At 56.0% G+C, this 127,085-nt stretch overlaps 2 protein-coding genes across 5 annotated transcripts; both read right to left on the minus strand.

Annotated features, from left to right (window-relative positions):
* Nucleotides 1–5,903: 5,903 nt before the first annotated feature.
* On the minus strand, nt 5,904–76,253 carry ASAP3 (ArfGAP with SH3 domain, ankyrin repeat and PH domain 3). The gene is made up of 26 exons (XM_075908668.1): nt 75,882–76,253; nt 60,930–61,002; nt 51,701–51,846; nt 46,259–46,333; nt 43,097–43,146; nt 41,893–42,019; nt 35,408–35,493; nt 33,327–33,402; nt 31,633–31,719; nt 30,503–30,612; nt 28,614–28,683; nt 26,682–26,769; nt 24,960–25,008; nt 23,938–24,125; nt 23,337–23,470; nt 22,110–22,204; nt 21,597–21,777; nt 17,398–17,483; nt 16,023–16,138; nt 14,119–14,186; nt 13,778–13,885; nt 12,615–12,858; nt 11,956–12,253; nt 11,244–11,406; nt 9,982–10,104; nt 5,904–9,524 (listed from the first exon to the last, which is right to left on the minus strand). The coding sequence occupies exons 1-26, from the start codon at nt 76,005–76,007 to the stop codon at nt 9,444–9,446; spliced, it is 3,048 nt and encodes a 1,015-aa protein (XP_075764783.1). The 5' UTR covers nt 76,008–76,253; the 3' UTR covers nt 5,904–9,443.
* A 22,151-nt stretch (nt 76,254–98,404) lies between these two features.
* Nucleotides 98,405–124,847, minus strand: E2F2 (E2F transcription factor 2). Of its 4 annotated transcripts, none has more exons than XM_075908984.1 (7): nt 123,493–124,847; nt 109,594–109,702; nt 108,502–108,721; nt 107,229–107,387; nt 106,257–106,371; nt 105,645–105,804; nt 98,405–102,832 (listed from the first exon to the last, which is right to left on the minus strand). In XM_075908984.1, the coding sequence occupies exons 1-7, from the start codon at nt 123,784–123,786 to the stop codon at nt 102,618–102,620; spliced, it is 1,272 nt and encodes a 423-aa protein (XP_075765099.1). In that variant the 5' UTR covers nt 123,787–124,847; the 3' UTR covers nt 98,405–102,617. The 4 variants fall into 4 exon arrangements, with proteins under 4 accessions (XP_075765099.1, XP_075765102.1, XP_075765100.1 ...); XM_075908987.1 differs by having other exon boundaries at nt 105,645–105,801; nt 109,594–109,699; nt 123,493–124,846; XM_075908985.1 differs by having other exon boundaries at nt 109,594–109,699; nt 123,493–124,846.
* Nucleotides 124,848–127,085: the final 2,238 nt, after the last annotated feature.

The following is a 127,085-nucleotide window of genomic DNA, read 5'->3' on the forward strand; positions in this document are numbered from 1 at the left end:
AATAGCTAGGTTGTTTAAGGTCCCTGGGAGAGGAACTGATCATTACCAGATGTCTGTTCAGCACATGGCACAAACTACAACTCATAGGAGACATTATGGCAGAGTATCCACAATAAAATAGTTCAGATGTGGGATATTCAGCTTTTTGAAGGAAACATTTCCACACACAAACAGCAGGCATTTTTGTAAAAAAAAATTAATTTAGTCTCAGACCCAGCTTTCCATCAAAAAGGATTTGAGTTTTGCAGAAAAAGTTTCCCCCAGCCCTGGCGACCCAATCCCATGCTTCAAAGCACAATCTGCTCCACTATGAGGGGTCAGGAAGGAATTATCTGATAGTCCATAAGCAGGGTTTCACAACACACCAACTTTAGGTTTCTCAAGCTCTGAAGCATAAGCTCTCAGTGAAGACAGCAAACAGGACAGGGTGATCTGTTTTAAGGTGGCATGCCCTATATTTCTAAACAACTTTACAACAGTATTCATGCTTGAGAGCCTAAGATCAGGTGGTGGATGTTGCTGATAAAGCTCAGGGGGAATATGCAAAATTAAAAGAGAGATTGTAGATGTGCACATGTGTGCAAAACAGAAGGGAGGAGAGATTGTCTAGTCAGTGGTTTTGAACAGTGCCATTAATTCGCTGGTTTTACTTTCGCCCTAAAGTTTATTTTCAAATTCAAGCTAAGAACGGCTCTCCCAATTGAGCATTTTTAAGCAATCTGAGTACAACTCAGGCTGTTGGACTCTGCCAGCTTCAAAACACCAGCCAAGGGGAGCGAGGTACATACATGTATGATAAAATCCATGCCATTCATGGAGGCCAGGGAAGTAGGCTTAAAATGTAGGGTTTAGCATTAAGGGCAGGCATGGATGGGTATGTAGGACTAGAAACATTTTAATATAGCAGTTGAGGGGGCAGGGATAATAGATTACTGCAGTGTTGAAAAACAAACAATTTTAGGCTGCAGCAAGAAAACCAGAAAATGAAACTGACCAACAAGAGTAAAACTGAAACCAATTAGGAACAGAAACTGATCTGTCTCATTTACAATGTTCAAGGCAAGGGAACTGCAGGAAGAGAACAGTGTCAAGGCGAAAATTAAAGTCAGATCAGTTTTCAAAAAAATCAAGATTTAAGTCCACATTTAGGCACCTGTAGAAGCAGCCTAATTTTCAAAAGACCAAGGGCTCACCATCCCCCACTGAACTCAGTGGGCATCAGCATTTTTAAAAATCAGGCTTAGGAGGGTCCTGCCTCACTTTGTCCTCAGAATAATACCCTGAGCTTGAAGTGTCTCTGTGCTCTTAATGAAGACATTGAGCTCAAGTGCTTTGGATAATTGGTGCTATTCTTAAATCTCACTGAAGAAGACTCAAAACATGTCTAAGGGTTTTGCTGAATTGAGGCTTTGGGATCCACATGTTGAAAGGCAATTAATGATTTTGGGGGTCCATTCTCAGATCTCAAAAGACCCCTGATTTTCAGAGCATGGGGGTTTAGCTTTTTATTATTATTATTTTGCCCCATTCAGCCATTTTAAGTCAGACAACCCAACCACAGCCAGGCAAAATTGCTACTGCTTTTCAGCATTTTGGGATCTCCATGGCTGGGAATTTTATTATTTACATCTCAGTCTAGCTGTTCCAAAGTTTTTCCCAGTGTAACATTCTATAGGGCTATTGGAAGGAGAATTTGTTTTTATTAATATAAAGGAATGTCTCTAAGTAAAGCTATACCTGCCCCAGCTGTAAATCTTTAGTCTTACTCCTTGGGAGCCAAGCCCTCCCCTTTCTGGGTTGTCAGGAGAGCTGGGTATAAAATGGCTGCTCCAAATCGAAAAAGGCAGGTGGGAACACATATAAATTGCCGCCCTGGACAGGATCCCTTATGCAATCTGACACCAGGAACGGTAGGGAGAGAACTTAAGAATTCCTTCACGTGTTTTCATCTAGAAGCCTCAGCAAGAGCCCAGGAAGAAGAATTCTACCACTTCCAGGGGAAAAAAACCTCTCATGTCAGCATGTATTTCACCTGAATATTCACTGAAATAAATGCTTAACTTAGGCCCAGTTGCAAAGGCACTGGAGAAAGAGGAGAAAGTGAAAGGTTGTCTCTTCGGCTGCGTTCTCACAACGTTGTGCTCTGCTTTTGGCTGCCCACAAACTGTGCTTTGGAGACAGTGGGCTCTAGAAGCAGGATCCCTGGTGAAAGAGCTGCCATCTCTTCACAGCTGGATGAGCGAGAGTCCACCAAGGACCCAGGTGCTGTAGAAAATGGAGTTAATGGTACAGTATCACAGAACTGGGAGGGCCCTCAAGAGGCCTTTGAGTCCAGTCCCTTGCCCTTATGGCAGGACCACGCACGGTCTACATCATCCCTGAGAGGTGTCTGTCTAACCTACCCTTAAATATCTCCAGTGATGGAGAGTCCACAACCTCCCTTTAACCACCCAGGGGCTACGTCCTCACTGGCGGCTTCTTGCACAAGAATTCTTTTGCAGAAAAATCAGTTCTTGTGCAAAAAATCTTCCACAAGAGCATGTCCACACTGCCATGTGCTTTTGCGCAAGAGCGTGCATGGCAGTGTGGACACTTTCTTGCACAAGAAAGCTCTGATGGCCATTTTAGCCATAGGGGTTTCTAGTGCAAGAAATTCATGTTGCCTGTCTACATTGCCTTCTTGTGGAAGAGCTCTCGCACAAAAGGGCTTATTCCTCGTGGGGAGAGGAATAACTCTTCCGGAGGAAGCCCTGTTTTCTGATGCTGTCCTGTAAATTTACTTGCGTAAGAACGTGTGTGCAGTGTAGACGCCCTGCAAGGTTTTGTGCAAGAACAGGCATTCTTGCGCAAAAAGCCTGCAGCGTAGATGTAGCCCCGTGTTTAACCACCCTGACAGGTAGGAAGTTTTTCCTAATGTCCAACTGTGATGGGACAAAGCAGCCCTGCACTGAACTTGCAGGGCCCTGTCAGACCAGGTAGGAAATGACCCAGGGCAGGGGCAAGAGCAGCCCCTTTCACCCCGGGAACCTTGGCGCGTTTCGGTGGGATTTCCCCGCCAAGGGAGTGGTGGGCCATCCTGCCCCTCACAGGCCCCTGTGCCGGGACCCGGTGGAGTAGGATGGGTCCGGGTTCCTCCTACCAGGGGTGTGGCCCCACCATATCTGGGACCCTCCAGCACAACACTTGCCTTAAAGGGCCAGCCAGGGACTTTGTTTATTGACTCGGTTAATTTTTGTTGGAGAGACAGGATGGATTCCAATCAGTTTGCACAGCATGTAGCAGAGAACACTGAACGTTGGGCCACTGTACTCACACCCTATTTGACAGGAGCCACCCAGGACACTCAGGAGACACTAGGAGGTTCCGAAGTGAAGCCAGCCATGCTAGACCCATCTGGAGTGAGCACTGGGACTTATCAGCAAGGGCTACGTCCAGAGAGGTTCCGGGTGCGGGATCAGCCACAGGCAGTGGCCCAGCGGATATGGGACGTATGTTAACGGTGGTTAGAGCCGGCCCAGTGGGCGGGAGCCCAGGTGGCAGAAGTGGTGGCTTTGGAACAATTCTTGCAGGCCCTGCCAAAGGAGGGCCAAGAATGGGTGTGGCAACAATGCCCCAAAACCCCGAAAGAACTCAATCAAATGCTAGCTTTGGGCGTGGCAGAAGAATCCCGGAGTGAATGGTGGAGCCCCATAGTCCTAGTACCGAAGGCAAATGGGTCAGTCAGGTTCCGTGTTAACTTCAGGAAGGTAAACGCCATCTCCCGCTTCGACGCTTCCCCGAGTGGATGAGCTCTTAGAACGATTCGGTCACCCCAGGGTTATAACCACTCTCGATTTGACCAACGGCTACTGGCAGATCCCCCCGACGCCCACGTCCAAAGAAAAGACTGCCTTTCTGACACCCTTTGGACTCTTCCAATTCACGACAATGCCATTTGGCCTACATGGGGCAGCAGCCACTTCCCAGCGGCTTATGAATAAAGTCCTAAATCCGCATAATAACTACGTGGCTGCTTATAGTGACTATATCGTCGTGACTATATCGTCATTTATAGCCACAGTTGGATGGAACACCTTCAACACCTGGCACAGGTGCTGCGAGCTCTAGCGGGGGCAGGCCTTATGGCCAACCCGGCGAAGTGCCACTGGGGGCGTCGAGAGGTGAGCTACCTGGGCTATACAGTCGGGAGAGGGCAGCTCCGACTTTTGGTGGACAGAGTCCAAGCACTTCAGGATTGCCCTACACCCACCATGAAGAAGCAGGTGCGGCAATTCCTGGGGCTGGCGGGATACTACCGCCACTTTATTCCAAACTTTGTGACCATCGCAGCACACCTTACAGACCTCACGAATCCTCGGTCGCGCCACATCAAGTGGACCCTTGATGGTGATGCTGCCTTTCAGACCTTGAAGGTGCCGCTAGCCCAGGAACATGTGCTCATCCAGCTGGACTTTGATAAACCATTTATCTTGCAGACTGATGCCTCGCAGGTAGGGTTGGGGGCTGTTCTGAAGGGGATGGTTTGATGAGATAACATGATCTTGGTAACTAATTGACCATTCATTATCAGTGGGAAATAGGTCAATGGAGGGATGATAGGAGTTACTATAGAGAACTTTCTGGGTGTCTGGCTGGTGAGTCTTGCCCACATGCTCAGGGTTTAGCTGATCGCCATATTTGGGGTCGGGAAGGAATTTTCCTCCAGGGTAGATTGGCAGAGGCCCTGGAGGTTTTTCGCCTTCCTCTGTAGCATGGGGTACAGATCACAGCTGGAGGATTCTCTGCATCTTGGGGTCTTCAAAGTATTTGAAGGCTTCAATATCTGACATATAGGTGAGAGGATTATTCTAGGAGGGGTGGGTGAGATTCTGTGGCCTGTACTGTGCAGGGGGTCAGACTAGATGATCATACTGGTCCCTTCTGACCTTAAAGTCTATGAGTCTAAGTAATGGAGGGTGCAGAACACCCCACTTTTTCATCTCAGTCGTAAGCTGTTCCCGTGGGAGACCAGATACTCCACGAGAGAACAAGAGGCCCTCACAGTAAAGTGGGCCGTAGATACCCTGAGGAATTCCCTGCAAGGGAGTCGATTTACGCTGGTCACTGAATGGCTCCATGCCATGAAAGACTCTAACGTGCGGGTCATGCGCGGGTACCTGTCACTTCAGCCTTTTGTTTTCCAGGTGGTGCATCGCCCAGGAAAAGTCCACACTAACGCAGAGTTTTTTCCAAGGACTGGTGAAGAGGGGATGGCAACGCCCCCCTTGCCGACCCTCTTAAGGGGGAGGGTGTATGACATGGCAAAGCACCCCCACACTGAACTCGCAGGGCTCAGCCAGGGCTACCTGGCTGCAGAGGCCCTGCCCCCGCAGCCCTACCGAGCATGCCCAGGCTGCAGCTCAGCTATAAAAGCCTGGGAAGACGCTCAGTCGGGGCTGGTGGCCGGAGCCGGCCCTGGGCACATGGTGCATGGTGAGCGCCAGCCCTGGGAGTGCCGTGGATTGGCCGCCTGCGCTCTGGGCGCGTGGCACTTGGGGTGGGGGGCGCCAGCCCTGGGCGCGCGGCGCTTGGGGGGGGCACCGACCCTGGGTGCGCGGCTCTCGGGGGGGGGCTGCCCCCGAGTGCACAAGTGTCCCCGCCCCCTGGCGCCCGGCAACCTCAAATGGTTGGGGACCACTGGTGTAGATGTACCCAAAGTGCTGTGTACTGTTAAAGAACTGCCAGACTCCACCCCAGAAGTGGCTGCATTTCAGTGATGGGTGAAGAGATTTCTAGATCTAGTTTGCCCAGTGCTTTAGGATGAGGCCTTGTATTAATACGATATTATTAAATATATACAGATACTTACCTCGCCCCTCCCTGAACTAGGACTGTTGCAGGCACATCACACACTGAGCCACACCCACTTATAAAAAATGAATTTTAATAGAAATTAAGGGGGGGGGTGTAAAAAGATGACTGGAGATGAAATATTCCACTAAAAACCCACTGAGAGTTATAAAAATGCAACTTGATCACAAGGAACAAATAGGGAAGACTCATCTGGGTCAGAAGCATTGGTCCCAGTCAACCTTTGCTGAAGCTAACAAAACATGCCCCCTACCTCCTTTAAAAAGTATTCCTGACAGAGACTAGAATGAGTCTCTTTTTAGCCATTAGATCTTGGGAAAGGAGCCAGAGGCAAACCCCAAAATCCAAACATCCAAAGCAAAGACAGACCTATACCCACGTCCCAAATTAAGTTTTGTTTAATCAACTAAATCAACTAGTTGATGGATTTTCCATTGACTGGTCAATTAGTTGATAAGCAGGGAAGCTGCAGTCGGGTTAGCTCCTGGCCCCGGTAGCTAACCCCGCTGCGGCTCTGCCTTTTAAACGTATGAAGAGCTTGCCAGCTTTTAATACATTTAAATGGCTGAAGTGCAGTGGGGGGACCCTGCGCGAACTGGGACAGCTAGGGGGGAAGAGAGTAGTTGAGGGACTAGTCAACTATCCGATAGTCGACTAGTCGCTTACAATTCTAGTCCCAAAATTATTCGCCTCCCTTCCCCTCCCCGCCAGCTTTTGGTGGTGCAGTTTTTAAATCCCGGCTTGACAAAGCCCTGGTGGGGATGATTTAGGTGGGATTGGTCCTGCTTTGGGCAGAGGGCTAGACTCGAGGACTCCTGAGGTCTCCTCCAGGCATATAGTTCTGTGTGTGAACAGGTCTCTGGGTCATGTTTGACCCAAAACGAACCTCTGCAATACCGATCTCCTTCCGTTGATTTGCAAAAAGAAACTGTTTTCTAAATCTCTTTTTAAAAACAAATTATGGATGGCTACATTTTCTCACACAGATCTGGGCCTGGACCTGCAGAGGCTTAGAGCACTTCACCCAACGTGCCAACCAGTGGAACTCCTTGCAAGAGGATGGTGTGAAGGCCAAAACTGTAAAAAGGTTAAAGAAAGAACTAGATAAATCCATGGAAGATAGGTCCATCAATGGCAGTTAGCCAGAAAGGGCATGAATGCAAAACAATACGCTGAAATGTCCCTTGCCTCTGATTGCCAGAAGTGGAAATGGATGACAGGGTGGATCACTTGATGCTCACCCATTCTGTTCATTTGCTCTGGGGCCCCTGGCATTGGCCACTATTGGAAGACAGGAGAATAGCCAGTCGATGCCCCTTTAGTCTGACCCTGTATGGCCGTTCGTTCACTCCTTTCACCTAGCCAATGCCCTGCCATGGATATTGCGGTGCCTTGGTCCTTATAGTTCTCTGCTGCAGAACACATCAGTGTAGTCATCTGTGGGCTGAGCTGCTGTAGTCTAACTCAAATTACTGTGCTCCACCAGGGAGAGCTGGGAGAGAACGGAGCCTGGGATACACATGAGCCCAGAGCAGATCTTTTCTGGGCTTAACCTCTGTTAGAAAAGACTTTTGAGGCATGCAGGCAGCCTAATTGAAATCAATGCTATTATGACCAGGTGTTGTGCTAGGCAACACAGTTTGCAGCTATCTGCAAACTATGCCCATACAAGGGCAGACTGGTAAATGCAGATTCAGAATGACGGGGCAAAAAGCAGCCAGCCCCGTTACTTTTAAATAAGAGGAACCTGAGGGTGCAAAGCAATCCAGAAACCACATGCTGAATGGCCCCAGCTGCTCCATCTGTAACATGGGGGTGACTTTGCTCACCTCCTCTGTAGGATGCTTCGAGAGCTGCTGATGGCCACTGCATTCTTTACTGTTGCTGAGGGGTGGAGATGGAGGCCTAGCAGGGGGGATTCAGCAGTGCTGGGGGTGGACAGGGGGAGCCCCCCAGCCTCTCTGTTCTAGGCCCCCTCTTATCTGTCCTAGGTCCCAAGGGTTCCAGGTACATCCATTGCCATGCTCATGTCGGGTGACCCCCCCCATGTTAGATGGGGGGGCAGGAATCTTATCCACTGTGCCACTGAAGGAGCCCCCCAACCTCTCTATATTTGGGGCTCCTGTTATTCTTCCTTAGATCCAAGGGTGCCAGGTCCACACTGGTTGGAGGTCGCGGCAGCAGGATACAATGGGATGAAGTGGCGCAAAGGGGGAATTTGGCCAGTTTCTAGAGAAAACTCTCTACCCTAGGGCAAGAGCAGCATTTGAATCAGTGGGAACACCACGGGAGGATCTGCGGCAGCGAGCCGCCCTGCATCCCTCCCTCCCTCCCTCCCCTCCCCCCCCCCCCCCCGCAGTGGGGAAAGGAGCAGACTGAGTGGCTTAATTGAGCTTCCCCACCACGAGTTTCTAGACTGAGGAGGACACATGCAGCACCAGGAGACTTGTGCCCCCCCCGCCCAGTCAGCTGGCTACACCCAGCCTGGGCTAGTTATGCCAGGACGGGGTGGGAAAAGGCTCCTGTAGGTCTCTAGGATGTAAGGAAACCCCCTGCACAGGCTGGGGCACTGTGCTGGGAGGGCAGGAGCGGTGCCAGGCTATCAGCACTGGATGGGCCTTGTCCTGCCATTGCAGACTCACCCCGGGGCCTGTGTCCCTAGGAAGTAACAGAGGGCAGTGCGCAGCCAGGCTAACGCTCGCCTGGCCCCCTGGAGATGGTGCCTAGTCCCCCACAAGGGGCTGGCGGCCTGCTCCTGGCCTGACTCAATCCTTTGGGGCTAATTGCTGGGAAGAAGATACAATGTTTGGGATCTACGTCCCTTTGCTTTGCTTCACTACAGACCTCTGCCCCGGCCCAGCACCGGAATACTAGAACTCGGGGCTCCCACTTGGATCCCAGGGGAATGGGACGAGAGGCATCCCGGCTCAGATTTGAACCCCCTCCCAGGTCTCCAAGGTGGCGGTAGGACTAGACGTTCCCTCAGTCCACAGAGGTTACAGAGCAGACAAATGGCTGGAGCCGAGGGTTGCGGAGCAAGGAGCAGGTGCAGCAAGACTGTCCGTGGTTCTTGTCCATCTCCTAGCAAGCCAGGGTCCCTTGCTGCTTCTCAGCCACCGCCCGCCCCAGCTCTGCAGAGGGGCCTGCAAGTTCCATGGGATCCTCATGTGCTGGTTCTCGTTGTCCGGCTCATCCAGTGAGCTGCAAGGCTGGGGTGAGCAGGCCAGGCTGAGGGTGCACAGAGAGAGACTGGTCCTGGTCCAATGGGAGGAAGGTGCCCGGCTACCTCTCCGTCCAAGAGAAGGGACTAGTTTGGGGAAAGAGACTAAATGGACTGGTACCTTGGGGGGGGTTCCGCTATAGCCCCTGCACCAAACCCTCATCGTCTGTGCCCGGCCGGCCCTGGCCTTCGAGGTCCAGTCTGAGGGTGGGACGGGGAGCGAGAAACAGGCCTGTTGCCCTGGAGTTGCTGGAGTACAAAGTCCTGAGGCCTTGCTGGGGGGGGGGGGGGGGGTGTTGAGTGTTCAGTCCTGCACCCCGCACGCTCGCCGAGAGCTCGGGCCCGTTCCCAGGGAAAAGGAGAAACCAGCCAGTCAGTCTCGGTCTTGCAAGAGATGGACAAAGCTGGCAGGGAAGACGCCCGTCCTGGAGCCATCTCCTTCAATGAAGCCGACCTGAGGGAGGGCAGAAGGCAGCAGATCAGAGCCGAGAGGTGCCCCAGGGGGCTCCCGGCACAGAAGGTGCAGGGATGCCGGGGGGAGGGGGGGCTTGAGAGTGTGAAGAGTCACAGATCTGCGAGGCAGGGGATGGGGTGGCCTTTGGATGCCAGGGGGGGTCCGGAGATCACACATCCCTGCTCCCAGTACAGCTCCTAACTGCAGACCCCGAAGGGGCCGAGAGTCCATCGGCTCCGCCCCCCAGGGACAGGAGGGGTCAATGGAGATGGGAGAAGAAGCATCCTCTAAATATTAATCTCCTGCCCCCCAGGCCCTGCTCTAGCTCCCTCCTGGGGGGCTGGGACAGCAGGAGAGAGGAGCCCAGTGGATCAAGGGCCTCAGGTCCCAGGCTAGAACTCGGGGTCTGGGCTCCCAGCGGTGCCTAACCCAGTCACCCCAAGGCAGCAGCACTCACCCAGCTCTGCTCATCCTCCTCCCGGGTCACCACGATCACCTCGCCCTTGGAGAAGCTCAGCTCCCGGGCCCTCTCCCCCTTGCAGTCCATCAGCGCCATCACCCTCTTCTGCCTCCCCTTGGCCTGTGCAAGCAAATGGACAAGTGTCTTCTGAGCCCCGGCCCAGCAAACGGGGGGGGGGGGCGGAGGAAGGGGGGTGCCCGCCGTGCAGGCCCCCCTCATGCTCTGCTACAGGGAGGCAGTGCAACAGGGCATCACACGGGGGAGGGTCCATGGGGTGGGGGCAAGCCGGGTTAAACAGCCTTGCATCTACCTGCCCCCCACTTCCCCAGCCCGAGCCTCTTCCCCCACCCGCCTCCCGTCTCCCCCGCCGGCGCCACCCCGCCCTGACCCATCCTTTCCCAAGCAGTCAGTAGCCACGGTAACAGCCCTGCCCAGAAGATGGGCCCAGAGTAAGGGGTGACAGCTGCTCCCAAGGGTAGGGATTTTAGGCCCTTTGAGGTGGTAGGTGACCCAGCGTGATCCTCCAAAGTAGGCCCAGCGGGAGAATCTTTCCTCCTCCACAGCCCCTCGTCAGCCCCCACAAGCCACGCTCCTCTGCAGCAGTGAAGACAAGCCCCACATCACCCTCCCACCACCCCAGCCCCTGAAGTAGCCCGAGCAGGAGTCTGCAGCCCCACAGCTGCTGATGGGAACGGCCCCCTCTCTGCTGTAGGTGAAGGACACGCTAAGGCACCAACTCCCATGTGGTCTGGGGCACCAGGCTGAAAAATGAGCAGCTGCTCAGCACCCAGTCTCCCTCCCCCCCCAACTCCCAGTACCTCTCACCCACCGATCCACTCCCTCCTCTCTCCCCCAGCACCTCCTGCCCCCCGCGAGCAGCTGTTTTGTGGTGTGCAGGTGGCTCCAAGGAGGAGCAGCGAGGCCGGAGCATGCTCTGGAGAGGGAGGCAGGGAAGAGACGGTGTGGGGGCAGGAGTGGGAAGGGGCAGGAGGTTTGCAGGAAGCGATGGAATGGGGGCAAGGCCTGGTTGGGGGGGGGGCAAACCTGCCCAGCTAGAGGGGAATTCGGCCTGTTGGGACACGTGACATACTTTGACCACAAGGGAGGCTACATCAGCGTGGCTGAGCAGAGGGATGGGCCCCTAGGGTGGGGTGGGAGGAAGGAGTCACAGGGGAATTTCACAGCGGGCAAGGGAATCTCAGAGTAGCTGGAAAATGAAAATCAAAGCCAGGGACCGGTTCCCTTCCGGCCTGACTTACCGGGGCGAACCTCCTGGGCATGGGCACAGGGGCAGCGTTCGGCACCGAACTCGGAGCCTTGCTGGAAGGCAGCTCCTCAGAGCTTGGGAGGGAGATGGCCGAGCCGGAGGATTTCCCCGCTGAGCTGCCACTGATCCGCCGGTAGGACCGGGTGATTTCTGAGCTGTGAGGGGAGAGGATCGGGGGGGAGGTTGCTTCAGATTCAGCCATCAGGATGGTTTGATGGTGTGTCTCAACCCTCTCCCGCACCACCACAGGAGCCCTCCCCCTCCAAAGCATGGACTTGTTCTAGCCAATGGGTTCTCCCTCGCTGGCCACCCCCCTCCAGCACCTTCCCCTCCAAAACATCTTTCTCCCCTCCTTGATCCGGCACCGCGGTTGGGGTTCAAACAGGCAGGCAAGGTAGCAAGAAGGCTGAAGACCGCACAGGCTCCGAGGGTGTTGCCTGTTTCGTTGCATATGGGGAAACACGTCCCTTTTCCATGTCGATTTCTCCACATGGTAGAAAGACACCCAGGGGCCAGACCCTGGATCATGTGGCCCTCATGATGCAATTTGGGCCCCTCCCCAGCTTATCCACTAGCAGGCTGCAAATCGCCGTCCACGGCACAAAGCCCTGCTGAAGTAATCCAACCCATCTCTCACCCCTGGGGGCATGCTCCTGCCCCACAAGGGGTCCTCCTCCCAGCCAGGGCTCCGGAGTCCACTCTACCTGAACTTAACCGGGGTTATTTGCCCCTGTTCTGGCGATGTCCCAGCAGCAGCCTGCTGCGCCATTGTCAGACTGGTCTCCGACATCCTCCGCTGGCTGCCGCTCTCCGCCTCTGCATGGGTTTCCCAACAGACCGTGCGTCTGGCTTCCGGGGGGCTCCGGGAGGTGGACAGCGGCCGGGATGCACTGCTGTCCAAGGTGCTGGGAGCACTGGATGTGGACAGGTGTCGGAGGGCAGGTGCCTCTGATAGTGTGGAGGCCTGGGGCTCAGAGGCCTGACGGGGGAGCTCTGGGCGATCTGGAAAGGAGGAAGCAGGAGATCAGGAAACCAGAAGCCCCCGCAGAGAGTTTTCCCTGCATCTGCCGGCTGTATTGAGACGTTGCTTGGTCTTTGAATGCCCCTTGATCAGGAGAGTGGAGTCACAGCACCCAGGCTGCCTCCACCCTTCCCGGGCCAGCAGGTCTCACGAGTCCCACAGGTCTGTGGCAAAGCCAGAAGTTTGGCTGGCGGATAAACCCTGTCCTCAAGAGATCCTGGCCCAGATCTGCTGTCCTGAGAGGCTCAAAGCAGCAGCCAGTCCCAAATGCTGAATCCTTCAAGCTTTGCTCTGGCCAGCACTTCCACCCTCTCTCAGCCTGGCGGAGGGAGACATGCTCACCTGCTGGGCTCTGCCCCGGTTTGGTCCTGGAGCCCCCTCTGGTCGGGTTTTTGACAGGCAGCGGTGGAGGGATCTCCTCGCTGTGTGACCGCCGCTGGACGGGCCGGGAGGGAACCAGGATGGTCTCGTAGGTCTTGTTGCTGATGTCCATGCCAGAGCAGCTCCACCGGTTCTGGGGGAAGAGGGCAGGCTGGCCTGTGGTTGGAGAGGACGTGGACTTAAAGGATCGCTGCAGGGGGCTCACCTAGATTGGGGCAAAGCAAACACAAACACATCACTGCTGCCTTGCAGCTGCCCAGCGGCCTTCCCCACAGCTGCCCCCCTCCGCAGCTGGGTGCCCACCAAGCATTCAAACTCATCGCCCCACCACTGGGCTTAATGCTTTCACGGCTTCCTGGAGCCAGGCTTCTCCAGCCCTTTGCCTTCCCCCCCATCCATGAGCAAGGTTCCTTCTCGGCGCTTGGTCCTGCACATTGCTGTGCCAGGCCAGAGATCTCGGCTGGTGTTCGTGAACATCTGGATCCTGGTTCCCATGAACCCAGCCAGTTCTGCAACAGGCTGGGCTGTGGACGGGGTGGAGGAAGGAGACGTTCCTTTATTAGCTAGGAAAGGGAACTCTTTAAAAGTGACGGCCCTCGTTCACGCGCATGGATTTTGGTTTGCGTGGTAATCACTTGTTTCTCTCGCTCGCTCTCCTTTCCAGGGAAATTTCCATTCTCTCTCAGATAAACCTTCTTGCGTTCTCTGACAAGCTGTGCGAGTGATACAGGAGCAGCGGTTTAAGGTGAAACTAGGGCTCGCTCCATCTGGTACTCCAGCGAGCAGCCAGCCTCAGCGGCCAGCGATCACAGGGGAACAGCCAGCGGAGAGGGGTGCTCCTCTTGCTGACCTGCCAGGCAAAGAGCCCGGAGGGGAAAGCTTGGGTGGCTGGTGGCATTAGGAGAGCAGACACCTAGTTACCAAGCAAGATCCCCTCACGCTAAAGGCAGGAGATAGCAAGGAGATTCTCCGTGCTGGGTGCCTGAGGACAGACAAGGGGGGAGGAGTCCTGCAGGCTCCTATGGGAAGGCAGCCCTGGGACAGGCCGAAGAGCCTCTGCCCCTCAGAGAACCCTGGCCCAGTGGACTCCAGGGACACATACATGCCACTGAGGGGAGCGGTACCTTCTCCTCCTGGTCGTCCTCGCTGTCGTAGGCGTATTCCTGAGGGACCTCCCAGTCGTAGTCCAAGGGCACCTGCAGGTTTAGCTTCCCAGCCTGTGCCTGCTCAAGCTGCCAGAAATGTGGGTCATGAGGAGGAGATTCTGCTCCCATCCTGCATACCCCAAACCCACACCAACCCGCAGCACGGTACCCACCCTCCCTCCCTCTCTGCCCCACGGCAGGAGTCAGCCGGGCTCTCCAAGCCACCCTGCTTCCTCCCACCTCTGCCCTGGATAAGGGCCTCACCCCAGTGTGCCTGCCCCCATCCTTGCCCCAGGGATCTTCTTCCCCCCTCGACCTACCAGCTCTTCGCACTCGGTGTGTTTGTGCCTCCTTGCCACATCCAGGGCCGTCTCGCCTGCAGCATTCACTGGGTGGGGGAGACGAGGCCAGGTCTGCATTATCAGCCCCTTCGAGAACCCCTCGCTCCCACCCATTCAGGGATCTCCCCCCAAGTGCATAGGGGTGCCCCAGGTGGATCAGCAAGCAGCAGATCCACACCCCACTGCCACTGCACCCTGAGCTAGGGGTGGCCACTGTCACCAACAGGAGGATGTTGCTCAGCAGCCAGTGACTTAGAGGTTAACTCAGGTACCTAGCAAAGGTGACGGCCGGGGGCCGGGAGAGCCAATCGAGATAGAGGCTTGAAATGTGAATTGGATATAGGCTCCCTGCCTGCTTTCTTTGTGTAGGCGAGTTAAACCAGGAGCCTGACCTGAGTTCCTAGGTGTCAATACTGCAATAAAAGACCCCCGGCCTGGCCCAGGTGTGCTGACTCCCTCTCATGGGGCAATACAACCGCAGCGTAGACGTAAAGGCTCAGGCTCTGGGAGGACCCAGCAAGGGGGCACGGTCTTAGAGCTTGAGCTCCAGCCCCAGGGAGAAAGGCTGCCCTTCTATTTGTAGCCCCTGGCATGAGCTCCAGTCAGTTGACCTGGGCTCTGAGACTCCCTGCGGAGTTGATGCTCCCTAGGACTTCTGGGGGCACAGCCGATGGTTCTCTGTGCTGCAATAAACAGAGCCACTCTGTAGGAGAACTCGTCTGCCCTTCCAGGCATGGGGGGGGGGGAGCTGTCAGAAGGCATTGGAGGGCTATTAGCACTCCTGAGTTTAGACAGAATCCATACGTCCCCCACCAGCCTGAAGGAAAGCAGGACTTGGGCTAACCCACCTCAGGAGGGCCAGCAACCCTGGGTGTAAAGCTACGCAGGTCAGAGGGTTGTGTGCGTATAGGAGGGGGGGGTCTAGGATAACACCCAAGGAATAGCCTCAGCTAATTGAAGTGAAGACACAGCCAAACAGATTACAGCTCGCCAGATCAGCACACTCTATTAAGCAAGCCGCTTGCTCATTAACTACTAGTTGAATCAATGATTAAAAAAGAAACGAAATTAAAAACTGAAGCTGAAGGGGAATAGAAACATTTAAGGAATTTTCCTAAGTTGATTCTATTGACTAAAGTGAAAAGCATTGTCAGAATGGCATTAATTAAAGGCAAAGTGATTAATCGGGAATAATGACATTAGATCAGTGGTGTAATTAAATGAGGAACTGATTGAAAAGGACATGTTCAATTCAGAACACCACACTCTGAGACCAATCGTGGCACAACAAACAGTCGTTAAAGGTTTTACAGTGATTTAAGCCAATTAAAAGTTTAAAAACTAATAAATGCTCCAAAACTGGCTGTGACTAGGTGTTGTGAAATCCACAATGGTGGCAAATGTGTTGGCTCTCCCGTTACACACACACATACAACCAGTTTTTCTTGGTTCTAATGTGTAGAGAAGGATTATGCATAAGCGGTTAGAACAAAAACAAGGAGTCATTGCATTGGATAGGGCACTGGACTGGGAGTCATGAGACACAAGAACTATTCTATCACCAAGCTGCTTTGTGCCTCAGTTTCCCTGTTTGTAAAATGAAAATATTAGGACTTCCCCAGCTCACAGAGCTGTTGTGAGGGTGATTAATATTAAAGATTGTGAGGCACTCAGATACAACAGTAACGGGAGCCAGAGAAATACCTATACATTGGCAGGCCTCCTTGCTCTTCCATAGTTTGGGGGAGGAGAGGAATCCTATTAGCCGCATTTTAAAATCTGTTCTGACTTTCCTCCTCCCACCACAATTCTACAGGAGAGAAGCATGGCCTGGCTTTCCCCTCTGACCGGGCACTCTGCCTCGTCTGCCCCACGCTCCCTACCTGTGTTTGTGGCCGCTTTTCCTTTCAGCAGCAGTTTGAGGCAGTTGGGCTGGTTATACTGAGCGCTGTAGTGCAGAGCCGTGTTCCCATCCTGAGTCGCTCTGTCCAGGTTCCCCCTGCGCAGCAAGGCAAAGGCGGTTGAAGAAGCAGGCGGCAGTGAAGAACTGCCTCAAACATCTGCCAGCAGTAAGACAGCGCTGCCTAGCTGGGGTTTGGGCATCAGAAGATGCGGGTTCTGTTCCCAACCTTGCCAGGGACCCCGTTCGACTTGGGTAAGTCATGTCCCCAGTCTGTGCCTCAGTTTCCCCATTGCTAAAATTGGGGGGTGGAGGGGAAGTCTCCTGATCTGCCTCGTGTGAGGAAAGGGAGAATCAGTGACAGTGGGGGACGTCTAGGTGGACATTAGGAACAACTATTTCACTAGGAGGGCAGTGAAGCACTGGGATGGGTTACCTAGGGAGGTGGTGGAATCTCCATCCCTAGAGGTTTTTAAATCTTGGCTTAAAGCCCTGGCTGGGTTGACTTAGTTGGGGTTGGTCCTACCTTGGGCAAGGGGCTGGACTTGATGACCTTCTGAGGTCTCTTCCAGCCCTAGGATTCTTTGATTTTGAGATCCTTGCAGGGCCAGTCAAAGCAGAGAAATTGTGTTCCCTTGCAGGGGGACAATGCTGACAGTCCTTTCTCCCTCCTCAACTCATGACAAGGCTGTTTTTCTCCAAATCCCTCCTACTCCGGCTTTGTCCTTCTCTTGCTGTGAACGGGGGGCTCAGAACACAGTATTCCTGCCAGGGTCTTTTTGGAATCACATGGAGAGCAATTACCTCTGTGCTCCATAGTATGACATGGCCACGGAGCCAGCCCATAATTACATGGGCCAGCCTATTGGATAGATCTTATGGCCGCAAACAGGCCAGTCTAGGTCTTTCTTCCTGCTTCATATCCCCCATTCCCAGGGATCTCTTCCTCCCCTGCATTATCATCATCTGCCTTTGGGATCAGTTTCCTCTCCGTGTAGTGTTACAAGTCAAATCTCCTTGTTAGTTTCTGCCCCAGTTTCCAACCTCTCTTGTTCCCTCTAGACTAAAGCTCGCAATTCCCCCCATTTTAGTGTCAGCTGCAAATCCCACCAGCGGTCTCATGAATCCCCTTCTAACGCCCCTGACGAAGGCCAGGCCCCATGTGAGAATGCACTTTCAGCAGCCCAGTTGGTCTCAGGGCAGGAGAACTCTTAAGTCCCATGGATTTTTCGTGGAGCCTCCCATCCCTGTGTTGACCAGGCCCACGCCCACTTTGCTTGTGAGACCTGATACACTGCCAAGCCAGGATGCTGGGACTAGCAACTTCCCAGCTGCCCTCCTCCCTGGGGGAAGCTTACCCATTTTGAATGATGAAGTCCACCAGCGGGAGGGAGGACTTGTCTGCATAACGCACAGCCAGATGCAGAGCCAACTCACCCTGGTCCTGTCACAGGAGGAGGGGGAAAAACCATTAACCCTCTCTCTGGTACAGCGCAGCTTGGCTGGGCACATTCAATTCACAAGAGAACAGAAGAACGGCCATACTGGGTCACACCAATAGTCCATATAGACCAGTGTCCTGTTCTCCAGCAGTGGCCAATGTCAGGTGCTCCAGAGGGAATGAACAGGAAAGGCAATCACAGACTGATCCATCCATCACCCCCTTCAAGCTCCAGGCAATCTACGGCTAGGGACACCTAGGGTACGTCTAAACTACATGCCTCCGTCGACAGAGGCATGTAGATTAGCCAGATCGGCAGAGGGAAATGAAGCCGCGATTAAAATAATCGCGGCTTCATTTAAATTTAAATGGCTGCCCCGCTCTGCCGATCAGCTGTTTGTCGGCAGATCGGGGCAGTCTGGACGCGCCGCGTCGACAAAGAAGCCTTTCTTGATCGGCACAGGTATGCCTCGTGAAACCAGGTTTACCTGTGCCGATCAAGAAAGGCTTCTTTGTCGACGCGGCGCGTCCAGACTGCCCCGATCTGCCGACAAACAGCTGATCGGCAGAGTGGGGCAGCCATTTAAATTTAAATGAAGCCGCGATTATTTTAATCACGGCTTCATTTCCCTCTGCCGATCTGTCTAATCTACATGCCTCTGTCGACGGAGGTATGTAGTCTAGACACACCCCTAGAGCATGGAGTTCCATCCCTGGCTATCTTAACCAGTAGCTATTGGCAGACCTATCCTCCATGAACTTATTTCATTCTTTTTTGAACTGACTGTGGTAGCGTTCTGGGTTTGATGGCCCCTCATCTCCTCGCAGCCCTGCAGAGGTGGCCTCAGCCCCGTAGGTGGGGAGGAAAGTCTGGTGTCCGTCAGCATCAACCGCTGAGGCAAGGGACAGTGGGATCCAAGAGAAATCCTGGCCAGGCTCTCTCAGCTGTGAGAGAGCCACTCACTAGGGCTGGTGGAATTTTTTCCATTGAAACCATTTACTGATGGAAAATTGGATACTGAAAAGTGAAAATTTGTCCTTGAAATGTGCTTGCTCTTCAGAGAAAGTGTTCAGTGTTTCACCAGAAAATCCAAATGGCTCAAAAAAGTGAATATTTCCATTTAGATAGTTGGCCATGGCGCCTCTTGGGAATTTTCATTTGGTTTCTCTCAGTGGTCACCAAGCAGTAGATCTGGATCTACTGGTAGATCTTGGAGCCTCTGACAGGTGATCCTGACTAGTCTGGCCAAGAGGCTAACAAGTGCCAGTACTTCAGATGCCCCTTCCCCACACTGCTGCTCATCTCCTGCCCCTCCCGCTGGGGAGCTTCCTGCTTTCTGTGCAGGGCAGGGAAGAGAGAGGAGGTGCTGATGTCAAGATGCCCCCTCCAATTCTGCATCCTTTCTGCACAGAGCGGAGAGGGGACACAGCAGGACGTGGGAGGGAGTTTGCTGGCTGCTTTAGGGAGTGGTCCAGGCCCAGGGAAGGAGCGAGCCCACCTTAGCTCCACTGCACCACCACCCAGGAGCCACCAGCAGTGCCCAGCTGGAGCCCACATCTCAAACTCCTACCCTAGACATGAACCCCCCTTCTGCACCCCAAGTCCCTGCCCTAACCCCAAGCACCCCCACATCCAAATGCTGTCCCAGATCCTGCACCTAGAACCCCCTCCAGCAGCCCAACAGCCTGCCTCAAGAGCAGCTCAGAGCCTCTCTTACACTTCAGATCCCTTAATCCAAGACCAGATTCTGCACCCCAACCCACTGCTCCAGCCTGAGGAAAGTGAGTGAGGATGGGCAGGAGAGGGAGGATGGAGTGAGCAGGGGAAGGGCCTTGGAGAAGGGGTGGGAAGGAGGCGGGGAAAGGGTATTTATATTTGAGGTAGTTCTTGCATTGCACTTAAATTCAACAAGTGATCTCATGCTCAAAAAGATTGGAGACCACTGCTTTAGGTCATCATTCTCTGTAGGCCTGGTTCCCCAGATGAACTACATCTCCCATGATGCATCATCAAAGTCCCTAGCCATGATGCAACTGTTTCTCCTCACCATGCCATGTGCCCCTGATACAACCTAAGAGATGTAATCAGAGCAGGGAACGCAGCCGATGGAGGAGAATGGGAGCGGGAGGTACTCAAAGTAAAACTCCCATGAGGCTCCATAGCAACATTTCAGAATTGAAAGGTCACTTTTCAATTTGTTTTCCACCAAGCCACTGAACTTTTCAGTGGACATTTTTTTTTTTAAATGATCCATTTAGTCAAAACTGTCCAAAGCCCATTTTGCAACAAGCTCTCGTGCTCAGATTAGAAAACATCAGCATTAGCAGCTCACTTCAAGATGCTGCATAGGAAGGAACTCTAAGCCTCACCACCCCCCCAGTAGCCCCATTCGTGGCAGGATTCTTTCCCCCCAGCTCATCTGCAAGGCCCCCCTAACTATCAACCACATTTCAGTACCGCATCTGCTGTGCTGCGTAGAGCAGTGTTTCCCAAATGGGTTCCGCGAAGTGAAAATAAGGGTTCCACGAGAAAATTCCATTACAATAACATTTTATGATTTAAAAAATGTTGTACACATTAAATGTGACTTTTAGTTTTAAATATGTGCAATTAAACTAAACGTCGATCTCACGACCTTCTTTAGCATTTGTTTATTATTATCCTTACTTATTTGTGATCTACTTTTTCAGCTCCATATATAAGACTGTTATTAGGGGTTCTGCAAAATTCTTTCAAGTTGAAAAGGGTTCTGTGGCCAAATAAAATTAGGAAACACTGGTGTAGAGAGAACCTTGTTGACTTGTGGAAAAGTCAACAGTAGGACGCTTGTGGCCTATGTGTGTCGCTGTTGCATGCGCGCGCACCCCCTTTGACTTTCACAATCCCCTCCCAACGCATATTTACATTATTTTTGTTATTACTTTGAGCTACTTCTTTCGCAATGCTCTTATTTTGGTTTCTGACTGACCTATGCGTTTCACAATTTTCATTTCTCGCTTAGACTTGCCTTTAATTCTTTGAATAGTGAGTTCTAGGATACCTACCCGATCCTGGCTAGAGTGATTAGCCCTATTTTAAATATATCCAGTGCTTTTTTTTGTGACATACAGTCAGAGATTACCTTGAAAGAACGGAGCGTACCAGCACCTCTGTACGTAAATGTCCGACAGTTGGATGGGCTGCATGTCCTAAAAGGGAAATGCTGGCCCTACCCCAGCTTTTTTTTTTTTGCTCAACAACTTTTCCCCTGGAGTATCGGCACCTTTTTTTTTTTTTTTTTTTTAAACAAAAAAGCACTGAATATATCTATACTAGCCAATTAGCCCGTCATAAAATGGGATTTTCAGGTCTCTCCTCCACGTCCTATTCCCTTTCTATCTCGGTCTTCTCTCCTGAGCCTCCAGGTCTCTCTCTCCATCTCTCTCTCTCCCCCGCCCTCTTTCTCCCTCTCCTCTTCCTACTGCCTCCCCCCCCAGCTTTCCTCCGTCTCCTGCTTCTCTCTCCATCTCTCTTTCTCTTCTCCTCCCCCTCCTGCCTCTCATTATCTCTTCTCCTCCCCCTCCTGCCTCTCACTCTCTTTCTCTTCTCCTCCTCCTCCTCCTGCATCAGGAGCACGGAGCCCAAATGGCTGTGTGCTCCCGTGCAGCAGCCCAGCTGAGCGGCTGCCTGTGAGCTGCCTGTGAGCTGCCCCCCCTGCACCATTTCCCTTCACCCCAGCACTGATCCTGCAGCCTCCCAGTTGTCCTCCACCTCCTGCTCTCTCCCTGCCCTCCCTCCGGCCAGGGTCTGTTCACGGCCAGGGGGTGGGGCCTGATGGCGCACGTAAAATGAATGCTGCACATGGATGGAAAAAACTAGAGGGAATGTTGGTCACAGCTGGTATCGGGCATGATACGGATCGTAGAGCTTAGCCAGCATGGAGACATGGCCACCTTGGGACAAGCCCTGGCAACCTTTTCTGGTTTGTATTACTAGGAGCCCAGCAATGAACTAGGGCCCCCTCGTACCAGGCGCAGAACAAACATGGTCACTGCTGGTTTCTGCCCCGGACAGCTTATAACCCACATAAGACACAAGAGCCACCAGCTGGACTCGGGCATGCAAGCAATGCTCACCTGGCTGTCAGGGCTAGCCAGGGGTTTTGCTAAGTCGTGCCCCTCTGCAAAGGCTTGTAGCAAGGCTAAGAGATCCCGGCTGCGAATGGCTTCCCAGAGCCGGTGCGACTCGTCCCGGCCATCTTTCTGGACGTATTTGCGCTCCATGTATTTGGCCACAATATATTCTTTCCTGGCGCTCCTGCGGGTGGGAGGGAGGGAGCTGGATCAGCAGGGCCACGCCCAGCCAGCTTTGCTGTGGATTCCAGAGCCGAGCCTGGTCAGGCATGGGGGATTTTAGACAGGGGCTGACGAGGTTTGGATTCGAGCAAGGAAGGGACAAAGCAAGAGCCGTTCACTAGTCCATCCAGCTCCGGAAAAGGGATTAGACAATAGGGAGGCTTCAGGGGAATCTATTTGTGGATTGCCCCCCCGTAGAGGAAGGCAGTGCCCCCGTCCCCATCCCGAGCGAGCGGTCTAGGCCGGACATGCATCCCCCCCGCCCTCGATCTCACTCCCCAGCATCTTACTCACATATCACTGCTCGACGAAGGCTTCGGATTCCCCTGTGCCGGCAGCGTGGCCTCCATGATTTCATTGAACCGGACATTTCCAATGCTGACCGCCAGCTGCAAATGAGAGGGGGAAACCAACCCCATAAGCACAGGTGCCTCTGTGTCTAGGAGCCCCCATGGCTTGATTTGCCTGGACTTAGTAGCTGCTTGCTTCTCACCCCAGAGAAAGGAGAAATGCCGAGAGAAAGGAGCTAACAAAAATACAGCGGATCCTTCCCTAGAGACGGGAAGAGGCCATGCCACGTTTCAAGGCTAGATTCAGGATTAAAGAGAATTTGTGAGTGGACCTTGCAAGATCCCTGCCAACTAGAACAATCGGAACCTTTAAAACCTTGACTCAGGCTACGTCTAGACTGCAAGCCTCTTTCGAAAGATACTTTCAAAAAAGCCTCTTTCGAAAAAGAGCATCTAGACTACAACCAGTACTTTCAAAAAAGCAAGCCGATTTTCGAAAGAGCGCGCCCAGGCAGTCTGGATGGTCTTATTCAAAAAAGCACAGTTTGCATGACATAGCACCTTTTTTTGAAAAAGCACTTTTGGAAAAAGGCATTATTCCTCGTAAAACGAGGTTTTCTGCAGTCGAAAACACTGTCACGTTCTTTCAATTTACTTTCAAAAAAACACGGCAGCAATCTAGACACGGGGGAAGTTTTTTCGAAAAAAGGTCACTTATTTCAGAAAAAATCCTGTAGTCTAGATACACCCTTAGCGTCAGAAAACAGCCCGCAGGGGCGGCGGGTAATGTAGGAAAGCAAGACTGCCTACATGGCTTGGCTCCCCAGCAGCTGGGGAGGGATGGAGCTGTGCCATGTAGCAGCCCCAGGCCTCAGCTAGGATTGGGTGGGACTTGGCTGAGTGGGGGAGGTTGGGAAGGGTCATGGTCTTGGAGGAAGGGGTGTGGCTTTGGGGGGAAGGGGCGGGGCTTGGCTGAGTGGGGGCATGGTCTTGGGGGAAGGGGCGGGGCTTGGCTGAGTGGGGGCATGGTCCTGGGGGAAGGGGTGTGGCTTTGGGTGGAAGGGGCGGAGCTTTGGCTGCCCATGACAGCCCGGATACCGATCTACTCTAGGCTGAGCTGCCATGGCCATGCCCGTGGCTCTTGGGCTAGGAGGAGGAGGACGGAGCGCCAAGGAGAAGCGGAAAAGGGGAGCAAGGAGACCGATGCCCCCTATGGACAGGGGCTGCTTACCAGCAGTTCGGAGGTGCTGAGAACATCCAGGGTCAGGGACTGTATGCGGGAGTAGTGCACCCCCAGCTCCCGGTGAATGCCCGAGCACTCGATGCACGTCAGGATGCCCAGGTTGATGGAGAGCCACGTGGGATCTGCAAGGCAGCAGCAACCTCTGTCACTGGTGCTGTGACAGCTCCTCGCTGGAGCCTCCGGCCCTGCATCCTTGCCTGACCCCCGTACCTCCCGGCCTGGTGCAGGTCAGCGGCTCTGTCCTTTTTACCCTGCTCTCCGGATGGTGTCAGGGGAGAGCTCGCTGGAGAAACCCCTCCCCTCTGCCAGGACCTCCCCACCCTTCCCCTGGCCCCTGGAATGCCACCCACCCTGGCTGGCCTCCTGCTTCCAGCAACAGCCAGTGACGGGTGCTCCACACCACGTCCAGCTAGCTCACGGAGAGCGCGTGCCCTGCTCCGAGCGAGCACCGGGCTCAGCCACAAGGCCACGCAGAGCTAACCATGCTGGCAACATGACCCTCCATGCGGGCGCCAAGCTCAGGGCACCAGGCCCTGGCACGCTCTGCAACTGCCCCTTTGCAGCATCGGCGTCCCCGTCCCGCACCTACCTGGGGCCCCGCAGTCACAGCACTGCCTGTTGCCTGGCATGCCCTTCACCTCGCCCATGACTAGCCTGGTGAGCTCCTGCAGGCCACCGTCCGTCACCCCCCCAGCCGAGGCCACACAACTGCTTGGATCCCCCTTGAAGGCGTTGCTGAGAGCTTCGTCCTTGCTGTTCTGCAGCACAGACACCCAGCTGGAAGGGGGGAGGGGGAGAGGGGGAGAGGGGAGACTTCAGGCAGGAACCCAGGGAGGGACCAGGGGAGGAAGAGAAACAAAAACCCACTCTAGGCTGGGGAAAGCGTATTGTGGGTCACGGCGCCCTGCTGCTCCTGAAAGCCCAGGTCGTGGCTGGGCAGGGCTGGACGAGACACCGTTTGCAGCCTTCGCTGCTGCGCCTATTTTGGCCACAGAGGGCACCATAATAATACACAACAATCCCTAGCTCTCCGGTTTCTCAGCACCTCTCAAAGCACTCTACGAAGCAGGCAAAGATCATCGTCCCCCTTTCCTAGAGGGGGAAAACGAGGCCCAGAGCAGGTGACTTGCTCCAGGTCACCTAACAGGACAGTGGCACGGCCAGGCCAGAAGCCTGGCTCCCAATCAAATGCTCTACCCACTAGACCCCACTGCGGAGTGATGGTGCAAGGTGGCCAAGCTCGGCATCTTCACACGTGAAGCTCACAAGGTCCACGGGCCCCAGGAGCCAGACAGCAAGCACGGGATGCAAAAGTACAAAGCAGATTTTCCTGCCACCCAGTGCCCTGTATTCTGCAGGGGGGTAGGAACCCCCGGACTCAGCGCAACATTCCAATGAGTGCGCCTGCGTCCCCCGCCCCACCCTGCTGGACAGACTCTCCACTAGGTCTCAGAGCCCCTATCCTGCCGCTAGCCAATGGAGAGCCTCCTGGAGCTCGAGTGGGAGGGACCCGTGCCTCCACCTTGGCAGAGAAGGCAGCTGGCCTGTTCTCTCCTGCAGGGCAGGTGGCCGTTCCCCATGAGGGCGGAGAGGATGGCTGCTGTCACTTACACAACACACTCCTGCTCATCCTCGGCTTGGAAGTGGTACGTCCTGTTATCTGCAGGGAGAGGGAGGAGGACAGGTGAAAAGGATGCTTGCAACAGCTGGGAAAGCCCATGATCTCTGCCTAAGTCCAACAGCTGCTTCAAGAGGCTGCGTAGTTTTTGCAGGATGAGCTATGCCGCACAGGGAAACAAGGCTGTTGATCTGTATTTCTGGAGACCTATTTGAGTCCAACCTTGGGCCACAAGTGTCACGAGTTTGGTGGATCTCGCCTCATTCCACAGAGTCTCAGAGGGGCAGCCGGGGTTACAGAGACGTGGGTGTATCTATAAGGACAACAAAAGAGGGTACTTCTTTCTTGTGTTGTCCTTATATATACCCCTGCCTCTGTGAACTCCATTCCAATTCATCTGATGAAGTGGGTTTTGCCCAAGAAAGCTTACGCCCTAATAAATCTGTTAGTCTCTAAGGCTACGTCTAGACTGATCGGCACAGCGTGGCGGCCATTTTGATGTAAATGAAGCAGCGATTATTTAAATAGCCGCTTCATTTTCCTATGTCTAGTAAACTCATCTGCATATGCCCTTATCCCTCCCTCTGCCCACCCCCTTTTCAGTTCTAGGCATCCCCCAAGCAGAAGGTGCCTCTTGTATGATCCTAAGTGATAAGGGCAAACAAGGAGCCCTGTTGACAGAGGGTGCAAATCAAGCACGTCGAAATTGCTAATGAAGCCGGGATTTAAATATCCCGCGCTTCATTAGCATAAACATGACCGCTGCTTTTTTTCAAAACAGAGTTTTTTCAGAAAAAAACCTGCAGTCTAGACGCGGATCTGTCAAAAATAAAGCCTTTTTTGACAGATCCTGTAAACCTCATTTTTGGAGGTTTATTTTGATCTTTATTTTCGACAGATCCACACTAGACTGCTGTTTTTTGGGGGTTTTTTAACTCAGTTTCAAAAAAAAAAAAAAGCAGCAGCCATGTTTATGCTAATGAAGCACACGATATTTAAATCCCGGCTACATTAGCAATTTCGATGTGCTTGATTTGCACCCCTCTGTCGACACAGGGATGCAGTCTGGACACACCCTAAAGTGTTTGCCCTTATCACTTAGGATCATACAAGAGGCACCTTCTGCTTGGGGGATGCCTAGAACTGAAAAGGGGGTGGGCAGAGGGAGGGATAAGGGCGTATGCAGATGAGTTTACTAGACATAGGAAAATGAAGCGGTTATTTAAATAATTGCTGCTTCATTTACATCAAAATGGCCGCCGCGCTGTGCCGATCAGCTGTTTGGCGGCGCAGCGGGGCAGTCTGGACGCGCCGCGGTCGACAAGGGAAGCATACCCTTTCACGAGGCATACCAGAGCGGTCGACAAAGGCTTCCCTTGTCGACCGCGGCGCGTCCAGACTGCCCCGCTGTGCTGCCCAACAGCTGATCGTCGGCACAGCGCGGCGGCCATTATTTAAATCGCCGCTTCATTTTCCTATGTCTGGTAAACTCATCTACATGGCTCCATTGACGGAGCCATGTAGTCTAGACATAACCAGGGTGTCCATAGGTCAGGAGGGCTGAGGAGCATTGGTAGAGCTGGGGGGGGAGGATAAAAATGAGTTTAGGTTCCTTAATCAATCACGCCTATTTGGTGCCGAGTGCAGTAACCTTTCCCAATCTGGGGCCAGGGCTTTCTCACGCCCCCCCCCCCCACGTCCCTTTCCCCACTCACGTGTCACAAGGTCGAAGCACTTCTTTTCCTCCGGGTGAGGTCGCACTTGGCAGGTCAACAGGTTCAGCTTCACGGGAGGCCGGTTTATCTGTGGGAGGAGGAGAGTGGGTGCCCTTTGAGGAAGATGCAAGCACCCAGCAGCAGAAAGCTGTGGGATCCTCTTCTCCCACATCTCCAATAGCCCAGGACTGGCTGAAAGACTGAGGTAGCAGTACGGCCTACTGGTCGCACACTGGGCTGGAACTCAAGACACCTGGGGCCTATTCCCAGCTCTGCACTGGTCTGCTGGCTGATGCTGGGCAAGTCACTTCCCCCTCTCTGTTCCTCAGTTTCCCCATTTAAAGAACAGGGATAATAATCTCAGCTACAGATTAAAAGTCCTCTCGCATTTGGGCTCGCATTAGCTACACTAACTCCAGAGAATCTTCTTATCTACAGAAATTCCCAAGCCCTCTTAGAATCCCGCTGAACCTTCTTTTGCAGAAGAATTAAAGCCACAGCCCTTTTTCTGCCTTACAGTGTGTGTAGCATTCTGCTTTTAAGCGGCCTTTTACCTCCCCTGCCTCTAGAGGGCAGCCATTCTTTCTGCCTAAAGTTTCGGAACCCAGGGTACGTCTAGACGACATCCCTCTTTCGACAGAGAGATGTCAATTAGGCACTTCGAACTTGCAAATGAAGCCAGGATTTGAATTTCCCACGCTTCATTTGCATCATCGCGTCATGGCGCTCTTTCGAAAAAGCGCTATTTCAGAAATAAAACTGCCGTCTAGATGCGGATCTTTCGAAAGTGGAAGTCTTTTTCAAAAGATCCTGTAAACCTCATTTTTGGAGGTTTCCCTTTTCGAAAGAACCGTGTCTAGACTGCAGTTTTACTTTCGAAATAGCGCTTTTCTGAAAGAGCGCCATGACGCGATGATGCAAATGAAGCACGGGAAATTCAAGTCCCGACTTCATTTGCAAGTTCGAAATGCCTAACTGAAATCCCTCTGTCGAAAGGTCTAGACACACCCCCAGAGGCATCATTTCTGCTCTCCCCCTGAAAAAGTCATCACGAACTTCGGCCAGCAGATTTTTGCCCTCTCCGACTTGTTTGCGGAAGGTGAAGTTGTTCTGATGCACCCATCCGGGTGTTTCAAATCCCAAGCTTGGGCAGCGTTTACCAAAAGTGTAATGCACCGGAGTCCCAAGCAAACATGGGCAGAGTTCTGAACATGCATTTGGAGGACGCACAGATTCAGGGATCAGATGGATTCCAGGGGGGAAAAAAGCCAGTCGACCTTTGCACAGGTCTGTACTGTGCTTTGAGATGACAAGCAGACAGTGCCCCTTCCCACTCAGGATCTTAGCGTGTCGTCATTTACACGATTAACCGATAACCCTGGGCTTGTCAGCTAATCCCAAAGACTACACGCACCCTTCCCCCATTGCTGCCTCCCGTGGAGCCCTCACCCGACATTGCTGTCTGCCCCCTCCTCTTGCTGCCTCCCTCAAGAAGCAGCATCGGGTCCCGGTGGGGGGTCACACGCAGGGAGCTGGCTTTGTGTGTGTACCACCTGCCCTCCTACCCTCCCCTCTGATAGAGAGGCAGGAGAGCGGAGGGTGGGAGGGCAGGCAGTACATGTGGGAAGCCAGCTTCCTGCGTGTATCCCCCATCCTTGCGCAGCAGTAGGGAGGGTGGGGGGGGAGGCAGGGGCTGGTGCCCCCCCATGTGTAAACAGGTAACACTGAAAAAAATCAGACACACATTCGCAAGTGTTTACTTTTGTAAACGTCCCTGCTCAGACACGCGTGAGGACCATGGCACGAAAGGTGCAGCCTGATCCTTCAGCTAAAAGGTTTCCCCCAGTACCACAAGCTCCTTTGTGAGGCGCGGGCTGTGGGGGGCAGAACCCCAGGCCCGCCCAGGAGCCGGCGCCCGGCACTTGGCCTTACCGTGCTGTGGGAGATGGTGAGGCAGCCGTACTTCACACCGCACTTCCTCTTCTGCCACACTTTGCGGATTCTAGGTCAGGCAGAGAAAAGGGAATGAGGGGCCACCGAGTGCCTGATAACCAGCTCCTCCCCCCACCACGAGGACGCCCATCACCCGCTCTCGGGGACGTGCTTTACTGGGGAGCATCGTTCGCTGAGTGAGCGTTGTGCTTCCTTTAGCTCCCAGGATGGAAAATACCCTCTGAGCCCAGCTCAACTGCCCCGGCTGCCTCAGCCTTCTCCTTTTGCTCCGAGTGCCTCCTCCCTTCCCTCAATCCCTGCAGGTGCCCCCAACTGCCGGAGGCATTCCTTGCACCAGCTGTTGGCCCACGAACACAGCTTAGACCCTTCCTTCTCGCCAGAGAAAGCAGCCTGCTGCGGCCATAGAACCGGCCTTCCCTTTTCACAGCGAATTTGGTGCCAGGCTGGTAACCATGGAAACTGAAGTCCAGGAGAGATGCTTGCAGCGTAGGCGACTGTACCACCCAGCCCCAGTCCTGCCCTAATAGGACATCTTGGGACAAATTCCTCTCCATCAGGCACTGGCCTCTCTGCGGATGCTCCCTACGCGGGTAGCAATTAGTGCCAGGCTTGGACAGGGCTTGCATGGGACGGAGGCATCCACGCTCCAGTGTAAGAAATGAACTGATGCCACCAAATCATCTCCAACCTGACTTTGAATCGACATCAGCTGGCAACAGAGGGAGGACTTCTGGTCTGGTAGTAACCCAGCTCGGAGTCCTGGTCCAGGCTGCATATCTTAGCCCACGAGCCAGCCAACCCCCTCGTTCTGGTTTTCCCCAAGTCATCCCAAAGGATCCCAGCTACAGGTCCATCCACTAGATTGCATTTAATCAAGTAATCGACTAGTCCAGCGTTTCCCAAAGTGTGGTCCGTGGCCCGGTATCGGTCCTTAGAAAAAAAATACTGGTCCTTAAAAAAGATCATTGAGCACAATCCTATTCATTTGTGTGACGGGATAGCAGCACCCTGCACTGCCAAGTGCAGCGGCACGGCCCTCTTGGGAGAGAGCCCGCCACCGTGGCGTCTCTGCCGGATATGCTCCCGGGCAGTGGGGCTAGATCCGGCGGGCACTAGGACCCAGGGAGAAGGCCGGGTACCGTGCGCACCAACACAGAACACCCAGCACCGGACGCAGCCAGGGGAGCTGGCACTGGCCGATAAAGCGGCCAGGATTGGGGCGAAGGGGGGGGAACAACCTGCCAGACAGGTAAGGCCAGCGACAGGATTTATTTGCATATTCATCATTTGCTTAATTAATATGCAAGTAAATATTACCAGTCCTCCAAAAGCTTGTGAATGGTTTTACTGGTCCCCAGTATCAAAAAGTTTGGGAACCACTGGACTAGTCAATGGAATTTCCACCCAGCAGCTGGCAGGCATCCTTTCGAATTCGGGTGGGGCAGACGAACAGAGTGGCTATGACGACGGGCAGCTTGGGTAGCCAGCCCTCGCCGCCACCTACCTCTCTGCGGCCACGCTTCTCGAGCAGAGCTTGTGGGTTTGCATCCACTTGACCTGGGAATGCTCCTCGCTGCGGGGGGGGGGGGAAGGCGTATCCTCGGGGTGGAGTGTGAATTTCCCAGGGTGACAGGGCAGGAACAGGGCAAAGACACAAGGGCTTTCCAGGACTCGGATATTTAAAAGCCAGAAAGACCCATTAGGCCCTTCCAAGTCTGATCATCTGCATGGCCCACACAGAACCAGCCCCTGATCCTTCCTGCATCCCTTCAACAGCCCCGTCCTACAGCCTACAGCCTTCCCATGGCCATCAGCTAGCTCTGAGCACAGGAAGACTCCGTCTGAAACCGGAGCCAGCTCCTACGCACCCGTCGCTTTTCTTGGACAGAAAACCTGACTTCTCCGTCCCGTACTGCTTGTTCCCTTGGTGCTGGTGGATGCTGTAGCCGCTGCCAGAGTTCTTCCTGTGCAGGTTTTCCTGGACTCACCGAGGACAGAAGTAAAATAAATAAATATTCAGAGCGCAGGCCTCAGGGTCGGTTTCTTTGCAGCGTTGCCGCCCTCTTGCCCTCCCAAGGCCTGATCCTGCAGGACGGGGCCAGCAGGGAAGAGCCCAAATCCTCCTTATGTTGTCCTCAGCACCCCCAAACGCCCTCCAGCTTTATCATGGCCACCTGGAGAATCCCCTGGAACTCCAGCCGCCACTCACCATCCTGACTTCCTGGGTCTTCTCCTTGCTAGCCAACTTCTTTCCCACCGCCCTTCCGGTGACCTCATGGACACTTGCCTTACCTTCTGGCCGGCCTCACCCATCCTCTGACTGCTGGCAGGCCAGTCCCGACCCTTTCGTAACACTGCTGTGACACCCCCCGGGTGGCTAGTGAACAAACCTGCTCCCAGGCCTGGATACTCTCCTCCCCCGTGGCATCAATGCAGTCTCCATGCTGAGCCCTCGGCCTCCCTCCTGTCCTGCCCCCTTGGGTGCACCCCACCATCTCCCTTGGCTCCAGCCACCACTTCTCTGCCAGTGGCTAAGCTCTGCTTGTCTCTGCTGCCCTGGAAGGCCGAGCCCTTCCGTTGATTTCAATGGGCGTTGGAGCCATTCCTGTTCTCCTATCTACCCACCTGCCGCAGCCAGGGATTTCCCTATCCCCTCCCCCATGGGGGCGTATACCCTCCCTGAATTTCCCCAACACCCCCCAGTTTTGTGAACTATGGTGCCATACAGCCCACCTTCACCCTCACGGTCTCACCCCTCGTCGGCCCCGACACCCCCTCCTGTAAATTCGAACCCCCCCCCCCAATTTCAATTCCTGGGGAGGCTACTGGCCGCAGCTCTGCTTGCTCCTGGCCACCCTGGGGAAGTCGAAGGGGAACAGGCCTGCGTCTCTCAGTGGGAAATCCAAGGTGGGATGCTCTGACTCTGCTGGTTACACCCCAGGCTGTGCTAGGCCCCTTCACGGCCAGGCGCCATGGGAGGACAGGCCAGGAGCCTCACCTCTTTGTTCTCCAGCTGCAGGATGCCTCGGAGGGAGTCCCGGATCTGAGTGAGCTCCTTCACCTCCTCCTCCTGGGCCTGATGCAGCTGACAAGAGAAGCAGGAGCAGACATTCATGTGACCATCCCATCACCCGCCCTCTACCGGGGTGGGGGGGAGCAGAGAGTGGGGGAGGTGGCCGTCTAGCTAAACTAAGGCAGGAACATAGGAACGGCCAGGCTGGATCAGACCAAGGGTCCATCTAGCCCGGTATCTCTTCTCCAACATGGGCCAGCGGCAGGGTAGGTTCTCGCTTAGCCACTTGTCCATGGACACACGTCCAGGCATACAGTAGATCGGAGAGATCTGATTTTCTGCTATTCAAAAAATCAGCTGGTTTCTGCTATGGTAGCACCTTCATTTGAAGCACTGAAAATTCCCCCTGCATTGCTCCGGCAGGATTGTGCACGCACAGCACAGGACCCCTGCCAGCAAGGTGTTCTCACTACTGCTTCCTCCCGCTTTCCTAGGGGCTAAGTCAGGCTCGCTAGACCAGCCGTGGCCAACCCATGGCTCTTCCCCACCCTCAGGGTGCGGATCATGAAGCTCCCACCCAGCAGCTCGTAAAGCCGCACATGCGCCCCTGAAAACGGCCTTCTCCTCCGGCCCCCCTGTGCTCACCGGGGTAGGGGAGCTGTCTGGAGCGGCCATTAAAAATGGAGTATCAAAGGTGGTGGTGGCCAGTGGGAGCCTCATCTTGTCAAAAAGCCTCTAAACGCATTTTCTTAAAGGGGCAGTCCTTTTTTTTTTTCCCCTCAACAACTTTGCCCCAGCTCTTCGCACTGGATCCACTGCTATCTTGGCTCTTTGCCCGGAATGTGTGGGCCACCCTGCACTGGACAGTCACAACCCCCCTCCCTCCTGCAGCACCTCTTGGAGAAGGCAGCCGAACCCCGGTATGTTCTCTCCTGAAAGCTCATTGCTCCCCACCAAGGGATCTAACTAACTGGCCTGGTCCAGAATAAGGATGTTACATTGCGATTCTCTGGCTACTCGTGTACTCGATACAATTTGTATCGACTACATGATTAGTCAATAAGGGGGCCCTCCGCAGAGCCGCGGTGGGAGCTGGCTGGAGCTGGAACCGAGCAATCCCGGCTCGTGCCGGCTCTGGACTACTGCAGCTCTGCATTTAAAATGTAGTAAGAGCCAATAGGCTCTTGCCACATTTAAAATCCAGAGGCGCAGTGTCCTGGATCAGCACAAACCGGGACTGCTCCATCCTGGCTTGCACCGGGTCCGGCAGCCCGTTTGTGGCGGCCTGGGCTGGCTGCCATGAGCAGGGGCTGCTTCGGCAGCAGGCTCTGTCTGTGGGGGGCCCAGCTCCTCGCGGGGACCCCTATGGACAGGGGCTGCTGCCAGAGCAGCCTTTGCCCGCAACAAGTCTGGGCCTGCTCTGAGCAGAGCAGCCTCCCCATCCCCCCTTGCTGCCTCTGATAGAGGTGGGTGGGGGCAGGCTGCACCATGGAGACAGTGCTGGGGGGGGGGGGAAACGCCTTTTAAGCCAGCTCCCCCCAGCACCAGCTTCTGTTCCCCCGCCCCTTGCTGCTTCTCATACAGAGGCAGCAAGGGGGCGTGGGAAAACCTGATTCGACTACTCGCTTACAGTCCAGAGAAGCGCTGAGCATCTGCAGCACTTGGCTGAGCACACTTACTACTTGTAAGGAGGCGGAGAGCTTCTCAATGAAAGGGTAGAGATTCTGAGCAGCCTTCCAGCCATCTTGGAAGAAACTGAGAGCAAGAGAGAAAAACGGTGATCACACGAGGCCAGGTCCTTCACCACCAGCTCCCAAAAGCTACTGTCAACACCTCGGAGTTCCTGCCACGCTGGGCCTCTCAGCCAGCACACGCCAAGAGTGCCAGGGCCACACCAGGGCTCCCGAAGAGCCACAGCCACACGGCCGGATGATGTGGAGGGGAGGGGGCTTAGAACGCTGATCCCACCTCCAACTCCAGAGGCCACACTCACGTTGTGCCTCTACACCAGTGTTTCCCAATTTTATTTGCCCACGGAACCCTTTTCAGCTTAAAAGAATTTCAAGGAATCCCAAGGGTTGCCAGCTAAAATTTGTCAAAAAAAAAAAAAACCAGAAAAATAGACTGTCTCTTTAAGAGGGGGCGGGAGGTTCCAGAGCATCAATTGGGAAACACTGCTCTAGACCCTGTGCTTAAAGCAGCAGGGGTACCAGCTTGTGATGCGGCCCACGTGCTTCCGGGGGCAGAATGGGCCACTGGGCAGGTCAGAGTGCTCCCCTGAAGTAGATCACCAGCTCCGAAGGGTGGGACGGGCTTGGGGCTGAGGCTGAACCTCTCACCTCTAATCGTTCAGGGCTTCATCCCACTGCAAAACGTATAGGATCAAACACCAAATAATTCTGGAGCGGCCCCACCGCGGTCCAGACTCTGGCCCAGATCTGAACGCTTCCAGACATAGGGCTGTTTGAAATCCCAGCCTGGATGCAAGTTTGATGATGCAGGCTTGTCTCCTCTGTTGTTCTGAAGCAGCCTCCACTAGACCTTGGGGCACCATCTAGAGGCCAGCTGCTCTGGAGTCTACTCCTAGCTCTGTGTCTGAACGACTTGTGGTCACTCACTACACCTCAGTTCCCCTAGATGTAAAACACTTAATCTACTATAGATCTGAGAGAGAGTTTGCCTGTCTGGCCAAGGACTCCTCCTACACAGTCAGAGCTAGGACCACCAAATTCAGTATACAGCTTCCTCTTATCACAACTTCAAGTAACGTAAGGGTTTGCTTGTGCCAGGAAAATGGGATGTGCCAGGAATGGGATTGGGCTGTATCTGCTCTATGATGGGGCCACAGGAGGGGGCACCTCCCACAGCACCAACCTGGAGCTCACCCATAGCTGCTGCTGCCAGGGACAGGTGGTCCCTCCGTGGCCCCCAGTTGTGGGGTGTGTGTGTGTGTGTGTTCCTCCTCTTGAGGTGTTTTAGCAGGTTGTATGTCCCCCCTTCCCCCCCCGGCCTTTGGGGTCCTGCATTTTACTTTATAGATATTTATTTATTCGGTTTTAAAACATGTGGTAAGCCACCTCGAATATTTTTAAAGTAGAGAGGAGGAGTAAAAATGTTTTAAATAACTAAATAAAATAACTAATCTGGACCTGCCCCAGTCAGGGGACGTGCACCCCTCCCCAGGCTGTGCCCACTGGACCTGCAGCAGACCTGGAGAGGCATGTCTCACATGCTGCAGTGCGAGTGCTTGGGGGGGGGGGTCCTCTCTCTCCCCAGGGCCACCTGCGTACTGAACCCCTCCTCCCCAGCCCCACCCCAGAGCAATGATGGAAATGAAGCGTGGGCCTTTTCAGTTTATTTTTCAAAAAACAAAAGTTAAGGACCCAAGCAACACCGGGTAAATTTTCTAGTAATAAAATATGACACAGTAATTGCTACTAGGGTAATTTCTCTCCATGGCGAGGGGTTGCTTTAGTAATGATCTAATCACACAAAACCCTAACCACTCACTGGACTCCTGGTCGGTAAAGTGCCCTTTTCTGCAGCCCTTAAGCACGTGAGCTTAACATCTTTCATACTCAGCAAACATGGAACGTGGCTGGCATGGGGCTGCTGAACTCCATGCAGACTTAATGCTCTCTGGCCAACCTGAGAGCTACTGGGAATTAAAGCAAATGCGGGCGAGGTGGCAAGTCTAGAGTTCTTCTCCAGGAAGTGACATCGCCAGCTCACAGGATGTGCTGCGTGGGGCGGTACCTACTTATGCTGTGCATGGAAAAACTTGATCAGGCTCTGCAGGAAGTCTGGACCTTGCTTCATCTGACTCTCGTTCGCTTTCAGCAGATACTAGAGAAGGAGGAGAAACACCGAGTTAGGATGTCGTTGAGGGGGGACTCAAACGTTGGACTGGCTCAGAGGAAAGGACTGGAAGAGGCCAGACTTTTCAGAAGTCCAAGCCTTCGTGTTGCCGTACGGCCAGTTCTTTAGTGATCAGATTCAGGTCTGGAAATGCCTCTAGATGCACATGGGCTGCAAATCCAGATGTGCATGTGAACTTACCCCCAGGTCTAGAGCGGTTTGCGCCAGGTCCCATCTCTGCTGGAAACTCTCTGAGGACCAGATGAAAGAGTGGCCGGTTAAACTGGGCTTTGCCCAGCTGGATCGCTTTCTCATGCAGTGGCACAGCGAATGCGGTCACAATAATTTTACAGAGCAGTTCAGGGGGACTCGGCTACAGCTGCCTCTAAAGCCTGGTCACAGCCACAAAAATGGGTTGTGTTTCGCTAACACGGGTGAAATAAGCCCAGCCAGCACAGGAGTATTTTTCCCAATGCAGCATTAACACATTTAACTCAATTTTAGCAGGTCTAGTTATAACCTCTCTCTCTCTTACGGCTCGCCTCCACTCATGTGCCAGAGCTTTCCCTGGGAAAACCCAAGGACGGGGATTAGGAGCTCTCTCTGCACCTAACGGTCAAGGACTGGGTCTGTTGTTTTTTAACAAAGACAGTTTTCCCCCCAACTGTGAGTTAAGTTTTGAGTTAAATACAGCATTAACCAAAACCAATACCTGTTTAAAACCCGGTCAAAGAAAAATACCACTCTCCTCTCAATTAATTAGGCTTTACTTGTGTAGCATCTGCAATGGCATTAACCTAATAGCTCTTCAGTTATCCACAGAACCTCACATAAAACACGCAAGTGTGTGTGTTAAGTTGAAAAAAAAAAAAAAAAGAACTTTTAGATCTTCATGCAAAAAAGCAAAGCAGAAAGCACAATCCCATTTTGTCCCCATTACAGCCAACGCAGTGTCAGTGGCTTGCTGAACCGGGCAGATGGGAAAGTTCTGACATTTTAATTTTCTCATAGGAACTGCCCCAACGGTTCAGACCAGGCTCCATTTAACCCAATATCCTGTCTCCATCAGGAGGCACCAGCAGCATCAAAAGAAGGAGCAAGAAACCCTGAAGACCAGGAATGACTTGCCCTTCAGGGGAGGTTTCTTCCTGACCCTGATGAGTTCAGAGTTGGCCTGTGCTCTGAAGCATGAGGATTTAAATCCTTAGCACACTCTGGGTGGTCTCATTGTCCATGTAAATGTTCAATCCTTTTTTGAAGGCAGCCGATCTCTCGGGTTCGCTGGCCTTTTTCTAAGGAGCGCAGTGCTGCTTGGCTCCTGGACCTGGACAGCAAGGCAGCAGCAGCAAAGGGGTTAATGTGACTCTCATTAAGAGGAGCCTATATCTGTGTATTTTAGAGGCAGGCAGCATGAGGAGGCCAGGGGGGAAAGTGCTGCCGGAGGAGCTGGGTTCTCTTTTTGTAACGGCTCCCAGCTGGCTGCATTGCAGTCGGGGCGGGGGGGGGGGGGGGGGGATTTTTATTTTTCCTTTGCCAGTAGCACAGCCGGAGAAATGTGTTGCGAGCCCAGGAAAGGGGGCATGGAGGGCTGGAGGAACAGGCCAAGGCAGAGCAATGTCGAGCCTTTGCGAGGGGGGAAGGGGAGCTGAAGCTTGCACGGGAGGTACTGCTGTTGAGCCGTCAAGAGGCAACTGGGACTCCTGGACTCTATTTCTGGCCCTGAGAAGGGATTGGCATCTCTGGGGGTTAAAGACTCCTGGGGTCCGTTCTTGGCTCTGCCACTAACTTTTTGGGAGACCTTGGGCCTCTCTATGCCTCAGTTTCCCCATTCACAAGCAGAAATGATACTTCCCAGCCTCGTGGTGTTCAATGAATTCTTTGACGGGAGCAGGAGCCTGGGCATGAGGCGACTGCTGTCAGAGCAGGCACTGGACACAAACAGCAGATCAGGGACCACCAAGTGGCCTGGAGCTGATCACCCCCCAGGACAGGCCTAGAGCAGGGATGTTAAATTGCGAGTAACTGACTGGTCCATAGGGCACCTCTGCCTTTGAAGTTAAAAACAGCCCCAGGGCTGTTGCTACACTTTAAAGGCGAAAGCGCCATATGGAGGCCAGGATCAGCTGGGGACTCCCCTGCTACCCCCGGGCTCCGAGCAGCGCTGCTGCTTTGAAACGCCACAGGTAGTCCGGCGTCAGGCTCCTTGCGGCGTTTCAAAGAGGCAGCGCCAAGTGGAGCCTGGGATCAGCTGGGGACTCCACCGCTGACCCCGGGCTGCATGCGGCGCTGCCACTTTGAAATGCCGCAGGGAGCCTGGGGACACCCCAGCTGGCCCTGGGCTTCACGCAGCGCTTCAAAGAGGCAGCGCTGCGTGGAGCTCAAGGTCTGGCCCCATGCTCCATGCGGTGCTGCCGTTTTCTCCCACCTTGCTGCCTCTTTCTGACAGAGGCAGCAAGGAGGGTGGGGGTGGGAAGTGACTAGTCGACTAGCCTGTTGACTATCTGATAAGCATTTGCTTATTGGATACTCGACAAGTCCTTCACATCCCTAGCCCGGGTTGGGGGGGGCGGGGAGGATGCAGCAATGGGCATGTGAGATTTCCCCTGTCCCCATGCTAGGGCACGTGCCAAAGGCAGGAAGGATCGTGGCTGGAGGCATATGACTTGGGCCCTGCCTGCTGTTGGCTGTATGGGGGCAGGGGACTGGACTTGATGGACTGGAAGGGACCCCGGAGCCTCAGTATTCTAGGATACATGTAACCGTTCCACGAATCCTGGCGCAGCTCTCTCAGTCCTCCCCCAGAGCCAACAGGGCGTCAACCCAGAAACATTGAGCTGCTATGCCTTAGAAATCACTGGCTAGAAAAGCCACACACACAGTGGATCACTGGAACAGGAACTGCCTAGCTGTGTGTCACAGACCCCGTACAGCTAACCAGCAATGGGGAGTCTTTGGACTGCGTGTGGGTTCTGCTGCTTGCAAAGGTACGAGTTAGACTGAATGACAAGGCTGAGAGGGACACAGAGCCGGGCACTGAGCCCAGGGTGAAATCCAATAGCCCTAACGTGGCACAGCAGGTACAGGGGGAGCGCAGCCCTGGGGGGCCACTAGATACTGCACAGACATCTCTTCTTCCACTGCAGCCCCTGGGACAAAGCCCCTCCCTCCCGCGGCACCACCAACACGGAGCGTTTCCATGTGCTGGTATTTACTCAACAGTGCAGCTATTCAAAGGGATGACTCAGTCCCTGGCTCACCCCCAGAGCTCCAGCCCTGCCACGGAGCCCAAAACCACAACAAGGGAGGAAAGCTGCTGCCCTTTCACGGCTCTTAACCCTCCCTCCCCTCGCCCCCACGAGCCGCTCGCGGGATCCCCCAGCCGACGCTGCCCTCCCCGCACATGCTCACCGTGGACGTGTTCCTGCAACGTGCGTCACACGGGGATGTCAGAGAGCGTGTGCTTGAACAGTCGTGTACCCGTGTGAAATCTTAGCCGGGACACGACTGGTTAATAGTCGGCGGGGCGGGCCGGCTGTCTGCGCTCCTGGCCCCTCTCCTGGGGAGCCCCCCACCACCCTGCACTGCTGCCTCTGTATCGGAGGCAGCAGCGGGCGGCAGACCAGCCGCCGGCTCAGATACAGAGGCAGCAGCAGCCCCTGTCCGTGGGGGGGTCTGAGCTCCATGGGATGCAGAGCAGCTTCAGTCCGAGGGAGGCTGGGCCCCGCCCCAGACAGGGGCTGCTGCCGTGAAGCACCCTCTGCCCAAGGCAGGCCCAGGCTGGTGGCAGACAGAGGCTGCTCTGTGGGATGCAGACGCAGCAAGGGGAGATCTTGCAGTCGACAAGATTCAGCAATAAGCCTAGACTACACATGGACAGCCTTACGGCCTGGGCTCACACCTGGGCTCCGGGAGGGTGTGTCTAGTAGACAGAGGCGGGATGGGAGGCCGAGCGGCTCCAGTGGTTGGAGCAGGGAGGGGGAAGCCCAGACTCCTGGGTTCCTTTCTTGTTTCCAGGAGGGCAGCACTGACTAGTAGTTAAAGCAGGGGTCCAGGCAGCAGGATTCCTGGGTTCTGCCGCCCGCTGGTTTGCTCAGCTGTTAGATGGGGATGTGTGGGTGCCTAGCTGGCGGGTCCGGTTTGAGGCTTGACTCACTCCTGTTTGCAAAGAGCTTCTAGCACAGATGAAAGGCAAAGCCGATGTGCCCAGTGTTATTGCACAAGGCTAAATCCTCCTGGCTTCGTAGCTCGCTCCGGGGATTTCCCCGGGCTCTTCTACCCCAGCTGAAGCAGGAATCTTCCCTACACACACCCCGCCCCCAAGTTTCCGGATTCTCTCTCAGACTGGCTGGGACACGCAAGTGACAGACCTGCCGCCGTTCCTGCTTCGCAAGTGTGAGCACAGATCCGGCCTCCGTCTGTGCAAGCGGCCCCGGAGACGGCAGGTGAGTCGTTAGCAGCACTGACTCGCTCCGCACCATCGTGGGAACCACTGGCACAGCCCGGCGGCTATTGCTGTGCAGAACACCTTCCCAGAGAGTCCTGGCCTGGAGATCAGGGCTGGGGCTGGCCCCAGCGAGATATTTTTCTCCCCTCTCCCCCGCTAAACTGGCCCTGCTGAAGAACAAAGCAAACGGGGCCCCTTGCGGTTTGCACTGGGCTTCACAAGGTAAAAGCAACGGGAGGAAGTCAAGCTGGGCCAGCACTCGGCCCCCAGAGCAAGAGGCTGCATTCACGCTCCAGCCCAGGGCTGGGGAACCTTTTTCGGGCCAAGGCCGCTGCCCCACAGAAAAATCAGTCGGGGGCGGGACACAAGTGAGAAGCAAAACCCCAAACCCCCTCTCTGCCTTGGGCCCCGACGGCGGAGAAAGACGCTCCTCACATTTTCCTCACACCGCAGCCTTTGGGGGCCCAGGCTAGCAGATTCTGTGGGCTCCACCTCCCGGAGGGGGGGGCTAGGGTACCAGCTGTCTCCCCAATGCTGGGAGGGAGCCCCAAGCTTCGGGGGCTGGATCCAGCCTTAGATTCCCCAACCCTGCGCCAGCCACACACCGGAGGTATTGAAGAGCGTACGGTCAAAGCCGATTCCTCGCACTGGGGGCAGCAGGAGGAAGTTCTGAGTGTCGGAGAGACTGGGCCCAGCACAAAGCCTCCCTCCCCTGCTGCCGACCCTGACCCTTGGAGCTGAGAGCCGGCAGACACAGCAGGGTACCGGGACGGGCAGGCCCCACGGGAAGCCGTGAGGCTCGCTAGCCTGTGGCTCCAGCACTGAGGCCAATGGGCTGTGTGTGGAGAGAGGTCCCAGCACAGGGAGGATGGAAGCCTGCCTCTGGCCAGTTTTCCCAGCGCTCCCTGGAACCTGGGGACAGACCCAAGTGATAGCCAGCGGCCAGGCTACAGGCAAGGCGGGCACTGGCGGGGGCATAGCAAGGGGAGGGGGACAGTTGCCCCCAGGCACCACCCCAGGGGGGCACCAATTTAGTCCCACTCCCCTCCCGCTGTCATCCCTCAGCTCGCCTGCTCCTCCTCCAGCCGCTGGAGCCTCCTCCCCGCTCCTGCCCGACCCTCCTCCATCATCGCCGCCAGTGGGTTAGTGCGTGCGGGGGCCAGGCAGTTCAAGCTCCCCCCTTCCCGGGCCGTGCGCTGGGGTGGAGCAAATTTTGCCTTGCCCCGCTACACCTCAGGGCACCGGGGCAGCAGACAGGAGCTGCAGGCCGGCTGTGCGCTGGGGGCGGAGGGGCTGTCGCAGACAGTGTCCCTGGCTCTAAGAGAGACGGGCCTACGCCCCCCGTTGCTCCACGCCCCCCAACAGGCAGGAGTTGATCCCTCGGTATATTTCTGTCACCTCCGTCCCTGAAGTATCTGAGCAAGGCCGGCTGTGGGTAGAGTAACCGGCGGCCCATTTTCTCCTTCATCTGCTTTGTTTTCTACAGCTCACTAGGCTCTTGTGCGTGAAAGTGCCTGCGAGGGCTAAGGCAGGAGAGCCAAGTGGATAAGGTCAGCGTTCCCTGTAAGCAGACAGCTGGGGCAGCCACCCAGAGATTCAGGTGCCACCCAGCTGATTAGCAGAACGCCCACAGTGCCAACTGCCAGCAGCATGTGTTTCTACTGCTGGTGCTCATCCACGCATGCCTCGGTGCACATAACAAAATGTATTCCACCAATGGATTAAAATATAAAAAGAGAGGGACCATTGGGTAAGGCACTGAACTGGGACACTGGGATTCACAAACTCCGTGTGTGATCAGGGCATCTCAACACTCCCTCTGAAATGACCCTTCCCTTCCTGACAAGGCAGCGATCAGACGCGCCGGGGCGCGCAGAGCGCCTCAGTGTACCTTCCCCAGATCAAAGCACCCACAGCTGCTCCGGCACGGAAAGCGCCATCACCTCGCACATCTGCAGCTGGAACATGCGGCGCTCTTTCTGCGTCTCCTCGGCGATGTCCGCTGGCGACGGCTCCACCTGGATGACTCCCGCTGCCCGGGCTCGCTCCCTCTCCTTCTCCATCTTGGCTCTGGGGAGGCAGGAGGGCCAGCGTCAAGCCAAGTCTGGAATTACTGCCTAGTTCTGCTGGCAAGACCCAACCAGGAGACATCCGTGGGGACATGCAGAACTGGGAGCTCTCCCCCCAGCCAACTCGCCCACACAGCGAGCAGCTTAACCATAGAACTAGGGGGTGAGAAGGAACCACGAGGGCTGCCCAGTCTGACCCTCACCAAGGTGCAGGGTCATTCTCTACAGTGCCTCATCTGGGAGTGAGAGCCATGAACTGACCAATCTCTGGTGCTCCAGCACAGTCTCCTGCCAGGACTCCTGCTAAGCCAGACGGGGAGTGGCATTGCTGCACACTTACCATGCAGCCCGCTCGCCCACTCTTGGCCCAACCTCAGCTCCAGCTGAGAAGGGAAGGGTTGTGTTGCAGTCTCCTGCCCCATCCCCTGCAGCACCCTCCAAACTGAACTGAAATAGCAGGTAGCTCCCCAAAGCCCTTCTTGCTTCATCTCCTACCGTGGCCCCTGCTGGAAGCAGCTGGACCTGGCATAGCACCATTGTCCACAGCGCCCCCTGCTGGGAACGGCTGGACCTGGGATTGCAAAGGGCTCCTGCACCATAGCGCCCCCTGCTGGGAGCAACTGGACCTGGGATAGAGCAAAGGACTCCTGCACCATTCTCCACAGCGCCCCCTGCTGGGAGCAACTGGACCTGGGATATAGCAAAGGACTCCTGCACCACAGCGCCCCCTGCTGGGAGCAACTGGACCTGGAATATAGCAAAGGACTCCTGCACCATTCTCCACAGCGCCTCCTGCTGGGAGTGGCTGGACCTGGGATAGCAAAGGACTCCTGCACCATTCTCCACAGCGCCTCCTGCTAGGAGCCTCAAGCCAGCACTTGTGCTGCAGTCTCCTTTCAGGCCCAAGCACCCGGATGGCAGTAACTAGCAGCTCACACAGGAGCCTGGCCAGTCAGGAGACCCGGTGACCTCGTTTTGCTGCCAGGGGCCTGGCCAGCTCCCGAGCTGCAGCCCCTACACAAACCCCCGTTGTTTCGAGGATAAGCCTGTTCCTGCCAGCGGCAATGGAGCGACTTACACTTTGGTCTCATAATCCTTCCAGGCCTTCTCAATCTGCTTCTTGTAATCCTGCGGGAGGGAGAACTGCAGTCAGCGAGGGCAGCGCTGCGGGCAAGGCAGGGACTCGTTTTACTTGGCGAGGAACTGGGCCTCCCTCCCCTCCTGCCAACGTGGACATGCTGTGCTCTTCCTGGGTTAAGCTCCATCCACAGCCCCAGCCATTCCCCTAAGCCCCAGCCTGCCGGCTTCCTTCCTCAGTCCAGCCTCGCTAGAGCACAGACAGGGGTGACAGACAATTGTCTCCCAGGATCTAGCGAGGAGCCAGGCATCCGTCCCAGCCACAAAGCCAGGCCACGCCAGCCATAACGGCTCCAGCTTCCAGCAAGCCCACTGATTCCGCCCAGCGGCGAATATAGGGCAGGGCGAGCGGGGCGGCTGTCCCGGGCCCCGCGCTTCAATAGGCCCCGCGCCAGCGCCAGGGCCGGATTGGCCAAGCAGGATACCGGGAATTTCCCAGTGGGCTGTCAGCCGAAGGGCCAGCTGGCGGCTGCTGGAGGAGGCGGGGGATTGTGGCGGGGCGCCGCAGCCCCGCACTTTTAAAATTCCCCGGCGCTGGCCAGTACGGGCCACGTGGGGCCGAGGGAGTGCATGTGCGGTGTGCTGAAACGCCGTGCAACAGCTGAGAGGGGAGACGCCTGGGCGTGGCGTCACGGCCCGGGACTTCAAAACCACACGGCCCAGCGTTGCACCACTTGGTTCGGCACGTGGCCTGGAGCCTGGGCCGGGGTCGCGGCTGCCCTGCACACTGGAAGGCAGAAGGTGGATGGCAGAGGAAGGGGCTTGTGCTGAGTGGAGGGGGGCAGGTCAGGAGAAGAAAGGGGAGGAGAGACAAATGCCAGGGGGCCAAGGGGAGACAATGAGGAAAAGGGCAGGAGAGGAGGTGTCAGTGGGAAGGGGGACAGGGTGATGCTGGGAGAGGAGAGCGTAAGGGCATTGAGGGCTAAAGGGGGGAGGGCTTGAAAGGAGGGGTGGGCATGAGGAAGGTGGGGATGGAGCAAGGCATGTGTGAGGGCACAGGGGCAGAGGGTGGTGAGGGGGTGGGCATCAGGGAAAAACAGGGCAAAGGGCGCAGGGGCAATGAGGGAAGGGGGAGGCACCAGGAGGATGCAGGGGTAAGGGAAGGTGAAGGTGCCAGGGGATTCTGGGGGTGAAGCAGAAGGGCAGACACCTGCAGGAGAGGGACCAGCACCAGAGGAGAGAGAGGGCAGGTGTGTAGAGGGAGGTGTTAGGAGAGGGGATGAGGACGGGGGTAGCTCACATGATCAGTGTGGGGCTACTGGAGGAGTGGGCATGGGGGGGACCCCTTTTTTCTGTTTTTTTCTCCAAAGGGGGGGCCCCGCAAAACTCTCATCTGCCCCCGACTCCGCCCTCCTCCCAGGGATGCCGGGAGAACAGTCAGCTCTCCGGGCAAAGCAGCACTACAGCCCCTGGGCCAGGGGAATGGAGCTGGGGGTAGCCCCTCTGCTAGACACCCATCAGATGGTAGAGTTCTTAGCCCCCTTTCCCAACTGGGGTGGGGGGAGAAGATGGGGTCTCCAGCCCTGCCCCACCACCAGGTACAGCCGGGACACCCAGCAGAGGCACATTGGCTTCCCGGTGCCACGTCGCGAGCCCTGCTATGCAAAGGGAGACACTTTCATCAGCCACCGGGGAGGGATGGGACCTGCGGAAGGGACCCAGGCATCCGGGGAAGGGGAGGAAGCGTCTTGCAGAGGGACAACCAGCTTTGCACGCAACAGGAAACCCAAGAGCTGCAGCCCACAGGGACCCATTTGGCCGGTTCTCTCAGGGCACAGCTGGGGAGGAGCCAAGGAGGTGGGACCAGAGAGCCAGGGATGGGGGAGGGAGTAGCAGGTCCTGTTTTGCCAGCCCTGTTCCTTTCCCTAGGCCCAGAGCCATAGGACAGTTCAGACAGCTGGGGCAATTACCAGGGGCCTGGCACCGACAGCAGGGGGCCGGCCCAGCCCCACCCGTGGCGGGAAGCAGAATAGTGCAGCAGCCAGGCCCCTGCCGCCATCTCCCAGACAGGCGACTCTGCTTCGCTGCAGCAGTGGTGAGTGCATGGGGGGGAGTGGGGGGAGAACAGGACCCTGCTGCCAGCCTTAGCCCCTGCAGCAATCCCAGAGGCTGGGTGGCTCGGGGGAGGGGTTGGGGGGAAATAGATGGAGTGGGGAGAGAGGCAGGGGAGCGAGTATGGGGGGGGGTGTTGTCCCAGGCCCTGCACCCCTGAGGGACAGTGCTGCCTGGACCCTCCCTGCACCCCCAGGGAGAAAGCCCCGCCCTCTCAGGCCACGCCCCTTGACCCAGATGTGCAAGGCACTGGGCCTTGGGGCACCCACACCTGCCCAGCCACGAGGGACACGCACAACTTGCCCAGGGACTGCAGCTCCGAGCTGCCCTCTGGCGCAGGCCAGTGCAGGACTGGCCGATTGTGACGGGTTCCCAGGCACAGGGAGACGCGACTCCTCTATCCCAGGCATTAGCAGACTGGGGCCTGCTAGGAGCTGTAGCTAGGAAAGAACAGCCCCTCCCAGGCTCCCGTCCTGTCCTCCAGCGGGGGTGAGGCCGCTACAAGAGAGGTTCAGCCAGCAGCTCCGATCCGCTTGCTGAACACTTGGGCAGCCACCCAGGAGAGATCCAAATGCTGCCCAGCTGATTAGCAGAGCACCCCCAGCCAGCGGCATGTGTTTCTAGGGCGGTGCACATCTACACAAGAAAAGCCTTTGGCAATGAATGAGCATGGGCACAGATCCTGGGGTGCTCAGCACAGTCCCTGTCCCCACCGCAGCAGAGGCCATAGCATGGGGATGGGGAGGTAAGGAAGGTCAGGGGTTCCCCTTCTTCTTCCTGCACATCTCCTGAGACCCACGTCCTGCGGGTCTGAGGAGGCTGCCCGCGTGCAGAGCACCTGGGTAGGAGCATGAGCCTGGGCTTTGCAGGAGGTGCCGCAATCAAGGAGGAAACCCCCTGTAGGTGGAAGGACCCACTCCTGGCAAAGGGATGGAGACACAAGGGTCCACCCCAGGCAAGGTCACAAACTGGGTGGAAGCCTTTCTTCCTCCGCTCCCCTTCCATCGCATACCTCCCACATCAAGTGCCCACCACCGGAGCGGGGGCTTACCAGCCGGCCGTCTTTCAGCTGCCCCTTCAGCAGGCTGTCCAGGGGGAAGGAGACGATGTTGTTCAGGTTCTGTACCTGGAAAACCCAGCAACACGAGGATTGATTTTACAAAGCAGCTGGTGCAGACCTCTCTGCCCCAAACTGCACAGCCTACCCAGGCATTGGTTTCATGGGACAACTGCTTTACTAGAAGTACCTTAATCAGCCACTAGGTGCCCCCTATGCTGAAGAACATTCAGGGCAGAGTGCAACCCCTGGTAAACAAAGAAGACAAAACTGGTGTGGTGCTCAAGCTCAGTAGAGGTCTGTTGATGCATGATGATAACTCAGTGGTTTGAGCATTGGCCTACTAAACCCACGGTTGTGAGCTCAATCCTTGAGGAGGCCATTTGGGGAAAAAATTGTCAGGGATGGTACTTGGTCCTGCTGTGAAGGCAGGGGACTGGACTCGATGATAGGCAATCTCCATTAATTTAAAAGATTTTTTTTTTAATTTAAAAACTGTAGCTCCTTTCTTCACCAAGTGCCTCCTGTTTATGGCTACAAATACCGTCTCAATCCATACGAACCACACCTACTGTAGGGTCTTGGAGAGCAAATGTTCCCTGATGGATCTGTAACTGCAGATTAGTGGACCCACCGCACAATGCTCCCTTCCTCTCAGCCTGGGGAGTGACACCTCTTGTTGAGACAGCACGTAGACTGTATTCAAAAAGCAGAGCCACATGGTTTTGGCCGCATGACTTCCTGGTGGCAGATTGTTCCATAGGTTATATGAACACCAACTCATAGAAAAAAATATTGCTCTGGGCTATTCCTTCTAGTAGTAATTGAAGGGCAATCAGAGAATAGCACCCTGTCAAGCACATAATGAAGAGAAGGTTGCCTCCCTGAAAAGCTTATATCTGAAGAAAATATCTGAATTACAGTCGGCATTATGGAGGCACTGGCATTATGAAGAGCCAATCTGTGCTGGGTGTTGCACAGACCCGTGGCGGATAGTCCCTGCCCTAATTGCTCACAATACAAATGTTCTGGCAAACAATCAGGTGGGGAAACTGAGGCACTGAGTCGCAAAGGGGCTTGCCTAAGATCACGCGGCAAGTCAGTGGCAGAGCCAGGAACAGACACCAGACTTCCCACATCTCTCATGTGACTAGGGGAGCAGCTGTGCTGAAAGGTGGAACGGCAGCTGTGGTCCCACACGGGGTGTTTCCCAGGGGAGGGAATGGGGCAACGGGAGGCTTAGAACAGCAGCCTCTAGAAGCCCAGAGTGAAAAAGCCATCAAATGTTCTGCGCTCATGTTACATTTTGACTGCAAGGCAAGAGGACGCAGCAGCAGAGGGAGGATGGTCTAGTGGTTAAAGCCTTGACATGGGAGATCTGGGGTCAATTCCTGAGTCCCACCCCAGACTGCGTATGTGATGTGGGACAAGTCACTGTAACGCTCTGCGTCTCAGTTCCCCATTTGCAAAACAGAGCTCACAATCCTGCCCTATTTCCCAGAGGCGGCGGCGCTCCACAGTGGTTGTGGGATGCTCACGCTACCTAGTTTAAGCCCTTTGGGATGGGAACTGTCTGTACAGACACAGCTCAATGGGGCCCTGATCCACCTGGGGGGTGGGAGGGCTCATACCCACAGCCCCAATGCCAACCATTACTGGACATGGCCAGGAGCCAGACACATACCTAGAAAGAACTGAATTACTCATTGCAACCAAACAGACGAGTGCCAGAGCTGCTTCATTGAAGCACTCCAGTATCCTCGCTAGGCGGCCCCAGCAACCAGCTTCAGACACCGCAGCACTGTGAAGGTCTAGCGGGCCTGAGGAATACTGGAGAGCTAATTAAGAACAAGCACCCTGACTGCTGGCAAGCCTGTCCTGCATTTACTCCCTTCTCCCCTAGTCATGCCAAACAAAACAAAAGGAACTTTTTCTTCACACAACGCACAGCCAACCTGTGGAACTCTCTGCCAGAGGATGGTGTGAAGGCCAAAACTACAACAGGGTCCAAAAGAGAACGGAATACTTTCTTGGAGGATAGGTCCATCTATGGCTACTTGCCAGGATGGGCAGGGATGTTGTCACGAGCCTCAGTGTCAAATGCTGGGAATGGGCGACAGGGGATGGATCGCTTGATGATTCCCTGTTCCCTTCGTTCCCTCTGGGGCATCTGGTATTGGCTCCCATCGGCAGGATACTGGGCTAGATGCACCTTTGATCTGAGCCAGTGCGGCCAGTCTTAGGTTCATGCTGCCAGTTTGCAAAGCAGGAGGCAGGCAGAGGGTGGAAGACCCCACTTTTCGTACCCGCCCCAAAGAGTAACAACCAGGGGGGCTCATGGGGCGAGCACCACTGATTTCCTCCCCCCTTAACATGTAGCACTTTGCAATTAACCCTCCCAACCCCAGGAGGCAGACAATGGTTTTATGGAGGAAACTGAGGCACGGAAAGCCAACAGGACTTGAGAACGTTTCTAGAGAGTCAGCAGCAGAGCCGGGAAATAGAACCACGAGCTCCTGCGCCTCCAGGCCACGTGGCAGCTCTCACATCCCTTCTCCCTTCCAGCGACGGGAACGGACCCAGGCATCCTGATGCCCCGTCCTTCCCACTCTTGCCACCAGGCCTCATCCTGCAGCGGTATTTGGGGGGGGGGGGAAATCACTGGCCAAGGATCGGAGGCTGGGGTGGGAAAGCGGAAACACTGGCAGAAAGAGAAAGCTCAAGCAAAGCCAGAGGCCTTGGCTGACTGAGTCCGAGGAATCCGAGTCTCTTTCCAAGACGAAGCGGGGAAGAGGAAATACGACGGGGGACTGGGGTGGGGGCAGCCTGAACACCGCCAGGAACCTAGAAAGGAACAGGATCAATTGCTCTGAGAAAACACAGTTTGCTGCTGAAAGTTACAAGCCTGCACCTGCCCAGGCAGGCCAAGGAACGGAGCCGGGCCCCGCGCCGGAGCATCGCCCGAAAGTGTTGTGCTCCGTGGCCTGGGGGAGTGGCCGTCCGCAGCAGCAGGGGCAGCTCTGAACACACTTGCTGTGATGACTGCAGGGGACACCTCACCCGCCCCGGTCCCAGCCTGGATTGCAGCCTAGGGTCAGTTGGATCTTCCTGGAAGGGCCTAAGGACCCTATTTCAGCACTTTGCTCCGCTGGCTCAACTCACTGCTCCCCCGCCCCTTCCCGGAATGGGGGCCGAGAGTCAGGACTGAGGAGTTTTGCCAGCACCGTGTGTCCGAGGGTGGGGGGGAGCCAGGGCTAGCAGAGCGGAGGGGCTGTGGGTTGGGCGTGAGGGGCATGCCCAGAGCTGTGGGCCAGGGTGGGGGCGAAGCTCGGGCCAGGACTAAGGGTTACAGGCGGAGCAGCCTTGCAAAGAGCAGAGGGGAGCAAAAATCCACCCTCTGTACGGCTCTGAAGCTCTCCCCCACCCCATTTCATACCCCCAGCTCTCAAAGGATCGGCTTTCAAAGCGGCCACCCCTGCTCCTTGGCGCTGAGGACTTTTCCACCGGCTCCCACCCGAATCGCCGCGCGTCCGGCACACGCGCCCCTCCCGTAACCAAAGGGGCACATGTTTTAGAAACCATCCCCTCCCCCCCGGTTCTTTGCCTGGCCCAGTTGCGGCTGGGGGAGGGGGCCCTGCTGTGTGCCGCCCTACGCGGGTGGCCTCTGAGGGGGCGACTGGACACGAGGGGATTAGAACCATTTTAAATCATTAGACCAGGACTCCCAGCATCAGCGCACGGACGCCCGCCCCCGGGGCCGATGCGCCACGGCAGCTGGGACCACCTCAGTGCACAGGCTCAAGGCAGCTGGAGTCTGCAATGCCACCTGGCGCCAGTTACCGGCACAGGGATGCCAGGCCTTCCTGCAGGGTGAGGGAGGAAGGACAGGGTGCCCCAGGGGCTCGCCCCTCCTGCAGGGGCTAGCAGGAATGCTCCCCCCGCCCACGTCTAAGCATTGATACGGCACCTGCCATGGGAGCAGCGAGCACCCCCTCCTCGGGCGGCAGATGAACAGAGGCAGCAGCAGGACACATGATGTGCACACGACAGGGGAATACGTTGCAGCAACAGAGCTCCGACAGGAGAGAGTTTGGGGGCTGGACTTGAGGAGCAAACAGCCTCCTGCTCTCTTGAAGGCAATCCAGGTGCCAGCCTGTAACCCTTGTGCTAGGCTATCTGGGTGCTGGCTTGTCACATAGACCCCACACTCTCTGGCCTGCCAGGAGTCACCTGCCTGGAACGCATTGGTGGCGGGTGAAGGCCCAGCTGGGGAAAGCAAGCCCCGCCCCTTCTGCCTGAGGCCTGCCCCTGTACCTTATCAACCACAGTACCGGCCAAGAAAAGCACTTGGTTAGTTACCTGTCCCAGGGCTGAGCACCACGTTGAGCCCAACAGAAGCCAAGATCCCTAGAAGACTCACATTGCCAAACAATGCCCCATTGTTGTGCACGTGCGGATCCCGGAAAGGCCAGGCCAGCCCTAGACCTGCTTCTGTATCATCCACCATGCAACATGTACACGCGCCATTGCCCTGGGCATGTACACCGGTCTCAGCATCATTGCAGGAGCTCAGCATTCCTGTAGGAACGCCAGGACAGGCACAGGTGGACAAACAGCTGGCTCAGCATGTGCAAGTGGCTATTGCTAGTGCAGGGATGGGCAATAGTTTTTGATGGGGGGGGGCACCCGTCATGAATTTATAAGTGGTCAAGGGCTGCGCCAGGGTATTAATGGAGGTTGGGTGCAGAAGGGAGCTCAGGGTAGGAGACTGGGGTACAAGAGGGAGTTTGGGTGCAGGAGAGGATTCTGGCCCAGAGGAGGGAATATAGGAGTGGGAGGTGCAGGATCTGGGAGGGTGTCAGGATGCAGAAGGGGGTTGGGTGTCCGGTGCAGGCTGTGGCTGGGAAGATTGTGCTGGTTTCCAGCCAATGGGAGCTGCGAGGATTGTGCTGGGGGTGAGGGCAGCGCGCAGAGAGATACCCCCCCCCCGTGGGTATGCCATGCACAGACATGCACGCTGGCCACCGCAGCCTGCTGCTTTGAGTGGCGTGTGGTGCCGTAGCAGACAGGGAGCCTGCCCGAGGGTCGCGCTGGGCCGCAGCAGGCCAGATTCAGCCCACGGGCCATATTTTGCCCACCCCGAACTAGTGAGTTGCTCAGCCATAGTATGCTTGCGCCCCAGCAGGTACTCCTGTGAACATGATGTGCGCACACATACCCCAAGGTTTGCATACCCTACATTGGGTGTACCCCAAAGAGCTGTCCCAGCTCGCAGGTCTAACACCCCACCCCATCACTGTACGGCTCTCAGGTACCATGCCCCTCCCTCTGCTACCAGGGTCCATAGCTGGAGTCACCCATGCAGATGGGTCTGTTCACACTTCCTCCACCACCAATGAAACGCAGGGCGCGGGGGTCGGAGCAGCGGCTTCTTACCATGTTCTTGAGAAGCGCGGTCACTTCTCTGGTGAAGACGGCCAGGTTCAGGAAGCCTGTGGAGAGCTCATGGTTGTTCTGGGACAGGTGGTTGTTACCAAAGTTCTCCAGAGACTCGCTGTACTGCTCCTCGTTCTCCACATGCGCTGCGGGGGGAGGAGGAGAGAGAACAGCACAGGTGAAACCCAGGAGGAAGATCTCTGGACTCCTCCTGATGGCATGAGCAACTGTGATCTTCTGCCCCAGCCGCGATGGCGATAGTGCACCATTCTCGACAGCATCTACTGCTGGGAGAGGCCATGAACTATCAGAGCCAGCCAATGCACCTAAACCCCTTTCTCTTGTACCTCCTGCTGAAGTAGAAGCAAACTAGTGCTCATGCACCATTCACTACAGGACCTCCTATTCGGAAAGGGGGGGAGGAGCTAGGAGATCCAGGTGCCCGCTGCAGGTAGAGCAAAGGAGTGGAGTTTTTGCAAGTTCTCACGCACACAACATGCCAAGCGATCCTCCGGTATGAAACCAACATGACAGTGCAAGCACGTTCACCCACAGGCATGTCCAGGAATAGACTGGACCCCACACAGAGCCTGCTTCTGGGGCTTAGAGCGAAGTTACCACCACCAATGGAAAGGCTGGCCACACAGATACAGCCTAAGAATCCACATCTCAGCTAGTAGAAAGACTGAAACACTTCACAGGGTGTGCAAGGAAGTATGGCCCAATGGTAAAGATGCTTAGGGGACAATTTCTGTTCCCTTGTTTTCCACAGTCGTCCTGTACTCCCCGAAAATCATGCCCTACGTGACTTAGGAGCTTGGGCCTACAAATTTGCCCCGGTGACGAGCAATACCGGAAAGAGCAAGTGAAAGTTCACGAGCTGTCACAATAACCCAACAACAAGCGTTGAGGGGAGAAGATGCAAAAGCAAGATGGAAAACCAGAATGAATCCAAACAAACAGGCCTCCTGCTAGAATGCAAAGCCTGTGTTCAGACTACGCTTGGTCAACAAAAAACATGGGACTGGAAATTCAATGGGCTTGTCGGATATTCGGTCTAATTGGGGGACAAAAAATAGTGAGGGGAGAGGCTAGTCCACTCACCCTCCCTTGAAGGTCTTTAAAGAAAAACCTCTGGGAGAAAAACTGGTTATTGCAGTGAGCGTGGCCATCGCGGCTCTTTCGGAAAAAGGCGTGTGTAGACGGGGAAGGGGATTTTTTTTCGAAAGAAGAGGCCTCCAGGAAAAAGCACAGGTTCCCTGGTGGCCACTCCGTCCATAGTAATCACAACTTAAATGCGAGATAGTGTCCAATCAATGTGGACGCTATCTTTCGAAAAAGCAGATCTCTTCTGGAAAAGCTTCTTCCGAAAGAAGCCCGCAGTCTGGATGTAGCCTACGTGACTTTTAAAACTAGGAATTAGGAGCCTAAATCAGGGATTATAATAGTAATCACATGTATACACCTAGGCTGTGTCTACACTACATGCCTCTGTCGGCAGAGGCATGTAGATTAGGGTTGTAGGCAAAGGTAAATGAAGCCGCGATTTAAATGATCGCGGCTTCATTTACATTTACATGGCTGCCGCGCTGAGCCGACAAACAGCTGATCAGCTGTTTGTCGGCTCGCCGCTAGTCTGGACGTTCCCCCTGTCGACATCAAAGCCCTTTGTCGGCAGCCCCGTCATTCCACGAGGAATAACGGGGCTGCCGACAAAGGGCTTTGATGTCGACAGGGGGAACGTCCAGACTAGCGGCAAGCCGACAAACAGCTAATCAGCTGTTTGTCGGCTCAGCGTGGCAGCCATATAAATGTAAATGAAGCCGCGATCATTTAAATCGCGGCTTCATTTACCTTTGCTGAATAAACAAATCTACATGCCTCTGCCGACAGAGGCATGTAGTGTAGACGTACCCCTAGTGCCCAAGCTCGAGGTCCCATTGTGCTAGGTGCTGTACAAACAGAGCAGCAGACAGCTCTTGCCCTAAGGAGACCAGACACAGGTGTAGGATGAGGATGGTAAGGACTAGCCGATAAGCATTTGCTTATCGCAGTTGTCACCAACCAGTCGATCGGGATCTACCAGTCGATCGGGATCTACCAGTAGATCCTGGCGCCTCTGACAGGTTTGGCCAGGAAGCTATCAAGCGCTGGCCCTTCAGTTGTGCCTCCCCCCACTGTCATGCTGCTCCTGCCCGCTGCCTTTGAGCTGCCCCTGGGGAGTCTCCTGCTTGCTGTGCAAGGTGTGGGAGGGAGAAGAGGGGAGCGCTGATGTCAGGATGTCCCTCCTCCCCCACTCCTGTACCTTGTCTCCACATAGAGAAGGGGCTGGGGGGAGCTTGGCAATGAAAATCTCTGTCACTTTCACACACTGTGTCTCTCTGTCATTCTCACAAACACACACACAGTCCTTCCCTCTCAGCTCCCGCCCCAACACGTAGGTGGGGGGTTGTGGCCACCTTTACTGCTTGCAAAGTGGGTTCTTTTTGGGTTGTGACTGGTGAGTGCATTTCACCACTTGCATTTCTCTCTTACACTGAAATGGAATTCTTTGAGTAGCAAGTTCTAAAATGCCTGACCTGTCGGCTGTCGTAATTATCCCTGGGTGTTGCTCCTGGGTGTGACTAGCATGTTCCTGCAGCCCCTGAGAAAGGCAGAGCAGGGGGTCTTCACCGGCTGCCCCTGCCTGCAAACACCGCGCCTGCAGCTCCCACTGATCAATATCGGAGCACTGTGGCCAGTAGATGGGGTCAGTGCCTGAATAGGAGGGGCAGCACGTGGTGCCGTGGAGCCAGTGCTGTACATACCGGCTGCTCTCAGGAGTGGCGCAGGGCCAGGGCAGGGGTAAGCCTGCCCTAACTCCACTGCTCCATCCCTGTCTAGCAGCTCTCAGGGTGGGTGGGACTTGAACCCACAACCCTGCCCCCCAGGTAAACGCCCTATCCCCTCAGCCAGTGTTTCCCAAATGGCGTTCTGTGGAACCCTGGGGTTCTGAAGTGAAGATAAGAGTTCTGTGAGAAAATTCCATTACAATAACATGTTATGATTTAAATAATAATAATAATATTTGAGCATTTATGAATTTTATTGAAAACAATTTTCATTTGTGTTTGCCACGATAAATGTCCCTGTGTAACGCCGGCTTAGCCAGAGAGTGGGGACGATGTCACTACTCAGTGCTGATGTCCATATATTAGTCTGTTATTGGGGGGGCCACAAAATTCTTTTGAGTTTAAAAGGGTTCTGTGTCCAAATAAAATTGGGAAACACTGCTCTAGGCACTGCAGAACCCCCCCACTGCCGACCTTCAGAGGGGCCCTAATCCCACAGAACCCCCCCACTGCCGACCTTCAGAGGGGCCCTAATCCCGTAGAACCCCCCCACTGCCTACCTTCAGAGGGGCCCTAATCCCGCAGAACCCCCCCCACTGCCAACCTTCAGAGGGGCCCTAATCCCGTAGAACCCCCCCACTGCCGACCTTCAGAGGGGCCCTTATCCCACAGAACCCCCCCACTGCCGACCTTCAGAGGGGCCCTTATCCCGCAGAACCCCCCCACTGCCGACCTTCAGAGGGGCCCTAATCCCGCAGAACCCCCCCACTGCCGACCTTCAGAGGGGCCCTAATCCCGCAGAACCCACCTCACTGCCTACCTTCAGAGGGGCCCTAATCCCGCAGAACCCACCCCACTGCCGACCTTCAGAGGGGCCCTAATCCCGCAGAACCCACCCTACTGCCTATCTTCAGAGGGGCCCTAATCCCGCAGAACCCACCCCACTGCCTACCTTCAGAGGGGCCCTAATCCCGCAGAACCCACCCTACTGCCTATCTTCAGAGGGGCCCTAATCCCGCAGAACCCCCCCACTGCCTACCTTCAGAGGGGCCCTAATCCCGCAGAACCCACCCTACTGCCTACCTTCAGAGGGGCCCTAATCCCGCAGAACCCCCCCCCCCACTGCCTACCTTCAGAGGGGCCCTAATCCCGCAGAACCCCCCCCCCACTGCCTACCTTCAGAGGGGCCCTAATCCCACAGAACCCCCCCCCCCCTACTGCCAACCTTCAGAGGGGCCCTTATCCTGCTTCCCACCACCCAGTGCTCCAGGGGATGGTGCCCTATCCCCCACTTCACTGGACATCCCACCCCACCTCTCTACCTTCAGCAGGTCTCTTTTCCTGCTTTACAAATGCAGGAACCAGCTGTCCAGCTGCTCCTAGGGTAGGTGGGACTGGAACCCACTACCCTGCACTCCCCAGGCATGTGCCTTGTCCACCCCACCGCCCTAGCTTCAGGGTGTCCCTTCCCCTCCCTGTCTAAGGCAGGAGCCAGCTGCATCCCTTGGGCTACTGGTGTGTCTGCTAGGCTGCTGCTTTGGTGGGTGGGGACCAAGGGGACCTGAGTCTGCAGAGGCTGATCCCCTATCCCTGAGTTCACTGGTGATCCCACTCTACCTCCCTGCCATCAGGGTGTCCCTTATCCTGCTTTACCAAATGCAGGAGCCAGCTCCATCCCTGGGATAGCCTCTGGTGGCTCCCAGAGTGGGCAGGGGCTCCAACCCACCACCCTGCACTCCCCAGGCAAATGGCCTATCCCCTAGGCCCTCCCCTCCCACCCCACACTTTGAATCCCTTGGCCCAAGACCAGAGCCTGCACCCCAACCCCCTCCCCCAGCCTGGTGAAAGTGAATGAGATTCGGGGAGGAAGGGGGTGGAGTGAGCAGGATGAGGCCTTGGAGAAGGGGTGGAGCAGGGGCAGGACTCAGAGAAGGGGGGGAAGGAAGCAGGGCAAAGGGTATTTGCATGTATATTGAAAGAGTGATCTTGTGGTTAAAAAGGTTGGAGACCACGGGCTTATCGGATAGTCCGTCAACTAGTCGATTCCCCCCCTCCCGTGCTGCCTCTACGAGACAGATGCAGCCAAGGGCGGGTAAGGGTACTTCAAAGCAACTCGGATCAGCTGTGTGGTGCTGCCGCTTTGAAACCCCAAGGCAGCCGACCTCAGGCACTGCGCAGCATAGAGCCTGGGCTCCATGGCTTTGAAATGCACAGGAGCCCTCGCGGGGGACTCCTGTGCATTTAAAAGCAGGCACCCGCGTGCAGCCCAGAGTCAGTGGAACTTCCCGCTGGCCCCAGGCTGTACGCGGAGTTCCGCATTCCTCCTTTGAAACATACCAGAGCCCCAGCGGCAATTTAACATCCTTAGTGCAGGACGGGCTAGAACCCAGGAGCAGAGTGAACCATGCGGTGGGAGCCAAGGGCAGGCTGGTGCCAGTGTCTGTGTTTCGTTAGGAGAAGGATCCGCTACCTTGAAAGGCCAAGGGAAGGGAAGAGGGAGGTGGAGGCAGGGGAGAAGAGGAGGGTGAGAGGGGCAAGTGTGGAGCAAAACTGAGGAGATGAAAGTGGGGGCCAAGGAGCTGGAGTGAAACAGCCAGCCAGCAACTTACTGTCTGCACCATCAATGCCGTTGCAAAGCTTTCTGGTGTCACTGGGGACTGCAGGTTCCTACTCCAGCTGCTTCAACAGCTGCTCTATCAGCCGGGTGTGAGGAGTTTCTAAGCTCAACTCCCTAGTCTGTGCCCGACTTCCTTGTATGTCCTGGGGACACAGTACTTCCCGGGTGTGGCGTGAGGACGGGCAGACTGGAGAGGAGGTAAGGGCCTAACAGGTGTACAAGGGATGCACGTACTGATGAGAGAGCTAGGGAACCAGAGAAGCAGGAAACTAGTGCAACCCAGATAGGTACCCAAGTCCCATGACAGCTGTGCAGGTGTCCCCTGCCATACCCCTCCACCCCAAGAGTCCCGTTGCATAGACATGGGGGTTATAGGAGTTGGTATGGGGTGGGGGGCAGATGGATTTTCACATATTAAAAACATCACAACACATATTTTAAAGCCACGATTTACAACCATTAACCTCTTTCAACCTTCACCCCACTCTTGGGCGACATCACCACTGTCACGCCCACAGGGGAAAGTGAGGCAGGAAAGGATGAGGGCAACAGGCGATTGTGAGCATCCACTGGGAGGCACCCAATTTTCAGAGGTGGATGCTCGCACCTGTTGAATGTCAGGCCCATGTAAGACATCTCTGGTTGGATGTTCAAAGCCACAAGCCACGTTTTAAAACTCCTGATCTACGTAACGTGCTCAGGTCGCCAGAGACAAAGGGCCAGATTCGCACCGGACCTGCGGCGAGGGGACCCAGCGGGTAGGCACTGGATTCACAAAGGCGGAGTTTGGCCGCCGGGACCCCAGAACCAAGACTGGGGAGAGGTCGTGTCTCAGCATGGGATTCCTAGAAGCACACTAGGCCGAAAATGGCCCATGGGAGGTGCTAAGGCAAGAGGTGTGTGAAGCCCCGCCCCACTATTGGAAGTGGGCCCCTCCCTCTTCTTGGGTTCTCCACAGCAAGCTCCGTTGGGGTGAAGCGCCTCTGTCATCTCAGCAAGAAGCCGAGGCTGGGAGAGGACCTCTATCATAGCCCAGTGGTTAGAGTACTCTCCTGGGGCACCCCAGTTCAAGCCCATAGTGGGGAGGGGGGGGGGGTTTGAACCAGGATCTGCAGTCTCTCAGGGGAATGCCTTTTGATACAGTCTCCCACAATATTCTTGCCAGAAGTATGGATTGGATAAGTGGACTGTAAGATGGATAGAAAGCTGGCTACACTGTCTAGCCCAATGGATAGTGATCAATGGCTCGAAGTCAGGATGGCGGTCGGTTTCTAGCGGAGCGCCCCAAGGATCGGTTCTAGGGCTGGTTTTGTTCAACATCTTTATTAATGACCTGGATGAGGGGATGGATTGCACCCTCAGCAAGTTTGCAGATGATACAGAGTTAGGGGGAGAGGTAGATACGCTGGAGGGCAGGGATAGGGGTCCAGAGTGATCTGGACAGATCAGAGGATTGGGCCAAAAGAAATCTGATGAGGTTCAACAAGGACAAATGCAGAGTCCTGCACTTGGGATGGAAGAATCCCAAGTATTGTTACAGGCTGGGGACTGACTGGCTAAGTAGCAGTTCTGCAGAAAAGGACCTGGGGGTTACAGTGGATAAGAAGCTGGATGAGAGTCAACAGTGTGTCCTTGTAGCCAAGAAGGCTAAGGGCATATTAGGGGGCATTAGGAGCAGCATTGCCAGCAGATCCAGAGATGTCATTATTCCCCTTTATTTGGCTCTGGTGAGGCCAGATCTGGAGAAGTGTGCCCAGTTCTGGGCCCCCCGCTATAGAAAGGATGCGGACGCATTGGAGAGGGTCTAGCAGAGGGCAACCAAAACGATTAGGGGGCTGGAGCACATGACCTATGAGAAGAGACTGAGGGATTTGGGCTTCTTTAGTCTGCAGAAGAGAAGAGTGAGGGGGGATTTGATAGCAGCTTTCAACAGCTTTTAACTTCCTGAAAAGGGGTTGCAAAGAGGCTGGAGAGAGGCTGTTCTCAGTAGTGACGGATGCAGAACAAGGAGCAATGGGCTCAAGTAACAGCGGGGGAGGTCTAGGTTGGATATTATGAAAAACTATTTCTCTAGCAGGTGTGAGGCCTGGGATGGGTTCCCTAGGGAGGTGATGGAATCTCCATCCTTAAAAACCTCTAAGTCTCTGGCTGGGTTGATTTAGTTGGGGTTGGTCCAGCTTTGGGCAGGGGGCTGGACTCGATGACTCCTGAGGTCTCTTCCAGCCCTGGGGTTCTGTGATTCTGTGCCCTAGCCAATGAGTTATAGGATAGTCTGACCCGAGGTGCCCTTATCCCTCCCCACTGAGACTGCTCTATGACCCGCCCACCCCACTTTGCCTTTCATCCCGGACCTAGTGGTTCTCTCCCGCCCCAGTAGTGAGCAAAGGGCTTGGTGGAACAGGCCATTTCTGGGGCTGGGGGAGGATTTGGCTTAGCGAGATTCCCCACAGTTCATTGCTCACTGCCAGGAAACCAGGGGACTTATCGGAAAGCCAAAGCCATTTCATTCAAATCTGATCTCCCAGCCTCCCGCTGTTTTTGGCTGCACTGCCCAGGGGAGAGCGTGACGGTCGCTGCCAGCCCCGGAGCCCGGCACCGGACCCTACGGAGCACTTTGCAGCTGGCTCAGCATTCCAAAGCAGAACTCGCCTCTTCGCCATGTAGAGACACCGTCGAATCAGTGGAACTCTCCGCCTGTTGAGAGCGTCCGAGCCAAACGGGAACAGCTGCTGCACGGCGCAGGCACGGTCAGTGGGAGCGGCTTGTGAGAGCAGACGCATGAAGGACTTGGGCCCAGATCTTTAGCTGGTGTGAATTAGCTTATATGCCAGCTGGGCACAGAGCCTTGTCAAGCACACGACCAGACGCCTGGGTTCCACAGCCTAGGTTTGTACCATGACTAGCACAACAGGGCCTTGATATTGGACAGCCCCTAGGCACTATGACGAACAATAAGTCCACTCTTTTCCTCTCTGCCTTAAGCAACCATGTAACCCTATGCCAGGTGGGTATTTTCCCCAGTTGTACATGTGGGGAAACTGAGGCACGGAGTAGCCGCATGTTGGCCAAGGTTTCTAGTGATAAAGCACTAGACCGGGCTCCTCTATTTAGCGCAAACAGAACAGAAAACACGACTCTGCCCAGTTGTTAGCCTGTCTGTGCAGTCCCAGGAAACCGCATCGCAGCTGGGTTCTGATCATTCGTCACTCTGTAAAAAGTGTGAGGACACGGGGAGGGGGGAGATCCGATCTCCTCCGGTGATCATCGGCAGGTGAAGGAGCCCTGCCTTTCCCAAGGCACAGCCAGACCTGTGTATTAGGACAGGTGCTGGGACGCTATGGGGATGAGAACCACACTAGCACCTGTCTAGTTAGAAGAGGCTTACGGTCCTTTGCAGCCTCAGGTTCTGGTCCTTGGCAAAGGCGGGACCCCAGACTCGAAGACGGGATGGCCCGGTTGCATTTGTGGCTGTACACGGCTGGGCACGGTGGGGCCCCTAGGAGCGGCCGCCATACAAACAAACCTAACCTGCCGCCTACGGGCCGGGAACGCCTGGCGCCAGGTGAGCTCTGGGAAAGGCCATGATGGGCAGCCCCGCGCTAACCGCCAGAGCGAGCGGCCTGCGGGGAGCCCTTCTCCTCGCCCGTCACAGGACAATTCCAGCCTGCAGGCGGCACAACACGCACCTGCTTGTCGGAAGACACCCCCCCCCCCCGGCCGGGGCGCTCCTGCCCTTCCCCCTCCCCCTAGTGTGCACCGCTGCATCTGGAGCGTAACTTACCGAGCCCGGAGCTATGAATGGCTTTCACATATTTCCTTATCCTCTGGAGAATGGCTTGGTCACCGTCCAGGCTCTGCAAAGCAAACAAAAGACTGTCAGACTGGCCAGGCAACCCTGAGATTCCCTCTCCCTCCCCCTCCACCAACCGCTGCACAAAGTCTCTTTGAAGCGCCCGACGCTTTGACATGCAGATGGGCAGGGCAGCGGCCGGTGCCCCCGGGGCTCCCATTGGAGCTGGAGGGCTCCCAAGCCGCAGGAGCTCTGGCTGGACCAACTGGCATCAGAACCTGGCCTCTGCCAGACCCTCGCTCACTTGACACCCAGGAGCTGGGACCCTCCCGTGGCTGGACAGGGACATTGACCCTTGGCAGGAGCCAGATGGCCGACAGGGGCACCACGTTTGGGAGACTGGCTTTGTGATTAGCATGAAGAAATACTGAGCTTGCCAATTTACCTCCTATATGACCAGGGCACATGCAAGGGGCTACAAACGCAATGCAAAATCAGGTGCTTGAGTGTGTACTAGAGGGGGGCAGGGGGTGCTACAGATATTCCATCTGGTCTAGGGCCGGCCCTGGCCAGCTCTAGAGCATGTTAGATCCAGAGGACTGGCGAGGGCAGCATGGGCCTGTCTCAGGGCCTTAGGCCAGGGGTGAACTGACTGCTGGGGGAGGCCAGCCCCTCGCATTCTGCCCCTCCCTTTTCCCCCCAGCCCTGCTGCAGCTCCCCATGTCGCTGGCAGCAGGGTTCCAGGCCTAGCCTGGGCCATGGACTGTTGCCAACTTTCATGCTGGAAATAAGCAAGAAGCCAAACCCAAGCGAATCCCATTTGAAAACAAGGCCAAACCAATAAGCTAACCCCTGAAAGATCCCCAACACTCTGTAACTAGATCCCCCCGCACACAGGCTGGACTATGGTGGGTCTACTGTGCACCTCTGAACCCCCCCCCCCCCCTCAAATCCCTGCCCTGTCTCTGCTTGCTGGGAGCCCATTAAAAAAAAACCCACAAGCCAAAAACTCACCAACCCACACGCCCATTAAGCCTGAAACAAGCCAAAGTTCTGCGATTTTTAAGCAGTTTTGGCAAACAGCCTGGCATGCCTGCGGGCGGAGCTGTTTGGGGAAAGGTTATGATAACGGCCACCCATGCTCAGGTTTGTGGGATAAAGAGGCCAAGCACACCAGATATTCTGGCTCTGAGTACCTGGACCCCGTTACTGTAGTGCCAGTCGAGAGCAACTTCCAACCGACCTGGGAGGGTGGGAATGAAGTCTCATTCTCCCCACTGAACAGATGAAGAACAGAGGCAGGGAGAGAGCAAGTGACTTGACCAAGGTCATCCAGCCTCTGCAACCGAACCAGAAATTTCCCTCGGAGAGCCAAAGTCCCATTCACACAGGTGCAGCCCTCTCCAGACACAGGGGCATGGCCCCTCGGCAGCTATTTACATACTCAGTCGGCCTGGCACGTTCACCACCTCCATATCCCCTTGGCACAGCCCCCATGCAAATCCCTTTTCCACAGATAAATCCACCGCACGAGTTTTGTCTGACACGTTTTGCTCCCATCCCACCCTGTTTAGTGACATCGAGTCATTTCTTGTTCAAACAGAGCCTCGGGGGGGGAGGGGGGGTGGCCAATGAGGAAATCAATGAAGGAGTCCCCTCGCCAAGGGCAAATGCCCATGGAAAGCCAACACTCAAACTTCACAGACGAGGCCAAAGAGAAGTTGAACCAATGCTCAGGACCGTTCCCCCACCCCCCACCACTCAGCTCCACCCTAACCCACCCCTAAGACATCCCTCTGCCACCCAGCAGAGAGACTTGAAACCACGTGACGTCGCACAGTCAGCCTCCACCACACATGCACACGCACCACGTTTTACTAGCTGAACAGCAAACAGGAAATTGAACATTGTTGACTCCGCTTTCTTCTGCCTCCTACCCTGCCCCTCTGGCCTCTGCAGCAGAGAGCGAGGCTTCAGCCCCCGTGAGCGAAAGGAGAACCTGCCAGTTAGAGGAGCCCTGGGACCTATGGGTGTTGATACAGCCAGTGATCATCTCAGTCCCCTCGGGGAATTATTCCCAGGGCCCTGGTACCAGGCCGGGGAAAGGGCACTGCATTCTACAGAGGAACAATTCCGTTATTGCAGGAGGACAGAGGGCAGAGGTAGGGCTGGGAGAGGCAAGCCCCCAGCTCTGCCCCAGTCCCGCCCCTTCTGCCTAGATTCCCCCCCAGAGAAGCCAAGCAACACCCCCCTCCCCAGCACCACAGGGAGGTGGGGGTGCGGAGGAACAGCAGGGAGGGAGGAAGGCATGCGGCCCCAGCCAGCCTGGAGCATGGGGAGGGAGGGTGATACCCCTACAGCAGGCGTTCTGGGGGCGGCGTGCGGGCGGGGCCATGCCTGGCGGTTTGGGAGGGCAGAGCCTTCCCCCGCCTAGCACAGTCACTGCCCCTGGGAGGGGACCACTGATAGGGAAGGGAGCTGGGCGCCAGCCAGCCAGCCTGCCTTAGTCTTGATCACAGAAGTCAGCAAGAGACAGGTCCTATGAGCCTGTCCCATCTGCTGCCAGTGCAACGGGCACAGCCCTTGTGCAGCCCAGCAGCTGGGCCGTCCATCCTTTCCTTGGGACGAGGCGTCCACAACCCTTGCTACCAGGAAGTGGCTCTGATAATGGGCCTAAAATCTGCTCTGCCTTCATGGTATTACTGCCTGTCCTGTTGCTTGTTCCACCCCAAAGGATCCCCCTCCCTCTCCTTGGTGGTCACGCCCCTCAAATATTTGTCTGTTGCTATCATGCCTGCCCTGGGCGGACCCCCAGCCAAGCTACCCTTAACTCTTCCCACCCTGTGGATAGATCTCTCTGATCAGCTCTGTTGGGCCCTTTCTGGCCTGGCAATATCTGGCTGGTAGCGAGGGGCCCAGAGCCAAAGGCCGAAGCCCGGGGGTTGGTTGCACCAGTCGGAGAGACTGTCAGGTGTAGGGGTGCCAGGTGGTTTCAACAAAACTACCGGACACACTTGACATTTCATCACAATCTCCATTACATCTTATTTAGAAAATACCGGACATTGATATTTTCTCATTTGTTCCCCGAACAGAAAGCTCAAATACTGGACTGCCCAGTTCAGAACCGGACACCTGGCAACCTTAGTCAGGTGTTGCTGTGATCTGCCCTGAAGGTTTCTAGAGCTCCCTGCACTCTCCTCTGCCAGGGGTGGTGAGTATGCTAGGTGGGGAAAGGCTTTGCCCCGCCCACACCCTGGCCCCGCCCACACCCTGGCCCCGCCCACAGAACACCTACTGTAGCACCCACCCTCCCCAGGCTTGGGGCTGCGTACCCCCGGAGGAGACTGGGGTCACACACCCGCCTCCCTCCCCAGTGTTCCGAGGCTGGAGCTACGCGCTGCCCCACCTCCCCACGGTGTTGTGGGGGTGGTGGCTTGGCTCCTGTGTGGGGGGTCTCAGCAGAAGGGGCAGAGTTGCAGGCAGGACTAGGGGCTGCCCCATCAACCTTTGCCCACCTGGAAAAAGGCACCACTCTCTCCCGACATCTTGCATCACTATCGGGGGTACCAGCAATGGGGTAGCAGCTGCAACCACAACATCTTCGCTTTGTCTCTCTCCCGCCCCTTCTATAGCATCCCAGAATTCTGCCAACTCCAGCAGACGTTGTGCTCTTGGAAGGCACGTCTGCAGCCTCCCCGTCTGGGCTGATGGGCTCTGCTCGCGCTAGCGCCCTAAAAACAGCTGGAAGTGCATTGCTGGCTGTCAGTATAAAGGCAACATTTTGGGAGGCAGATTTAATCTTTTGCCTGTTTCAGAGGGGACTCAGTTGGGGTTCCCAAAGCATGCTCCATGGAACCGTGGGGCTTCACATCCAGGGCTCCGTGAGAACATAGTAATGACAGTTGCATGACCCTGTTATTTTGTTACCAATTTTCTGATCCCCCCCCCCCCCCCCCCCCCGAAGAAAACTCATTTCTAAGAAATAAAATAGAATTCCAAAATTGTGTCTATTTATTTGGGTACCTATTGAATTTAAAAAAATTAATATTTTAAGGGCTCCGCCAAATGTTCAGGACCCCATAGGGACCCGCCGATGGAAACAGTTTGGGAAACTCTAGACTAGAGATATAAAATCCTGATTAAAAAATGTTAACAGGTAAAAGGTTACGTTTAACTGGTTTAACTAGGAGCCTGCAGCATGGCAGGGGGCTGCTCCAGACAGCTGGGCCTCCGGTTAACTGCTTGTCGGGTAACCCTTTACAACCCTGGAATCGACAACAGGCCCTCACTCTAGGGGGCCCTGTCCACCCCTTCACAAGCCCTGTGCTTTGGTTTTAAGCTCTCCCCTCCCGTGAGTTCACCCTTCCTGCTCAGCACAGACATCAAAGAAAGCCACCCTGAGTGTGCGCAGACAGTCCAGGGGCCGAAGGAAAAAAAAAAAAATCAAGACCAGAGCTGCAGAAGCTGAAAGGAGGAGCAGGAAGAAGTGTCCATCTCGGGATGGAATTCAGGGGGAGGGATTCTATCCTGAGACAGGTACCCTGAAAGAGATCTGGGGTGCAAGGTGGGCAATCAGCTGAACATGAGCTCCCAGAGCCAATGGGATCCTGGGATGCAGAAACAGGCCCATCTCAAGAAGGCACAGAACGGTTATTTCACTGTATTTGGCACTGGTGTGACGGCTGCTGGAGTCCTGTCTCCCGTCCTGGGAACCACAATCAGGCTCCCAACTGGGGGTGGCAAAGGGGACAGTTGTTCCAGGGCTCAGCGATTCAGAGAGGCTCAGGGCCCTTTAAATCACCGCCAGAGCACCATTCGGCTCGCTCTCGGCAGCTCTGAGGGCTGGGGAGAGGGGCGTGCTCTAGTCCAGGCAATGTGAGGGCTGACTGCCCTCAGCCCTGCCCCGCCCCGCCCCATCTGGAAGCACGGAACTGACCCCCACCCACCTGGCCCGAGAGCCTGCAAAAGCTGCCCCCAGTTGGCGAAAGGGGTCGATAAAACGGGGAGGGCTCAGAAGAGCCACGGGAATGATTAAAGGCTTCAAAAAGAAGCAGAGTCACAGAGCTCGGTCTGTTTAGCCTCACAAAGAGCCGGAGGGGGGTGGCGATGGGATCACAGCCTGTAAGTATCTACACAGGGAACAAATATTTAATCCTGGGCTCTTCGGTCTTGAGGGGAAGATTTTAGCACGACCCACTGGCTGGAATTTGAGGGCCAATCCAGACTGGACACCAAGGGTAAGTTTTTAACAGTGAAAGCAATACGCCATTGACCCGCTTACCAAGCACTGTCCATTTTACACAACGGGGGGGCGTCCGAGGAGCTGTGCGAATGCAATAGCTTGGTTTAGTTTTCTCCCACCCTCTGGCCAGTGTGACACAGCGGGGCAGACCAGAGTCCCGGCTGGCTGCGAATTCTGAGGCCTCAGAGGTTTCACAGCAAAACCCCCATCCCCGGCAGATTGGGCAAGAGAGAAGAACTAAGGAGAGGCAGGAAAGGCAGCAGCCGGCTCTGCTTGAATGACAGCGCGAAGGAGCCAATGAGACAGACGTTACCAAAGGAGCACGGCTGCTCAATTACTCTGGTCAGCCTCTGTAGCAACAGCAGATGCTGCAAACTGCAATACTTCGCCTGCCCTGCGTGCAGGGCCCCACCTGGCTGGGGCGGCAGGGGAAGGTACGTCAGCCAGCGCGGCAGGTCTGAGCTTGCTGGCCCAGGTGCAGGAAAGGAAGGAGGGAGGGACGTCCCCTGGTTAGAGGGGGAGAAGCCACAGGAGCACCTGCATGAGCCTCTCTCCTCCACCAGGCATGACTGGCTCTTTCAGCCTCTCACCCGGATGAGGACGGCTCCCCGCTCCCTGGTGCCCAGAGGGAAGGGGGGCTGGGAGCTGGGGGGAGAGGACGAGACAGATCTGCACCTGCAGACAGAACAGCCGCCTCCCGGAGACGCTTCCATCCCTCGCTGCTTCCCTGCTCCCAGCCGCTCTTGCAAGGCGCTGCCCTTGCCCCTGGGCCTTTCAGCTCTCAGCCTGAGGGTCCCCGACCTCTTCCCACCGTCCCCCCGCCGGGCAGGAGGGAGGAAGGGCAGCGTCTCCGACTGCCTCCCTCTTTCACATGAGGGGTCAGTCCACACCCCCTCCCCCACGGGGGAGTTGCTCCTGCAGATGCGGCCACGGGGCAGGACTCCTGGAGCCGAGGGGCCAGCAGCGACATGTCAGGGCACTGAGCGACCAGGGCACAGGCAGCGGAGGGCGTGGTGCACGGCTCTGGAGACAGAGGAAGGGCTGAGACCGCAGGGTGCAGGCCCAGACTCCAATCTCAGGGACCTTGCTGCTGTCAGTCCGGCCTAACTCCCACAGCCCGCGTCCGGCCCAGGGAATAAGGGGCGTGACAGATGGGGGCAGACTCCCCAAACCATGGGCTAGCCTGGAAAGGGAGACAAGGGGCTTGTGATTAAGGCAGTTGCCTGGGACTCAGGACACCTGGGTTCCATCCCTGTGCGACCTCCTGCAAGTCATGTGACCTCCTCGGGTCTCTTCAATTACAGATGGGTACCATAGCCCCTGCCCCAATGGCTACATAGACCAGACGGTCTCACGACGCACCGTACCTGACAGCGTGGGCTCAGCAGCACCCCCGCTACCGACTGGAGGAATAAAGCGGGCACTGGGTAGCAATTGAGCCTGTCCGATAATTAGGAGCCAGGTGATACGGCCCAGCAAGCTTCTTCCCTTCCCCATCACTCCCAAGAACCCCCCAACTCTTGCCTCTTCCCGCTAACCCTAAATCCTGATGTGATTGCATTCTCCTGGCACTCTCAGGACAGGCCCCTGACCACCAGCACAAGTGTGGGAGATGAAGATGAAGCAACGGGCTAGCACAGTAGGGCCTAGAGGCCAGCACAGAGAGGAGGGGCCCCAGTGCACCGGCTGTGGCACAGAAACCCAGCAGGTCCCTGCCCCACAGAGCTTGTGGTCTGACAAACCAGAGTCAGTTAGGGCCACCACAATTAGCAGCTTCATTAGTGAGGATGCCTTCTCCCTCACAGCCGTAGGGCTCTGACCTGCCCAGACAGACATGGGCTTGGTGCAAGCAGGGTATTGCTTCCCTGGGGCTAGATTGCAACTGCTTCCCTGAAACCACCCACCCCCCTAAATCTAGGGTTGCCAGATGGTTTCAACAAAAATACTGGACACACTTGACATTCCATCACAATCTGTGTTACATCTTCGTTAGAAAATCCCAGACAGCTCTATTCTCTCAATTTGTTTCCCGAACAGAAAGCTCAAATACTGGACTGCCCGGTTCAAAACCGAACACCTGGCAACCATACCTAAGTCCCACAGCCGAGGGCCGGATCAGAACCCGTGCCGTCGCTGAGACAGAGCCCCTAACCTACTTGCTGAGCTCTCCCATAGCAAGCCGCCTCACACCCCCTTCCTGGGTCTAAATTCAGATCAGTCAAGTGAGAGATCCCAGCTCTCATGCCCCAACCTCCTCCCACCCCACTGCATGAATCAGCCAGTCACCCAGATGCAGGGCTGGGAGACGTCTGAGCATCAATGGCATCAGCTGCTTGTTTGGGGTTTTCCTTCCAGTGAAATTCTCCGTTTGTAATGTAACCAACCAAACAGAACGATTAGGAGATGAAGGACGGGAGCAAGGGGGAAGGTTACCGGGGCCCAGCCAAATGCAGGGAAGTTTTAGGATGGACGTGGAGTCTAGCCAGAATTTATAGCCACAGGGGGTCGCCGCTAAGTCAGCCAGTTCTGCAGCTGGATGCAAGGAGGAGCTGGAGAGTTATGGACAGTGAACTCCCCTGCAAAGTCAGCTACTGCCAGCCTGGGAAACCCCCTTATGCTCCCAGTGCGGCACCGGCGGCCACAGATCTCCCAGAAAGACACTTATTAAACAACGGTCGCCTAGTGAAGGCACCAGAGTGGGACTCAGGAGATCTGGGCTTCAGTCCCTGCTCAGGGCCAGCAGGCCCCCCCCCATGTGTCTTTGAGCAAGTCACTGACTTTGTGCCTCAGTTTCCCCCTCTATAAAATGGGGCTCACGGTTGTTTTCTCCCACCTTTATAGGTGGTTACTACTTTGGCACAGACCGCCTCTCCCTGTGTCTGTGCGGCATCTCACACGATGAGGTCCTGCTCTTAGGTGGAGTCTCTAGAGGCTACATTAGCACAACCAAGAGTGAATCCATGAGCTCATCTAGACAGGGATCATCTTTATTCTACACTCACAGGTCGTTGGTGTTAACGATAAATATTCCTGCTATTCCTAGAGAGAGCAAAGCCTATGACAAAACAAGCAGGCTGGATACAGGTCACACTCAATGGGTGGGGTGCTCCTAGGGGGACTGTAGCCTGCCCCTCTCTCCTCCCCTACCAAGATCGTTCATTTAAAGCAGGCATGTCCAAAGTCCGGCCCGCGGGCCAATTGCGGCCCGTGTTCTGGTTTAATACGGCCCCCCCAGGTAATTTGGCAATATCTATCTTTTATGGCCCCCAACGAATCCATATGTATTGAGATGAATACATTGTAAAATCTCAGTTAATGTCAGTTGATCTAAATCAGTTATAAATATATTTGGACACAACATGTATACTTGGTGTTATGTTCCTGTTCATATTTTTTGAACTTAAAAGTTGACAGACAACCTTTATTACCAATAATATGTAATGTACTTTACAATGTTCCTGACATATTTCAGCTTCCTGGATTTTTTTTTCATCTGGCCTTCAGATATGAAAGGCAGAGTGATTTAACACCTGTTTAGATTTGTCATCCATGTGACAAAATGAAAAGTATGCCGTTTGCAATAAACTTTGCATAAAATAGTTAATTTGCATTTAATTTTAATGGTTCAAAGAATGTCAGGCAAAATGGTCGGCCCTCACGCATGTTTACTTCATCAAATCTGGCCCTCTTTGAAAAAAGTTTGGACACCCCTGATTTAAAGGAACACTGCAGAAGGATTCAAGGCCCTACATTTGACCCACTTTAACCATTTCACTGCTGCCTGACATGTCTAATCCCAGGGGCTAAACCCCGAACCCTAAAACTTCCCCAGTGAAGCTACACAAGACCCTGGCCCCCGGGGCAGATAGCATCCTTTTTTCTCAGGTGGGGAGACTGAGGCACAAAGCCATTTAAGTGATTGGCCCAAATGAATGGCCCAAATGAATGGGAGAGGAAGGAAAAGACCCACACCTACTGTCTCTCCTTCCCCGCCCCCCCCCCCCCCCCAGCAGCTCCTCTCAGTCCTTCCTGCTTAACGATCTTTCATTAGAGCTGGTTGATAGTTAAAACGCTGATTCCAGGAACTCGAAACATTTCAGGGATCATAACAATTGAATCAAGGTTTCTCACAGGGAATCGTTTGCATGTTTCACTCTGATGTACACACTTGGACCTCTGTAATCCGGGGTTTCTGTGATCCAGGGACGCCCGTGGCTTGGACCCTGGAAGACGCTCTGTGCACTGCCACTCCCTCCCCGCAGCATGCTCCTGCACCCTCCCTCCCAGAACCTGCACCCACAGCGCCCTTCATTATGGCAAACACTCATGGTCCAGAAAATTCCATAATCCAGCACAGCCTCATTTCCCAAGGTTGCCAGATTAAAGAGGTTCAGGCACATTGCTGAGTTCTAGCACACAGATAGTCACAATATTTTCATTTAAACTGCAAGTTGGAGCGTTTTGACCTTTGCTCAACAAAACATTTACAATAGTCCCAACTGCTGGGTTCGGGGCATGAAGGACTCGGAGGTCTGCTTTTCGGCCTCATTTGGAACAATTTGGAAAGCCGGGATTTTCCGTGGAAGGGGAATTCCATGTGTCAACCCCTTTTAGTTATACATTAGCAGCTGTTTTCAGGAGAGGTCACAAGATGCGCTGGGATCCCTGTCTAGTGCACGAGTACAAGAATTTCCTGTGGTTTGTCTGATCTCTGCCGGGTTTTCCAGACAAGGTGTGTGTTGCTATGGCAATGCTCAGACGGGGCAGGGGACGATCCCCTCTCCAGGACAAGCCCCAGAGCTCTTGTGCTAGGATTTCTAGGCTAAGGCTCTGATGAGATGTTCTGTTCAGGCCCCTCAGCCTGGTGTGAAAAGTCACACTCCCCCCTGCCCTACCATCAGTGCTAATGCCCAGCAATCCTGGCTTTCTCCAACCCGACTGCAGCTGCAGATCTCAGAGGGTCAGACCTGGCCAGTGCCTGAATGAGACACCAAGGCAAAGCCAGGATCCTGCCAGAAGCCATGCAGGCCGTTTGACAGACCATCTCAGGGCAGGCTCCAAACGGAAGAGCCGGTGCTCCCGTGTGGAGACACAAGATGCTGTACGGAGGCAGCTCTGAGCTGGGCAAATCCCAGCTAAGCTATCACACTTAGCTTCCCTGCCGCACCTAGAGGACAAAATAATCCTTCATTTCCTGCCTCAAGGTGCTGGCCTAGTATTCCAGCCATTAGAACAGCAGCCACCATCCACCCCAGAGGTGGCTGCATGTTTGGAGCGAGCGAGACAGTTGAGGGAGCTAGTGGCGCGCTTTGGTGAGTTAAATGGCTGCTGTGCCTCCCAAGCTATCATCGTATTCCGTGTGTGGCAGGCTCCACAGCCACGTACTTGTACATTGCGGCCAGATCCAATGAAACAGCCGTTCAGGGTAACTCAGAGGGGAGCACATGTGCTTGGCTTGCGAGTCCCAGCACTGGAAGGATGGTTTTGAAAGATGCTGCCGCTCTCTGGTCCCCAAATGCCTGCCCTTCCCCCATCCATATCCTGGATGATGCTTATATTGCCCCAAACTGAAGGGCAGGCGGAGTCGACAGAACTCAGCCCTGCCACATCTGGGTGCAGCTAGATTGGGGCAGAAAGGGGTTGGAAATAGCTATTTTGCCAACTTTGGTCCAAGGAGGATCCCCCTTCTACTACTCTGCAAAACACCCCTTGCCAGGCCAGACAAGCTCTCCCCCCAAAATCCCCTTCAACAGCTCCGCTCCCCCCGCGGGCAACACAAGCTGAGTGCATCAGACTCCCAGGTGACTAGTCAGAAACAAAGCAGCAGCCATTTCTGCCCATGTACTCACCATGGCCCCAGCCAAGTGACTCCATGCATGCCGAGCCCTGCCCAGCTGGCATCAGCAAAGGTCTCTGGCCAATGTTCCCCCTAATCTTTTCCATCCACGTGCAGAATACGTGTTTATGTGCACCAAGGCACATGCCAACGTGCACCACCAATGGAAACAAAAGACCTAGTGGTGGGCGCTCTGCTACTCGCCTGGGCAGCACAAGTGCCCAACTTCCCCTGGTCTCGAGGTGGGGCGAGGGCATCCCGCACAAGGCATCCCTAGCAGGATGGGGGCCTACAATCGTGCGAACAGGTCTGCAGGCAAGTCACATGCAATGTGCCTCACAGAGCTCAGCCACGCACCCGAGAACAACTGCCGTATCGAGGCCTATCTTCCGCCTCGCTTCTGGGGACAAGAGCTTTTGTCGAACTTGGAATCCAAGTCCTTTTCCCTCCCTTCTCCGCAGCATTTGCGCCCCTGGGGCGTGGGCTTTGCCACGACCCAAGGGCAGGGAGCGGGGGAGATTCATCGTGGGGGATTCCCTAGTTACAATATTGGCAGCATATCCCTGCCCTGGGGCCGCCTCTGGCCAGCTGTGGGAGACAGAAGAGAGATGAAGCCGATTTCCTGAGCTAGAATTGATTGCGCTGGAGGGGAGCTTGCTGCGGGCCCCACGTGTGATGAGCTCCTCCCAGTCCGGGGGGCATCACCCCGTAAATGAAGCCTCAGAACAAGCCGGGGGAGGGGAGGAGATGGACGTGTGACAAATGTGACAGAATGACCCAAATGTACACAGGACATCGAGCTATTGAGCACTGCTCTGAATGCTGGAGCCTGTGTCTGGCCACACACGTGCTAGAACAGAGGTTGGGATTCTTAGAAGGAGACATAGGGGATCTGGCACTGGGGGCATCTGTACGATTGTTCCTCTGCCTTGACGGTCGCTTCCATTCTTCACTAGCACAGAGCAACGAGTGTTGATTTTCCTTTTTCAGTCAGTGATTTTAGTACAAGTTAGCAGAGTCGGGGATTTGCTTGTATAATGGGGAGGGAGGGTTTAAACTCCAGCCCCCTGGCCCGATTTCAGATTTGCTTCCTTTTATTCCGACTCTCTAAATTTCCCCCCATCTGGAAAAAAATCCCCTTCCCTCGTCCTAAGGATTATTACGTATCGGGACGGCCACGTTCCAGGGGCAGAGGAAGGAGCTGTATATTCTACATACCTGCAAGTGCCTGAACACTCCACGGCTGACCCATCCACCACCACCCTGACCGGTAGCGCCTTCACACCCTGATCACAGCCCAGAACCCCACGCTGCGAGGTGCTGCACAAACACCAGATAAACAGAGGGCCGCCCCCCTCAGGGCATACAGCCCACAAAAGGAATGAATCCGCCCCCCCCCCCCCCCACACACACACACACGGTAAAGATGGCTGAAGCTCTTTGGGGGCCTGTGGGTAGGCATAAACATAAGCCTGCCCGCATCCAAAGGACCCTTTCCCAGCCTACAGGGAGGATTCTGGGGGCCTGCTGGCACCATATACCATAAGCTATTGCCCATAAAGTAACTGAAATTGACGGAGCAGATAAAGGCAAATGGCCACCCAGTGCCTCCTGGCCAGACCAAGGCACACAGCAGCCCTCATTTAAGCCTCCATGGCGTCACTTATGCCATCAGCACAGAGCAGGGCGACCGGCTTGATCCAAGTCCTGTTGAAGTCAGTGGGAACCGGCTCAGACGCCAAAGGAAGAGCTGTGGGGTCCGTCCCCACCGGCTATTAAAGCAGCCAGACAGTGCCTACGAAGGGTACGTCTACACTGCCGCTGGGAGCGCACTTCCGGCCTCCAGTAGACAGACACGCACTAGCTCGGCTCAAACTCGTGTGCTAGAACTAGCCGCCCAGCCAGCAGTGGGGAGCTAGCCTAGCCGCCTGAATACACACTCCGCCTCCACCCATGCTGCCCACCCGCCCACTCCACCCCCCGCTATACTGCAGCTTTTAGCACACTGGAGCTAGCATGGTTGTCTACCCCAGCTTGGAGGCACATTCCCAGCTGCAGGACAAACATGCTCTAAAGCTTCACTAAAGCCCTGGTGAGGTATCTTTCTCCCATCTTACCAGTGATCCTCTTGAGTCAGGAGATAGTCATGGAGCTAATGCCCTACACAGCTGATGTGCAGGGTACCACTGGTCAGCGCAAACAGTCCGCTCTGCAATCAGCTCCCTCTCCCCATACCACCCAAGGTTTGGCCTTATACAGTGGGAAGAAGAGGGCCTGGATAGGAGAAGGCGGGATAGGATCCAGCACATGCAACTGGACCAAACCCGGCACTCATCCAGTTGTAGGATCTAATCCCGGTTCCTCAAATCCATTCCTTCTGCCAGTAGGACTCAGCAGAATGCACAGAACTAGCTGGAAACCACCCTTCCTAAAAAAAAATGTATAGTGCAGTATTCACAAGGATGGTGTGAAACAGGCACAGCAGCCGGATTGGCATTTGGAACTGTTATTGTGGCAGAATACTGTCGGGTTCTTAATAACCCCAAAGCTATAACAGCAACCCGGATTTGGCCCCAGCCTTGTGATTTGGGACAAACAAGCTTTTACAAAAACCAGAGCAGGATTTGAAACATGTCGGTGATTTCTTAACAGTCCTAAGGAAATGATACTTTCAAAACAAGCAAACCTCCTTCTGCATCACACACAGAAAACTCGAAAGCAAAATAGAGAATACTTCCCCGATTTTCTCTGTTTCAGCCTCAGCTCTGCCAATCCACATGTTTATCTTTGAAAGTACAAGACAGCTCCATTAAAAAGCAATGGGATCCATCACAAGCTTAGTTAAACATGGAAATAAGGGTACGTCTATATAGCGACATTATTTCAAAATAACTAGCTTTATTTCAAAACAACTTAGCCCACATCTACACAGCCAGCAGTTATTTCAAAATAATGTCAAAATACTGTCAAGCTGGAGGACTTTTTACTCTAACTCCTGTAACCTTCATTGTGCAAGGAGTAAGGCAAATCAGAGGAAGAGGGCTCTATCTCCAAATAAGTGCTGTGTAGATGCTCCCAATTTTGAAATAAGATATGCAATTGACATAGCTCAATTTGAGTAGCTTATTTCCAGTTAAATCCTGCTGTGTAAAGGTGCCCCAAGTGTATGGCAGGATCAGGGCCTTCAGAGCAGGCAGTGTCTTTTTACACTTCTGTACAAGGTTGAGGTCTCTGTGCGCTGCTACATTACAAATGATTCATTTTCCAAAGTCCATATTGGAAGCACAAAAAACCCAGCATAAACAGTGAAAGCCAAAATGGACTTTAAAGTATGTACTTTGCAATAATCGAAGGCGTGGTTAGCAGCCAACATCAGGAAAAGCATTTGTAAGTGTGGAGTGGTTGGGGTTTAAAAAGAAAATAACCCCACACACAATAGCATCTTTCAAAATCCTGCTGGTCTCCCAACTATATAAAGGATTTCAGTGTCCAGAATGAGGAAATGAAATACAGAGCTGGGCCAGAATCAGTTACACAATGAGAAGCAGGTAGCGCAGGGCCCGGTTGTTAAACTATTTTGCAAGAAGCTCTAAACAGACTCTTCCGCCCGTTGCACGCATGCTGCAAAGCGCCTTTTCTCTAAGACAAATCGCTCCTGATTTTAGGAAAGATGGCAAAAAAAAGGTCAATGGGGGGGGCACACAAGGCAGAAGACACAGATCCAAGCTGCCTCCTACAGTAACAATACCTACCACCAAACAAAAGGTAAAAGCCCTTAATTCCCAATCGACAGGGAGAGAACCCCACCAGGACACCCTCCTCCCCATCTCCTCCTCCACTGCTGCTGGAGCCCCTCACTCACCTCTTCCAGCGCCGCCACCGCCCCCCGGCACTTCTGCATTTTGGAAGAGAAGGTAGAAGCAGCCGGGGAGTTCAGATCTTCAGAAGTCACAGCCAGGAACTCCGAGACGCTGATCTGCTCAGGCATGTTGAGGGATGTGGCCCCGAGACCGGGGGTGACTGGAAACTCACCCAAGGGTAAAGGGAACAGGAGAGAAGAACCGAGGGGCAGAAAAGGGGGAAAGGGCGGGTGGAGAGACAGCCCTGCAGCACTTTGGTCAATTTCACATCCCAGCTGTGGTTCTCTGCGCGCGGCGCAATTGATCAGAGACGCCCAGGAGCTCTCTTGTAAGTTTCTTTCTCCTGCTGCCTCCCTCCCTCCCTCCCTGCAGAGGCTTCCATGGCAATCACGTGGGGATATTGTTACACAGCCAATGCATATATGCCTGCAAGCTCGGATTTTTGGCTAAGAGCCTGTTAAAGGCAAAGTGCATCCAATTCCCCCCTATCTCCCCAAGCAAAGCCAAGTGAGGCTGCTGTTGCCACTGGTGCCTGGAGTGTTTGTGGCTCTTATCTTCCCTTGTCCTGTCTTGTATAGGTGTCTGGGTTTACATGCACTCCCCATCTATATAAGGATGTTGCTTGCCTCTAAGCCTCTGTTAATGATCTGTCATTAACATCCTTGTGTGCAGCAGAATCTTCATTATCCCCTGCTCTTCCTGTAGGAAGAGGCCAGACTGGTTTCAAATGTCTCTCTTCCACCCTGCACCAAGATCCCTTAGCTTTGGAGCTCAACTGATGTGAAGCAGATAAAATTGGGTGAGAGGCCAGGAGGAGTAACCCAGGATCAAGATGAAAGAATCCAAACTCCAGAGAGAAATCCCTTTAGTCTCCTCCCCTCAAAGACAGACCATATGACAACTTTTCTGAGTGTGGGAAAAGAAACAGCACAGGCCAGGTGCTAAAGAGGCTATCCTGGACTTTGCCTCTTCTTATGTTGGGTATAGTAGGGCTGAGGGCTTAGTCACTGATACAGGAGAGATTGTTGTCAGCTCCTGGAGTAATTTGTGGTGCTTCAACAGCATAGCATTAGGCTTTCTCTAAGGCTCTTTTCCACATGTTATTGTTTATTTGTATTAGAAGAGTGCCCAGAGAGTCCAGCTGTAATCAGCATTCCATCATGCAAGGGGCTGTCTATATACATAGGCACAAAGCCTTATTTCGACACATGCTTCCCTTGCACACTGAGTAGTCCCACAGAGGGTAACAAGAGTACAGTAGAACCTCAGAGGTACAACCACCAGAGTTACAAACCAATCGGTCAACCAGATGCCCCGTTTGGAACCAGAAGTTGGCCACCATGCAGCAGAGACCAGCAAAACCAAATACAGTACAGCACAGTGTTAAATAAAAAGGGCAGGGGGAGAGTTTTAAAAAAAAACAAGATGTGTCAAAGCAACAAAACCGTTTCTGTGCTTGTTTCCACTGAGATTACGATGGTTTAAACGCAGCAGTTTTCTCTTGCTCAGTAGCATTTCAAAGCTGTATTAAAGTTCCATTCTAAACTTTTGAAAGAGCAACCACAATTGGCCAGGGTAGGTAGGAATGGTGTTCCTAGCCTCTGTTTCTCTGGAAGTGGCTGACAGGGGAGGGCTCACATGAGGATTACCTGTTGTGTTCCCTCCCTCTACGGCAGTGGTTCCCAAACTTTTCAGCATAATGCCCCCTTTTTGATTGTTGAGAAAGCCTCACGCCCCCCCCCTCCTCCCCAGCAACAAAAATTGTTGAGCAAAAAAAAGAGGAACTGACCGGAAAACAAAAATAGCAGCAAAACTTGGGGAGGAGGGAGTTTCTGGGGGGGATGGATCACCTTGCGCCCCCCCTGGAATTTCTTCATGTCCCCCCAGTTTGGGAACCCATGCTCTAGGGCATCTGGCATTGGCCACTGTTGGCAGACAGGATGCTGGGCAGGATGGACCGTTGGTCTGACCCCGTATGGCCGTTCTTAAGGTCTTAATGCTTTGTTCAGAATTACAACCAACCTCCAGTCCCCAGGGTGCTTGTAACTGGGAGGTTCTGCTGTGCCCACTGTGAGAAAACGTGATGCGTGTGCATAAGCCTGTGCATGCATGGCATCCCAGTGAGAGAGTCTCTGCCCCAAAGAGAAGGTGGGGGGGGGGAGATGTGAAGCACATAGCAAGGCACAGATCACGTGACTTCCCCAAGCCCCACAGAGCACGTGGAAGAGCCACGAGTTGAACCTAGGGCCTTTATGTTGCAGGCCCAAGCCTTAACCACCAGCTGCTCCTTCCTCTCCTTGGCCTCTGATAAACAATGACTTTCTGCTCGGCTCTGTACGCAGCCATGCTCTTCCCCCAGCTCAGAGTCTAAATCAAATACAGATGGTAGAGGGTTATAGGATACACGCTGAAGGCCCAACGCGAAGGCAGCTTTTTATGACTGGGCTGTGTGTTTTAATGCTGTTTGTACAGAGTCACGGGAGGAATGCGATTGAAGGAGGGGTTGGGCTGATAAAAGCAGGGATTGCTTGGGATATAAAAAGAGGAGGGGGGCCCCGACCACAAGGGGCAGCATGAGACAAGTGTGAAGACAATAGCCAGGAGAAAGGAGCAATACATTGAAGGGCCTTGCTATCTAGGGAAACTGACCATAGAAGCACCCTCTGTGGATGCCCTGATTCTGGAATAATTAGCACTTTAAATTCACACCCTAACTTATTCCAGAATAACTTCTTTATGTGGCTAAGCCCTTATAAAGGAAGCTCAGTATCATTATCCCCACTGAAATAGAGGGGAAACTGAGGCACGGAGCACCTCCCTCTCACAATCACACAGTAAGTCAGTGGCAGAGCCAGCACTAGACCCCAAGTCTGGTGAGTCCTAGTCAATGTTCCCTCTAATTGTTTTCATCCACATGTGGAATTAATTTTGTTGCGTGCACCCAGGCATGTGCAGATGTGCACCATCAGTAGAAACACCTGAAGTTGGTTGTGGGCACTGTGAGCACTGTGCTAATAAGCTGGGCAGCACATGAATGACCCCAGTCCTCTGCTCTGGTCATGATGCTTTTATTAAACAGTCACTATGTCACCTGCATTCTTATAAACAGGTTGATTAGTTTCTAAAGGATTTCAGTGGAAACAAAAGGGCAGGAGGGCCCAGATCCAAAGCTATTTCGACAACTAACTTCCACTGAGCCTCAATCGCTTCGGCCAGGAGTGGGAAACCTTATTTGGGTCGGGGGCCACTGACCCGCAGAAAAAAAATCCATCAGGAGCTGCACACAAGTGAGAAACAAAACAAACAAAAAGCCCCACTCCTCACCAGCGTGGGCTTCCCAAAGCTGGGGGGAGCCCTGAGCCTCGGGCCAGATCCAGGCAAGCCGGGGGCTGCATCCAGCCTCAGGTCTTACACTCCCCACCCTGCCTTAGGCCAAGGTCAATAGGAGGCACCTCTCTATGCAAGCCCCAGTGTCTCAACATAGATCCTCACTGCAGACTCTGGCCCAAGATGTGGAGTCACATAGTGGAGGGAGCAGCTCTGGTTCAAGAAGGACCAGCTGCTCCACCTGCACAGTTTCAAGACTCTTTAGCCTTCGGTCTTGCACGTCTCCTTGACCACAGAGATGGGCCTGGAGGGGGCCAGCCTTGACAGCTCCCGTAACAATACTTTGCACTGCCCCAATGTGAGCAGCTGCTGAGTTGGGGAAGGGATACGGCCCCACATCAATACTTCAGGAATACAGAACATTGCAAAGATGCAGCTGACTCTGGAGTGGAGCATGACAATGATTTAACAGCCTGCTACCCAGCCGTTTGGGTCAGGCAATGGAGAAGAGAAACTGCAGTGGGGAAATCAAGGTCTCAAGATGTAATTACTTATGTTGGTTTCATCTGAGACACCAGGGATAACCCTCGCTTACTCCCAGGGAAAGTTCCAGGAGATATCGGTTGCCCATGAATGGACAGGCCCTTTGTATTATAATGGGAGCCACAGTTATTGGCACTGTTTAAAAAAAATCATTTGGACCCCACATCCCTCCCCCCGCACACACTGTCAGAAAACCTGGGGTGGGGGAACATATTGTTTAGGAAGTGTAAAATTGATAGAACTCGGCTCCAAAGACTTATGGATTGTGGCAGCAGCAAGCCCAGTGCCAGTGGTAGGCTATAGGGCCCCGCTGGCCTCTGCTTTCCAGTAGTTCCCGTCTGTGCTCAGCCTCCTGAGAGGAAGCAGTGATGTTCTGGTGCACGAGAAAGGTGCAGGATCCAAGCCCAGGCCTGGGAGCTAGGAAGCCCTGAGTGCGAATTTGAACCTGGGAAGCCCTGAGTGCGAAATCAGCTCAGCTCCCGTCTGCCTGCAGTCCCTCCTCTGGCGCTGGGGCAGTAAAGAGATGAGGAGCTGGTTGAGCTACATGTGCATAAGAACGGCCACACTGGGTCAGACCAAAGGTCCATCCAGCCCAGTATCCTGTCTGCCGACAGTGGCCAATGCCAGGTGTCCAGAGGGAGTGAATCGAACAGGTAACGATCAAGCGATCTCTCTCCTGCCATCCATCTCCACCCTCTGACAAACACAGGGACACCGTTCCTTACCCATCCTGGCTAATAGCCACTAATGGACTTAACCTCCATGAATGTACCTAGTTCTCTTTTAAACCCTGTTATCGTCCCAGCCTTCACACCCTCCTCAGGCAAGGAGTTCCACCGTCGCCCTCTGCTGGAGAGAAGCAAGACCACTTACGCTTGCATCCAAGACCAGGCAGGGGAGTAAGGAATCCACTTTTGTTCGCACAGCAGCGCTGTCTGGTTCCGGAGCTGGAGGATGGGAGTTCTTACCCCACTGCTGCCTGGAAGTGCCATGCGGTCTGCATAGCCTGTGTCGGGTGGAGGAATAACTGGGCTTAAACAGCGTCTCTCGGCCCTTTGCTGTGACTTTTTGCTCGTTTCAGGGCCACCTCGGCGGAGGGAGATGCTGCAGGGGCAGCATCACAAAGCAAACAGGTTGTGGATCCTGATCAGCAGCCCAGCAATGTTGGTGGGGGGAGGGGGAAAGAGCAGACAACCAAATCCAGCCCTAGGATCACCCCCCTTGAAGCCAATGGCCTTGCACGAAGGATGGACTTGCCCTAGTCCCACCTACATGCTTCTAAAGTCAGGTCAGTCCTGGAGATTTATGTGGCAGGATCAAGTGCATGAATTGAGGGAGCCCTGTGCACCCAGACCATCCCAGAAACTAATCTGGAGCAAATGAGCCCCCATCCCTTAATAAAAAGAACCACATGCAAGCAAGACAGAGCCAGGCAGAGCATCCTTCTTCTGTCCTTCATCTTGGCTTCCAGCCTGGTGGCATTAACTAGCAGTGGCTTCCCCCCACCTGAGCTGAGGAGCTAAGGGGGAAGGAGGACGCACAGTGTCCGGGAATGGTTTGACAGGATGAGAGGCTGAGGGAGCTGTTCCGTGTGCTCCTCTCACTCCGCAGAGCCAAGGAGCGAGAGCTCTGCCATTTGTTAACAAACCGAACATCCCCGATGCAGGCCACAGGAGAACCGGGCTCCCTGCCAGCAAACTCCATGGGGGGTTAAGGGGGGGGACAGCATCCGCAGCAGATCCTGCTGAATCACTTTCTAGCTGCCCTGGCAGTGGTCCATTGCTTTCTTGCCCTGACTCACCGGCTTTCTGGGAAGGGACCAGGGGATGCAAAGAGTTGTGAAATGGGGTGGCCGTAATCAGCAGGCCGTAATCTGTCCCAAGCCCAGGTGGCTCGCCCGCCCTCTTGAAATGACCGGGCTTCAGCTCGCTGCTCCAGCCAGCCCAACAGGCAGATCTGAGCCAAGCAGACTTGGGGGGGGAATGTTTATGCAGCAAGAAGCTGACTGGGGCCGGCTTCCGCCTTCCCTGCGGTCTCACTGCTTTCCCCAAGCACGTCTGTGTTTGAAGAGGAGGTTTTGCTCCCTCTTCTGCTTCCCTTGCACAAGCGCTTTCAACGCTCCCTCGCACCCGCCCCCATCCTCTCCTCTGTCCCCTGCTTGCTCATCCTGCAGCTCTAACGATTTGTGTTACAGTGGCACAGGGCAGCATCACCGTCACGGCGCCTCCTGCTGGTAGTGCTGGGGATTAGCTCATCAGAAGGGCACCTCCCTCTGCCTGGTGTATCCCCCATCGCGCCGCACTGTTTCAGGTCAGATCCCTGACCCATGTCACTCTCAGACCACAGCATCCTCTTCAGGACACAGCCCTCCACCATTGCCCCTTCCAGGGGTTGACCAGCAGCCTGTGTCTCCACACTCTAGAATCCTCCCCTCCCAGGGAACCCCCGAGTCCCCTACACCCACCTGGCCTCAGCAACCCATTGCCAGGCTTCATCTAGCCCCGGCCTGGGGTCCAACTGCCATCTGGAACGGCCACTCAGCATCAGCAAGGGGGTGTGGACCAGCTGCCTCTTTCTAGCCCGGCTATCTCCCTTCAGCCCTAGTACATTCAGGCCTTGCCTCAGTCCCTGCAGCTTGGGAGTGAGGTCAGGCCAGAAATCCCCAGCCCAAGGAAGCCTCCAGATTCCCTGGCAGCCAGGTCCCTCCTGGTCCCCACCTAGAGCAAGAGTAAGTCTTCCCCTCTCCTGCCAGGAGCCCTTCTTTATATAGCCCCCAGCTGGGCCCTAATCAGCAATAACCCCTCAGCTGGGGCTTCCCTCTCAGCCCTCGCTCAGGGCTGGGTTTTTGCCCTGAAAGGGCCAGTGCAGGGTAGACGCCTGGTCACATATGGCAATGCCCAGAAATCCCAGCCGAAAACAGGGTCCCATTGGGCCAGGCCCTGCACACGCCCAAGAGACAGTCTCTGCCCTCGGAGACCTTCTGCCAGGTGTTGGTGGCAGCAAAAAATGGTTGGATTGAATTTTCTAAGTGTTCCTTCTAGGGATGTAAAGGAAGAACCAGTTAACTGATTACCTGGTAAGCCTGTTTACGGGCCTGCTTACTGGGGTAACTGGTTAACCGGCACCCAGCCTGGGCCACTGCACCATGGGCATGGAGCTGCTCCAGTGGCCCCCTGCCCATGGCACGATGCAGCAGGCCGGTTAACTAGTTAAACATCTAGTTTAACCCATTAACATTTTAAATGGTAGTTTACATCCCTAATTCCTTCAGAAAACTTAAACACCAGGGCTACGTCTACACTGGCATGATTTTCCAGAAATGCTTTTAACGGAAAACTTTTCTGTTAAAAGCATTTTCGGAAAAGCATGTCTAGATTGGCAGGATGCTTTTCCGCAAAAGCACTTTTTGCAGAAAAGCGTCCGTGGCCAATCTAGACGTGGTTTTCAAGAAAAAAGCCCCGATTGCCAATGATTTGCGCAAGAGGGCTTTTGCCTGAACGAGAGCAGCACAGTATTTCCGCAAGAAGCACTGACAATCTTACATGAGATCATCAGTGTTCTTGCGGAAATTCAAACGGCCAGTGTAGACAGCTGGCAAGTTTCTCCGCAAAATCACAGCCCAGCATTTGCCCCACCCAGAAACCTTCCTATACACACGATAGCAGTTTTCAAGTACCTAAAAGGGTTTTACAAGGAGGAGGGAGAAAAATTGTTCTCCTTGGCCTCTGAAGATAGGACAAGAAGCAATGGGCTTGAATTGCAGCAAGGGAGGTTTAGGTTGGACATTAGGAAAAAGTTCCTAACTGTCAGGGTGGTTAAACACTGGAATAAATTGCCTGGGGGGTTGTGGAATCTCCATCTCTGGAGATATTTAAGAGCAGGTTAGATAAATATCTAGACGGAGAAGATGGTGCTTGGTCCTGCCGTGAGGCCAAGGGACTGGACATGACCTCTCGAGGTCCCTTCCAGTTCTAGTGTTCTATGATTAGGCGCCCTGGGCCAGCAATATGTCCCAACTCACTAGGTGGGTTAAAAACAAAGAACTGTCTGATGGGGGTAGAAAGGACACAGGATCCCTTTGGGGAAGCCAGCAATTAATAAATGAACAACACCTATTAGGTAAGAGTGTCCCCCATCAGCTCCCCACTCATGGTTTGGTGCCCAGGATGGGGTGGCTAATGTTTCCTCTAATATTTTCCCCATTCATATGCAGAATAAATTTTGTTGTGTGCACAAAGGCATGTGCAGATGTGCACCACCAGGAGAAACGCAGGCTGCTGGCTGTGGATGCTGCTAATCAGCGGAGTGGCATTTGAGTGTCTCCTGGGCATTTGAGCGCTTGGCTTACAGGGCTCACTGGCACTGTCAGTTCAGCCTCCAGCTGTGACCAGAAATGCTGCCTGGGCTGCTTCCTGGCACCGCGGGCATGATTTCAGCTGTATTTGCCCACAACGGTGACTCTCCGCTAAGCTCCTCCTGCTTCTCCCAGCTGTAGCCCGAGCCACCTGAGATCACCTGCCTGAGCTCTACCTCCAGCTTCAGAGCCAGCTGCTACCTTGGAGCTCCTACTGCCCAGTCTCTGGCGCAACCCAGAACCCCTGTCCCTAGGGAGACCCTCCTGGAAAGTGATCCAGCCCCACTCCCCTCTCTCTACTCATGCTTTGGCTAGGCACTGCCGCACATTTGGGCTGGACCATGCTGCCTCTTGGGGTGACCCCTCTCCCCAGGCACAGTCAGTGCGGTTCTCTTGTCCTGTCATCCTCAAGGACGGACAATAGCTTTGTGTGGCCCCCCCAGACTCGGCACTTAACCCTCTTCTGAGCCAAGAGTCCCTTTCTGCCACCTAACAAATGCAAATGACGCCTGGCCCAGTCACGCATTCCCCTTGCTTGCCAACAGAGGGCAGCAGAGAGCACCCTCCCCAGTGGCGCCTCTGCCCATTCTCAAGCTGGCTGGGATGACTGAGTCGGGGTTGGCCCTGATTGTAGCAGGGGGCTGAACTCGATGGCTCCAGAGGGTTTTCCAGCCCCAGGAGTCTGTGATTTTCTGCCCGGCCCCAGCTTCCTGAGAATCATTCGAGAGTCGGCATCATTCACCCAGGGCTGCCTGGCCATTCCCACTGGAGGAGGGGCAGGGGCTGGGGCAGACTAAGCAGGGGCCAGAACTTCCGAGCCTTCCACCACAAATCACAACTCTTCTCTTCCCTGTTCCTTCCACCCCTGGGGAGCCCCTAGACATCCTTTCCCCTGCCGCCCTGCCTGGATTCCTGGCTGGTCACAGCTCCATGGGCCTGCACGCCCGCAGCGAGCTGTAACATCCTGCACCATGCACCCTGCCCTGCCACATGGAACAAAAGGAACAGGACAATGCCAGGGGATCCGTGGGGCCTGTCAAGGAGAGGGGAGGGTGTCTGGCTTCTGGGACCGCCAGGGAGTTGCTGGAACAAAGGCCCCTGGGGTATCCACAGCCACTCCCCAGCCCTGGAGAGTTCTGGGTTAGATATAGCCTGTGGAGTATTAGGGCCACTGCAGATCCTGACGGCTTCCCCTTTAAGAGCAAAATGAATCCCCCCGCAGAGAATGGTCTCCTCCCACTGTTGACCACTGGGCAGGTCCCCAGCCCCTGGCGCATCTGCTGCCTCTCTCCTGCCTGGAGATGACTAACACTGTCTTGTTTATAGGACCCACTGTAATGGCTTTTCATTGGCAGCACTACCGCCTGTGTTTATTCCTTGGGGTGTGAAATACGCCTGCCCTTGCATCTGCTGCTCCCCCCTGCTCTCAGCTTTCTTGCCCTTGCAACTCCCAAGCCCCTGCATGCGGAGCCCAAGCCCTCCAGAACCACTGGACGGATGCCACGGGACTTCGGATCAGGCCCTTCGAGAGCAAAGGGCCCCGAGTCTGAACAACCCTTCCCCGAGCGCTTGGTGCTGCACAGAGAGGAAGATGTCAAGGCAGGGTCCTGCGTTATCAGGTCACATGGTCCCAGGGCGCTGGGCCTGCTAGTGATTAAGCCAGTGGGTTAGTTAGCCCAGCAGCTGAGAGAGCTGGAAAAATCAAACCACATTTTCCTTCTAATTTGCTGGAGGGAGAAGTTCTAGTGTAGCGGACCCTAGAGTTAACCCTTTGGGTGCTGCCTAATGTAGCTGGTCCAGTTCATACTGAATCCCGAGAGTCCCCGGGACATGCCACGTACAGCCACCTAGAAACACTGGAATGCCACTGGCCCACTGGGACTGCTGATGAAGCCCTCCCCCCTCTTCTACCTTGCACGGCTGTGAAGACCAGCAGCCGCAGGGTTAACGGGCTAGGTCTCCGGCAGGCATGCATCAGGGGAAGGGATTCTACTCCCTCCCCGCTGGGGTTTCCAGCCCCTTCGCTGCTACCAGAAGAATGTGATGAATCGAGGGTTTCCAGAGCGGCTTTGCGCCATAGCTGCAAGCTGGGGTCACATGGAATCCAGGCTGGCAGCTCCATCCCCGTCCCGAGAGCCCGGCCGGTTAGAAACCTGCACTGCCAGTCTGGCCTGCCCCGCCGGAGGTGGATTGGACGCCAAGGCAGGGGGAAGAGCATGTGTGGAGGTAGGGAGAAAGCACCCCCAAAAGACACCCCATCACCTTCAGAACAACTAACCAGGAGCATCTAGTGCAATCGGTCACTGCTGGGGCTAAACAGGCAGCACAGTCTAGTGGGCTGAGCAGCGGTCTGGGAGCCAGGAACACCTGATTTCAGCCCCAGCACTGCCACCGGCTGGCCAGGGAACTCAGTGATCATCTTTCCGCCTGTGCTCCTGTCAATGATGTCACCAGCTCGGCACAGCCGCCCCTCCCACACTGCATGCAGGCAGGGGCTAGGCTGTAGGGTGTTGCATTCAGCATGATGAAGTTGGGGGGTGTCTTTTGGAAAGCTGTCTGGGATGGAGGGTTGTAGCCTGCTAGGGCTAGCGTTGCGGCCAGTAGGAAGGAGGAAAGACAGGCCCAAGCCTTTAACGTCTTATTTCCAGGCTTTTAAGGTCAGGGGACACACGGGGCACGGCCCTGCCAGCGGAGGTGTCGCTGTTCACAGTCGTCATTGGCAAACGTCCGAGTTTTCTACTCCGCTGTGGTGTCCCGTGGCATGCCAGGGGAGTTGCGCGGGCTGGGAATTAGCTGCTGAAACAGCCCTGCTGCGGCTGCTCAGGACTCATCTCACTTTTTAGCCTCATATAAAAGTTCCTGGGAGGAAGGCCCCGCTTGGCTAGCAGGGAGAACGTCCGCTGAAGGAAGCGTCCCTGAAGGAAGCCATGTCAGCACTCAGCTTCCCAATACGCCAAGGCCGTGCCTGGAGGGACTTAGCGGCACCTTGGCCTGTCACTTTCCTCTTCTCTGCCAGGGCAAAGCAGCCCCCTACGCCTTCAACCTCGTCCCAGCGGGACACAGGCAGATAAGCTAGCAGCCTGCTTGGCCAACAGTAGAGAGGGAACGGATCACCTCCCCAGCTAATGGTAGGCGTCTGTACAGTGCGTACGAAAGAGCCAGGCTCTCAAGCTGAGAGGGGTCACAGGCTCACATCCTCTGTAGAGAGCACCCTCCAGCCCCGTGGGTGACACAGGCACAGTGTGACACGTGGAAATGTGCGCGAGTGAGTGATGCACCCTGTCATTTCCAGGTTGGGGTTTTTCAGTCTAAGGGTGGCTTTTAAAAGGTATCAGACACAATCATCCCCCTCACCAGAGATCAGGCAGGATTTCATGCCCTTGCCCATCAGCTTCCCCTGATCACTTGAGCTACAGAAGGAACAGCTATCCCAGCGAGGGGCAGCCTAGGCTAGTGAGTGGGCCACAAGATTGCCATGACCAAGACAGTCTCCCAGGACAGGGGTTTTGCTCACTGCGCTTGTGTACTAGGGATGGAATAGTGCAGTCGATTAACCAATTAACCGATAAGCAAAAGCTTAGAGGTTAATGTTATAGACAACACGCATTTCCCACCTCCCCACCTGCCTGTACATTTTTTCGCAGGCTGGCCAGCAGCCCAGCTCAGTCCTGGCTCATGCCGGGTCCAGGACTTACCGCTACAGGCTCTGCATTTAAGGTGTATTAGGAGCCAGGTGGGCAGGCAGCTTGGTTCCGTTCCAGCTCGAGCCAGGTCCGGGAGCTCAGCTCCTCCTCTGGTCAGGGGCTGCTGCCACCCCCATGCTGCTGCCTCTGTATCAGAGGCAGCAGCCCAGGGCAACAGGCAGCCAGTCCACGAGGGGAGCTGGTTTTTAAACTGGCTCTTCTCGCAGACCAGCTCCCGCCTGGCACCCCGCGCTGCTGGCTCTGACACAGTGGAGTGGCAGGGGGCTCCTCAGGAGTGGGGCTGGAGCACACTGGCTTCTGGCCCCACGCTGGGGACTATAGAATAGTTGAGTAACTGACAAGAATTCATGAGGTTAATCGACTACTCAGTTAACCGCTATTGAACCTCCCTACCGTGTACCTGGGCTCTGCGGGCTGTGCCGATGGAATGGCGGCAGTGCCGGGAGCGGAGGCAGAGGGCGCGCACGGCTCTCTGTCAGCGCTGTGCGCGATCCGGACACGCCTCCCTTCCCGTGCCCCGGCGTTGTGTGGGTGTCACTCTGGTAACACCGGGAGGAAAAAACGATGTGGCTGGAAACTGGCAGAATCTGGCAACTCTGCCTGTGGGCACCGGGCAACACAGTGTCTGCACATTGAACCCCAAAGAGTCACACACACCCCATGGGCTGCTCCCCACTGAGCCAGCCCCTTTCCAGCCCCACAGCTGAAGGAGGATTTCACTCGGATACTATTCATGGGTTATAGTCACCATCATTTCCTAGGCCTGCTTCTGTTCTTGGAGGCATGGGTAGAGATAGGGCAACGAATGCTGATTCAGGCAGCGTGGTGCAGCCGATAAGCCGGGGGGTGGGTGGCTCAGAGCACAGCCTGCCATGCCCTTGCATAAACTCTCCACTAGTTTCATTAAATATTTGTTCAGCAGCTCTTCCCTGGCAGCCTTCTAGGCTGGGTCCACGGCCTTGGTTCAGAGGAATAGTGAATTACATGGGACTTTAAACAGCACTTAGAAGAAGTGAGATTTGAACTGGTTAGAGTTGGGCGACTCAAGTTTTTTCTAGTTTTCTCCCATCTTCCCCCTCCCCCCCCCAATTTTTTTTTTTAAACCTTTGGACCGAACACAACCGTTCCATTTCCTTTTTTGAGCATTTAACAACTTTCCAAACAAAAATGAAAGGGTATTTTGAAACAAGGAGTCGCTGCAAACCAAAACAACCAAAATGTTTCATTTCAAAAACCTCCAAACAAAACATTGCAAAACATTGATTGGTTGGGGATTTTTTTTTGAAAGCTTGTTTTTTGGACTGAAACTGTTTCGCAAAACGCACACGAATCTGCCAGACAGTTCACTGGTGACAAATCTGCACTTTTCTCAGGAAACAATAGAAAGCCTGAGGAAGTCGGCAAGAGCAAAGGGGACATATGCTCAGTACCCATTTTTGCCAGAAAAACGGCAGGATGGCCAGGACTGGGCTTAAAAAGGGAGCGTCCCAGCAAAAACAGGACACATGGCCATCCTAGATATCAGAATTATGAATTATTGGACCTCATCAGACCCCCATGAGCAATTCACACCAACCACAGAGTTTATGGCAGTGCCCTGCATTTTTGCGATGTCAAAATATACTCCTGGGAGAATTCTGCGCCACTGCGGAATGCAGAATTTTGCAGAATTCTCTGGTTTGCCTGCAGAATTTCTGGTGGTCACTAGAGACTGCTGGACTCTGCAGAGCCTGGCTTGCAAGGGGTGGAGCTCTCAGCATGGAGGGTCTGGAGGTTGCATACTCTTTTGATGTCTGGGCCAGGGGCTGCTTCCAGCTGCGCTCTGTGGGGAGGGGGGTTGGAGTCTGGGGGTGCCCCATTGTTGGGCTCTGAGGGGAGATAGAAGTGCAACAGTCGGAGCACTGAGGGTCCCACACAGCATCTTCCAGAGCCTCCCAACTGGAACTGGACAGCCGTAGCCGCTACTTTAACTCTCTGCTCCCGGGGTAATCGCTTTGACTCGTGCCTGTGTTGTCGGAATACTGGTTGACAGCTATTCTGAAATAAAATGACCTGGGTAATTGAACCTGGAGTGACTATATTGTGTCATTTTGACAAAGCAGCTAGGCAGATTCTGACAATATTGCGTGCCGACTTTTTCGGGTGTTGGCACAGAATTGTTCGTATTTGAGGCAGAATTCCTCCAGGGGTCGACATAATGGGGCAATGCGGCTCTCGAGCTGCCGTGCCGCTAATGCTGCCCCATGATAAAAAGATCCCTGCTCCTAACGGGACAGGGGATCAGCCAGTGCTAAGAGGTCGCCTGGCTTGGTAGAGGCAGCTTGCGGTGCAGGCTTCTCACTCTGTGGGTGTCGGAGCTACAGCTCTTCGAGGGGCTAGGATGCGGGGCTGCCCTGGGCTCCCCCTGCCTCCCCTTTGCCTTCGGCAAGGGCCGTCTAACGAGGTATTTCCTCTGGCAGCTGCCCATAGCCTGCAAGGCGCAGCACACAGGGAACGGGCTCCCCCCCCCCCCAACCAGCTCTCTAGGCGGGAGAGGGAGGCCCTGTCTCAGCAGCGCCGTGACAGAGGATTGCAATCACAGGGAGCAAGGCGCCGCTTCCTGGGACAAGTGTCTCCAGTGGCCTCTGCCCCAGGGCAGACCTGGTAGAGCTGGTTGAGAGGAACTGGATTTCCCGCTTATCCCAACCCGGCCTCCCTGTGCGGAGTGACACCCCACCCCCACAGGATTACCCAGCACCGGCTCTTCCTAGACTTTGCCCTCAGAGGCCAACAGCAGCGGCTCCTCGCCCAAAGAGAGCACCCACAGGCAGGGGCCTGGGCTGACCTCACCGGCCAATGCCTGGGCTTGCAAGGGTGGAACCCAAGTACTGCCATGCCCACCAGCACTCCCCAGGCATTTATTTTGCCTCACACAGACTCCTCCCTCCCCTCCCCCCCGACACGCTCTGGCATGGCACAGAGGAGCAAATGAGGCCCAGGGAGCAGCAGAATCGAGGCACTTAACCGCTAGGCAACGCTGCCCTCACAGGAGGGATTTGGCACTGGCGGAGGTAAGGGAAGGGAAAGAAGGGCCTCAAAACAGGAACCCAGCCTCTCCTGGGAGCCGCCTGGCCAGGCAGCCCAGCCTGGGAGCGCAGGGCAAGGAGTCCACGCAGGTACAGGGAAGGGGAAGTTTCATGCCCACCCTCTCCCCGCATGCCCAGGGCCGGACGGAGGCATGGGCGAGCTGGGCAGCTGCCCAGCGCCAACTGATGGGGGGCACCTGATGGCAGCTGTAAGGGGCGCGTGGCGTGCCATCAGGCGCCGCGCGCCCAGCTCCCACAGCGCCGGCCCACCCGCATCCCTGCGGCACCAGTCAGCAATGCCCTTTCCCCCACGGCCGCAGGGCCCTACACGGCCCGGTGTGCATGCCAGCAGTGATGGCTGGGCCGGACTGGGCCATGCCGGACTGGGCCGCGTTTGCACCGTGCACTCTAGGAGTGGGTCCCGGGCTGCGCGCCAGCGGCCGTAGCTGGGCCGTGTATGCACCATGCACCCCAGGGGTGGGCCCCCTCCCCATGGGCAGGCTCGTGCATGCGCCATGCACCCAGGGGCGGTGCCGCGCACCCATGCCCGGGGCGCCAGAATACCTCTGGCCGGCCCTGTGCACGCCTCAAATCAAATGCCTCTTGCTTCACTAAACCACAGGGATTGTCACTCCCCTGAACCTGCCCCCATCAGTCAGAGAGGACCCAACAGGGGAGGCAGGATGGCCTAGTGGCTAGTGCCCTGGCCTAGGATTTTAGTAGCTCTGGGCTCTAGGCCCAGCGCTGCCGTTAACCTGTGACATGACCCCCCTGCTGAGCCATTTCTCTTCTCTGTGCCTCAGTGTCCCCTATAAAACATGGAGAATGTCACCCACACTCTTAGGAACGCACTTTAGCGATACTAGTTAAGGGAACTGTCTGTGGTTGAGCTTTCGCACAGGGGCTGGGGTCCTGGTGCTGCCCCGCTCGCTCTGGGCTTGCAGGATTCCAAATAAACTGGGGCAACGTGAGTCTAATGGGGAGAGGCCAAGGCTGGGAGTCTGGATTCCTGGGTTCTTTCTCTAACCCTGCGGCTGATTCGCTGAGACACGCTGGAGGATTCATTTCACCCGGGGCCTCGGTTCTTCCATCTGTAGAATGGGGATAGTAACCTCATGGCTTAACGAGCCATTCCCTCTCCTGTTGGATTCTGTATCTGAATCCCATCCACAGCAGAAAGGACCCCCGTGCGATGGCCACCTGAGAGCCTCCCGCGTGGACACAGCCCAGACTCAAACAGCTGTGGTTGGCACCGCAGAGCGCTGGGCCCTTCCTTAAAACTACAGTTGGCTGCACTGGTGCAAATCAGTTGGCAGCTGTTCCTGCTAGGACCTAGCCCGGCTGCTGCTACAGAAAGTCAGTTGGTGCTTCCCTCCCTCCTAGCACACATGCTTTACAACAGGCAGAATCCAATTCCCCTGCTGGCTCAAGACGGGTTCAGGAAAACATCCTACAAGGGATTTGGGGCAAAATGGCAGGACCCCTGATCTGTGCCAGCCCGTTCGCCAGGATTCCTGGGAGTGACTGAGCAGAGGGACAAAAGGGGCACAATCCCCCCCCCCCTTTCAGAGAGGCAAACCCATGCACAACAAACAGAGGCAGGAAACCTTCAGCGGTTTAACCACCCCATTACCTTTGCTGACATTTGCATAACTACCAAATGATCAGGTTTCACGCTGCAGGGCCTCAGCTGCAGGGAACGTCAAGGAGGATTCGCATTAGGGAGTTGTGATTGGTTCTGGCTCTTGGCAGCTGATATTGATTAAATAGGCCCCAGATTTCCCCCTTCCTCCAGCCAGCAATAAAACATCGGTTAAGAGCCACGTGTGGAAGAGGGACTGAGAATAGGGGTGTGGCCTTTCCACCCTCACTCACTCATCCATGATAACTCCCTGTTTGGGCCCCTGGGATGGGGAGAGCTGGCTGGGAAATAGCTCAGGGAGCTCAGATCAGCTCTGGAAGAGACCCCCATACTCAGTGCTTAATTTGTAATTTGGTGAAGGTTCAGAAAAGGGCAACACAAATGACAAGGGGTTTGGAACGGGTCCCCTATGAAGAGAGATTAAAGAGACTGGGACTTTTCAGCTTAGAAAAGAGGAGACTAAAGGGGATATGATCAAGGTCTATAAAATCATGAGTGGTGTGGAAAAAGTGATTATGGGAACAAGTAAATAACTTTTCCTTAATGTAAGAACTAGGGGTCACCAAATGAAGTTTGGAGGTGGCAGGTTTAAAACAAACAAAAGGAAAGTTTTTCTTCATGCAGCGCAGTGTCAACCTGTGGAACTCCTCGCCAGAGGATGTTGTGAAGACCAGGACTTTAACAGGGTTCAAAAAAGAACTAGATAAATCCATGGTCCATCAATGGTTATTAGCCAGGATGGGCAGGAATGGTGTCCCTAGCCTCTGTTTGGCAGATGACAGGAGAGGGGTCACTTGATGATTGCCTGTTCTAGTCACTCCCAGGGGCTACGTCTAGACTGGTGGGTTTTCCGGTATTCTGGAAAAACTCCGCCGCGTCCAGGGAATGCGTTTGTTCGTCTGCTTTTTATGAGGAATAAGGGCTCTGCTGAAAGAGGAGGCTTTTCTGCCATTTGGCCCTGTCTAGATGGGGCCAAATGGCAGAACGCCTCTTCCGGAAAAGCAATCGGAAAAAGCTACACAAGTTGCGGAGCTTTTTCCGATAAAAGAGTGCAGTCTAGACCTAGCCTCTGGCATTGGCCGCTGTCGGCTGGATGGACCTTTGGTCTGACCCAGTGGGGCTGTTCTTAAGGAATGAGGCTCCCACAATTATTTTACATTCATAACTGACGCAGCAAGTGCAGAGGTGCCGGCCTATGAACTGCCAAGCCTAGAGGTGCTGGAGCTTAGCCCTGGCACCAATTAAGCCCTGCCCTTCCTGCCTCTGGATGCCTGCTCTGGAGGCTCTCAGCAGAGGGGTGGGGATGGAAACCCAGCACCCTCTGAAGCTAGTAGCAGGCAGGACGGAGGAGGTTTAATCTGCTGCTGCCCATGCGGGCCCAGCTCTGATGACAGGTTGCCAAGTCCCCGGGCTTTAAAAAGTAGCTCCCCAGTATTTCAGCCAGAAGGCAGCTGGCATGAGCACGGGCTGGCTGCCGGAGCTGTGGCGGATAGGTCTCTCCCCCTGGCTGGGGAGAAGGGGGTTAAAGTGTTGGAGAAACTGTGCTCGAAGCCAGCACAGTCTGCCAGGACTCAAATCGATTCTGTTCCTCTGCCTTCAGTAGGCCCTCGCTTGCCATTTCGGCAATTAGCCACCAGCTGGTGCTATGGGATAACCACCGCAGCGAAAAAGCTTCAAACGTTCCTACAGCTTAAAAAAATTCACACACAACCAATGGGCCTGCAGCCCCCTGGAGACTAACTTTAGGGCCCACGAAAGCTCATGATACGATCTATTTTTTTTTAAAGTTACAGACTAACCCAGCTGCCCCTCTGGGACTATTGAAGTGGACAGTTAAGCACTAAGCTCCATGCTTGGGCCCCTCAGCAGTAGCCTGATTTCCAGAGGTACTGAACAACCTCCGTGTACAGTGCCAAGAGGAGCCCTACCCCTAGGAGCTGGTTTCTACTGGTAGCCTAGCAGCCCTAAGGTCCGAGTTCCAGGGGCAAAGCTGTCTGCCCTAGTGGCAGGTCCCACTGCAGTCCAAGGGCCGAGCAGTCCCCTTCTCACCGGCCCAGAGACTGGAACAGAACCAGGCTCAGGAAGCTACGCTGTGCCTCAGCCGCTGCACCCGCCCTGCCAGTTCAGTCCAGCGATCCCAGCCTTCTGCACACAGCTAAATGCAGAGACACGTGCGGGGCAGCTGGTCAAAGAATCCACCCCATACAGTTAGAAGCTGCCGTGGCCCCTCGGACCGTGCCTGGGCTCTACGCGCAGATCTGCCACTGGCCCATTGGGTGACCGTTGGCAAGTTGTGACCCCTCTGTGCCTCGGTTTCTTCATCTGTAAAATGGAGGCCACGATAGGTAACCACTTTTAGAAAGCCTGTGGCGATCAGCAGATGAAAAGCGCTAGGTGCGACCGCTCGTAGTTGCACCAGTTGGCTCCCAGCCGGAGTCTGAGCATTTCCTTGCTAGCTTCCGCGGCTGTGGAGGGAGCCCAGCCCAGCTGGAAACCGGCGCAGAGAACTAGAGCCTGGGCCGCTCTGGTCATTGGCTTGAGCACAGCTGCCTACTAGGCTGGGTTTAAACCAGCGATGGGCAACCTAGGCTAGTGAGTGGGCCACATGTGTTAGCCCCCCGTTGTCGTAACCACGGCAGTCTCCTGGGACAGGCAGCTTTGCTAACTGCTGGCATCCCTAGAAGCCGTGGGGCGAGCCGGCTGAACGGCAGCAGCGCTGTGATTGGCTGCAGAGGGAGCGCCTGGCCCACCCCGTCAGTCAGTGTTGTGCGTGGGCTGGCTTTACGTGGGTGCCACTTGAGCCATATCAGTAGGAAAAAGCCCACCCAGAGGGAAGCCAGCGGATCTGGCAGCCCTGCACGGGGGCGGCAGCAAATCGTGTCTGGTTTAAACCAATGAAGCACCCACACCCAAAGGGAAGTGAATTACACTGAACCAGTGCAGTGCCCCTGAGAGCCCCCAGACTGTCAGGACTTGGCTGGGGCATGGGAGTTCCTCAGCTGAGAGAGCTCCCCCAAAGAGGAGCCTAAGGGCTGGAGAAAACCACAGAGGTCAGTCAGTGGCTGATTTTAGGGGGCTGGCCAAGTCATCTTGCTCCCAGCAGATGCACATGATAGGACAGGAACAGGCCACATCACTGTACTGAGGGTAGCTCCCTCCCCACCCCATGGTGGGGAAGGAAGAAAAGCTCTCCCAGCGAGTTACACAAGAACATAGGTTAAGTGGCAAAGGAAGTCACCTGTGGAACTCATCACCACAGGATCACACGGAGCCCAGCATCCCAAAGTAAGGAGTATAGATGGGTAACAAGAACTCCCAAAGGGATTACATAGAAAAGACATCTAGAGGGGATCTTCACCTTCCAGCTCCTGGGCAAGGGAAGCTCTCACTTTTAGGGTCTGGAAAAAGATTCCCCTCATGGATCCTTAAGGAATCCATTTTGAGACATTTGGAAGAGGGGAAGGTAATCAGGAATAGTCAGCATGGATTCACAAAGGGTAAGTCGTGCCTGACCAATCTGATCAGCTTCTATGATGAGGTAACTGGCTCTGTGGACGTGGGAAAGTCAGTGGATGTGATATACCTTGACTGTAGCAAGGATTTTGATACGGTCTCCCACAATATTCTTGCCAGCAAGTTAAGGGAATGTGGATTGGATAAATGGACGGTAAGATGGATAGAAAGCTGGCTGGAAGGCCGGGCCCAACAGGTAGTGATCAACAGCTCGATGTCAGAATGGCGGTCGGTTTCTAGCGGAGTGCCCCAAGGTTCAGTTCTAGGACCGGTTTTGTTCAATATCTTTATTAATGACCTGGATGAGGGGATAGATTGCACCCTCAGCAAGTTTGCAGTTGACACTAAGCTAGGGGGAGAGGTAGATACACTCAAGAGCAGAGATAGGGTCCAGAGTGACTTAGACAAATTGAAGATTTGGGCCACAAGAAATCTGATGAGGTTCAACAAGGACAAGTGTAGAGTCCTGCACTTGGGACGGAAGAATCCCAAGTATTGTTACAGGCTGGGGACCAACCAGCTAAGTAGCAGTTCTGCAGAAAAGGACCTGGGGGTTACAATGGATAAGAAGCTGGATATGAGTCAACAGTGTGTCCTTGTAGCCAAGAAGGCTAATGGCATATTAGGGGGCATTAGGAGGAGCATTGCCAGCAGATCCAGAGATGTCATGATCCCCCTTTATACTCCTTCTGGTGAGGCCACATCTGGAGTATTGTGTCCAGTTCTGGGGCCCCCACCACATCCTTTTTGTAGACGCATTGGAGAGGGTCCAGCGAAGGGCAACCAAAATGATTAGGGGGCTGGAGCATATGACCTATGAGGAGAGGATGAGGGACTTGGGTCTGTTTAGTCTGCAGAAGAGAAGAGTGAGGGGGGATTTGATAGCAGCCTTCAACTTCCTGAAGGGAGGTTCCAAAGAGGATGGAGAGAGGCTGTTCTCAGTAGTGACAGGTGGCAGAACAAGGAGCAATGGTCTCAAGTTGCGGTGGGAGAGGTCCAGGTTGGCTATTAGGAAAAACGATTTCCCTAGGAGGGTGGTGAAGCACTGGAATGGGTTACCTAGGGAAGTAGTGGAGTCTCCATCCCTAGAGGTGTTTAAGTCTCGGCTTGACAAAGCCCCAACTGGGTTGATTTAATTGGGATTGGTCCTGCCTAGAGCAGGGGGCTGGACTTGATGGCCTTCTGAGGTCTCTTCCAGCTCTATGGTTCTATGATGTTACCCTGTAACTGCTCCCACAAGTACTAGGGCAACTTTCTCTAGAGCAGCTGGTACCAGCCACTGTTGAGAGACGGGGATGTAGGAACGGCCAGATCCGAGTCTAGCAGCCGAGGATACCAGGCCTTGCCGGAGCAGGACACAGAGTCGGGGGAAAGGCTGGTGGCTCCAATGCCCACATTTCCCTACAGTCTCCAGTGATGTCTGGGGTGGGTACACCCCTCAAACCCAAGGGACTACTTTGCACCCCGCCCGCCCCACTATCCTCCAGGCAATTAGTTGAACACAGGGGACGATCCCTTCTCGACTTCAGCTCTGGCTCTTGCTTCCACCCACCAACAGCAGCCCCTGGGAAGCCAGAATCACCACATGGTAATGGAGTCCTGGCCCTGCAGAGAATGGGGTCCCCCCAAGGCAGGGGGTGCTTTCTCCTCAGAGCCAGACTCTCATCAATGGAGGAGCTCGTCTGGGGCCATGAGTTAAGTGGACTGTTAGCGACAATCAGCCTGGGATCACGGAGCACTGGATATAGAAAGATGAGGGATCGCCTCCCCCCAAAACTCCACCCCATCCTAGTCCCCTCCCTTCCCTTCGTTGCCAGGCCCTCTGGCTGGCTAGGCTGAAGTAGGGATGTAAAATAGCAGTTCACTGATTAAACGAAACGTTTAACGGGTTAACCGTGATCCCACTAGAGGGGGCTGCCCGGCCCAGGCTCTGCCTGCCCCCGGCCAGGGCACACGACTGAGCTTGGGGCTGATGCACAGCCAGGCCGGGGTCCCCCTGCCTCCACCTGGGCCCCTGGGGCTGCCATTCCTGGCTGCCCTCCTCCGGTGTGGAGGGGCTGGGGCTGCCACACAGAGGTTTTCCCTGCTCCCGCCAGGGCTGCTGCAGCCCCAGCCCAGTGTCCTATCCAGTAAGCATAAGACTCACTGGTTAACCATTTACATCTCCCTAGGCAGCCATGCCTTCGTGCTCAACTCCATTCCTTCACAGCATCCTTCAAAAGCCACCACCAGCCTCACTTTCCCCTGCAGGCCACACTGAATTTGCAGCCTCATTCTCTGAACCTCTGGGAGTTGGAAACAGATTTTTCACCTCCCAAACGGCAGGCGGAAACAACCCTTTTGCACCTGGCTTGGGTTCTTTAAAGAGAACAGTGGCTCCAAAAAAAAAAAGGATTCATTTATTTTTGCTCACAAACCTTCAAGTGCCGTAAGTTTACAAAAATCAAACGCATTCACACCCACAACAATGCCAAGCTGGACTTGAGAACCATCCCAGGAATGATTTAAATACACTCACTTTAAAAAAGTGTAAAAAGTTGGCTCCCTTTATAAATACAGTGCAATCCTTCTGTACAATCTTACAAGGCTGAGACAAGCGGGAGACACACCCTGGCCGGACAGAGGAAGGGTTTCATATGCAATTCCCAAGAGAAGTGGAAGATTCAAGACAGCCTTTCAGGTACTTCTCTTAGGCCTTGTCTAGGTGGGGCAACTCACTGGAGGAGCTACCCCACAACAGCTCTAGTGCTTTAAATTCAGACCCTAGCTTACTCCAGAATAGATCCCCCGTGTAGACAAGCTCTTTGAGCATGCTCTGTTTAAACACACAACAAAACGGAGCTGCAAAGTACAGATCTGAGATATTAAGACTCATCCCCAGTTAAAAGCCTTGCCTGTAAAGCCAGATCAAGGCAGCACCTGGAATGTTTCACAACAGACAGGATCCCAAACCACTGAGTCAATGTTTAGCTCTATAGAAGGCAGGCATTCACAAGGGGCAATACGCCGGTCTCAGCACACAGACACCTCAGGGTTATGTACAAAGCAAGTTCAGGTTCACACTTTAAAAACACAAGAAAAACAAAATACCATTGTTTCAAAAAAGCTTATTTTCAAAATTGGTATGAACACAGCCCTGTCAGGTCCATTTCAACGGGCAGCCCTGCTGTGAAAATGAACCCCCTCCTCACGTATCATATTTGCTCGTGGGCATGTCGTCATGAAGAATGCTCCACGGAGGGACAGCAAACCATCCGAGCACAACGTGGACCTGGCTACACTGGCAAAGCTGTGCAAGGCATTGGGATCGTGAAACCGCCCCAGCCGCCATGCCCTGAGTGAAACAAACAAAACAAAACTTTGCTAGTCTAGCTGCTTCCACACTCGAGGTTTCTAGTGGCACCGCTATGCCAAGCAGAGGGCAAACCCACCCCCACGCAACTTGGGCTAGCAGAAGTGCTTAGCATAGACCTGACCAGTCTTGTTTCCGAAATTTGGCTTTGTCTAGACTAGGCGTTAGCATTCTGGTTTCTAGCTGGTGTTGGCTAACTCAGTCTACCCTTAACTCTGCCCACTTTGCTCATGCTAACACACAGCTTGCTTTGTCTAGAGTTTTGGAAGCGGGTCACTGGCTTGATCCAATTTCCATCACCCCTGTAACTTTTAATCTACACATCTTGTGACCCAGGTCAGAGCTGACCACGCTTCACTCCTATTAGCCCCACTCCCAGCACTGCTGTGAAGGGGAAGCTGGATTCTAGCCTCCCCTGTGCATCAAAGCGGCTAACGAAGGACCTTGCTACCCTGGAATTGCCCCCAATTCAGCTGCACTGCCTACAAATTCCTCCTCTAAACAGGACAGCTACTACCAGCTTCCATTGGCATCGATGCAGCCCACCCAAGCCCCCACTCCATGCATGACAGCTCAGCCCTCCAGTGACACCCATAGAGCCCCCCAGGACAGGGGGGTGGCGTGGGTCTTGGCTGGAGAGCCTCTCTGACTGGGGAAGACCCCGAGGACCTCTCCAAACACATACGCAAGGGGGCAGATTGACAAAAAGCAAGTCCCCAAACCTACCCCCAAGCAGAGTTTTCACACACACACCCCCAGGGAGAACAGTGAGGGACTCCATGGGGCCCATTAGGGACTTTGCTATTGCAGTTTATGTGGAAGGTGCCACCCATCCCCATAGCATCTGGGCAGCATTAAATCCCTATGCTGGATTAAAAGCCAACAAAAGTGTTTCATGTTCATTTCGGGGGACACTTTGGCCCACATGGCTCTCCTAGGGCCAGATGCGAATGGGATTCTACCCAACCAGCATCCACTGCAGGCAAAGGCTAGCCCTCTCCCCAGGCAGTGGCATTCAGGAAAGGGTTAAGAACGCAGGCTTGTTTTCCACTTGTAAGACAGAATTTTTAATGGGCCATCACATGACAAAATCCCCTACCCACCAACCAGCAGCTGTTCTGCAAATATTGGAAAACTGGAACTCTAAATCAGCCATTCAGGCAGGGCGGGGCGAATTTTGGACAGATGGAAATAAAACACTATTTCCCCTTTTCCTCTGGCTTTTTGCAAAAGCTACTGACAATGGAATCTGGGGCTAGGAGGTGGAGCCAAGAGTTAAATACAGGCCCCATTTTCAAAGGCGTTTAGGCCCCTAAAAATAAAGATCAGCACCTAGTAAGATTTTCAACATCTGGCAAGGAGTAAAAATAAAAGAAAGTTTAGATCAAAATGTCTGAACTCCAGTAGCTAAAGTTTGACACCCAAATCTGTATTTTTTAGGCACCAAATAGTGGCTTGATTTTCACTTTGAAGAGGGAGCAGCAGGTGCTTCGCATCTCAAACAAACAAAAAATCAAGCCACGATTAGCTGCGTAAATATTCATTCATGTTCGACGATTTGTGCACCCAGTGCCTGACTAGCAGATTTAAGTTTAAATTGCATCTGAAAATGAGGATGCTACATGGGGCGCAGATGACTGGTCTCTGATTGGCTCGGTGAATATCATGCGTTAGCCAATCAGAAAACAGCAGCCAGCAGGGTGACATAAGCCCTTGGCTCCATCCCCTTGAAGGGGCCGATGGTCCAGAACTCATTGCTAAGACCTGGCCCCTCAAAGGAGCCCAAAGCACGTCATGGAAGCAGGTAACAGTCCTGCATCACAGGAGGCAGAGTGAGAGCAAACGGCCTGGTTTTCACAAGGCAAGGACACATGCCACTGGGATACAGATCCCCTCCCCGTACGCTAGCATGGCCATCCCAGATTGAATCCACTCTGCTCCCAAAAATCTACCATGGGGGGGGCACTTGCTCTCCTAAAGGACCCAGCCCAGTTTGTGGCATTTGGGGGAACCCTCCCTTCTTACTAGAGAGGGCTCCTCCCACTCAGAGAGGGACCTGTCACTAACCTAACCAAGAATTCGGAGAAGGGCTGGTCCAACTGAGAAGAATCTGGGGTCACCCTGGACTCCTTGACTAGATGCCTGGGGTCCACCCAGCAGCCTGCAGCAGAGCCGGCTGTTTGGCACCAGTCTCAAGGGAGCAGATCAAAGTGACCCCTGGAGGACAAGGCAGCAGGTACTTCAGGGAGACGGTGGTGCGAGGGCGGGGCCTAGGGTCAGTCGAAGGGGAGGGAGGCGTGTAGACGTGTATACCGGGGGAGGTACAGCTGGAATCTCCCCAGTCGCAGGTGGCTCCAGCGACTGGCCAGGCATGTCCCTAGCTCAGCCCATCCCCGACTCGCCTTGTTTCAAGTTTCATGACAGGACATCAGAGCAGGCCGCTGGGAAGTGTCACTAGAGGCCCCAGACCTTCGCAGGGACTCCCAGCCGACTGCTTCACATCAAAAGCCACCTGACGGGCACAGGTACAACCCAGGTTTCCCTTGGCACTGGGCTGGCTCAGACCCTGTAACTCCGGGAACAGGAGGGAAGACCCACATGGGTCAGATCCAGAGCGAAACACAAGTGTCCCGCAGCTATGCTGCCGGCACAGATCCCTCCCGCCCCCCAGCAGCTGCAGGAGCTCCAGGGTTTCTTCATTCCCCAGCAGCCCACCACGATTTTGGGGAGCGGGACCCTCTTGCCTGGCCACACAAGTCCCCTGGCAGGCCAGAGCGCCCCACACGCAGCAGAAGGGTTGTCTCCGAGGGGTGGGAGCGGGACGGGAAGATTCGCTCTCCAGAGCCCTGGTCTCCCGGGGTCTCCTTGCCCGGGCCCAGCACCCCTGGATGGTGGGGGGGAGGGGAGAGAGAAGCCAGCCGAGGCACCTTTCCTCTGGCAGGCTCTTTGGGGACACCTCCCCGGGTGGCCATCTGGGGTCTCGCATTGCACTGATGGCTACGCCCAGTCTGTGCTGGGCCGAGCAGCACCGGAGAGCAGGCAAAGAGCCGTGGGGACCCCCTGGAGGAGGGGAGAAGTGGAAGGAAGCCCCGCCCCACAGGAGGTCTCCAGCCCCTGGTTCAATGGGGCGGGGAGGACGACGGGGCGGGAGTAGGAGTCCCCACTTCAAGTCAAAACCCAGGCCTCCAGCAAAGACGTTAGCACCATGGCGGGGAGGGAGAGGGGGCCCCTCGCCGGCTCAGTTCTTCAGCAGGTCGCCAAGGTCGTAGGCCTCGAAGAGGTCGCTCACGCCCTCGCCCCCTTCCAGCCCCCACAGGTAGTCGTCCTGGTCGAGGGGCGGGGAGAAGCTGACGAAGGGGGCGGGGTCACCGTAGGGCAGCTGGTCCTCCGTCTGCTGCAGCAGGTGATGGGGCACGTCCAGGAGCCCGTCCTCCACCTCCATCAGGGGCGCGGCTGGGGAGAGCGGAGAGGGACAGGAGAGCTCGGGGGGAGCCCGGCGGAGCCCCACGGGCCAGGCGCCCCACCAGCCCCGCTCGCCGGACGCGCAAGGGGAGCCTGGGAGCGCAGGCAGGACCCTCACCGCTAGCCTCCCGCTGCCTAGCGTCTCCCGCGGCTCCAGCCCTGCCGTCCCCACCCCACACAGCTCTGCCTGGGCCCCTCGCCCAACCTGCAGCCCCCCTGCTAGCCCTGCCCTGGGGTCCCTCCCCACACACTGCTCTGTCCGTGCCCCTCACCCAACCCGCAGCCCCCCTGCTGGCCCAGCTCAGAGGTCCCGCCCCACGCTGCTCTGCCTGTGCCCCTGCCCAACCTACAGCCCCCCTGCTAGCCCCGCCCTGGGGTCCCTCCCCACACACTGCTCTGCCCGTGCCCCCGACCAACCCACAGCCCCCCTGCTATCCCCGCCCTGGGGTCCCTCCCCACACGCTGCTCTGCCCGTGCCCCCGACCAACCCACAGCCCCCCTGCTAGCCCCGCCCTGGGGTCCCTCCCCACACACTGCTCTGCCCGTGCCCCCGACCAACCCACAGCCCCCCTGCTATCCCCGCCCTGGGGTCCCTCCCCACACGCTGCTCTGCCCGTGCCCCCGACCAACCCACAGCCCCCCTGCTAGCCCCGCCCTGGGGTCCCTCCCCACACGCTGCTCTGCCCGTGCCCCTGCCCAACCTACAGCCCCCCTGCTATCCCCGCCCTGGGGTCCCTCCCCACACGCTGCTCTGCCTGGGCCCCCAGACCAACCCGCAGCCCCCCTGCTATCTCTGCCCTGGGGTCCCTCCCCACACACTGCTCTGCCCGTGCCCCCGACCAACCCACAGCCCCCCTGCTAGCCCCGCCCTGGGGTCCCTCCCCACACGCTGCTCTGCCCGTGCCCCCGACCAACCTACGCCCAGCCCCCCTGCTGTCCCCGCCCTGGGGTCCCTCCCCACACACTGCTCTGCCCGTGCCCCTGCCCAACCCACAGCCCCCCTGCTAGCCCCGCCCTGGGGTCCCTCCCCACACACTGCTCTGCCCGTGCCCCCGACCAACCTACGCCCAGCCCCCCTGCTGTCCCCGCCCTGGGGTCCCTCCCCACACACTGCTCTGCCCGTGCCCCCGACCAACCTACGCCCAGCCCCCCTGCTGTCCCCGCCCTGGGGTCCCTCCCCACACGCTGCTCTGCCCGTGCCCCTGCCCAACCCACAGCCCCCCTGCTGTCCCCGCCCTGGGGTCCCTCCCCACACACTGCTCTGCCCGTGCCCCCGACCAACCTACGCCCAGCCCCCCTGCTGTCCCCGCCCTGGGGTCCCTCCCCACACACTGCTCTGCCCGTGCCCCTGCCCAACCCACAGCCCCCCTGCTGGCCCCGCCCTGGGGTCCCTCCCCACACACTGCTCTGCCCGTGCCCCTGCCCAACCCACAGCCCCCCTGCTATCCCCGCCCTGGGGTCCCTCCCCACACACTGCTCTGCCCGTGCCCCTGCCCAACCCACAGCCCCCCTGCTATCCCCGCCCTGGGGTCCCTCCCCACACACTGCTCTGCCCGTGCCCCTGCCCAACCCACAGCCCCCCTGCAATCCCCGCCCTGGGGTCCCTCCCCACACACTGCTCTGCCCGTGCCCCCGACCAACCCACAGCCCCCCTGCTATCTCTGCCCTGGGGTCCCTCCCCACACACTGCTCTGCCCGTGCCCCTGCCCAACCCACAGCCCCCTGCTATCCCCGCCCTGGGGTCCCTCCCCACACACTGCTCTGCCCAACCCACAGCCCCCCTGCAATCCCCGCCCTGGGGTCCCTCCCCACACACTGCTCTGCCCGTGCCCCCGACCAACCCACAGCCCCCCTGCTATCTCTGCCCTGGGGTCCCTCCCCACACACTGCTCTGCCCGTGCCCCCGACCAACCCACAGCCCCCCTGCTAGCCCCGCCCTGGGGTCCCTCCCCACACACTGCTCTGCCCGTGCCCCCGACCAACCCACAGCCCCCCTGCTATCTCTGCCCTGGGGTCCCTCCCCACACACTGCTCTGCCCAGCCCCCCAGACCAACCCGCAGCCCCCCTGCTGTCCCCGCCCTGGGGTCCCTCCCCACACCCTGCTCTGCCCGTGCCCCCAGACCAACCCACAGCCCCCCTGCTATCTCTGCCCTGGGGTCCCTCCCCACACACTGCTCTGCCCGTGCCCCTGCCCAACCCACAGCCCCCCTGCTATCCCCGCCCTGGGGTCCCTCCCCACACACTGCTCTGCCCGTGCCCCCAGACCAACCCGCAGCCCCCCTGCTATCCCCGCCCTGGGGTCCCTCCCCACACACTGCTCTGCCTGGGCCCCCAGACCAACCCGCAGCCCCCCTGCTAGCCCCGCCCTGGGGTCCCTCCCCACACACGGCTCTGCCCGTGCCTCCCATATCAACCCGCAGCCCCCTTGCTAGCCCAGCTCTGGGGTCCCACCCCACACACGGCTCTGCCTGGGTCCCGCATCCAACCCACAGCCCCCCTCCCTCCTGCTATGCTGGCCCTGGTCCCCCCTCCTCCGCCCTGCCTTGCTAATGCCTCTCTCCTGGTCTGCCAGGCTGCCAAAGGGCGGGCGGGGTTCCAGGAAGCCATATGGGCAGCTGGGCCTCACCAAAGGCCGCTTGGCAATTAGCCCGCCTGGAGGCTGAGAGGGCTGGGCCCTTGGCTTGGAGCCAGAGGTGGGGGCAGGTAAGCACTTAGCAGCCGCCACGAAGGGGAAAGTTAAACCCCAGAGCACGGGGGATGGGAGGGGAGACCAGGCCAGGCCTGGCCAGAGACCCCCCTTACCTTTGCCTGGAGAGGGGTCGGTGCCATCGCTGCTGTCCTGGAGGGAGGGCGTGAGGAAGCTGCTCTCCTTGGCCGGGCTGTCGTCCAGGATCTCCTCGGGGCACAGGTACACCTCGATGGGGCCGTTGGTGCTCTTCAGGTGGAGCTGCACGTTCTCCTGCTGGGAGAGGAGCCGGGTCAGCGGGAGCCTCGGCCAGCGGGATCCCCCCTTGTCCCGCTGCACAGAGCTGGCAGCCAAGCCTGGGACACGGGCTCCCCAGCTGCGGAGACAGCTCAGTGGGGAAGCCTCACTCAGCAGGGCCTTGTCCTCAAGGGGGATGGGTGAGAAGCAGATAAATGCAGGGAAACAGAGCTCCCAGCTGGCCCTAGTCCCCTCCCTGCAATGCAGCCACTTGGAGTCCCCCTGGGCACCAGGGCTAAGAGGTAGCTGAGCCGGGGCGTCATTGCTCTGGGCCTCGGTTTCCCCGTCTGTGAAATGGGGATAGTGGCTCTTCCGTCTCTCCTCGAGGCCTACCCAATGGGATACAGAGCACAGCTGAGGTCTCCACTGCTGGCCAGGAGGGCAGGTTTCCCTGCGCCCAATCCAGCAGAGCCCTCCTCCGGCCCCCTCACCTCACTGAAGTCCGGCACCTCCAGCTTGGTTTCTGGGGGGGCCTTGACCGCGATCACCGTCTGCTCCTGGAAGTTGCCGATGGCGCGGATGTCCTGGTAGGTGACGTAGGCTAACGTGGGAGGGGCGAGTTCAGGAAACGCCGGCCACAGACTGAATCTTCTCAGCCCACAAAGGACGGGAGAGTCGGTTCTCTGCAGATCCAACGCGCTGGGCCCGCCCGCCCACCCCCCAAATCCAGACAGGGTCCCAACCCTGCCCACGAAGGCATCTGCGCTGCCAGGCACAGACTACAAGCCTCTTCTTCCATCCTGAGGGGGACACGGGACTACAGCCTCGCCCCGCGGCATCCCATTAGCCAGCTCTCTCCCCCCACAACCCCGCAGCAGCAAGTCCTTACGGTAAACAGGGCCGAACAGCCCGGCCGGAGCTCACAGGCTGGGGCAGCCCGTCGGCCAGGGCTGCAGGAGCGGCACAGGCTCCCTGTTTGTTCCTGAACGGACCCCAGAGCCCTGGTCCTGCGAGGATGCGACGGGGCCATCTCCACATTTGCTCCGTTCCCACCACGGGTGCCAGAAAGGCCCTGGGATAAGGCAGATGCTGGAGGCAAAGCTTTTTCACCCAGGCCATGGAGCTGGCTGGCAGAGGAGGGGAGACCAAACCCAAGGCAAAGTGTGCTCAGGCAGGAAGGCGAACCCCACCGGGCACTTTCCCAAGACGGCTCTGAAACAGAACTCACCTGCTGCTGAGTCAAACCCCGCCCTGGGCCGGGTGTGGCTTTATCAACCAAGTCTCTTGTCTGGGCAGGGCTGCTCCTGGGCTCCTCCCTCCAGGCTGCTCAGCCCTCACTCCAGATCCTCCCTCAGACCCAATATCCCTCCAACCGTCATTTTCAGACTGGCTTTGCTCCTGCCGCTGCCGCCCGCTACCCCTCCTCCCCTGCCCCGGGACCCTCAGCCCCCCGTGAAGGATATCTCTGGTTAGTCTCGTCCTCCGTCAGGTGCTTTAGCTGGAGGGTGCAGTCTTGGATGAGCTCATCCACCTTCCGCTCGGTCTTGGCCAACTCGGCCAGCTCCTGGCGCAGGGACTGCTGCTTCACCGTCACAGAGGTGTCCTCGAAAATCCCTGTGCCCCTGAGGAGAGAAGCAGCGCCAGCTCTGAGGATCAGTGGAAAGCAGTGCAGCTGGGAGGGGGAGGCTGGGGGAGGGGTCCCTCAGCAGGGACAGCGCAAGGTCCCCTTGGAGGGCGAGTGTCACGTTCGCTAGACGTGCAGCTCCAAGCGCGCTGCAAAGTAGCATCGTAAACTCTTGCCGCTGAATGGCTCTGTGACAGGAAACAAGCCGGGCTAGAGAGCGGCCTGAAAGCCGGGCCCCTCGACGGCGTGGCTCTAAAATCCTGACATGGCCCAAAGACAGAGCCATGCTGAGGAGCTCGGGCCGGTCTCTGCAAACTAGAGTTGGCAACAGCTGCCTCCATTGTATTCACTCCCTCGTAAAAGAGCCTGGCACAAGTCCCCTGCTCACTGCCAGCCAGGCAAGGGTCAGGGCATCGCTGCTGGCTCAGACCCCGTACACGTTTCTGACGACAGCCAGCAACAGACGCAGCAGAGCAAGTGGACAATGACAGAGGAGCCTGCCATAGGGAAAGCATCTCCGAACCCCAGGTAGCCCGGGCTTTGCTTGCATCAGGGTTTGTATCCTCTCCTACTTACCTTGGCTCCCGACCTCAGGGTGATCTTGCGGTAGGGAGTTCCACAGGTTAACTTACGAAGCATGTAAAATCACAACTATTCACTGTATTCTCCCCTGCGGTAGGTAAGTGGGGGAAGAGGACCAAAAGCACGTGTCCTACGGCCTGAGCCATGCTGGGGCGGGAGCAGGGCTGATGAAGTCACTACGGTTTAGCCAGAAGCTCGAATGGGGTCGTGTCTCTGCTCTTCCAACATGGCTCTGATGTGTTCGGTCTCACCTAGGCACTCCGTCCAAACTCCGGTCTAATGGGGGCTCTTTCCAGCCATGCTCACTGGCCAAAGCACGTTAGAAACTAGCCAAGCTGTGACCCTGTGAGACCCTGGATCCTAACTCTGTCCCCAGGCCAGCACGGGGGGCTGCCCAAGACTCAGATCCCTGCAAGCCCCCAGAACAGACACAGGGCAGGTCACTCCAGCCCTAGACGCGCACAAAGCCCTTGAGAGCGGATGGTCCCAGCCCCAGCCACTGGCTCTCCACCCCCCCGTCTCCTCCTTACATCCACTGGATGTTGTTCTTGGATTTCTTCCGGATGAGCTGGATCCCCTCCAGCACGTTGGTGATGTCGTAGATCCGGCGCTTCTGCACCTCCAGCACCTCGGCCGCCCGGTTCAGGTCCAGCACCCCGTCCTCCGACTCGCTCAGCAGGTGGATGAACTTCTTCGTCAGCAGCCCCAGGGAGGTGTCGTAGCGCGTCTTCTCCCCGGGCGACTTGGGGGCTTTCGTGGCGGGGAGAGAGGAGGCAAGTCAGGGTGGCTCACGTCACAGCGGTGCCCGGAGAACCGCACAGCTGCTGGCTAGCGGCACACAGGGCCCCCCCCCCCCCCCCCGCCCACACACACGCAGAGGCTGCCACAGGTGTGGCCAGTGCCGGTTTCAGCAGCCTAGCGCAGAAGGGTCCCCCACTTGGGCCCAAGCAGCAGAGGCTCCTGCTTTCAGTGCCGGGGGCCCAGGGCTCGAGGCCCCGGACAGCCCACGCAGGCGGTTCCCGGTGCTAGGGCTGAAAGCGACTAGTCGACTATCCGCTAAGCATAAGCCTCTTGGCCAGTCGACTAGTGAGCGACTCGTCGCTGCCTCCCCCTTGCTGCTTCTATCAGAGAGGGGGGGGAGATGGGGAGTGGAGCAGGACCTGGTGCTGGGGGGAAGCCGGCTTAAAAGCCCCCGCAGCACCGTCTCCACGGGGGACCGGGGAGGCAGAGGCGCAGCGGGAAACGGCGCGGGCGGGGACTGAAGCCGTCTCCACTCGCGCCACTTCCGCTGCGATTCTGCGTACAGGAGCCCCGGCAGGACTCTTGGGCATTTCAAAGGCTGAGGCGCCGCAGGGGAGTTTCCCGCCAGCCCCACGGGGCTTCCTTCCTCTCTTGAACTGCAGCAAGAGCCCGGCAGGGGGCGCCCTTATCGACTAATCGAACAGTTGATGGAAATCCCAGCAACTATCCGATTTGTTCGTTCTACATTTAACACCCCCGATTTGCGCTCCCGTAATCCTGGCCACACCCGGTGCTCCAGACAGAACGGCCGGGAAGCCCTTTGCACGGGAGCCCAGCCACGCCCACATCCCCCTCCCTCCCATCAGCCCAGCTCCACTTACTTCTGGGGCTGGGGATTCGAGTGACCATCCTGCCCTTCCCCTTGGGCGTCCGGAACTCCGGGAGGCCCGGCTGGCCGGTCCCCTCCAGATCCAGCTTCCGTTTGGCCTGCTGGGCAAGAGCGAGAATTCCGGTTAGACGGGAGCCCCCCCGAGCAACTCGGGCCTGGGTCTGGGGACATCCACGAGCCATGTGCCCTATAGAGGCCACCGCGGATCGATTGCCCTTGGATCACGCTGGTCTCTTGCGGCCTCGCAGTCCACCACTGAGCTCTCTGGGGCAGGGAGCCTTTGTACAGCACCTAGCACCAGGAGGCCCCGATCTTGGCTGGCCCTTTTGCCAGGCAAATAATGAAACCATAACCAGAGCTCGTGCCCAGCCCCCGCGTCAGCCTCTAGCATGTGGAGCAGCTGCCCTGGCTCCGCACAGGTGGAAGCCGCAGCCCTTGCAAACCACAGCCCGGAGCAGGCCTGTCCTGGCTGCACCCAGGGGCTCAAATCCCCGGGATCCGTTTCCTCCCTGGGTCAAGTCCTTGCAGCTCCCATCCCCCTCCCACCAGCCTCTCTGCAGGGGGCACAGAAGGAGCAATCGGGCCCTGACCCTGCCAGGTCCTTGGCACCGGTGCACGGAGAACAGGGAGCTGGGGCTGCCTTTGAGGCCGGACCGTAGGGCCACGCAGCCAGCTGCTAGCGCGGAAGCAGGCGCGCCTTGGAAGGGGGCCCGGCACCTCCCCCCACACCCACAGAGAGCGCTGATTAGCACAGGCCCTTCCAGCCCTGAACAGGAGCCCCAACTGTATTTTAATGCCCTCCTATCTCAGCAGTAAGCAACCTCCGGCTCTGCACGGGCTGGGCCGGGGGAACCAGCTACAACCCGCCCCACCTCCCCGCAGGAGCCAGGACCCAGCTCTGAGGCTGGTGAGGAGCAAGACCCTGCTACAAACCCAGGACCCGCAGCCCTCGGGGCCCCCCCAGGGAGTTACCACAGACGGCTGCTCCACGGCCGGTGGAGCCTTCCCCGCCGGGCCCCAGGCCCACACGTTGGAGCCCAGGCATCCATGTCACTGAGCCGCCATGACGAGGGGCCCCGCTGCCGGCAGAGAACGGAGAGTCTCTGGCTCTCGCCTCCCCGCCCTGGGACGCTGCCAGGCCCGAGGGACCGCGGGCGCGGATCTGAGCCCGGCCACGGCGCTGCGCCTTTCCCTGGCACCGAGGCGCTATCAGCGCCCAGGCACAGGAAAGCGCTTGCGTGAGACGCGTCCGGTTACGACAGCGGATTCTGGGAACCGGCTGCCGCACGGCTCTGGGTGGGGGCAGAAGGCTTCAGCTGGGGGCAGAGCCTTGCACCACAAGGAGCTCAGGCACCCCGGGAAGAGGGGCCACCCTGACCCCTTCCAATTGCCCAACGCAAGGGCCGAGCGACCCCCCGCAGGCTGCGAGGGGAAGCGGCACGTGGCAAGGCCGGGCAGCTGGCTCCCAGCAGCTGCTACATCGCTTCCTGCCCACTTCCTGAGCGGCACCGGAGGCTGGCCCCGGAGCTGCCTGCCATTCCCTCAAGTGCTTCCCTTTTGGCACCGGCTCCGGCAGGCAGGCTGCAGACCCTTGGAGCCGGACGGCCGGGCACTGCGCCAAGGCAGAGCAGAGCTCCCCTCCCCGATGCCCAGAGTGGCTGGCAGTCAGCACCCAGGGAAAGCAGAGGCCGGGCTAGCACGTGCCCGGGTACGGGGAGATCAACGCCACCGGCAGCATTAGCACCCCTCTCCCTTGGCTGGCCCGGCGGGGTGCTTCAAACACACGCGGCGCTCAGAAACGAGCGCTCAGCGACTCCATCCGCGCCCCTGGTCCTTGGGACCTTCTCTCAGAGGCAGGGTCACCATCCACGAGCCTCCAGGCCCTGCTGTGTCTCGTGGGCCTGGTAGGGATGGGGGAGGGCCCACCTAGCACCGGGCGCAGAACGCCTTGCCTGATACCACCCCAGCTCTGCTCAGTCATATCTGGAACCACACACCAGCCCCGCTTCTTTGCAAAAGCCAAGCACGGCCCAGGGAAGTGCACGAAGCAAGAGACGGAGAAACACCCCCCCCCATCCTCTGCCCATCACCCCCCAAAACGCACACTCCTCCCTCCCCCGTCTCTTAGCCCTCACACACACCTGCAACCGGTGCCACCCTAGCTCTGTGCTTTGAGCAAACCCCCAGAGCAGGTTCTTCCATACGCTGTGCATCTTTCCGCCCACCCCACAACTCTACAGGGAGCGCCAGCTGGAGACAGACCCAGAGAGCAGGGCTTGGAGCTGGACCGCAACGGGCGTAGGTTCACGGGTGGGTGTCTGGGCTGGGCTGGGGTGGGATCGTGCCGAAAGCAGCTCGCAGCCAAACGTCTTCACCTCATCAGAGTGGCACGGACCCTTGTTTGCCAAGTTTGGGATCAGTAATAAAAATAGCCAGGGACAAGTTCCGATCAGGGAACCAGGAGCCGAGCTGCGGGATGCTGAAGGTTTGGCCCAGCTCGGCAGGATGCTGAGGAAGAGGGGAGTTAACGTAAGAACAGCCACGCTGGGTCAGACCAACAGTCCATTTAGCTCAGGATCCTGTCTGCCCACAGTGGCCAATGCCAGATGCCCCAGAGGGAGGGAACACAACAGGGAATCCTCACCCGATCCCTCTCTGGTCACCCATTTCCAGACAAACAGTGGCTACTAGCCACTGATGGACCTAACCTCCAAGAATTAATCTAGCTCTTTTTTGAACCCTGTTTTAGTCCTGGCCTTCACACCCTCCCCTCAGGCAAGGAGTTCCACAGGTTGACAATGCGCTATGTGATGAACTTCCTTTTATTTGTTTTAAACCTGCTGCCTATTAGTTTCCTTTGGTGCCCTCTAGTTCTTATATTGTGGGAATAAGTAAATAACTTTTCCTTATTCACTTTTTCTACCTCAGCCATGATTTTATAGACCTCTACCCTATGCCCGCCTTAGTCTCCTCTTTTCTAAACTGAAAAGTCCAAGTCTTTTTAATCTCTCTTTGTAAGGGACCTGTTCCAAATCCCTCATCATTTTTGTTGCCCTTTTCTGAACCTTAAGCAGCACTAGAGAGAGATTTTCTGGCGTGGGGATGCTGCTCCACAGGGCAGGAGCTGTGGAAGAGAAGGCTTCTGAACCAGCAGGAGCAAGATGGTGTGAAGGGCCCATGCAGGGGGCCGGCTCCAGACAAGGGGAGGAAACCAATGACCAGAGGGAGGACAGTCCCATGAAGTCTGCTGGACGGAGCCCACAGGAGGGGAAAAACCGCTGGGGAAGGTCCCAGTTCCCAGACACGGTGATTAGACTGTTAACAGAACCACACCACGGGAGCATTGGAGCAGCTGATCAGAAAGCCAGGGGAGGAGGGCTCCCCTCCCTGGGGAACGCCTGGCCCCTCTTTCCTGCAGGAGCTGCTCTCGGGCCAGGCTGCTCTACACCCACCCCTGAAGGGCTCTCGTGGCTGGAGGATCCCAGCACCCCCCAGCCATGCAACTAGCAGCTGTCACGGGCGATTCCTCCCCTCCCGGGGGAGAGCCCAGGGCTGGCCGTTTGGAGGGGAGGGCGCAGTTACTGCAGAACAGCACGACTGTCTTTCAGAGAAGGCAGGTCAAAGGATCGGGTGTGGCAGCGGGAGGGGACGGCCGAGAAGTCAGGGACCGTCCTTGGGTCCTGTGGGCGGAGGTTCCACAGTCTCCCGCCCACCCCGCCTCCCACACAGCTGAGCTCTACCCCCAGAAGTCCCCTGGCTGCCGAATGGTTAAACCCAAGCACATGGGAAACACCTGCCAAAGGGATAAATACCACAAGCACATCTGCTGCCGTTTGGGCCCAGAGACAGCAGAGTGTGTGTGCATGTGGGGGAGCAGGGGTCTGTTTGGCTCCCTCCTCCCCTTTGCCCACAGGGCATCTGTTGGCCCCAAATTAGCTGGGGAGGGCCAGCAACAGGTGGCTGTGACGGTGCAAGGCGGGCCGGGACTCAGCAGCCCACCGGCCCCCTGTGCCGCTGCACCACTTGTAGGGAGACAGGATGTTGGGGGCAGGCTGGTGCTTCACTCATTAACTGGTCAAGCGCGCCCCCCGGCTATGCTGAGCACGAGCGTGCAGGGCACCGAGCTGCTTTCTGAGCGGCAGGGAATGGGAGAGGAGGCGGATTTGCAGGCCCTGCTGTGCCACATATAGGGCAGGGCTGGGAGCAGAGTGCCTCTCGTTCAGTGGGGGTGGGGAGACACCCTCCATGCCACCCCTTGTGCTGGGGGGCCAGAGCCATCCCCCGCCCTGCCCAGGCCGAACAGGCGGTAATGGAGGGATGCGCGAGGCCCCGGCGGTTGTGGAGATGGCAGGAAAGGACAAAGGGGAGCCCAGGGTGGGTCTCATGCCAGGTGTTGGCCTGGCCCAGTCTCTCCCCCCCTCAACTGGGGCAGATTAGCCACAAAACGGCTGGCCAGCCCAGCCACAGGGCCAAGTTCATCCTCCTGCAGAGCCCATGGGGGAGTGGGTGGAGCAGCTAGGCTGGGGCTGCAGGACACGGGTCAGGCACCAGCAGCAGGGTGGACACTGGAGGGGTCAAACATGACGGGGGAAGCTGAGAAAAGCCAAGAGCCCCACTGAGGGACTCCAGCCTCCCTGCAGCCCCTGGACCCTACTGCTCAGCAGCTTGACTTCCCAGCCACGGGAATCTGGGGGGGCACGAGAGGACACCTCTCCCCAGCCGTGTATTTCAGCTGAGGGGCAATTAATAACAAATAATAATCCCTGGCTCTTCTGTAGCTCTCCAAGCACTTGCAGGGCAGCATCACGGGCCCCATTTTACTGATGGGTAAACTGAGGCAAGGGATGGCAATGTGACTTGCCCAAGGTTCCCCAGCAAGCCAGTGGCAGAGCTGGGGAAAAGAGCCAGGTCGCACTCTAGACCACACTGTTCTGAAGAGACACTAGCATAGGAGGGTGCAGGCTTCCACCTCCTCTCAGCCCAGCTGCTCCTGGCCAGATTCCCTTTCACCCCCACCCGCCCGGGGCTAAGCACTGGGGGGGCAGCACTAGAAGCTGCAGAGCCCCCCGTAACTGACCGAGGGAAGGTCTCAGCCCGGCAGGCAGCAGCTAGAAGAAAACTCCCAGGACGGGAGCCTGCCAGGCTTCCTGCTGCACCTATGCCCAACCCTGCCCCCAGAAGCAAGGGGAAGTTAGGAACTGGGGAAAACACCCATCCAGGCAGCTTCTGCTCCCACCGCAGCCCCGTGCCTCTGCCCTTTATTTCTGGGGGTGCCGAGTGTCAGCAGCACTGCGCCCGGCCCGTTCGGGCAGCTCCGAGGCCTGCCCTCACCCCACACCCTCGCACTGCAGGGCGTGGGAACTCGGCATCTGGGTTATCACAGCGTCTCACAGCCCGGAGCGCCCCAGCACACACCCTCTGCACGCAGCGGGAGGGAACGCTGGCAGCGCACCCAGGCGGCAGGAGCCAGGGAAGACGGGTTTGCCTCTTCCAAACCCTCCAGCTCCTGGAAATGCAGGAGGTCGCCTGCCAGTCCGGGAGGGATCAGCAGCACTGGCAGGCCATAGGCCATAGGTAAGAGGTGGGGTCAGATTTGGGATGGAAGCGACTAGTCAACTATCCAATAAGCATAAGCTTATTAGACAGTCGAGTAGCGACTGGACTAGTCGCTTCCCCCCCTTGATGACTGTCAGAGGCAGCAAGGGGAGGAGGGGAGCAGGAGCTGGTGCTGACTGGGAGAGCTGGCTTAAAAGAAGGTCCCCCCCAGCACTGTCTGTGTGGGGGGGACAGGGAAGGCAGAAGTATAGTGGGGGACCGGGCACGAGCCAGGAATCAGCTGATTCCTGTCCCAGACGCTGCGCCTCTGCTTTTGAAATGTATTAACAGCTGGCAGGCTCTTAGTGCATTTAAAAAGCAGAAGCGCAACGGAGGGGGGACCATGCGCGAGCTGGGAATCAGCTGACCTGGCTCGTGCCGGGTCCCGCCTTCCCCTCCCTGCTGCGCTTCAGCCTTTTAAATGAATGAAGAGCCTGCTGGCTCCTAATGCATTTAAAAGGCAGAGCCACAGCGGGGTTAGCTCCCGGAGCTGGCTCCGCAGTTTCCCCTCTTATCGACTAGTCGATTAAATGTAATTGAACATCCCTAGGTCAGATCCTGAGCGCTCCCTGCAGGGAGCAAGGGCTGGAAGGGAAGGAGGCAGCGCACCAGAGCGGACTCGGCGGGACAGACAGCAGCAGCGCTGACAGGGATCTAGTGCTGACCCAAGAGGCAGGAGCAGGAGAGCAGCGGGGCTGCCAAGAACGGAGCACGGGGAAACCACCCCAGCGAGGCAGCCCTGGAGGCTGAGGCCCTGGCTGTTGTCAGGTGCAGCTTCACAGGCTGCCAGGATTCTGGTTTGGCCTGGGCTATGCACTGCGTTGGCCCCCAGAGGCTAGGCACAGGAGGGCTCTGCCCAGACAAGGTAGGCTCTGCCTTTTGTGGGTGGGGCACAGCTGATGCTCTGGGGGTAGATCAGCTTGGCTGCTGGACTGACAGGTGCCAGGAACCTCCCTCCCCGCTGGCCCCCACTCCCACGGGTGCTTCGGGCCCACAGACGAGCTCTCTCCCAGGCCCTGCTCCAGGGGGCTGCAACCGACCAGCCGTCAGGAGTGACTGGAAGGCGCTGCTCTGTCCTGGCAGGGAGAGGGCTTCAGGCTGCCGTGAACGGTGGCCCAGAATTCTAGCCCAGGACCCAATTGGTGGCAGCCCCACCCTGAAGAGGGTCAGGTGACAAGTCCGGGCTAGGTAGGGATTTTCCATCCCCCCCTCATTCCCCAGGGCTCCTCAGTGAACACACAGCCACCTGGCCCCACCCTGCCCATGAGTCACAGACATCCTGGAAGGGAACAGCCGGAGCCTCTCCTGGAGCAGAGCCCTGCACTGCTCACCCCAGCACAGCCAGGGCTGGGCGCCTCACGCTCCCTGCCCCGTCCAGGGGCAAACCACGGCTCAAGCCCAAGGGATGGGCCCAAAATTCTCCACCATGCAAGGAGAGGGAAAATCTTCCCAGCTGAGCAGCCACATTCCTTCCCCGCAGATGCCCCCAGCCCCACGGCACAGTCAGCAACCCCCTGCCATGCCCTGCGCTGAGTCTGGATCCAGGGGCCAGGCCTGGACAGACGGGGGTTCCCCTCCTCCATCAAACTAGCAGATTAAAGGAGGCCAAGGCAGCAGCCACAGCAACTATGCCCATGCCCCATGCCAAGGCAGGGGGAAGGGAAGGAGGAGAGCCCTGGGCTGGCTTTCCCCTTTCTGGGAGCCAAGTGGAGGCAAAGTCAAAGCTTTCTCCCCTTGCCCTTTGATCTTGACTTTACAAAGATCGAGTTTGCACAGCTAGATCAGACCCCTGTTCTCCTGACTGCACCAGCCACAGACCCCACCATGCAGGACAGGATTCCCCTCCCCCCCCCCCGCCCATGCATGTTTGTGTCCTGCTGTAGCATGAGTGGGGAGGACCCCACCAGCCATCAATTTACATCCTGAAGAATGAGACTGCATTTTGTTTCTCCTGGGGGCCTGCACAGCTGTAGGATTCCTGCTCACAGGACTTGCCAACCACCCTACAGCTCCTGCTACAATACTTGAGCTCAAGGCTTCCTGAGGCAGCGAGTTCCACAGGTCGGCCCCATGCTGCGTGTAGCATCTCCTTGTACATCCGATGACATACAAGCCTTGAGACACACTGTGCCAGAGAGTACTCACTCTGCAGGGCTGTACCAACCCACCCAGAGTCCCCAAAGGGACACTAACATTTTCAGCTGTGGAAGTAAAGCCAGTGAGGAGAAAGCCGCTTTCCCCCACCCCCCAATTCAGCTTATGGGTCATGGCCATGAGCACCTCCAGTGGCCGAGTGACACACACACTGGCCCAACTTGGCAGACTGACAAACAGAAGCGGCCGTTTGCAATGCACGGAGCTCAGCAAAGCTGGAGATATGGCCAAGAGACTCCATCTCTGCACAACTGCCCATCTCCAGCACCTAAAAGAGCTCAAAGCATCTTACAAACGCTGCATTTTAAAGATGGGAAACCAAAGGACTAGCCAGAGAGATATGCCCAGCTCACAAAGGAAGGAATAATACTCAGGAATCCTCAAACCACCTGTGATTTATTTGCAAGCCTTCTGCATTACCCCTTAGCAACCCCCCATTACAAGACCCAGAAAGCAACCGAGAAGCACTTCAGATGGGGGACGGAATACTTAGACACAGATTACCTGCCTCACAGGTATTTACGGGTGAGGCATTTAAACAGGTCAGGTTCCAAGTAGGGATGTTAAATATCAGTTAATTGAATAGTCGATCATTTCATGAATTCTTATCGGTTATACGACTATTCAATAGACCCGGGAGTGGGGCCAGCAGCCAGTGTGCTCCAGCCTCACCCCCAAGGAGCCTCCTGCCACTTCGCGCTGCTGCCTGTCTCAAAAGCAGTAGCGCGAGGTGCCAGGCGGGAGCTGGTCCACGAGAGGGGCCAGTTTAAAAACCAGCTCCCCTCGCGGACTGGCTGCCTATCACCCTGTGCTGCTGCCTCGGATACAGAGGTAGCAACTCTGGGTGGCTGCAGACCCTGTCCAGGAGCAGGGCTGAGCTCCAGACACGGCGTGGGCCAGGACTGGGCTGGGCTGCCTCCTAATACACTTTAAATGCAGAGCCGCAGCAGGGGTAGGTCCTGGACCCAGCGCGGGGTAGGTCCTGGACCCAGTGCAAGCCAGGACTGAACCAGGCTGCTGTCCAGCCTGCTAAAAAACTTACCGGGGGAGCAGGGGGGGAGAAAATGCATGTAGTCTAGAGCGGTGTTTCTCAACCAGTAGTACGAATACCCTTGGGGTACTCGAGAGACGTCTGGGGGAGGTGGCATGTCAACAACTGAAATTTGGAGCAAAGTACATTTTTGTTTTAAGCGCTTTATTATTTTTGTACTTTTTACACCAAAAAAAATGGCATCACCCGCCTGGCTACGATTAAGTCGTTTGAACAAATGTGTGCAATGGTAGAAAAAAATTGTGAGTCTGAAAACTGTAGATCCTGGGGGTACTTACATTTTTTTTAAAAAAGGGGTACTTTATAAAAAGGTTGAGAAACACTGGTCTATAGCATTAACCTATAAGCTTTTGCTTATTGGTAAGTCGACTACGCGATTACATCCCTAGTTCCAATCCCTTGGCCAACTGGAGAAAGCACAATCCACCTTTAGCAGGAAACCTGTAGGGCTGTGTTCCTACCAGCCACCCCACACACCCCTTACAATGCCCTTTGCACACAGAAAAGAGTTGGTCAGCATTTCAAGTTCAAATCCAAACAGTTTTTATGGACTCTGCACTCCCCGACTTCTGAATCAGCCTGGGACAAGTCACTAGATTCAGGGAGCCACTGAGAAGAGTCAAGTTACATTTTAATTCCTTTAAGGTTGCTGTAAAGAGCTCCCAATGCTTCCAAACCTGCCAGAATCCCATCGTGCACACACATGGGACTGGAAGGACGCCGGAAACGAGGCCAAAAAAGCCTGAAACGCACTCGCAGAAGCTCAGACGTATTTGTTCCAACTACACCCCGACATTCTTAAGAGTCTGTGGGCTGAACAGGAATCGAACTCGGTTCCCGAGGACACTACCCAGCTTGTTGCCCCTTACATGCAACTGAGCCTAAAACCTCGGAAGCCGCTTGCTGCACTCCATCCTGGAGGGCCAGTATTTCAGTGCCAAGGCCGAATGGCACAGGAGGAGTCCTACACCACATGCTCTCCCCCACCTCCTACTGCACACGCATGGCTGAGGCAGAGAGAGAAGTGTCTACACTGCAAGCTGGGGCTGGGATGCCCAGCTCCAGAAGAAATACTTGTGCTAGCTCTGATCAAGCTACTGTGCTAAGAACAGTGTAGCAGCAGGAAGGGGGAGCTGCTCTGAGCAAGTGCCTAGGGCAGGGGTGGGCAATAACTCTTGGCCAGGGGCCACTTCAAAAATTTTTGAAGTGGTCCCGGACCGCCCGGAAGGGGCGGGGCCTAAACCAGAGGGGGCGGGGCCTAAACTAGAAGGGGTGGCCAGGATGCTCCTGGGCTTCCCCACCCCCAGACCATGATTCGTCTGGGGGTGGGGGAGCCCCTTTGTCCCCCCTTCCCACAAGGCACCCAGGCTTTGCATGCTCCTCCACCCCCAGCGTGCGAAGCCTCCACCTGTCCTACGAGGAGTGCACGGCGCTGTGAAGTGCCACACGCTATGCTCTCCTTGCAGGGTGGGCGGAGGCTTCGCGCACCCCCTCGCCCCCAGACCAATCAGGGCACGGGGGCGGGGGAGCTACGCGAAGCTTCCTTTGCCCTGCCCCCACCCTGCCCGAGCATATGGCAGGGCGGGAGGGGGAAGGGCGGAGGAAACTTTGCACGCTCCTCCCACCCCCAGACCAATCAGGCTTGGGGAGCGCGTGATGTCTCCTCCCACCCTGCAAGGAGCATGCAATGCTTCAAAGTGCTCCATGCTCCTGGCAGGATGGGCAGAAGCTTCGCCCCCCCCCCCCCGCCCCCAGGCCCTAACTGGCCTGGGGACGGGGGGAGCAGCAGGGCCTCCATGGGCAGGATCAACCCGCTTGGCAGGCCGGATCCGGCCCGCAGGGGCCCTTTTGCCCACTCCTGGCCTAGTGCCTGCAGGCTCATGCCGCGAGCTGCTTGCACGGCTGCAGATACACTGTAGTGCACAAGCTTAGTCCACGTGTGTCCTTGATCGCCCAGCGTGACGTGCTGCCCTCCCCTGTATCACCCAGAGCAGAGCAGGGGACTGAAGGCAGGTTGCCAGGCCAGCATCTTACCCATCCGACCAGCCTTCCTCCTCCTGCTGCTGAACTGCCACCAGGAGACAAAGCCACGTGCTGGCTGCCCTGCACGTCCCCGTCAGGTCTGGCTGGAACCATGGTGAACACGCATGTGGAAATCCCACCCAGGATTGCCCCAGAACCGGGGAGCAAGGCAGGCGAGGTGGCCCAGGGAGGAGATGTGACTTGTCTGAAGATGCACGGTCTGCAAAGCTGGGCCTAGAACCCAGGAGGCCCAATTCCAGTCCCCCCGTGAGAGGCTCTCCCCCAGCCCGGCCTTGCAGAAGGGGACCTTGTAGCAAGGATGACGCTAGCAGCCCCACGCGAGAGCAGGATGGAGTGTGCAGGCAGCACAGCCACACGCATGGAAGTATGGGGCACATGGCATAGGGATGTAAGGGAGTAGCTGACTAGTCGACTATTCACATTCCCCCGCCTTGCTGCCTCTGTATTAATCATTCGAAAGCCAGCCCCACCCGCAGCGCCAGATCAAGGACTCCTTAGGAGGCTGCCCGCGGCCGCAGTCCAGAGGATGGGGAGCCAGGTGACAGGTGATTTAGGGCTTTTGCACTGAATCTTACTTACCATTACAGGGCTTGATCTTTCGCTCACATCACTGTGACACCCCCCTGCAAGGCACCTAATATGGCTGATTAGCCAGGGGCATCATGTGATGTTGCAATGTGCTCCCAGCCTGCTTTAACAAGAGGCAGTGTTGTTCACTGGTCAGAGCAGCCAGACAGCCTTCAGGGGTTGCTTCCCACCTCTACCCCTGAGTTACAACATGACCTAGGCAAAGTCACTTACCCTCCGCGTGGGCTCCGGCCCACCTATCAAAGAGAGATAACAGCCCAGGTCTTACATGACTATTGTGGGTCTTCAACACTGGGAGCTGGTAAAGAGCTTTTAAAACCTCAGATGAGCAAAGTGGGTGCTTCGAGAAGGGAAATTTGTCCTTTAGGGTCATGCATGCACCTGCAAAGGCCTCTACTGACCCCACAGATAGGTTGCAGGATCAGGCCTTTAGTGGGTGGCTGTCAAACCGCCTCTGCAAAAGCTACACCCTGCCTTCAGCCAGGAATGGGTTTCAGCAGCCTGGCTCTCGCTGCACCCGGGGATTCACTTCATAAAGCTCTGTGGTTAGAATTTCAACCCAGCCAGACGCAAGCACTGAAGAGGAGACAGGTGGTACCAGAGCCCTCTGGGGCCTGCAGGCAGGGGGTGGGGGGCTGGGCAGCTGCGCAGAGTAGACCCAAGCCGGATCAGCACCCAACGCCCCAGCAGAGCAGCAGTGTTCTGGGCCGAGCAGAGAAAGGAAACAGACTCACTTGCAGGCTGGGAGCAAAGCCCACACCTGTCAGGAAGCATCAGCGGCCCGGGATTCTCCCCAGCCTGTGGGAGAACTGAGACAGGCAGCTAGAGAAGGAATCGCTCCCAGGCCTGCGGGGGGGAGGGACACACAGGCTCTGTCTGCCAATTAGCTCTGCTGGCAGAGGCCTTCCACAGACACTCAGCAGAGGCCTGCAGAAGGGGAGGCAAAGCTGGTTACAACTGCCTGACCTACCCAGCGGCTGAGCTCTGCTTTCAGAGCCTGGCAACCGCAGCACCCAGAGGAAGTGAATGATAAACCGGCAGGGCCAGAGGGCCTGGATTCCACAGCCACTCAACACAGGTGACTCTTCCCAGCTCAGCCTGGGCCAAAGACACTCAGCACCTCTAGGTGCAGGCCCTGAGTAATGACAGCTCTGGAGCTGTCCCAATTTCTGGTTCACAGTGTGATCAGCAGAGAATGAGCTGGCTGCTCCTCAGGGGGGACACCAGCTCTTTAAAGTCCCACAGGCCATAGTGCATCAGACCACTGTCCACATAGGGCTGCTCTGACAGAGGCCAATATCACATGCTTCCAAAAAGCAAACTTTCTTCCCCCACATCCTCCCATCCCAGGAGGAAAAAATAGCCCGATTCTCTAGGTCTTATTTATAGATCCCCATGGTGGCAAGTGAGGTCTTTAATGAATGTACTATTCCCAGCTTTGCTGTCCGTGCAACTTTAAGCAAGTCACATCGCCTCGGTGTGTCTCAGTTTTTCCCTCTGTGAAATGGGTATAGTAATATTTCCTTCCTCCTCCTCCCCCCCCCCCCCACATTCCTACAAAGCATTTGAAGATCTAGAGGTGAAGAACTCTAGCAACTAACGGTGGATTTGCCCTTCAAATGGATTTTGACCCTCGGCAGCAGAGCAATAGCAAACTGCCATTTCTCCCTCTACATGTCTTCTTTGTACAACTGATGTCCAAATCCTTGCTAGTGGAGATTTCCTAAGATCTTATGTGTCATGCCATCCCTGCTCTTAGTATAGAATCCTATCTATATTCAGTCTCCCCCTGTGCCCATCAAGTTACACCCTGTTACTGATTTCACCCCACTACAACCCCTGGCTCACAACCTGCCACCCTGCACCCTCTTCAATTTAGTGCAGTTCAGTACAGGGCTCCACGGCCAGCTGCACAATGAGAGGCCTACCCTGAAGTGAGCTAACCCTCCCGCCCCCACTGAAGTCAATGGAAAGACACTTAGGCCAGGGCTGATCTGGGGTGAGAGCCTAGGGAACAGGGCTCATTTCCTTAATGCAAGAGATTTTCTATGGCCTGGGATCTCAGGGCTGGAGGTTCTGATGGGCAGGGATAGTTACTTGCATGAGCAGAAAAGAGGAAGGGGACAGCAGCTTTTTTTTGTGCGGTAAACTGGAGTCAAAGGGAAGTTGAGAAATACATAAGCCACCGTGCTGAGACTTATCAAGCCATTAACATTTATAAGGCATTTTACATGTAAAAGACATGCCAGGTCTCAATGCACTGAAGTGGTCGGTTTCAATATTGTCACCCACCTCAGGGGCAGCAGGGTGCCTTGCCAGAAAGGCATGTTTGGCTCACACATGTCAACTGGGCTCGGCCTAGGCTACATACAAGTGACACCGGACCCGACACACGGCAGGTTTGAAAAGGGCAGACAGACAGGGGAAAGCACAGGGGTGACCAGGGGTCAGACACTTTACCGGCAGCCTTCCTGCAGAGGCAGATCGGATGGCTTTGATTTCAGGTCCATGAGGGGTGGCGTAGAGGCAGCTGCCCCTGGGTGGAGGGGCAGCAGCCACAGTCTGAGGGTACACCTGCATGAAGTAGCTGGCTGGGATGGAGTGCATCTGAGGGCTGCTGAGGCTGGAAGTCACCAAGTCTGCGGAGCTCATCACAGGCATGATTTTCTTTTGCTGCTGCTGCTGGGGAAGGCAGGCAATGGAGCAGCTCCCCCTTTCTGGGGCCGAAGACACACCCTTAGGTACTCTCAGCATTGCAAAGTCCTTTCCGAGAAGCCCAGCTGGCAGGGAAGAGAGGGCAGAAGCGCTGCACAGCTTTAAGGGGGGTGCTTAAAAACCAGGCTGCAGTGGAGACATGGAGGCTCGGCAGAGGGGCCTGAGGCTGCTCTTAGCATTGCTTAGCCATTTAAAACACTGCCTGGCACGCAGCAGCAGGGAATCCCCCCGGAATGTCCAGTCTGAGGCTGTCTTGCAAAAGAAAATCCAGCTGGGCTGTTTGCTACAATGCATTGGGGGCGAGGGGCGAAGTCACTAAGCCAGCCCCTGAACAAAAAGGACGGTTTCGGCTCTTTCTCCTCATTCAGAAAGCAAGCCCCCCACCCCAGCCCTTCTTCCTGGAAGATCCCTCCACCGAGCGGCCAGCACCGGCAGCTGGCTGGCTTCTGAAAGCCCACGCAATTAAAAGTTACGGGTTTTTTGTCTTCAGGGGCGCGGGGCTCTGCAGCGCTAAAACGCCAGCGAAGTGAGCCAAGCCCCAGCGGGCTGGAGCTTTGTTAACGTGCAGGTTATTGCCAGGGCGGGTGACCTCCAGCTCCGAGCGTGCAGATCAGCCCGCTGCCGCCCAGGCCTGTTGCATCCAGACGATGAAAAAGGAAATAGCAACGACCCCCCCAAATCTCTGCTCCTTCTCCTTAGAGCCGCCGGGCGGGGGCTCTGAGCAGCATCGCGCCGGGGGAGCTGCGCCGCCAGCCTGGGCTCGGGATCCGGGCGAGGCCCTGCCACGGGCTTTCAGGGAGCTGCTCCCCCCTTGCAGAGGTGGCGCGGCTCGCTGCGGCGGGCAGAGCGGGCCGGGCCGGGATGGCTCCGGATTGGCGAGGGGGCGATGGCTGCAGAGCGGCGCCGGCTCTTTCTCTTTCCCTTTCTCCCGCGGCTCCGGCACCCGCTCGCTCTTTTTTTTTTTTTTTTTTTTTTTTTTTTTTAAGCGCCAAACTACGTGCCGCGAAATTCGGATCTCCCGCGGAAAAGGCTGCGCCCTGATTGGCCAGTGCGACGCGAGCCGGGCCCCGCCCCCCGAATTCGATACATTGGGCGAGGAAAGACGCGCGGAGCCGGAGGGCGGGCGGGGTCCGCTCTTAAAGGGGCAGCGCCAGGCGCACGCTCCCTGGCCTCGCCCCGCCCCCTCGGGCGTGGCAGCAGCGGGAAGGGGCGTGTCCCTGCAAACAGAACCAGGGAACTTCTGCCGCGCGAGCTGGGCTCTGACCAGCTGTCAGGCTAGGGGCGGGGGGAGGGTCATGCAAAGGCTGCTCAGTGCCTGCACCCCGCTGGGATGTGCTGTGCTTGCAACAAAGCTCCGAGGCTGCAGCCAGCCAGCCAGAGAAAGCAAGGCAGTAGCCGGGCTTCATAATGGCCGTGGCAGCATTGCCCATGGCCCCTGATCTCCCAGGCAAATGCAGAGGTGCAGGGGCAGTTTGGAGAGTGGGGGCGTTGAGAGCCATTGAAACAAGCTGCGAAGCCAGGATATGAGGGAAAACCTTTCATGGTGGGCCTAGTACCAGCCCTTCTAGGCCAATGTGCCCTTTTGAGACTTTTGGGGGCAGGGACTGTCTTGCTTGTAGGCTTACACCCTCCCAACTGTGATCTCAGGAAACTATTGTAATACTGGTTGACAGTATTTATAACTAACCACGGTAGTTCTAGGCAAACTATGCAGTGGCCTAGAGTGGCCAATTTCTGGGCAGCTGCCTAAGGCATCCAGAGCAAATTTTGAGTGGCCAGTGCAACCTGCTGGCAGTCCCTTGCCACTTGCTCCAATTTGTCATGTGCTCTAGTCCAGTGTTTCTCAACCAGTGGTTCCAGAGAAATGGGGGGGGGAGGGAAGAGGAGGGAGGTATGTAAACACAACTGAAATTTGGAGAAAACAGAATTTTTGTTTTAAGTTTTACAGCATTTTATTATTTTTGTACTTTTTACACCCAAAAATGTAATCACCCGCCTGGCTACCATAAAGTTGTTTAAACAAATGTGTTGCAACGGTAGAAAAAATGTTTGTGTGTCTGAAAACTGCAGATAGTGGGGGTATTTATTTTGTTAAGGGGGTACTTTATTAAAAAATGGTTGAGAAACACTGCTCTAGTCACTAAATTGACCACTCTAGGCTGCTGCATAGTTTGCCTATAACCACAGTGGTTAGTTATAAATACTGCCAACCAGTATTACAATGGTTTCCTGAGATCACAGTAGGGATCAGGGTGTAAGCCTACAACACTTGCATGTTGGGACCATATTTCACCTAGGCAGGTGGATGCCTTGGAAAAGCTGAGCCGTCTGGCCACTGCCCTCTACTGGCTATAATGCAAAAAAATCTGCTCGTTTGAAGACATTTCACCCCTCACTGCCTGGCCAGAAGGCAAACATTTCAAACCCAGGTCACTAAATCTCGCCTCCTAAATCCTAAACAGAGGCCTGATTTGTAGAGGTCCCAGCCCTCAGAGACGTCAGGCTTCTGTCTAGGTGCCCATTATGACACATTTGGCCATAACCAGTGTGGTGAATAGAGAGTCTATTAATTCAAAGAGAAAAAGGCTTCCATGTTTTGCATCCCCTCCAGGAACCAGGCCAGTGTCTGAGCCATTCTCTCTCGGTCCGGGATCAAGCCAAACACCATCCTTCTCCCTCCCAGATGGGCAAGGGGAACGGATCACTTTGCCACCAGCAGCTAAATGTCCCAAGTTTCAGACTCTGGTCTCCTTCACTCCTGCCCAGATTGTAAGCAGAGCTTGTAGCTTTGGCCTGAACTACACCAAAAACTTGGATCGACATAATCACATCAGGGTTGTACCAAACTAAGTCCTCACGTAGACATTGCTGGAACAATGGAAAATTCATCCATTGGGCCTAGCTAACCACTCTCGGGGAGGTGGATTACCTACACCCAGAGCCGTGCTTAGGGTACAGCAAATCAGAACAACCACCCTAGGCCACAGACAGCCCCCCTACTAGAACTGCCCCCTCCCCCTAGTGCCTCGTGGCTCATCTCCTCCCCCTCCCTCCCAGCACCTAGTGCCCACTGTGGATCAGCTGTTTCACATCATCCGGAGGCCCTGGGGGGAGGGGAGGGGAGAGGAGCAAGGGTGCAGCTGCACCACACTCAAGGGAAGGGACATCTTTATGACTTCTGGTGCCCTACACAGCCCAAGCACCCGCAACCCCGATCCCCTGCTGGGAGGTTGTACTCAGGGCTGTGGAGGCAGGATCAGGGCAGGGAGGCTGGTGGGGGAACAGGCAGAAAGGGGAGCAGTGGAGTCCGCCGGAGCTGTGGGCCAGGAGGCAGAGTA

The sequence above is a fragment of the Pelodiscus sinensis genome, chromosome 25, assembly GCF_049634645.1.
Source record: "Pelodiscus sinensis isolate JC-2024 chromosome 25, ASM4963464v1, whole genome shotgun sequence".
Taxonomy (NCBI): Eukaryota; Metazoa; Chordata; order Testudines; family Trionychidae; genus Pelodiscus; species Pelodiscus sinensis.

Bases quoted from the DNA above. Each gene is read 5' to 3' on its own strand.
- ASAP3 (XM_075908668.1), bottom strand. From the start codon at position 76,007: ATGCCTGAGCAGATCAGCGTCTCGGAGTTCCTGGCTGTGACTTCTGAA. The intron at 42,020-43,096 runs GTAAGTCGCTCC...CTGCCTCCCCAG, and splicing joins AAGGATTATGAGACCAAAGT to AGCCAAGATGGAGAAGGAGA. The intron at 30,613-31,632 runs GTGAGGCTCCTG...CGGTGAGTCCAG, and splicing joins TGCAGCTGGAGAACAAAGAG to GAAAACCTGCACAGGAAGAA.
- E2F2 (XM_075908984.1), bottom strand. From the start codon at position 123,786: ATGCTGAGAGTACCTAAGGGTGTGTCTTCGGCCCCAGAAAGGGGGAGC. The intron at 108,722-109,593 runs GTAAGTGGAGCT...CCGCCACGAAAG, and splicing joins TCGAATCCCCAGCCCCAGAA to CCCCCAAGTCGCCCGGGGAG. The intron at 106,372-107,228 runs ATATCCTTCACG...CGCCCCTCCCAC, and splicing joins GAGGACGAGACTAACCAGAG to GTTAGCCTACGTCACCTACC.